This window comes from Vulpes vulpes, chromosome 12, assembly GCF_048418805.1.
Source record: "Vulpes vulpes isolate BD-2025 chromosome 12, VulVul3, whole genome shotgun sequence".
Taxonomy (NCBI): domain Eukaryota; kingdom Metazoa; phylum Chordata; class Mammalia; order Carnivora; family Canidae; genus Vulpes; species Vulpes vulpes.
The window spans coordinates 83,118,560-83,262,738 of NC_132791.1; the positions used below are offsets into that span (position 1 = coordinate 83,118,560).

Genomic DNA, 144,179 nt, shown 5'->3' on the forward strand with positions numbered 1-144,179 from the left:
TTTTGATTTCCTGAGCCACCTTCTAACCATGGTGTGCAAAGTCTTCCCAGTCCTGACACATCAGTTAACACCTCCCCACACAGCATATCTCAGGTCTTCATTCCCTATGCCATGATTTCTAGTAACATGTCTTATTGAAATTGTATGTTGTAGGGGCACCTGGGTAATTTGGTCAGCTGAGTGTCAGACTCTTGATTTAAACTCATGTCATGGGGCAGCCCGGGTGGCTCAGCGGTTTAGCGCTGCCTTCAACCCAGGACCTGATCTTGGAGACCGGGCATCGAGTCCCATGTCAGGCTCCCTGCATAGAGCCTGCTTCTCCCTCTGCCTATGTCTCTGTCTCTCTCTCTTTCTCTCTCTCTGTCTCTCATAAAAAGATAAAAATCTTAAAAAAAATAAAAAAAAAATAAACGCATGTTGCAATCTTGAGGTCCTGAGATTGAGCCCCTGATAGGCTCTATACTGGGTGTGGAGACACCTTAAGATTCTCTCTCCCTCTCCCTCTGCTCCTACCCCCCCACCCCCCGCCGGCTGCCCCTACTTTCATGCACAGGCTCTCCCTCAAGAAAACCCCCCAAAAAACAAAAAAGGAATTGTGCATTGTAAGTACTGAAGCTGTCATCATTCTGTTGCCAGTTTTACTTACATTAGGAGGACATTGAAATACCTTTGTCAGGAGGACAAAGAGGGGTTGTTGTCTTTTTTTCTTTTGTTTCTTTTGTTTATTCCATGAGAAAAAAATTTAAATAGATATATAAAATATAAAAATATAAAATTTATATTTTATAAATATTATAAATTTACAAGTAAATGTATATATAAATAAAATACATAAATATGTAAAATATATAAAATATATATATTCTGTAAAAGGAATTGTAAGAACTAGGAAGTCAAGTGGGAGATGCTGCCCAAATGGACTTCGAATCAACCCTTGAGTTTGTGTCAAATGCTTCTGTACTATCTGAGTGGGAATAAAATGAAGTTAATAGAGTGCCTATAACATGCCTTATAAGATAAGTTTTTGAAAAGGAGAAACTTTGAAAGTATCTCCTTAAGCTCCCCATCTCCCTAGTTTCAATTCAGAACACAAAGTGCTCTGCAGAAAAGGCTACCTCGCTGACCATGATGCAGAAATCCTATGAAATCCAGGGCCTCCAGGCCTTCTAAGATGCAAGTCTCAGTTCCTTGAGAGTTTGGCTGATACCCTCCACTGGGGTTACCATGTTCACTCCTGAGCCATAACAATACTGAGCTTCTCCATGGCTTTGTGGAAACAGAAAAGTTACTTCCTTGAATTGATTTTTTCCTTCCAGTCCTCCAGCTCAATAATTGCCTGAACCACATAAACTGGTACTTCATTACCCCAGAGCACAATCCCAATATTCGTACAAAATGAGGCCTGATTTATTATTTATGCAATCCTATCTTTTCACCTACATCAGAATTTCTGACATTTCATTTGTCTTTCCATTCACATCAAAAGTTGTTATATTTTCTTCCCCCCCCCCCAACCCGGAATCTTGAGTTTGTGATCATGAGAGGTTGTGGATGGGGGGAAACACTTCAAAAGCAGGTTGATGAAGTGATTGTATCTGTAAAGAACCAGCATAATGTTCCATGTCGCATGGTTACCCAATGTTAATGTGTACTGATGAGCACCAAGGTGATAGAGGTCTTTTTTTAAAATGAGATAGGAGACTCAATAGAGCATTTTAATGCAGCCTCATCTCACTCATCCTCAATTATTAGGGCTACATTCACTACTGTTTTTTAAAATGTGCATGCAAATGGCATCATTAGTCTATAATTAATGCTGCTTGTCCCTGGGAGCTCTGCAGTGGCCTCTGGGTGATGTGAAGGACACTGTCTGTGCCGGCTGCCCTGTGTTCTCACTACTGTTATTTACTATGTACGGTGAGTGTGGGCATTACACGGGCTTCTGTTCCATGTCATGCTTCAGTGCTCTCTTCCGGTGAGCAGGCAATAAAGTCAAATTTAAAGGAATCCTGGTCTTCCAAAGAGGTCAAAATAAGAGCTCAGAGAGCATTTTACACTTTTCCTGTGCATACCAGATGCCTTGCTAAGTGCCTTCCCATATAGAATTGAATCAGGGCTCTTGTCCATTTGGGGGGGAAAGCGTCCATCCACAAACAAAGGCTCACACTTGTTAGCATATGATTTTGCATATGATTTGCATGTTAATGGTCTAATGTCAAAACACTCAGTTATCTACCTGTCCCTGTTCCTTCCCCTCTATTGTCAAGATGGGCTGATGAGTCTTATTAAAATTAACTCTTAGGTTTCTCCAGCCTCAACTGCAGCAAAATGAAAAGCCACTATGATGACAGAAGAGGTTGTAGATTGTTCTGATTCTACCAGAAGCTCTGTCATGTTGGTGGGAACAAGCTTAAGTGAAGAAGTCAGTTGCATGGATGAAATTCTCTGCTTGCAAGATGGGAGATTGATGGTTATTCATCTTGGTCTCCAAGCCCAGAAAGCTTTTTCCTTCTCATAGCCCTGAAGCTCCAAACAACAGCTATTTGAATGCTCTGTCACTTATCTCCACCAAATGGACTTATTTTAAACCAACAAACAAACAAATAAGTCTGTGATCATATATAAGAGGAGCTCATATTTCGATACAACTATTTCAGATGCTTAGGAATAAAAAGAAACAAAATGAAGCACATATCAAGTAGAAAATTTTAATGAAGAGCATATTTGTCCAAGGATGGCATTCTAGACATCATTTTGATGGGTAGAATGAAGGTTTGTTAACAAAAGGTATTTTCCTCAAATTAGTAGCAGAGAGAGACACTGCATCTGGAAATACTTGCTAATAAGGATGAGATTTCGGAGTCCAATTAACTCAAAAGTGTAGTTCTCTGGTCTAGTTAGATCTGGTACATACAACCACACACACACACACACACACACACACACACACTCCTTTCTGATAATTTAAAGAATTATTTAGGGAAAATTGCAACATTTGTATGCTATTGCTAAGATATTTAAGTTTATTGTTAAGTCTAAGCACACTGTAAGAAACACAAAGAGATATAATGGAATCCCTGCCTTCAATTCAACTATGATCTAGCCGGGAAGATAAGTCAAATTCATATGAAAATATAGCTAAAATTTTACAGACCACAAATGCATAAGAATCCAAGGAAGGAAGTAATGGTGATAGGGAAGTTCTTCATGAGTCTCAGGAGACAGCAAAGACAATTATATTATCATTCATTTGTCCATTTATTCAGCTAATATTTATTAAGGGCCTAGGTATTAGGCACTATGCCTGGTGCTACATATAAACCAATGAGCAGGGCGCAGTTCCTGTTTCCTGATTCAATAATAAGTAATACATCCTTTAATTTGTGTAGTATGGAAGAGTTTATGGAATGCTTCTGGTATTTGATATTTACCTGCATAATCAACACAACCTTAAGATGATGATATTTGTTACCCCTACTTTAATGAATAATATTTTCAGAGAGGGAAATGAATGTTTAATGCCCCACAGAAATATGGTGGCTGAGGCAGGCTTAAACTCTCCTCTTCTGATTTCAGATCTTTTACCACCTCAAACTACATCAGAGTATTCTACTGGGTTTAACTGGAGTGATGGTTTCATGTATAGGAAAAGTAGGAAAGATATCTCTCTAGATAGAGAATTTGCTAAGACTGAGACTTCACAAACTCTTCACAAGTAGGCTAAGAAATTTGACAATGGGAACCAGTAAATTTTGAATGAAGGAATCTTAGTAAAGGGAGTAATACCTTCATAAAAATGAATCCTATGATCCTACACAGACCTAGGGCGAGATGGAGAAATTGTTGGCAACAGATTAGCCACTATCCCACCACCAAGTAACAACCCAGTTTACTCCAAAATAGATTGAGCGAGCTCACTTTCAGGGCTAGAGGCTGCCAGAGAATGGGGAAAGGGGCAAATATGAGAATGTTTACTGAAAAATAATTGGCATATTGATGACTGCTTTGATATGAAATTAGAGAAAAGGGTAAGAATAAAGTCAGTGTCCATCATATACAGATATAAATTCAAAATGAATTAAAGACCTAAATATGAGACCTGAAAACATAAAAATCCTAGAAGAGAGCATGGGCAGTAACTATTTTGACATCAGCCATAGCAACTTCTTTCTGGATATGTCTCCTGAGAAACAAAAACAAAAATAAATTATGGGGACACTTTAAAATAAAAAGCTTCTGCAGAGCCAAGGAAACAATCAACAAAACTAAAAGGGAAGCCATGGAATGAAAGAAGATATTTGCAAATGATATATCTGATAAACGGTTAGTATCCAAAATATGTAAAGAACTTATTAAGCTCCCACACCAAAAACAAATAAACCATTTTTTTAAAATTGGGCAGAAGACATGAATAGACATTTCTGCAATGAAGACATACAGATGGTCAAAAGACACATGAAAAGATATTCAACATCACTCATTGTCAGGAAAATGCAAATCAAAACTACAATGATCTATCACCCCATATCTGTCAGAATGACTAAAATTAGCAACACAAGAAACAACAACAAGTATTGGCAAGGATGTGTAGAAAAAGGATTTCTGCTGCACTTATACACTGTTGGTGGGAATGCAAACTGGTTGAGCCAATGTGGAAAACAGTATGGAAGTTCCTCAAAAGGTGAAAAATAGAACTACCTTATGATCCAGTTACACTACTGGATATGTACTCGACTACAAAAACACTAATTCAAAGGGCTACATGCGCCACTATGTTTATGGAAGCATTATTTACGATAGCCAAGACATGGAAGCAGCCCAAGTGTGCATCAACCAAGTGATGAATGGATAAAGCAGAGTGGTATATATATAATGGAATATTATTCAGCCATAAAAAGACTGAAATCTCACCATTTTCAACAACGTGGATGGAGCTGGAGTATTATGGTAAGTGAAATAAGTCAGAGAAAGACAAATACCATATGATTTCACTCATGTGTAATTTAAGAAACAAAACAAGCAAAGGGGAAAAAAGAGAGGGAGACAAATCAAGAAACAGACTCTTAACTATAGAGAGCAAATTGGTGATTACCAGAGAGGATATGGGTTGGGGGATGGTTTGAACAGGTGTTGGGGATTAAGGAGTGCTCTTATCCTGATGAGCCCTGGGTGCTGTGTGGAAGGGTTGAGTCGCTATATTGTTCACCTGAAACTAATATTACACTATATGTTAACTAACTGGAGTTAAAATAAAAACTTAAAAAAGTCAGTGTCTAAATTTTGAATTTGATAAGTTGATAATCATAGTTGTCCTACTATTAAAAAAAAAAGAAAAAGTAGGAGCAATTGGTAGGAATCTTATCTCAAGGGACATGATATGTTTCATTTTAGAGTGTGGAGCAGGAAATGATATTATAATACTCAATGAATAACTCACAGTTGTCAGCTGATGTTGAAGCCTGGGGTTGGATTTGAGCAACTTTTTCAAAGAAAGCATCATTTCCACAGTGGAAACCTTGCTGCTAGGTGAGATCTATAGGAAATGTGGACAGTGAAATGAGCAGAGGGCTAACGATTGAATGAACGTTGTCCAACCACCTGGCTTCTTGATGAAAAATTTTCCTTTTTTTGATTGATCCTCAATCTTTTAGAAATGCCAATTTAGCTGTTGCTACACCTCTGTATACTTCAAGTAGTTAATGAATATAGTCCTGGACAGAGGGATCACCATAAGCAATATAATTTCTCCTGAAAAAAAAAATTTCTCCTGGTTCATCCTGGGCTTACCTCTGGGCCAAAAGCAGTAAATGCTGATTTAAGGACCTGGAGGTAAAATCAGGATGTGCCCTGATAATATTAAAAAGTGTGAGCGTGGTATAGTAAGAATTAACATTTGATTTTGGACCTCAGTTCCTGTCACAGATCTCCTAAGATGTTTGAAATCCCCCGAGTAGTAACAATTATTTTTGTGTATGTGCTAATGAGATGCCTCCTGGCTGGGACCCCTAGATAGCTTCTGAAGGAAGACTGATTCCCAGAAAGACCAAGCTGTGACTAGAAGTTTGGAAACTTTAGCACCTCCCCCCCCCCCCACATCTCTGGGGAGAAGAGGGGGCTGGAGATTGAATTCAATCACCAATGACCAATGATTTAATTAATTGTGCTACATAATGAAACTTCCATAAAAACTCATGAACATGGAGTTTGGAAGCTCAGTTGGTAAACACATCGATCAAACAGCTGGGCAGATGGGGCATTTGGAGAGGGCTCAAAAGTGTTATGCCCTCCTCCACCCTCATACTTGTGAGGGGTATCTCTTCCTTTTGGCTGTTCCAGGGTTGAATCCTTTATAGTACAATATGCAGAGAATTCACATAGAATGGTGATTAGAATATTACCCCCAAATCGCTGAAAATAGATTCTGGTAAAATGTGTGGTGGCGGAAGTACATTCTGAGGTTAAGGAACAAAACTATAGTTTGAGGATATGGAGGCCAGGGAGACCAATCACTTGTCTGAAAGCATTGGCAGAAAAGAAAGGAGCTATGTGGCTAAAGAGTGTGTGGACACCCTTGATTCACCCGACTGTTACTGGGGCATCCTCTGTAGGGAGCCTGTAACCCTGCCTCAAGGATGTGGTTGTGAGCAATATTCTAAGTTTGATTGCTATGAAAGATTTGATCCAGCATGGGAAACAAATATCAATGAAGAATTGTAATAGTATGGAGGAGACTGGGAAGGTGTGCCAAGATTTTTTTAAAATGAGAAAAAGAAAGAAAAAGAAAAAAAATATTTTTAAGCCTGTGAAATGGTAGACCTCAATTCCAATCCGCAGGATTTGTGTATGTGTGGGAAGGGCATAGGGACTGTCCAAATAAACCTGTTCATTTTTACATGAAAGCTGAGGTGGCTCTTCGAGATCTCAGACTAGTTACCAGCAGGGCAGGGACAGAGCCTTGGGGCCTCAGTCCCCGACTTACTTCCTTCTCCTTCTCCGCACTGCCCTCCTGATTTTGTACACGGCCACCACGCTGCAGGCTTATATTCTCACAAACTTGCCATCCCTCTGCTTTCTGCCGTGGTGTTTCCTACGCTTGTTGGACTCCTCTTACGTCTCTGTGTTGCATGCTATCCTTCCCTTGAGATTTGTTACAAATGTCATTCCCCCCATGAAGACTTCCTTGAAGACCCTCCTATAGTTTTCGCTCCTGCTGAGCTAGTAGAGTTTACTGACTCATCCTTGTATTGTCCTTACATACGGGCTGTTCTGAATGTCTGGCCAGATCAAGAGTGCTGAAGAAGGAATATGCCTTATACGTTTACTCTATCCATATGCTCTATTGCATCTTTCCATCTGATCTTTGATGTTTTTGGTCTAACTGGACCAAAGATTTTAGCACCAGTGAGCTGGAGTGGCCTTTTTCCGCCTTTGTACTCATATTCCTGAATCACCATCCTCATAGATCTGTGTTACAGAAAGTATAATATATGTGGGTAATCGTAACAGGAAGTGAAGAGTAAATATCAATAGTTTGAACTGAAGACTAAAGTTAATTTAAAACCTAATTATCAGAGACTTCCTCAAGACAGAGTGTGTGACTTAAGTTAATAAACTTCTCATAACAGGAATTCCTGAAATGGAAAGTCTTTTTCTCACACAGAACATACTTTATTGACTCTTCTGTGGGCTGAATTTATAGTTAGGACTAAAAAATTCAGTAGACTTAATTCACAGGAGTGTCTCAACACTGGAAACAACCTTTCATCAAGGAGGAAGAATGCTACTAATCCAATGCGGTTTTAGGAGCACCAGGAAGGCCCTCTCCCCACCCATTCCCTCCAGCCCCAAAATACCAGTTCTCACTTGACTATTAATAATACAAATAGTATTGGCTTAGGTGGTTGTACGTAACTCTTGGTTTCAGCTCAGGTCATTATCAGCATCGTGAGATCAAGCACCATGTCTGCTTGAGATTCTTTCCTTCTGCCCTTCCCCTGGGCATGTTCTCTCTCTCTCTCTCTCTCTCTCTCTCTCACACACACACATAAATAAATAAACCTTAAGAAGATAATAATAATACAAATAGCATTAAGCAGTTGTAATAGTCTCACAAAGGCCTAAAACTTTACACAGAAAATCATAGAGAAAACTTGCATTAAATACGCTTCCTAGAAGGAATGCATTGACTTAAGTTAAAGCTATTTTAAAATAGAGGGTAGGAGAGAACAAAAAGGAGCTCTGTAACTTTGAAAGCTGGTGGGGGAGGAAGAAACATGATCTAAAGAAGATGGGATGGGCAAGGCTGCTGAAAGCTCCAGAGACAACTCAACACACTTGACAGGGTTTCCCTGCTTAGTGAGGCACACCGAGGTTGAGATAAGGATTCCTGGTCTCCAACTCTCAGTTCCAAATTTCTTACAAAAAGTAAATAAATGTAATTCACAGAAACTGACTCTTTGTAGAACCTGGCCCAATTATTTTGCAACCACTTATTTCTAGGCTCAGAAAGTTTTCCCCAATACAAGTTGGTATCTTGAGACTGTAATCTGATTTTCAACCATGAGAGTGAAAACATATTTTCCTATTCTTAATTTCTAGATTGCTTGGCTAAGTCACTTAAAAGTGATGCACTGGGTAAACTCTTAAAAAGATAAGTAACAAAGACTCCTTTTTTAAATTTCCAGTCTCAATAAAGCATTTAAAATCCCAATTTAAATCCAAAGATAATGTAGATACTCAGGGATTCCCAAGGTAAAAAAGATGTCCCGTTCTCACATGTTACTCCATGGTAAGCAGCCTCATCACAATACTCGCTGATGTGAGCACTGACTTTGGAGCTCAGCCACCTCTGGATAGGAGGAAGCAGTGCAAAGCTCAGATATAGGAGGGCCACGTGGAAAGACACACAGAACCACGCCACAGCTCTTAGGAGTTTGGGCGATCTCTGTTTACAAATTTTGTGACATAAAAACAATTTTGGCCAATATTGACTATCTTTTCTTAAACAGCTGTGAAGCTACGATCCCTCTGGGAGTAGGCTACAACATCTCTCTGACTTGACAAGCTCAAGCAATTTTCCAGGAAGATCCCTCATATTAATGCTTTCATAACAATTACATTTTTAAAAAGATATAAAGTCGAAAAATCTTAAAGACAAGCTTCGGTTCTTTCAAAAAAAAATGTTCAAATTTCTCTTTCTTTTATATCCTTTCCTTCCAGCAAGTATCCTTAGTCATATTTTGAATTGCTGTTGAATAGATTTTTTTTCCCAAAAAATTAGAACATTGTAATTTCTTTCTCTGACTGGGCTTTACACATTTCGTCTGTACCCTGACAAAGAGCAGAATCTTGGGGTTTCCTCCCCTCCTCTGCCTTCTGGGAGACACATTTGTGGGTGCTCCATCCTTTAAACCTGCGTACCAACTGAGCCTTCCACTGAAGGAGTTATCCGCCTCCAACTCCACATTCTTCCTCAGTGGTTGACTATGACGGGGAAAATAGGCGTACAAAGCATTTTGCATTCTCTGGATGTACCACACAGTAATTCTGCTGTCTGAAAACTCTGTAATGTCAATAATTGATGCACTTGAGAAGTGGTAATTAAATTAGTTAATTATGCTGGTAAAATTACATGCAATTATGTGACTGCAGGGTATGTTTAGTAAATTAGGCTTTCCCATACTCACTACATATTGTGGTGCCAATTTTGTTCCTTGATGATTAGGTAGCTTTTGATACTTCTTAATTGATTTAATACCTGGATCTTCATTAGACCTTGATTGCTATGCTATGTATGTCTGACATTTTTTCTCTCTGATATTTTACTGAGATCGTACATCAGGGGAAAATATACGTACATGCTTGGGAATGATACATGTATCTATGTGAATATCTTCACATGTTTCTCATTTAAAATGTTTGGATGTTGAAATATCACCTCCCCCATGGCCCTCCCACTGTCTGAGAAAGGGCTAATCCTAAAAGTTGACTCAAATAAAATCCAGGAGCTTAACTCTTCTTGGACACTCTAAAAAAAAAAAAAAAGCAAAAATGATATTTAATTATTTTGCTTCTGAGATAACAATATAACTAGTACTAGGCAGTAATAGAAAGAAGCAGAACAGCAGAATTTTTAGGAAGGTTAATCATTTTATGTCTCAACACATAAAATTTAAAGAAGATCCTTTATCTATGAGGAGTTAATTGAAAGGTTATACATAATAGAAATTACAAAGAAGCCCAGAGAAGCCCATTATAGGCTTCTCACGTGCATTAGTATATCCTCATAGAGCAATGAGAGTGAAGTCAGTACTAAGGGTGGAGCTCATGGATGGAGCTTCTTGGTTCAAGATTTTAAATGACCAAGAACCAGAAGGAAGCCTGGCAATTGCTAGGTTGATTCCCCATATGTAATAGGTGAAGAAATGAAGATCCCATTGAATGCTTTGTGGGTGTTCTCACAGCGAAGCAGTGACTAGGGTTGGGTCCAGAATTCAGGTCTTCTGCCCCTCTGGCCAGTTGTAATATACCACATACTATCACTGTATTTTTCGATTTTGCAAATTCCCTGCCACCCTACACCTTTGTATTGTCTTTACTCAGAGACTAGACACATTTTCAGAAGAGCTCCTTCTTTAACTATAACCTGAGTGTCAGGAGGCAATTTTAGTTAGAAGAAAACATACCGATTGTAATTATCTATTTATATTGGGGAATCAGAAATTTAGTCTTTTCTGTTTGCTTGTTTCTTAAGAAGTCAGCTCAGCTGTCAGCATCTGCAACTTCTATATTTTGTATCCCACCCATAATGTAAACAATAAGGCACCCCTAATGGGGAGGAAGTTTCTGGAGAAGAAAATAGTCTTACCAGTGCTGGAAGGAATGGGCAGGTTTGCCCACTACTGGGGGCTTCTATCATCCCTCTGAGGACAGGGAGGTGGACAGATGGCCACAAAGCTTCTACTGGTCCCAAGTTAGAGTCCATGACTATCTGGACAACTTCATTTCTGAAGTAGATAAGCAAAGACTACTTTGCATATCTATATTATATATATATTTGTGGGTTTTTTTCTTTTTCTTTTCCTTCTTGATCCTTCAGTAGATGAAAAGGCATATTAAAAATAAATGATAATAATTTTAATTTATACAATGCTGTACCCTTCCTTTATGCATATGGATTTTTACATACATCTTGTGGTGACAGAGGACAAGAATTAATCCCATTCCATAGATTCTTGTTAATCTAACCCAGAAATTTAGCCATATTTGAATAGTGAATAGATACATAGAATCAACCAACCTTTTTTTTTTTATTTCAACCAACCTTTTTAAGTAAGGACAAGTGATATCTATTTCTTTTTGTGTTTTATGAATTCAGGTTCTTAAGGAAACCTGCCTCTGATGTCTTCCAGGACGTTTTCCTTAATTCCCTCCAGGCTGGAGGAAGCAGTCTCATAATACTTATTGTGTCTCCATCACTGCATTTCTGCTTTATTTTATGTTTGTCTGGTCACACACACACACACACACAATACTAGATGGTGAAATTCTTATTAAAAAAAAATTATTTTTTAAATTTCAGATAGAGAGCAGGTGTGTGCATGTGTGTGAGCGAGGGTGGGGCAGAGAGAGTGGGGGACAAGCAGATTCCCAGCTGAGTGTGGAGCCCAATGTGTAGCTCCATCCCAGGACCCTGAGAGCATGACCTGAGCCAAAACCAAAAGTTAGATGCTTAGTGGACTGAGCCACCCAGGCACTCCTGCATGGTGAAATTCTTGACTGGGGGTGTTCTGGTTGATTTGCTTTCTTATCATTAACCTTAAGCCCAATGCGTTGTCCTATGCTCAATGCCTAGTCCATAGTTGTTAAATGATGAATAAGTGAATATTGGCCTTTATAAAATCAACATTCTTATCATCATCAGGTGACATTTAAACTCTTGCTTCTGGGATCCCTGGGTGGCGCAGCAGTTTGGCGCTTGCCTTTGGCCCAGGGCGCGATCCTGGAGACCCGGGATCGAATCCCATGTCGGGCTCCTGGTGCATGGAGCCTGCTTCTTCCTCTGCCTGTGTCTCTGCCTCTCTCTCTCTCTGTGTGTGACTATCATAAAAAAAAAAATTAAACTCTTGCGTCTGCCCTTTCTCCTTAACAGGCACAAATATCTATGAGGATGAGCTACGGTGTTTTTGTTGTACTTATTACCACATATTCTAGATATTTGAGTACATTTCTCTATTTTTTTTCTAAAAGCTAGTATCTACTAGAATATAAACTGAAAATGCTCTTAGTCATTAGGTTGAAAATTTTTCTTTCATTAACTTCAAATTGACATTTATTCTTCTGCTTCTATCAGCTCCAAACGATATATGATCTTTAATGTAATTATAAAATATGTTCTAGTCACACAGAGGCATTGGTTTAAAACTCCAAATGTATTTACATATCTTTCTCTGTGTCTTATAAGAATAACTTCTATATATGTTTTTTTCATGTTTTACATTTAAATGAATGTGCACACATGTGGAAGACAAGTAAAACAAAGAAATCTTTGCTAATTCTTACAGAGAATGTAAGGATCGGGGAAACAGGGACTTATCATGGAGGAGAAAGGGGAGCGCTGGGGAATTAGAGGAGGCAGTAGCAGAGTATTGATGGAAATCCTGCTGCTTCCCATTAGCCCTGCCAAGAAGCAGGCAATAACACCACCTGTCTGTTTGGCAGCCACAGGTACCTACACATGGTTCGTGTTTTTTTCCTCTCCAGATTTCAAGATTTAGATTGGAGACCCAACTAGTTAAATCAACAGGTAAAACAAAATGTCATGGAGAAAAAAATCACCCTCAGCATTGCTGTGTGGGGAGAAGGAGAGGCAACCAGGAGTTCTCTCCAGGCGCACTTGTGAGTTTCATAAGGGCTTCTTGTTGAAAACCTTTTCTTGGCCCTTGGGCTTCTGCAAAGCCAGCAAGCTATCCTGTAAGCTGGCATCCTGCCATTATAACAGATGGCTGGCAGCGTAGGCAGCAAAGAGACCATGTAGGAGCATCACAAGTGAGTACTGAGGGCGAGCTCTCTAGGCATGAGTCTGCAGTCTGTCTGTCCATTAGTTAGCCCTGAGCTCCTGAACGAAGTGGGGATGGGGAATATTTTCATCTAGATCTTCGGCCATGACTAACTTCAGGCAGAAATGCTGGCATTTCTTATTTGTGTTTTAGTATTGAGTTTTCTACTCCAGCTCTGGTGTGAGTGCATGGGATATTGCAAGCAGGTGATGGAAAAGATGGAGATGTTCTAAATGAAATCTTAGCATTTCTAGTTTGCTTGCCCTCTCCAGTTCATTCTGAGCACTCCTGTCAAATTCATCTCCTAAAGTGCAGCTTGGATCCTATCTCATCTTCCCCAAAACTTTGTATGATAACAGTGATGATGATGATGAGGAGGAGGATTTTGACGATGATGATGGTATTGATAATGACAGTGGTAATGGCTACTATTTGTTAAACATTTACTATGTGCATGATTTTCTTACTTCATAGGCAGCCAGGGCTCAGAACTTAACTTCCCAGGAAAGATCACATAGCTATAAAATGTCAGAGCTGAGATCTGTACCTATATTTTTCTAACTCCAGGCGAAGCACCATAACTGCTGTACCCAGTATTTGCAAATATAAACAAACTTATCCAAATAGTCTCTGAAAATTTCTTGATTGTCACCACCTTACTATTTAAGAAGATAAAAACTCTTAATTTAACTCAAAGTTGAGTTTAAAAGATTTTCTTTTATTTTTGATATATGTCTCTATTTTTTAACTTATGAGAACACTTGCTCTGAGAAACTGTGTTTAAGATAATGAGAACCGATTAAACCATAGACTTAGGAAAGTACTAGAATAACTCTCTGTAACATGGTACAGTAGGTCGGCATAAAGGAAACGTTTGCTATCTATTTCAAGAAACTACCAGAGAATCTGTTTTAAATCAGGTGGAATTTCTGTTTTCTGTTAGCTTATCTGTAATTTTATGTTTGGGATCAAATAAGAAAGAAGAAACAGAGATCAATTGGTTTGTTTCTTCTAGAGGGTAATTGAGGTTCCGGCACGTGTCTTTCTCATTCCCAAACCCCTTTTTTAAAACATGTGTTAATGATACTAACTTCCTTATTTTTGACCTGAATCTCTTTTTAGTAGCTTATTTCCAGGAAAGAAAGGAAATTTCTTCATATACTTGAACATAATTACTCTCTATCAGCTAGTGCTGCATGACAAATAACCATAGAAATCTAAGTGACTTACAAAGTAAGCATTCTTTCTTCCAGAGCAGAGGGTAGGCAAGAGGTATGACCATGGCCACTGTAAGCAAATATAGCCTCCTATTATCTCTTTTCCTCCAGCTGGAGTCGGTGGTTAGTTTGGGCAAGTACTTCTTCTTCTTCTTCTTCTTTTTTTTTTTTTTTTATTAGTTCTTTTAACAATGGCAGAAGTGCAAAAAGACAGCCCAATCGCTCAAACCTTGTTAAAAAAACTTTGGTTCTATCACTTCCATTAGCATTCCATTGGTAAAGGCAAGTCCCACAATCAAACCCAAAGTGAGTAAGTATCTTCGCTTCTTTCTTTGGGTGGGGGGAAGGACATGTAGTTCACATGGTTCGGAGTCAAGAGTGAAGAATTGCTACCATCTGTCCAATTTCTGTTCATTCCTTATTGCATGCCCTTGTGCTACTCTTGCTCTATCCAGCTGTGTGCTGAAGCAGTTATACTCTTCTATCATACCTTTCACTACTAGTTCCGCAAAATTGCAAGACTCAGCTTTTGCATCTGCTCAAAGTCCATTATTAATATTTTTCGAATGGCATTTTCCTCTTTCAGGGCCATGTGATAAAATCCTTTTCCAGGAAGTACTTGTCACCATGGAGATTGCACTCTTCTCTTCTGCTCTAGCTCTCTGGAATCTAAGTGCACTTTGTGTTCTACTCTGCCATGTATAAAACATGCTCTTGTGGTGTGAAGAACAACTTGATTGAAATTGATCTGCAAATGGCTCCTCCTCTGGGCAGAAACATGAACAACCTCAGACTTCTGTGAACTACATTGCCATCTTCTCTGGCTGCATCACCTTGAGGTTTTGCTTTGTAATCAACTTCTTAAGCACTTTTTGTGCTCTCATTTTTCTTTATTAAGAATCCAGTGAGGTGTGGGTGGGGAGAAGGGCAGGGCCTATGAACTTGTATGTATGAACCTACATGTATGTACTATTAAGCAGAATGTATTTCTTTTACAATTAAACAGAATACCTTTTTCTATAATGGCAGTACTGTTATACACTTCCTATGCCCTTCAATATATATGAAATACTAGTTTGTGCTTTTGTTACCTTTTAAAGTGAATACACACACACACATACACACACAGTTATGACCACTGCTTATGTTTCAGCAAATGCATGTTTAAAATTCCAGATCTGAGGACCTGTGAGAAAAGTTATAATTTAAGATCTCTGTGCACATCTTATTTTCATGTTAACCAGGCAGAATGGGCTGATTCAGATGTTTGGGAGCATGAGAGCACTTAATCTGTTACCACTGCTTTGCATCATATCATGTTCTAGACTTCTTAGGAGCAATCTTTATTTATTTTTGGAGCTCACAGATTGCATTTCAACGAGTCAGGAATATTTTCCAGCTTATTTTAGTGAACTTACGCATATTTTGCCCAAATGGAAAAAAAAAAAAAAACACTATTCTCCAAAGAGTTGCTATTAGTGCTATTCTAGTGCTAGCCTGTCATTCTGTTTGATCACCCCAGGGAAAAAAGAAATTCACCTGCTTGTCTGGTTTTGTACACGCATGTGAGCGAAGGGGTGGACATGCCAAAAGAGCACATTTCTATTGGTTAGATAAATCCAGGAGAAGTTATCACTAAAACCTGATGTTTTAATTGTGCTCCTCAAACCCAAATACTTTGTGTTGTTAGATAATCTTTCTTCCCTGAGCCCCTTAGTAGGCCCCTAAGCATTACTTCACCTTTAAGAGCTACTTAGGGCAATAAATATGCATATTTGACTCAAAGCTGGCAGTCCCAGTGATGGTGGGGTTAGTTGCCTGGTTATTTGTGGTTATTTTTGCAATGCTTGCAGATTCCAAGATTGATGGTTTGTTTCATCAGAAGCATGCAGCATGCCTTTTTAGTAACTCACTGAACACAGGTGTTTCCTGATTATCTACTTGATTAACATAGTGACCAAAATTAAAGCAGAATAAATAAACCTTGCTATATCTACTTTCTCTTTCCATACCTATTTGCACTGTTTAAAGTAGAGGAAAATTGTAGCGCCCCCCCCCCCCTCCAATCTCATTTTCATTTAGTAGAACCTAAAATCATTGCAGACTCTTCCCAGGACCAAGTATTATTCCTGGTGCAGTCTGTTTGTTGAAAGAATAAGTATATGACTGAACAGTCTGTTGAATGAATAAATGAGTATATGACTGAACATATACATGCTTGTATGAATACATTTCATGTCAATGGTCGCCACAAATACCACGATCATGGATAAACCACCCCCCTTTTACTCTTACTCTTATTGTAAATCCCCTTTGCCATTATGATTCTCAAGGATTCAGAGACTATTGGAAGCATCATGCATCAGGAAGGAATAGAGATAAGGAAACTTAAAAGGACCAAATCTTTCAGCCCATTAATCAAACCCATAATTCCCACTAAAGCAGGTAAAACAATGAATCGTGCTAAGAAAAAAAAATTACTCTATATTATGAGCATATTTAAAAGCTAAAATCAGAGACTGTTGTCCCAGGGCACAGGGGAGACATTTCTAAAAGGCAGGGAAATTTGAAGACCCTCATTAAGAAGATGTCGCCTGCAAGCTCAGATAAAACAGGAAAGAAAAATGTATCTGAAGTTCTAACGAAATGTAGCTCATATTCTTCCTCCCACTCTGTTTCTCTGAATGATTCTCTAAGTTACAATATGAGCAAAATGGAGCTTGAAATAGACAAAATGGGACTAGAGCTTTTTTTTTTTCATGTAATATCTTAATGGAATTGCTACTCCCTGCCTTCTGTGCAAAGATTATTTGGTTTTTCCATATACTTAGGAAGGAAAAATTTAAGTTTCCAGTTAATGTACTTATTTTCAGTAAGTACCACCACTATGTTTCTAGATACCTCATAATTAGGGTATTTAGGGGATATATTTATTTGGTTGTGCCTTATCCAGTTAGATTAGGTACCATTAGTATTTGCATGGTTTAATGGAAATGATAGCTAAAATGTGAATGAGTGCCTCCTTTGTGGGTTAAACTAAGCCTAGAAGCCAACAGCTAAAGCAGTTAAATGTGTGCCAGTTCTCATAAAAAGAGCAGCCACAGGCGATGAAGGCTGCGCTGAATGCACAGGATCAGAAAAAAAGCCTCCATGAGTCTCCTTCCCTGCAATCTGTATGTCTGCCTAACCCTTTACTAACACACCACCCTTCACCCCATTAACAGATGCAGGCACCCACGCACATCCTATAGCCAAAATCAGAGAAGATTTTTGCTTTTTCTCTCCTTTCCTCTCTAGCAAAAATATGAGCTCCCCCCCCCCTTTTAACTACAGTTTTGAAGAATTATGCACCACTATTTGGAATTCTCTAAATCACCATATTTCAGATTTCAGAGAAGAGCAATGCTTAGAATGATTTGCACTTTAAGCATGAAGGGTGACAGCCAAATGGCTCACGTACCCAGTTAACCACGTTAACTTCCAGTTTTTAAGGCTCCTAAAACCATAACTCATTAAAAACCAAAACCCAACCCAAACCCAACCAAAAAGACAAACAAAAAATGCTATTTTTTTTTTCATTGAGTTGATGGATGCAAAACCATCTTGAGTTACGTGGATTTAGCCATTCTCCTAAAGGGATTGTGAAAGGAGCCAGAAGCTCTTTGTGTTTTACTTAGATCCTGCGCCTTGTTCAGCTTTGTCTCTGATAATGCAAGGTGACCTCCAAGCAACATATAGTTGCTCATTTTTGTATTGATTCACTGAAAAGTTGCCAGGTCCTGTGTTGGCTTACAAAGACTACAGAATGAATTAGGGTAAGATACAGTTTTTCTCTTCAAGGAGTTCATGATACAAGCAGATAAAAGTATAAAAAGATGGATATATATAATATGTTATATATTTATTATAATATGTATAATATATAATACATTATCATATCATATATAATAATATAGTGACAAATGAATTGTGGAAAGACAGAAGTGGAAACAGATCATTTAACCTTAGTTGCTGGGAAGACTTTTTAGAGGAGGTAGTAGTTGAGTCCTAGGGACAGTTACCTACCCACTGGAAAGACATATTGTGTGCATAGCAAGAAGTTCGTTAGAATGAAGTACCCATAAGGTAGAGGGGATTTGAGATTTGCAGCATTTCATAAGGTAGCCAGGACCTTACATGGCTACTTGAACTTATTAAAAAGAAAAAAATGAAAAACCACATTTCAGGTGTTCAGTAGCCATGTATGCTTAGTGGCTACTGTGTTAGACAGTGTGGCTATTGAACATGACAGCAGAAGTTTCCATTGGATGGTGCTGTTGTGGGTGTTAGGCAAGAAGTCGGGGTGGAGTAAAAGATAGGATTTAGTGAACGCAAAGCTGGAGGTGAAGCTCTATGAGTGGATAGCTTTATCTAGAGAGTAAAAAGTGAGCAAAGTCCTGTGGTGTACACCACCATTCAAGAAGTGGATGGCGGGAGAGATGGTACAAGCAAATGTCCTTGGAATGGTCAGAAGAAGAATGGAAACTGGAAATCCTAGAGCACCAGGGTAACTCAGTGGTTGAGCATCTGCCTTGGGCAAAGGGCCTGATTCCGGGGTCCTGGGATAGAGTCCCACACTGGGCTCCCTGCAGGGGGCCTGCTTCTCCCTCTGCCTGTCTCTGCCTCTCTCTGTGTGTGTCTCTCATGAATATGTAAATAAAATCTTTTAAAATAATCTTTAGATACCGGAAATCCTAAAAGTTCAGCAAGGAGAGTGTTTAGAGAAGTCCATAGCTGCTGAGGATGCCTGATACTATAGAAAATCTCATGAAAATTGGCAATTGATTGTGAGATCTGCAAAATGGGAGGCCATCCATCCATGCTGTTAGTGACAATTGGTTAAGAGGAGTCGCGTGTGTGTTTATATTGGAGTAAATGTGGGTAGAGGTAGACTGAGGAGTGTAGTGGACTGAATGGTGTCTCCACAGATATGTCCACATGGCAGCCCTCAGAGGTTCAAAGAGGCAAAACCCCCAATTCTCTCCTAGAGCCTCCAGAAGGACTGTTGCCCTGTTGACACCTTGATTTCTGACTTCTCTCATCCAGCACTGTGGGAGAATCAGCTTCTGGTGTTTTAGCCCCCCAGTGTGTGTGGATTTGTTACAACTGCCACAGGAAGCCAAAACAAGGGCATTCATGAGCAAACGGGAAGTAAAAGAATGGAGATAGAACGTTTTGACGAATGGTTAGACACACAAACATTCTCAAGGGACAGACAGGTAAAGTCAGTGGTGAAAAATGAAAATGGAAGAAGTGCTAAAAACCTGATGAATTTGAGCTTATACGTCCAGCCACCAAATGGACACATGGGCTGTCCCTGTGTGTCCCTCCTGCTTCCCACACTGCCCGGCCCCACTGGCCATATTACTACAATCTTTCTTCCTTCTCATTCTTTCTTACATATATCAGACTTTATGTTTTAGCCGTTTCAGCTAACTTCTCATGTCATGTTGAAATCCCTCTCATTCTTTTGACCTGGGAGCATATGTTTCTTGTTAGTCCTGAAACCCACTCAAATTCTTCTATTTCTCAGCTCTGGGGAGAAATTCTGGTGGCTCTGATGATTTCCCACCGTAGGTTCAATTTGTCTGAGCAACACTTACGTTCTTGCTGCAGGTCAGATACATTTTTTATGTCTTCTAACCTTCCCCCCAGTAGCTGTCCCCAGATGTTACTTTTGAGAACATAAGACACCTCTTTCCTTTTTCATTCATGAGAATGTTGGGATCATCCAACAAGCAAGTTATCAGCTCTTGCATGTCACAGTCTCTGCCTTTACTGCCTTTACTATCCTGTTTGACTTTTACCTTTGAGCAAAAGTATGATCTTTCTCCATTTGGAAGGCTAATCTTTCCACTTTGCCAAGGGGCTTGGCTTTTTCCCTTTTTCTGAATATACGCGTTCTTTCCCCACTCTCCATGTTTTCCTGAGATTCTGGCCATTCCCCATTTACTGTCAGTCTTTTCCTTGGCCAATCTCAGCCGGTGACCTGTGGTAACTGATCCTGATTCTTAGCCTCCTTCCTGAGCACTGTCTGCTGATCACCTCCACCTGCATAATTTACACACGTTCATCGAGCTTAAGACTACGCTTGCCATCTTTCTCTCCAAACCCACTTCTTCCCAGGAACCCACCCTCCCCCACTTTTTTTGTTAATACAGGAGAAATCCTCCCTCTTTGTGTAGATTTGAAACCCTGGAATCCGCTTCAAACCTGCCCTTTCCCTGATTCACTGCCATCTTTGTAGAATCATTATAGGTCATAGCTTCCCACACTGTAATTGTTTATAGGACATTTTTAGTTTCTGAGATAGGCTCTGGAATAGAGGGAAGAACACTGGATCTGGAAAGGAAGACTAGAACTTGAACTTGAACCAGGCTTTACCTCTGTGAGGTAAAGTGCCTCTGGGACCTCTGGCAAATCACTGACCTACTTTTCACCTCAGGGTCCCTGTCTTTAAAAAGATGATAACAATATCTTTCTCAAAAGATTGTTATAGAGATTGCAGAGATTAATATGCATGAAAGTTCTATACAAATTCTGAAGTGACATACTGTGATTTAATCTTCGAGGTGACCAGCTGTTCTCGCTCTCCGAGAGAGGAAGCTTGAACAAAAGTAGAATCAGTAGATCAGTTTAGAACCTCTCTTTTGCAATAAGTAAACTATTCTCAATGGATCAACCTCTGTACTTCTATGAACTATCAGTTTTAATCCATATGACATTGCAATTCTTAACAGGCTTCTAAAGGCAATTACTGAAAGTGCATATGGTCCAAACTAATAGTGGTTATTCCCACTTTACCTCCCTTTCATGGCTCCAGGAGAATCCAGACATTGGAAGGGCATATGGCACCCTTGACTTTGCATTTGTGAATCTTTTGCTAATGATATTGGGGTGGAGGCAAAGGTTATGCCAACCTCTGTCTCTGTGTCTTCATTACCAGTATTTCTGCCCATCAGGTGCCCTAGCTTCCTCTGTGTCCTATCGTGAATGTGAGGGCGGGAGCACCTGACCTACACACTTTAGTTACTTGGTCTCATCAAAGTACAAAACATATAAGGTGAAACTACCTTTATTATTGTCCTTATTAGGTTTGTTATCAATTCCATGACCTACAGTGTTTGGTTGACTCAGAAGTCTTTGACTTGATGAATCAAAATGATATTTTATATAAATTGTTAAGTTACCCCTTTGCTGTTTCTTGGTCCTAAGTGCTTAAGAACTGTTGTGGTTTTCTTTTAGCTGACAACAGGTAATCCATCTTTTAAAAAGTCACTATTATGTAGTAGCTTCATGAGTATCAACAAAATAAAATCAGATAACATATCCCTTAACTAAAATATTTTTGCTATGAAGGTTGGCCTGATAGAATCACCCTGGAGTAGAGCTATCTACCTCACAAAATGCCACTTTGCTTACACAACGTCAACATTTGTGTGCAAAATATAAAACCATAAAAAAGAATCCCCTTTTCATATTGTGTATTGATATATATATGTATATGAGTACACTCAAAGAACCGATTTTTTTTTTCAGTATGGAAAGCTTTTTATTTAATAAGATAGTGCAAGTAACCTTCACTGTACGATGTTAAGGCACATAACCACTTCAGATTCTGCATCTTCCTGATTCCATACTCAATTAGGTGCCAAACACAAACTCTAATTCTTATGCTCTTATGCAGTGTTTAATTGTACAGATTCCATAAAAAATCACTTAATATAAAGAAAACAAATACTCTCTTTTATTGCCACTCTAAATACTTTTGCCAGCAAATGCTTTTGGGGGTGCTTTTTATTTATGGATTTTTCACAATGCCGGAGAGCTTTTGTCTTTTTTAGTGCTTTATATTTATAGTTGTGGGATGATCATTTTCTGGTTGGTTTCACATTGAGCTCTTTTAGAACTAGTTGGAGTAGTAATAGTTTCACACAGTTTATACTTTCTCCCCCTGAGTCCTATGTTAAATCTTTTTCACTCTCTCAGTGACACTGCAATATATTATGCTATACATTCTTAGGCTATTAACTTTGGGCATTGCTAATGATTTCTTTTTTATATATATACAGCACATAAAACATGTAAATGTTTCTTATTAAAACAAGAAAACTCAAAACACTATCAACCCTATCAGAAAAAAAAGAAAAAGGAAAGAAAGGGAGAAAGAAAGAAAGAAAGAAAGAAAGAAAGAAAGAAAGAAAGAAGAAAAAAGAGAGAGAGCTGGAGATTTTTTTAAAGTTATATTGTGAGAGAAACAGGTTTGTAAAATCTCAGTGTTGGAAAACAAAGTAAATTATAAAAGACCCCTAAAGGGAGAGATTTCGTTTTCTTAAAAAACAGCTTGTTTGGCATGCCATTCCTGTACTTAATTTTTTTTTAAGTAACACATTTGAAAAATCAATAATAGCAACATAACAGGTTTTTGGGTTTTGTTTTTGTTTTTGTTTTGTTATGTTTTTGCCTAGAAGAAAATGTCTGAGTCTTTGTGAGAAGGCAGGAAGAAGAAAAGGAAGGAATTTCAAAGTCACCTTGACCCCCACATCATCAGCCCTCAGTACCTGTAAAGGAGCCCTGGAGGGTAGAGAGCTCACTGTAAATTCTAGCAGCTCAAAGCCTATGAGGATTTAACTGGTGGGTGTACGTATTAAGTAGCTGGGAAACAAGTAGCCTTAGGTGCAAAGCTTAACACCAAAAGATTTAAGGGAACAGGATGATTCAGAAAGAGCCCTCACCCCTACCCCACCCAAAAGCAAGAAATGGAATTGATGAGAGCAACAGCAACCAATATTTGCACCTTCACAAGAGAGATTGCCTACTCCTAAAAAAAAAGTCTGTGGAAGCCACTGGACTCCTCACTTACTTTACACTTTGGCTTTCTTGATGATACAACAGGATGGTTCAGAAAACACCTTTCACAGAGGTTTAAACACCCCAATTGGCCATCCTCAGGCCAAACAGTGAATGGCTGAAGAATGGAATAAGGGTGGATGGGATGGAGAACAAAGAGGAGTAGGAGAAGATGGGGGCCCCAGGTGAGGAGAAGGAGGGGGGAGAGATAGGAAAAGAAATAACTGGCTGGGCTGCAGGGTGGGACTGTACAGCGCAGGGGATGGTGGTGTAGGTAATGGAATCAGGGAATAGAAAACTAGATGAGCAGGGGAGGTCAGATTTCATTAAAGCCTGATCCAAAAAAAAAAAAAAGCCTGATCCATGCCTAAACAGCAAAGCTCGTAGTATGGTGCATAGAAAAGTGAGAACAGATTCTTTTTTTTCCTTGATGCACTAAGAGGGATTGAAGAAACGTTTACAAAATGTTTACTGAGGTTGCCCCAGCAGCATGCAGACATCCACATCTGGCTGGGTTCTTCCCTGCCCTTGGGGCAATGGAAGGAAGAAGCACTGGAAGCAGCCTCAATCTCTGTGCTTACAGATGTTCCTCTGCTTCCAGAAAACGGAGACCATCGGATAGGCCAGTCCCAGAGCCACTACCTGGACTCTCTCCCAGAATTTTGACACCATGAGCCCCTTCTGGTGGAAAGAGGCTAGAGAGAAACGGATAAAAGCAAAAAAAAAAAAAAAAAAAAACAACAACAACAACAACAACAAAAACACAGAAACAAAAAACATACCAAAAGAAGAAAGAAGAAAGCAAAAACAACTCCCCCATCATTGTTATATAACTTTTAGTTCTTTTTATTTTATTTTTTTATGATTTTTATTTATTCATCAATGAGAGACAGAGAAGCAGAGACACAGGCAGAGGGAGAAACAGGCTCCATCCCAGGACTTGGGAATCACACCTGGCTGGAGCCAATGGTGGATGCTCAGCCACTGAACCCCCCAGGTGCCCCTGGTTCTCTTTTTATTTTTTAAAAGATTTTATTTATTTATTCATGATAGACATAGAGAGAGGCAGAGACCCAGGCAGAGGGAGATGCAGGCGCCGTGCCGGGAGCCCGACACGGGATTCGATCCTGGGTCTCCAGGATCGCGCCCTGGGCCAAAGGCAGGCGCCAAACCGCTGAGCCACCCCGGGATCCCTGGTTCTCTTTTTAAATAAATTTCTGATAACTCTTCAGAGTTCTTTACTTTCTCTCCCAAGTAAAGGATCTGCCTTACGGGTACAGATGTATTTCCCAAAATAAGACCGGACACTTGCCGAAAAGCCACGTGTTGGAGGCTAAGGCCCTGGTGTCTTACACCTTGGCCTTCCCGGGCGGCGGCGAGCTCATCAGTGGATCCGCGGTCTCCTGGAAACCGAGAAGGACAACAGTCAGCTCTGCTCTCTTCCCCGGGCCGGGCGGGAGTGAGCCTACTGCGGGAGCCCGCAGGCCGGAGCACACAGGTGAGCAGCGCCGGGCCCACCGAGCGCGCAGGTGCGCGGGTGCCAGGTGGCGCGGGGCCCGGGCTCTGGGAGGCGGCGGCGCGGGGCCGGACGGGGCCGGGCGGGGCGGGGCGGGGCGGGGCGGGGGGCTCCCGGGGCCGCGGGCCGCGCCACCGCCTGTCACCTCGGCGAAGGTGGGAGCAGGCCGGCTCCGGCCCTCGGTGGCTGCGCCCCCTCCCCGCCTGGGCTCCCATCGTGCAGAACGGAGGAAGCCAAAACCGTGCCCTGCAGTATGTACAGCACGTTTTTCTTCTTCCATGTATAATATGTAAAAACCCAACTCCCGCCCCTTATAAAGTTAGCTTAAAAAAATTTCCGCTCCGTCTTGGGCAAGGGGATGGAGCACATTTTCACATAGGCGAAGGGCAAAGGGATCTTTGGAAAAGAGCCAGCGACTGGTTGCAAACACAGTGAATCTAGCCCCACAACCTATGTGTTGTGGGAAAACCAGCATTCCTTTCAATTTCTCTAGGGATTCTTGAGGATTTACAGTTAAATCCTCTAGGATTTACCTTCTAGGACCCCTACTTTCTCCTTGCACAGATTTAATTGGATCATGAGTTACAAAGTCCCTTGTATGCGGTCTGCATATAGAATCGACCATTTCCCAAACCATTTGTCTAGCAAATTCGTAAATCTGAACTGCCTTGTTCCCTAATAATGCCAGATGTGAAAGGACCTGCTTGGTCCTAAGCTAATGTTGGTTTGTCTTTTAGTGGGTAACAGTGGGTCAATTTGAGCGCTCTGAGGGATCTGTGTTTCATTCCACTTGAGCAAGAGAGCTTTTGGTGAATGGGCACGTGTGACATGACCATGCACACAGAATTTGTTGGTGGTCCTTGCCTGCAATCCATTTGCAAAGACAGGTCCAATGGGTGAGAGCCAGTGTCTTTCCAAGTCTGCGTCGGTGAGCTAGTTAGGTTCAGAGAAGGGTGAAAATTGGGAATCAGCCGGCTTTTCCTAGTGCATGGCCTGTCTTGACAGCTGTCTTTACCAAGCAGTCTTACTTTTTCACCTTGGGATATCCATCTGTTCCTGAATCTGTTTAGGGTGAAGAAAAGATGAGTTATCTAATAAGGCTCCAGGAAAGCTTAGAACTAGAGGCTGAAGCAGAGGCAGCCAAGCTGCTTTGTCACCACCTGGAATCAGGCAGGCAAACGGGGAGATCACGCAGGCCAACCTTCCTAGCCCAGGGGCTATCGTTCCATTTTATATGTTTGAGTCATTGTGAAGAGAGAAAGATTTATAGGCATTCTTTCAACACTTACTCAACAAATATTTACTGAACACCTACCCTATTCTGAGCTCTGCAGTGTATTCAGAAACCGGGGCTGGAATCAAGTCATTCTTTCTTAGCATTCTCAAACACTACTCTTTTTGACTGCTGTGGATCACATCCTCAGGATCAACCCATATATTGATTGAATGCTTACATGTGTAAAGGATATTACAGGGTTGATATTGTCAATATATATATATATATATATATATATATATTAAAAAGCCAAAAGTAGACAAACTATTACATACACAGAGCCGAAGACTGGGGAAAAGATGATATGAGGCCCTTATAAGAAGCCAATCCAACCTATTGCTCTGAATTCTGATATCATAGGGTCTTCTCATCCAATGTGTATTTGAAAAGATGTCTTTTAAAGAAAACCTCAAGCATTTGCATCATGGTGTTAATAGTTCAGTAAATGTCATTTGTCCTATTTGATCATAATCAACTTCAGGATCTGATATGAGTAGAGAGGCCTACCTAGTTCATTAAGGAGATGCCATATTTGGCAGGTGAAAATGTGGTCTCTGGTGATAGTCATCACTCATGAAGTTATATCTGAAATGTGTGAACAAGAAAAATACAACCTTTTTTTAGAGCGTTTGGCACCCATCCAGAGGCTCATACAATGCCAAAGATGAAGAGTTTTCTTTCTCCATGTGTCACCTCTCTTCAGGAGTGCCCCTTATCCCACTGAAGTGAGGAGACACGGCTTCAAGTGCATCTCACAGAGCTTGGTAGACTCTCAGAAAGAATTTTGCTGTGCTGATTCTAGGACAGAGTTACTCAACTTTTCAATGTTCAAAACTCCTGCACTGCTTTTTCGTTCTATCTTCCAGAGAAGCCAAACCAGGCAAATAGATGTTGACCACCTGTAGATCTCTGTTATAAAGGCAGTAGGTATATTGAATATGCTTTATGAAACTGCTTATTACCCCTTATGCCAACCTTTTGGAAATTCTAGCAGTTTTCTTAACTTGGGGACTCATAATCCCATTTGCTTTGCATAGTCCCAGTTTACTCTTGCCTTAGTGTAAATATTACTGTTTTTTTTTTTCTCTCTCTCTCTCATACATGTCCTAGTTTGAAGGATAAAGTATATGGTGACATTATTCTTAACCTGGATCCTAATTCCTCCCCCCCCTCCATTTGAGAATAACTCTCCCAGGATAGTTCCAACTTTGTCTCTGTATAGCTATATGAATTTGGATAAGTCATCTAATTTTCCTATGGTTTTGTATGATCCTTAAAATAATAGGATTTTGTGGACAAATATCATCTACTTCCTCTGTAGTTCCAATGCTCACATTGAGTGTGAATCGTGTCAATCACATTACTTTGGTTACCTTTGGAGAAGCCCATTTTTTCTCTCTGGATGAGGTGGGATAACTGGATGTTGGAGGATCTTTCATAATCCATAACTCAATGGTGGAGGATCCTTCATGCCATTGTAGGAAGTTTGGGTTTCCTTCTAGAGAAAGGAAAGTAACAAGGTTTGCCAAAAGGTGGAGGATATGACCAAATATTTGCTTCAGAAATGTGTATTATAATAGTCCAGGGAGAAGAAATGGGAACTCCAGCAAGTGCTTTGAAGAGTTATATCTTGGTATCTGGGAAGTCATGAAATTAACATCTTCCTGAGCTCTAGTAGCATAGAAGAACTTCTATCCTGAGTGAATCTCAAGCAAGTTTCTCTCTCCTCTACTCAAATGTCTCAAATCTGTGCCATTGGTGTAATATATCCTTGGTTCTCATCTTTCAATATGGTTTTGTATGTGCTATTAAAAAAATACCACCGCATCCTAGGACAGGATGTCTTTCAGTGATGAATCAAGTGATTCCCATGTGTGTTAGTTTATAAATTGTTAACTGCTTTGGGATTCATAGGGATGAAAGATGCTTTATTTATTGTCCTTTGAGATGAAAGATGCATAATTTATAACACTAGGATTACTATTTTATTTACTCTTGTGACACTGCAATCGCATTCTTTTCTAGTGATGGAATTGCAGAAGAATCTTGTTTAATTTGTGGGCAAGTGGCTTATTAAAAGCTTCGGTGTTGGAGGGTCTGGCTACACAAAAGTGGGTGTTGTATGAAGGAAGCAGTATGATCCTTTTGTTGTTACACAAAGGCTTTATTATCCTGCTCACAAGCGTTAGTAAGATATTAAACATATGTGCATGATGTAAAGATGTTGGCTCGGATGTGTGTTCATGCAAGCTTATGATGACATAATTAGGTACGTTCTGTAAAAGTATCTTAAAATACTACAGCTGTAGACTTTACAGGGTCTTCTCTTCCAGTGGGCCTAGGACTTTGTATAGCATTATTGTACATTTCCAGGTAATCACATGTTTCTAGTATCCAAAAATATCAATAAATGTATGTTTAGGAAAATGTCAGCTTCCTGGTAGATAGATCCTTTAGAATTTCCTTGGCTGAAAATCTTCACTTTGCAGCCTTGTAGGGAAGGTTAGTTTTGTTTGTTTGCTTGCTTGCTTTTAAATAAAAAGGTGTGGCTCACTCCTTGGCAGTCAGATTTGGGATGATTTCTCTAATTTAAAAAAAAATATTTGTCTTATGTAATATAGGCATCAGATGAATTGCAGAGAGCCATGAATTTGTGTGTAGATTGGGATGATGCAGGAATATTGAAGCTATTTACCTGGTTATTCCAACAAGCCATCCTTCTTTTTGAATGACTGATGTCATGTATGTGACTTAAGGATCACAGTAATGGTGGAACTTTTGAAAATAAGAGAGCAGAGGCAGGGTAGATATCAGCTTCTTCTTTTTCCAGCTTTTCATTTTTATCATAGGAAAAGCACTTGCCCTTTGACTATTGGCCAAATAGCAATAGTAAGAAAGAAAAGAGATCTATAAGATGGATGATCCCAGAGGCCATAGGGTAGCATTGCACAGAGAAGCTGCCATGAACTTTAGAGAATAAGGAAATAGATGAACCCAAGCCAGAATTTTCCTTCTTAAAATGTTCTTACCAATTTGGTTGCATGATTCCATTTTATTAGATTATGTATTTGTTTTCTTACTGTAGTCAGCTTGACAGGTCTAAGAATGTTCTTTTGGAAATGCAGAAGGTATTTCTAGAAACTGTAATTCCCCTGGACTCCATCTCCTTCCACAGTCAAATAGAAAGAAGCAAAGAAAAGAAACTAAGACATAACTAATAACTCTCTTGGTGTCTGTGGAAAACCCTGGCATAAGATAAAGAGGACTAGAATTGTGTCTTCTTCAGGGACAGAAATGGACTTCAGCTAAAGCAAAGGATTAGAATGAGGTATAAAAAAGTCCTTTCCACCTGAGTCAGTCTACAATGGGTGCTGGGTTTTGTACAACATGTTTCTCTGGGTGCCTGTTTCTCCTGTTGTCAACATTATTAAAGTTATAGTTGTTTTAGCAAAGGGAAGATATCCACCTATCTAGAATAGTTTAAAGAATATGTGATTTGGGGCATTCAAACATGCTGCTTTGCAGACCAATGATGACTTCTGATTCACGCTCAGGGTCAAGCCCGAGCCCCATATTTCCCATGATGCCTTGGGGCTTGCTCAGGTGGATCCCAAAGTAGCAGCCCATATGGGAAGAGCTATCACTCTGAGTATAAGGGGGCATGGGACGTAGATATGCCGAGCTTCCTGGTGGTTGGCCCAGAGCTATTGGACACTGCAGTCAAGGATTCTGTACCCCAAGAATGCCCCTCCCCTCACTGTCCCACCTCCTGCCTGCCCTTGACTACCTGGAGGACTTGTCCCTGGGACTTTGAGTCTGATGAGGGAAGTGGCAGGGCTTTGCTGGAGACAGGGAGCCCCTTCCTTCCTGAGGACTTCTGATCCTCTCCATGCAGCATCCCAAAACATTCTGACATAAAGCCATGAATGTGGAGCTTTCAGCCCTGTGCCACCAACCTGTAAACACCCTAGGCTGGTACAAGGACAAGAACCCCCATTCCTCAGCAGCAGCAGAAGGACATTTTCTGTTCTACAAACTCAGACCATTTTCAGAGAAACAAGATTAAACTAAAGAATTTTGTAGGTTTCTTCCTACTACGGACAGCTGAACCTAAAAAACAAACAAGCCACCATCTACCTTTGCAAAACTTGAAATCGTATTTATTAAATCAAAAAGAATTTTCTTATTTCTTCCTTCTTCAAACCGTGTATGTCATGATCAATTTTTTCACGTTTTTTTTTCCTTGAGGTTTTAAAAACATTTACCTAGTGATGTGTGCTTAACTTTGTTTCTTTCCCTTTCTGTTATTCTTATTTTTGCATTAAATCAACCTCTGGAGGATAAAGTGAAAGTGTTTGCTTGTTGCTTTGAGAACTTACTCTTGTTCAGAATGGTTCCAAGTCACTGCAGGGTTAATAGAGCTGCTTTAAATATAGCCATAGATTATTAAGGCTGTGACAAATACATTTGTGTTTTATCATTTGTGATAAATGTTTCATTTCATTGAAATAAATTCTAATTCTGGAAAATAAATGCTCACCCAAGAGAGGCACATGGCATCTTTCTGAACCTCACAAAAAGGAAAAAAACCATTTTGTTCCATTAAGAGAGAAAATCTGCTCCCCAAAGGTCTACTGGTCATCTCAGGAATACAGATCTATGTTCTTTTTCTTTTCTTTTTAAAAATGTCTGCAGGGTATCGGCAGTGCATACCACTAGCCCACAACTCTGCTTATCTGAGGCATGTGACTTTCAGATGATAGAATCCTAGGACACTAGAACTTTATCTCTATTTTATAGATATCACTATTTTATAAATAGGAAATACAAGGCTCAGAGAAATTAGTTAACATGTCCAGGGTCATATAGCTATTTAATTGAAGAAATAAGACTTGAAAATTGTTTCTCTTCTCCTTCATTACCATGTTTTATTCATGTACATTTGCTTTGTTTCTAAAGCATGTTCTCTATATACCATGTGTTCTAGAGCCTAGAAAAAAATATTGTTTCCATTAGGCAGAAGCAAAGCAGACACACTGTGTGGTCCAGGTCAAAAGATACTCAGTAGCAGAACCTATAATATATATATATATATATATATATATATATATATATATATATATACACACAGTGAGGAAAGCAGTGTATAAATCACTATAGATACATCTGGGTTGCAAGTATGGATTTTTAGGACCATCACATAGATTGAGACAATCACTAATTGTTGTATTCTCTCCAACATTGTGCCTTTAGCCTTGAGCCATATTGTAAAATGAGCTCTGCAAAACTTACATCAAATTGTAAAGGAGATGGACATGCATTTTTCCACTTGTGTATAGAAGACCCCCCAAGTACCTGATTGTAACCTACAGAAGCAAAGATAATGTACTCCCCTAGCTTTGCTGAGCTGCCTGCCTGCTTATTGCTATGATTTTGCAGTATTTACTTGGCAGCTCTAATAAAATGAGAGAGAAGCACACATGAGATCTGGTCATTTGGAAGAGTTGCTCTCCTATGTCCAGACAGCCATGATATACACTCAGCACAGACGGAGGAAAAGATGACATGGGCAAAGGGATCGCCTGTAATGTTCAGACCCAAGAACTTACAAATTGCTTTTGGTGTTTCATTCAAACATAAAGCTATTCCCCAGGGCGTCTGCTGTTGTCTGGCTTTGCATCTGAGATACCTCCCTTAGGATGACCTCTGATTCCAAGGCAGAGCCTGCAGTGTTCTGTGACCATTGCAGAAACTGATGGTATGTTCAGCCTCCTTGGCAGACTGAAAAGCCTAAAGAATGGCCTCACACAGCACAGTCCTCAAGTTCTTTCCCAAACTTCTAAAGGTCTTGATTACTCGTGTGGTCTCTACTTTCAGTTGAGGAGTGTGTATTGATGACATACGACCCAAATTGGAATTGGGACAGACCCTAGATTTTTTAAATTAGTGATTCATCAATAATATGTGTTGTCTACAGCAGATCAGGAATTTCACCTAGCTTGCTTTCTTGTTGTTTAATTAAACAAAAAACTCTCTACAACTCTGTGGTAGAGATTAATGTCCCATTTAAGTGGAGGCTCAGAAAGCAGGTGCAGTCACATTCCCACAGATGAGATATAAGATCACCATTCGTCCCGGTTACCGTGGATAATTACTGATAGAGCTTCACTTGACTGTCAATACCTGGTGTAGTCCATACATCATATGATCACCCTAGTTAATTCTCACCAGGATTGATCTGATGCAAAATTGTGAAGTGGGGAGAGTCCCTCTTTGGGTCTTTCTTACATCATTGATCAGACCTCCTCCATTCCTCCCTCCTGGCAGCATAATTTCCCAGACTCACCTCTGTGTGATCCTAACTCATTCTGTCACAGCTGGTTAGTAACTGGTTACTGTTAAATGTCCCATCTGCATCTTTCATCCACAAACCAGCCAAGAGCTCCCCACTGTTCCGCTCTACAAACTTCAGTCCAGCCACCACCTCCACATTCATAGACCAATGTGAAAGCTTCTGGTTGTGAAGCAGTTACCAGGACTATCCCTTGTCATTGTGTTCTTGTATCATTTCTTCCCTGTGCTTCCACAGAACTCTGTATATGGCTTTGCCTCTCTGAGTTATAACATTGCAAGGTGATTCCTGGCTAATCTATCTTTCCTACAATATTATGAAATTGTAAAGAGCCAAGGTAGTATGATATTGATGCATTCCCAGTACTTAGCAGAGTGTCTGAAATAAAATAAAATGTAATAAAATAGAAAATTAAGTTAAAATAAAAATAAAATAAAAGAGAAAGCTTGACAAATAAGTAGAAGAATCTGTTTTTCGGCTGCTTTCCTTTGTTCTCCCAATTCTGTTTTTGTTTTGTTTGTTTGCTTAACACAAACGAGTTTATTGTCTCAAAGTTCTAGGGCCTAGAAGTGTGGAATCTAGGTGTTAGCAGCTTCAAATTTTCTCTGAAACCTGTATAGGAAAATCCTTCTGTGCCTTTTCCTAGCCTGTAGAGATGGCAGGCAAGCACATGGCCTTCTCCAGGGTGCACGCGTACATGCTGTGATGTGTACATGCTGTGTGTAACTTTCTGAGTGCTGACTCTTTTCCAAGACTTTTGGTTATCAACTTTGTTTCTGCCCCTCAATTTCCAAGGGTTCCCTGATTCCCCACTATTTACTGAGTCTTCTCTTTCACTACATTTCCTGGTATTTATATTGTTATGAAGTTTGTCTTTCTTCCTTGCTGTGAGTCTACTTTGTGGGCCTGACTTTGCAGCAGGTCCAACTGCTTGACTACCCAGACTTGAGTGGAGACAGGCACAGCTTGCCTGTGTGGCCTCTTCTCAAGAATGAACGAGATAAAATATGTAGAAGGACTTTGCAAATCAACACCAAGCTGCTTTGCGCTAGTTGAAAGAAGGTTCTTAAACACAGAAAATCCCCCTCAAACCATAATAACAAGACTGTCTTAAAGCCAAGAATGAACACATTAAGATTTGGCATATCACCTTGCAAAGATAGCCAACTCTGGACTAGATCATCTTTGGAACCGGTGAGAACTGCTGTTTTATAGTTTGCTAAATTTAGATCTGTGAGACATATCGAGCTAAAGGTTGAATGTTCTCTAAACTTAGAATCATTTCTGTAAATTATTTTTAAATTAGCTTCTTAGAATTCTAAGCAATTCTGGATGTTTCAGCCTAACAATATGTTTGTTACATCAGTGCAGAAATCACAAACAATGTGCTTACAAACATTAGTGTTAGTCTGCAACAGCCTTTAGAAACAGGAAAAAAAAATATGACTTAAAGAATTAAGCCAGACACAGCAGTGCCTATCTCGAGTAAAGTCTTGGTATTAAAATTTCATATGCACAGGCAGAGATTTCTGCTCAGTGGAATTTGGAACTATTTTACAAATTTTATTTCTTTTGTACTCGAATTATTCCAACCAATTTCTGTTTTGTAAAACTTAGAGCTTACAGCGTTGATACTTTCTGTAAAAGAAGAATGCTATTTTTAAGAATGTAACTCTTTTCTACTTTGTGGGAAGGTTTCAGAGATGGTAGTCAAGGGAACTGCTTATAGAAAATATTAAATGAATAAGAGAGTCTGACACTCCCAAGTATAATTATGGATATTATTAAAATGCTGTATTAATACTAATTTTATGAATTTATAAATAGTAAGTTGTAAAATAAATAACTCCCAGAGATGAAAAGCACAGTATTGGGAATAGTCAATAATATAATAATTTTGTAAGGTGACAGATGGCAACTAAGTTTAACACAGTGAGCATTTTATAATCTATAGAATTGTTGAATCATTACATTAGACATCTGAAACCAGTATATGTTAACTATATTTAAGCTAAAAATCTTTATCTTTTAAAAAAAAGAGATTTATTTATTTATTTATTTATTTATTTATGAGAGACACACACAGTGACATAGACAGAGAGGTGAGACATAGGCAGAGGGAGAAGCAGACTCCATGCAGGGAGCCCAACGTGGGACTCGATCCCGGGACCCCAGGATCACGCCCTGAGCCAAAGGCAGATGCTTAACCACTGAGCCACCCAGGTGTTCCAAACTAAACACCTTTAAAAAGAGTTTGAATTTTTTTTCTAACTGATATGTTTTAAAGTACTCGTGAACATTGGTCTTCAGTTGAAAATGCACTCGAAATGCACACTAAGCTAAAGTTGTTTAAAAGGTTTTGAAATTTGTGGGCCAGTGAGGGTTGTGTTGTAAATACCTCTCATAGTGCAGATGTGACTTACACCTTTTGCATTGCTGCACTATTCATAAACTATAATCCTTTCTCGTGATAACAGTGTGTTGCTTCAAGCTTACTAAATAATAGTTGAAAACCTTTGAAGAGCTCATGAAATGTTTAGAATGTGCTCCACTAAAGATCTGTACACTTTTGGAAGCCCTGTGCTCTGTTCAGAATGGTCAAGGGGAGTGAGAGGATCACTGTGCTGACTGTGTCACATGCAAGTATAAGGATACTTCAAATATTTATTTTAACTCCAAGCTTCAGCTAGTTCCCGTGCTATTCAGATTCTTGCAGCACTAAACCAGTTAAGCATGATTGATGGACTATACACATTTAAGGAGGCTATAACCAGCAGAGGTAATGCCACAGTCCTGAGCTGGGAAGCTTTTTCTAGAAAGGATTCGATAGTTAATTTTTTTTTATTTTATTTTTTTTATTTTTATTTTTTTTAAAAGAAAGGGAAGAAATTCTGAGCTGAACCTTGAAATATGATTTTTCTAGGCAAGTGAGTGAAGGTGAGGCGTGTAATGGGTTTGTTTGTTTTTTTAATTTTTTTATTCATTTATGATAGTCACAGATTGAGAGAGAGAGAGAGAGAGAAAGAGAGAGAGAGGCAGAGGGAGAAGCAGGCTCCCTGCACCGGGAGCTCGATCCCGGGTCTCCAGGATCGCACCCTGGGCCAAAGGCAGGCACCAAACCGCTGGGCCACCCAGGGATCCCCTTTTTTTTTATTTTAAAGGCCATATGATCTCCTTTGCAACCACTCGATTCCGCTGTCATGGCGTGAAGTCAGCCATACACAGTGTGTAAATGAATTAGCTTCTCTGTGTTCCAATTACACTTTAAAAAAAGAGACAACAGGGCAGATTTGGGCTGTGGGTTGTGATTTGCTCACACCTGTTCTAAGCAGTAGCTTTGTCACTGCTTATAATTTTTTAACCTCTTTTCCTCCACAGAGAGGCTTCAGACCAACATAGAAGACTAGAGAGATGTTAATAATCATCGAAACTAAAGATGAGGCCTCCGACTTATTGCTGTAGCTGAAAGAGCTGCTTTGGGAGAGAGTAAGTGATTGCCTTTCTAATCCTATAGGCCTTATTCAGAACAAATCAATAGCTGAGGTGAGAAATTAAACTGAGACAAGGTGCCCCTCTCCTTGGATGAGTCTCAGAGCCTCTACTCTGCAGTATTACTGAGGAGTTGGCTCTACATGGATAGATTGTCTATGAACCAGAGATGTGAGCCAAAATCCAGGGAAAATGGGGACAGTTTCTAGGATTGAGGCATCACAGTGCTGAGTGGCTGATGACTCACACTCTTGGTCTCACCTTCCCCTCCTATGGCTTAAATGTAACCCCTTTCCTGCTTCTTTTCACATCCAGATAAAGAACAAAAGGGGTGGGGAGGGGTGGCTAAAACAAATAATAGAAGATATCCTTGGAAGAATAAAGGGTGGAGTGGCAGAAATGGTACACACACCAAAAGAAAAGATTAGGAAATAGACAGTTTGAGACAAATCTGGCTCTAAGCAGAGATTCTGCATAAGTGGAATTATTTTGGGCACTACCACTTTTGCCTCCTTTTGCTCTACCCCACGACTTTCAGCACCCAGGACATTAGTGCCAATTAATGGACCCCAATATCTTCTCCCGCCTTGGGCAGGGCTTGTACCTCCAGGCTTCTCTTCTCTTTCCCCTCTTTCCTCTCTTAGAAATTTTCAGATAACCTCAGATAGCTTCTAAAAGGAAAGGCAGTCATTTTTATACTAACATGGAATAATTAATCTGCAACTGATGGGATTCAGGAAGCGTAGCAAGACCATTTTAAGCAGGGTTGAGTTCCATGAAATCCCTTCAGTGACACCAAGGAAAACATGAGTGCTTGCTTTGGGGTCAGTTCAAGCAGTTGTTTCCAATTTTGGCTACAGAACCCCCCCCCCCCACACACACACACAAATTGTGAAACTCTTATAGCCCAAGAGTCATCTGCTTCTTTAGATTCCAAAGATCATCTTTCCTTGTAATATCCAAATATGGTGACTTGAGACTCCACCTCATCTCAGGATGAAAATATCCTTGATGTTCCTACAGACTTGAGGGGGATAGAAATCTTGATCGGCCCACTTAGCCATTTCCTTCTTAAACATCACTTGCCATACCTGGAGATTCCTTTCCTCTTGCTGGCCCAGTCTCCCCCATGGTGAACACCACCCTGATTTCTTCATTCCCTTATGAATAACTGGCAGTAATGGTCTTGTGTAAGGGCAGACTTTTTCCAAGGTTGGCAGTAATGGTGGGCTATTATAGGACAATACCATGTGGACATTATTTTAAATTTAAGTTTAGAGATTACAGTCTCAATAATCATTTATTCTTTTTTTTTTTTTTAAAGATTTATTTATTTGAGAGAGAGAGAGAAAGGAAGAGAGTGTGTGTGCATGAGCAGGGGGAAGGGCAGAGGGAGCAGGAGAGAGAATCTCAAGCAGACTGTGTGTTGAGTGGGAAGCCTGATACAGGGCTTAATCTTATGCTCTGAGATTATGACCTGAGCTGAAATCCAAAAGTTCAATGTTAACTGACTGAGCCACCCAGGTGCCCCTCGGTAGTCATTTCTGATAATAGGAGGTGAGCTTCCTCTTTTCTCAGGACCCCTACCTTGGCACTACATCTCTTCTTTCCTTCCTTCCTGGCTCATTCTCCCATGCCTGATTATTTCTGTTATTCCATGCCTCTTTATCTTCTCTTTCTACAGTATTTTTTCCATCTTTGGTACAGAGAAATTTCATTCTTTGTTTTTCAAACCCTCTTTTAAAGGCAGAAATGGGCTTTTTGTTCTCACAGATACACAAAAAGATTATCGAAGTAATTCTTTAAATATAGAGCTTTCTCTCAAATGTGAATTATGCCATCATCCTAGAATTAAAAAAAAAAGATGCAATCAGTTCTTGTATAATGATAATAGCAATTTTAATTATTGACTCTCCAATAATCTAATCACAAATGCAATCATCTTTTTATTAGTTCTACTTTTTGAAATCTTCAGGATCCCGAAATCTTAAACAGTGCAACTGTTTTTCACTCACTTCTACAAGTTCTTACATATTTTGGTTTCCATGGCATTGCACTTGCTTGGCTTTTTAAAACTCATTGAGCATTTTCTCTTCTATTTCATTTCTTAGCTTTTTATTTCCTAGTAGGTTAAAAGGATTGTAGGTTAAAATATAAGCTCCAGGGGACACTTGGAAGGCTCAGTTGCTTAAGCCCCTGTCTCTTGATTTTGGCTCAGGTCATGATCTCAGGGTCGTAAAATCAAGCCCCATGGGAGGCTCCATGCTCAGTGCAGTCCACTTGGGATTCTCTCTCTCCCTCTCCTTCTGGTCTTCCCACTGCTCCGTTGTGCTCCAGGGCTCTCTCTCTCTCTCTCTCTCTCCCTGAATAAATAAAATCTTAAAAAAATACAGGCTGCAGGGGATCCCTGGGTGGCTTAGCAGTTCGGTGCCTGCCTTAGGCCCAGGGTGTGATCCTGGAGTCCTGGTATCGAGTCCCGCTTCAGGCTCCCTGCATGGAGCCGCTTCTCCCTCTGCCTGGGTCTCTGCCATTCTCTCTCTCTCTCTCTCTCTCTCTCTCTCTGTCTATCATGAATAAGTTAAAAAAAATGCAGGCTGCAGTCTGAGAGTGTCAGATCAGTTCATGGAAGTCAGAGAGGGTCCTGATAGGTAAAATTATCAAACCCATTCTTTCATCTCTGACCACTCCCACATTAATTAATATGTACGACTAAGTGTATATCTGGCTATTTGTTTTATTTAACAAATGATAGGCTCTATTAATGCCTTTCATGCTTTACATCCTCTTCTTGTCTATTTGCCAGTGGTTATAAAGCATTTAGTCATTCAGGCTGGTAATACTGCATTATCATTGAAACATCTGTGCCCCTGTCCCTGAGATTCAGATGACAACGAGGGTCCTTGTCACATTTTATTCTCACTGTCCTCATTTCTGTCTCTTCCTTTCTATTTTCATTGCCAGCACCATGTTCCAGCCCTGCATTATCTTCATCTTCCCCAGTTACCCATGGAAATACCAAAGTCTTCTATTTTCCCAGTAGTGAGCAAATAGAGCAAATCCTTGAAACTCAGTGAACATAGTGTTGTTTTACTACAGAATTTTCCGTATCACACAATCATTCTGTCACTTTTGATACAATTGAATCCGATAAGTGTTTTTCATGGGATAAAGCAAAATTTATCCGAATTCCTCTCCCAATGGATTGGCCAGTCGAGAGTTGTGTCCTGGCTGGACTTCAGAAAGCTCGGTCTAGTGTGGAAGTGGACAGGGAGGACTCTGAGTTGCCAGATATTGGAATGTACTGAAAATAAAACAGGAATCTGGATGAACGCAAGCTATGGAACTTGCCTTGTGTGGGAGAGGGCTCCAGCAGCAGGATGTGGTGGCAGATGGCCCTCTGCTCAAAGTCATACACATGTGCATGATGTTCTCTGGTGGCAAGGAACAGAAGTATAAATCAATTTAAAGAAAATGAGGATGATTATAGGAACACATATGGCCAGAAACTGAAGTCAGAAACCCAACACGTATATGGCAGATTTAGGATCTCACTAACTTAATGTCATTTTACTACATTAATTCTATTAATAATTAATAAACACTGCCATTCACTGTTTTAGTCAATGAAGATGCAACAATAAATAAGACAGTCAAAGACTCTTCCTCTCTCATGGAACTATATTCTGGTGGGAGGAAGTAGATAACGAAACAGAAAATAACCTAATAACAGAGGAGGGGGTACAAGGAAGGAATGAAACACCAGCCAGTAGGGTAGAGAATGATTAGAAGAATCTTACTGTAGATTGGATGCTAAGGGGACAAGTACTCTTTAAGCGGAGTTCTGAGTAACGAGAAGAAGGAGCCAGCACGCATGGGAGTTAATCCTAGATAAAAGGAATAGGAAGCACAGCAGCCTGAGACATGAACAAAACCATCAGCAAAAGCAAAATACAAAATATAGTATGATTGGAGTGTAGGGAGTAACTGTGAGAATAGACAGAGATGAGATGTAAGAGAGAGGCAAATGGCAGAGGATTGGAGCCTTTTGGCAGGAGAACCATGTGTGAGTTTAGTTTAAATGGAAAACCATTGATAAGTTGTAAGGGGAGGACTGACACTCTGATTTTTTCACCTCCTTTCATGGCCCATAGCATTACTCTGGTAACAGTTCTGCTCATCACTGCTCATCTTCTCTATTTCCCTTCTCTTTATGAATGGCTGTATTTTTCACACAAAGTTCCAGAAGAAACCAAGTAATTGACTACAATTATATAATTGTAATATTTTATATATTATATTCTTAATACGGTATATATTTTACATACACAAGATAATTATATTATATAAAATTATTTACTTTCTGATCTACAGAACATATTTTCCTTGAAAACAGGGATGATGGTTTATGTTAAATCAGACCAAGTTTTCTTGGCCCTAGAAGCATGTCTGGCAACTGGGCTAAAAGAGATTAGCTCATGGTTTGTAGTCCTTGATGGAAGTGTCTTTGTGCATCTTTTTGGCAGCTCTGCAGATAATCTGCCCATATACATCTGGTGTAATGCTGTGAAATGGTGTGCTCATAGCATCTAAAACACCTGTTCCTTGTTACTTTCCTTGCTGAGAAATAAGCAGTTTACATTTTATCTTACCCACATACTTTTAATGTGTCTTAGAGATCCTGGATCAATCTACTCAGTCATAGGTTAATCTAACACCCATGGAATAAAAAGATGTCCCTAAAATACCAAGCAAGACATTGGAAAAGCCCAGAATAGAATCTGTGTATTCCATTTTCTATTTCAATAATTTTTATAATTGTGTCTGGGGTTGGAAAGTGAGTGGGAAAAATAAAATAATGCAACATGTCGGAAAACTAAACTGTAGGAATTGACTTTGGTTGGGGAAAGGCAGTGGTGAGGATAATTAAGGGGAAGTAGCATACTGAGAAAAAGAGACAATGGGATGCAAAATGATTATAAGAAGAAGGAAGTGTCCAATGTAGAAAAGTAGACATTATGACCCATACACCATTTTGAAGTCAGTATAATCCCTCTAAAACTTAAGAGATTTTTTTATATGACCATATTTTAACTAGCTTGATTTCTTTGAAGGTCTTTCTCATGAAAGTGAGAAGTAATCAAGGATTTTATTGACTATGGTTCTCATCTGATTTAAGTGGCATGGCTTAACTCATCCATAATTGCCTGATGGTTTCCCAAAGGTGGTGGATGCAGAGTAGAGCAGGCTTATTGACCAAACGAGCTTTAAGCCTTGAGTCAGCAACTGTCTAGGTCCTGTTGGATGATCAAACTCAGCAGAGCCTTGAGGATTCTCTTTTCTTCTTCTCTACTATGCTTTAAGCATTTCTTCCTATAGGGCTTTGCTTTGAGGACTAAATAAGCAGAATCCTTTGAGTGTTTACACTCTATAAAAAATATTATGTGTTTTATAGATATGATATGCTCTAGGCAGGAATTGGCAAGCTTCTTCTATAAAGAGTAATATATGTAAATATACTATTTACCATAGCATCAAAAAGAATAAATACTTAGGAACAAACTTAGTCAGAGGCAAAATACTTGTATACTGAAAACTCTAAAATGTTCCTGGAGGAAGTTAAAGAAGATGGAAATAAATGGAAAGACATCCTATGTTCAAGATTGGAAGACTTAATATTGTTAAAATGTCCATATTACTAAAAGTGACCTACAGAGTCAGTGCAATCCCTATCAAAATCCAGATGGCATTTTTTTTTTTCAGAAACAGAACAAAAATCCTAAGATTTATATCGAATCTCAAAGGACATGAATAGCTAAACCAATCTTGAAAAGGAGAACAGAATTAAAGGCCTAATACTTCCTGATTTCATTACAAAACTATAGTATGAAAATAGGTAGAACTGATATATGGACAGACATAAACTAATGGAACAATACAAATCCCAGAAATAAGTCCTTACATGTATAGTCAAATGATCTTCAACAGAGTGCCAAGGCCACTCAGCAGGGAAAGCACAGTCTTCAACAAATGGTGCTGGAAAAACTGTATTTCTACATGCAAAAGATGGAATTAGATCTTACCTTCTACTATATACAAAAATAATTAAAAACAGATATAAAGACCTAAAATATAAAACTCAAAGAAGAAAATATAGGAGAAAATCTTTATGATATTGCCTTTGGCAATAATTTCTTGGCTATGATACCAAAAGCACAGGTGAAAAGCAAAATAGTCAAATGGGTCTACATCAATCTTAAAAACATACCAAAGGAAGCAATCAACAGAGTGAAAAGGCAACCTACAGAATGAGAGAAATATTTGCAAATCATATATCTAATAAGGGGTTAAAATCTAGAATGTATAAAAAAAACTGCAATTCAACAACAACAGCAATATAATGGGCAAACTTGAATTGACATTTCTCCAAAGAGAAATGTCAGGCGGGGGGACAGGACGGACCCCACAGAGCTGCCTAGGTCTGTGGAGCAGGAGGGGAGTAGCAGGATTAACGGGACGGACCTTTCATTTGTCAGGCCTCTGGACTGTGAGTTAATAATGCAGTCAGGCCTCCCCGCTGGTGATCACTCCTCCAGGCGCCTCCCTGCACACCTGCTGCTGAGATTTTAAAGGGAACTGTCCTCACTCGTGGTGGTGTCCACAGGATGTGCTCTTGGCCTCGGTTGATGTGTGGAGAGGGCTGCTGCTGGCGGGGCGGGGGGGCAGGGGTCCGTCCAAACCCAGAGAGAGGGCAGCACAGAGATGCTCCTTCCTAGATGGCCACCCCGGGACCCACATTCACTCCACTTAGAGCACACTGGCGTATTTATAACAGGCTTCTCGTTGGTGCTTCTCACCTGTGTGCTGTTTCCCAAACACCACCTTTTGGCCCCAAGTTCTCTGTAAATGAAATAAAATGTAATTTACTATTTGAAAAAAAAAATGCAAATCTCTAATAAGTTTGTGAAAAGATGCTAACATCACTAATCATCAGAACTGCAATAAGATATCACATCAGACCCATTAGGATGGCCATGATAGAAAACCGGAACAAAACAAAAAGACAAAAAACAAAAAAAAACACACACACACAAAAAAATGAAAATAACCGGTGCTGGTGAGGATGAGGATAAGTGGAACCCTTGTGCACTTGGTGAGGTTATAAAATGGTATAACCATTATGGACAACAATATAGACAACAATTTAAGTTTCTCAAAAACTTAAAAATTGAACTATGATATGATCCAGCCGTTCTATTTCTGCATATATAGCTACAGGAATTGAAAGAGTCTGAAAGAGATATTGATACACTCACATTCACTGGAGGATTATTCACAGTAGCCAAAGGGAAATGCAGCCCAAATGTCCATGGCTGTGTGGATTAAAAAAATATATGATATGTACATACAATGGCATATCATTCAGCCTTAAAAAGGAAATTTTGTCACATGCTAGAACATGGATTAATCTTAAGATCATTATGTTAAGTGAAATAAGCCAGTCACAAAGAGACAAATACTATATTACTCTACTCATATGAAATATCTAAGTTAGTTGAATTCATAGCAGTAGAAAGTAGAATGATTATTACCAAGACTAGGGAACACAAAATGGGGAGTTGGTGTTCAACAGATATAGAGTTTTGGTTTTTCTTTTTTTTTTTTTCTTGAGAGAGAAAGAGAGCTTGCATATGAGTCGGGGGAGGGGTAGAGGGGCAGAGAATCTCAGGCAGACTCCCCACTAAGCATGGAGCCTGACAGGGGCTCGATCTTATGACCCTGAGATCATAACCTGAGTCCAAACCAAGAGTTGGTCATTCAGCTGACTGAACCACCCAGGCACCCATAGAGTTTTGGTTTTTTAAGATAAAAAAATTCTAGAGACCTGTTGCATAGCCATGTAAATATATTTATCACTACTAAACCACCACTTAAAAATTTAAGAAGATAAATTTTGTGTGCCTTCTAAAAAATGTCTCCGTTTTACCTCTTTCTTGTAGTATATTTGATTTTATTTTTCAAGTAGGCTCCACACCAAATCTGGGGCTCAAACTCTGGTCCTTGCAGAGAAGCAAACATTTCTAAAGGAGAAGGGAAAAATGAAAGAAGAGTGCTTTCTGTGTTTCCCAGGGACCTTGGAGCAAGGCATTGTCTTGTAAAATCTCTTAAGTTGTGTTAGGGTTAAAAATGGGGCATTCGACTAAATATTCTGTATTCGGGAAGGAATTTTTTTTTAAGATTTTATTTATTTATTCATGAGAGACACACAGAGAGAGAGAGAGAGAGAGAGAGAGAGAGTCAGAGACACAGGCAGAGGGAGAAGCAGGCTTTACGCAGGGAGCCCGACGTGGGACTCGATCCCAGGATTCCAGGATCATGCCCTGGGCCAAAGGCAGGCGCCAAACCATTGAGCCACCCAGGGATCCCCTGTATTCGGGAAGGAATATTCTGGGGAGAAAGTACTTTGGGCCTGGGAGTTGGAGGAGGTAATGACTTGCTATTGAGAATGAAGTAAATAGAGAGAAAATGATTAAATGTGGCTTCTGTTTGCTAAGTCCCTGTAGTGTAAAGGGACGACGTGACTTTTCAACGTTGAAACAAATCATAATTTTAAAAAATATATGCAATTGGATTTTTCTTGGGTAGAGGTTGGTGATAGAGTCCTACGTACTCTAACAGAACTTCCTTTCAATTTTTCCTAATGAAAGTGGCTATTTTAACAAAGGTTGGGTTCCATAAGAAATATGTTGATAATTTTGGGGGGGGGGCAATATAGTTCAATCCCTTGTACGTTTTATTTGCCTAAATTGGATTGTAAAATCTTTGGCATGGAAACCAGATCTCTTATTTGCTCAGGAACAAAACTGTACAGATATAGTGCCCTATACATCATAGTTACCACAAACATAGCATTGGATGGACATAGTCATCCGAGGGAGGAGTTGAAAGTAATAGGATAAATAATATTTAAAAGAGACCTATAAAAGAAGATGTCAGTTTTAAAATGGAATCAAACTGGACTATCAGAGATGCTGCATCCCATTCCCATGGGACATCAAATAGTATGAAAGTGGTTCATTTCTTGTTTCCACCTTTTCTGCAATTACTTTTGATTGCCTTGGAGACATGTTACTATATATATATATAGTAACTATACATATATATGTGTATATATATTGAATATTATGTGTCGTATATTGAATAGTACTTACTGCCCAGTGGCAAAAATATTCCTATTAATTTGTAACTTCTAACTGTGGATTTTTCTCAGATGTCAGGTCAAATTTCTCTGGAAATTTATGGGAGAAAAAGTTGTTACCTTGGTCGTTTAAAAACCCATATTTCTCTCATTTTCCCTAAATACAGCACTTGACACATCCTGGTCCACAGAGAGGGCTCCGTGATCCATCAGATTTCTCCATTACATAGAAAGGACCCCTTTAGGATAAAAAAAGGCACAGGCTTCACCCCATCAAAGTTTTGTGATTATGGGAAGCTCAGTGTTTGCACATATTAAAATGATCAGTATTTTCATAAATGAATACATGCAAATTGCACTGCCATAAATATTATTTTAAGGCTCTTATATACCACCACAAATATTCCTTGAGAGTAAATTCCTGGAGATGGAATTTTTTTGATAACATCTTTTTATGCATATTGCCGACTTCCTCAGAATGGTTGTACCAATAGATTCTCAACATTATTGTAGGGATGTGGTTGCTTCCCAGAAAATATTCCCTCTACTTCTAGCATAACAATTAATCCAGACTAGTTAGTTTTGAAACAATGGTACAGTTCTCTGGTGAAGCCACACATTCGGTACTTTGATGCCTGTTAAGTAGGCACACTGAAGCTCCCATGGCAGAAGCAGGGGACAATTTATGAAATGGTGCCCCAGTGGTCCTCAAAATCTGCTTAAACAGATTGGTCCACTGAATTAGAAAGGTGATTTATTAAATGTACCTTCTTATGAAGAAGGTATCTTGGAGAGGTAGAGAGCATAGCTTTAGCAAAAACAGTGCAATGAACACTGTGGTCTTCAAAGATACCATGGAACTTACTTCATGACTAATTTAGACACCCAGTCAATAACTTTTTTGTGCATTGCATTGGCAGGAACTATGCTAGGAGTTTAGAGTATAGGCAAGAGTAAAACATTCACTTTGACTTAAGAGCTCGCAGCCCCATGGGGTATGACATGTGAAGAGTGGTAGCTGGTGACACTTGGGGACCTGGCCTCAGAATCCTCACCCCATGTGTTAGGCTCTTGCCTGCACATACGACCTGGTGGAAATGTGCTCTGTGCTCTTGTGAGCACAGAAAAAAAAGGGAAACATCAGGTGCCTTATATACTGTTTACCTCTTCTCCATGGCCAGCTATTAGAAAGACTGATGGTAGTCATTTAGCATTCTTTTCCATTAAAAACTGGTACATATGGACACCTATGTCAATTAAGTCTCAAATGTCAAATATTTCTGCAGATCTATGAAAAAACAGCACCAAATAGCAGAATGACTGTGATCACAAAATCCCTAATAAGAGCAAAGAATGAGGAGAATTTTGTCTTTAGCCAAAAGACCAATTTGCCTCTTGCTACTCACATCTTCTCTTTGAAAATCAGCACCATATTTTTTAGGGGCTTTAATCCATGATTACTGATTTTGGATTGTCAATAAAAGCTAGATTTAAAGCAAAAGGAATAATTTCCCCGATCCCATAGTGATTTAGAATACACGGGCTTGAACAGAACATTTTCAGGTAGCTGCGGGTCTTTCAAGGGTTTCTTTTCCTTAGCATCTTTGCCCTGAACACATCTTGTCGGAATGGCATGCTAATTAGAATGTTTACAACATGGTGCTAAAGTGATAAAACAGAACTCAAAATTACAGTTATGCCTCGATAACATCTGTGTTAAAATATGTACGCATGTGAGAAAACCTGGAAGGGAATAACCCTAAGGTAAAATTACTTATTATGTAGAGGCAGGAAATTGACGTGATTTATTTTTCACCTTTAAAACTTTTTTAATATTGCCATCCAGACTGCCTCTATCATTTTGAAAGTTTCATGATAATAACATCAACAGTAAACACCTTATCTGAGAGAGGATCAAAGTTATCACCAAGCCCTGCCAAGGTTGTGCCCTGATTTTGAAATTCCTCTGGTCAGTGAAATCATAAACAAAACTATGAGCAGCTGGCATGGGGTGGCCGGCTTTTACATTTGCAAGAAAGGAAATGTATCCACTGTGCACAGTCATAATCTTTTTCAAAAAGAAAGACCATTTCAACACCAGAAAACTATACTTAATGAAGCGCAGAGGCTTCACTGGAGTGTGAGTGCTGAGCACAAATAATCACCGAGTGCCTGAGGGGACTGTCTTTTGGTGCTGTGGTGGCTAAACCCCAACACTCCATCTAAACTCTTGGGGCCAGTAGGGTTTTACCAATGCCTCCTGTAAACAACGCTGTCAGTTGCATGTGACTGGGTGATGGGCACTTGAGGGGGGCAGTTGGCAGGATGAGCACTGGGTGTTATGCTATATGTTGGCAAATTGAACTCCAATAAAAAATAATTAAAAAAAGAAACACTCCTTTCATCTCCTTTTTCTTTCCTACTAGTGTTCTTTTTCATTTTAACAATTAACAATCCATCCTGTTTCCAGTTGTAGGATGGAATCCAAATTTAGTAGAAGTCAGTTATGTTATGGTATTCCCCAGAGCTGTTCATATATACATGTACGCATACACACACCACCGACAGACATGTGGCCTAACATGACTGAATGGGAAGATTCATAGATTTTATATGTAGGGTGATCAGCGACTATATGTCTCGGTCTGTCTGACAGTCTTTGTTTATGCTCATTTTCTTGGTGTGGCTCTTCATAGTTCCTCCTTCATTGTTAAAAGCCTGGTGGTTTAGGAAACAAATCATATGTTCATCCTTACAGTGAACCATACTTGGGGAGATATTTTCTTTTTTTTTTCTCTCCCACTAAATATAAACAAAAATTATGTAGTCTGGCTTACAGTTAGTTATCTTGAAATCTGAGGGACACCTGTTTTAGATGATTCTGACCCTGAGATCTGAGAAGTCAAGGGAAGAATGCTAAAGAACTCAATATTTGATGACACCGTTGAGTTGCTGATTTTTATAAAGCCTGGATCCTACCCGCCCCCCCGCCCCCGGACTTGTATGAATCAACAAACAGTATTCATGTGTATGACAGCTTAGCCTGTTACTCTTTTACTTGAGACCAGATGACCCTAGTGATATATATCCCCATGAAGAAGTTCTAACCTCTTTCTATAACAAATCTCCATGTGATTCATATAAATCTCCATGTGATACATGCATGTCAGATAAGATACGTTTCCTTTCCTTTTTTTTTTTAAAGGTTTTATTTATTTATTCCGAGACAGAGAGAGAGAGAGAGAGAGAGAGAGAGAGAGAGGCAAAGACACAGGCAGAGGGAGAAGCAGGCTCCATGCAAGGAGCCCCATGTGGGACTCAATCCTGGGACTCCAGGATCACACCCTGGGCTGAAGGCAGGCGCTAAACCGCTGAGCCACCCAGGGAAGGATACATTTTCTTTTGGAATATTCATGCCCTTGTAAGAACTTAGCTAGTTCTATAGAAAGCACTGTATTTTCCCAAAAGAAACAACAATTTCCTATCATTAAAGACAAATGGAAAACTCCTAAAGCAATACTTCTCAAACTTCACTGTGCATAAGAATATGAAAATCTTGTTAAAACGCAGATTCTGATCAGTAGGTCTGGGTGGGGTCTGAGAGTTTGCATTTTTAAAGAGCTCCCAGATAAAGTTAATGCTGCCTGCACCACTGACCACACTCAGTCTAACAAGGTCCTAGAGGACTTGCAGTTTTAAAATATTAATATCATTTAATAATCTCTGTGGATTTTAGCCTCCTAAATTAAGAATTATTTGGCCTCCTGGTTTCCTTTCAATTCACAAAATCTGTTTAGCTATGTTTCTAGTAGATAATTTCCCAAGGCTATCCAAAATAGACAGATGTTTGATGGCAGGCCTGGAAGATACGTGGGAGATATTATTAGTTGGAATAAATATTCCTGTTTGTTTAGGATATAAAAGAATATTGACTTTTTTTTTCCTGAAAAAAAGAATTTGAAAGACTCTCATTCTGACTTTTTACTTGTTGGACAATAGAGTGTAGTATAAACTAGTGGGCTGATCCCTCTCCTCAGACCGGATTCTGGATGACAATGAGACCCTGTCACATCATTTCACCGTGCTGAGGGTCTTTTTCTTATCTTTAACCATGTTTAAGTCAAATCATTTCCAAATTGCATTTCAGAACTAAAGCTCTGCAAACACAATAAACAACTTTCTGTCGGTGGTTTCTAAACCATTTGAGACCATGACCGTTGTGGCAAGACCAGCTCTTTAACCATGGAATGGTCCCTTCAGTCCTCTGGCTTCAATGTCTGCAGCCCAAACCAGTGTGGATGCACCTAATTCCCAGTGATTGGCTTGTGAAGCTGGGAGGTTTCTTGTGTCAGCAAGACCAGTGATCCCCAAATTCCAGTATGCATCAGATGCACCCTGAGGCTTGTTAAAACAGGATTTCCTGGGTCCCGCCCTCAGGGTGTCTGATTCATTAAGTCTGGGGTGGGGCCTGAGAATTTGCATTTTAAGTCCTCAAGGTAATCCTGATGCTCCTGGTCCGTGGACCACTGAGCAAAGCTGTAAACCGCAATGGAAAACCTCAAGTTCCTCCTCTCTTCACAACTCCTCTATAAATGCTCAGGGTTCCATAGGTGGGGGCCTGTGTGTGTCCTGGAAGCCCCCACACTGTCTCTCTTGGGGGCTGCATCATGGGTCAATTGTGTATACCCATGCCTCTTGTTCAGTGGATTTTCAAGTAACTTTTAAGGACACAACTTTTTTTTTTTTTTTTTTAAGATTTTATTTATTTATTCATGAGAGAGAGAGAGAGAGAGAGAGATTGAGACAGGCAGAGGGAGAAGCAGGCTCCATGCAGGGAGTCCAATGTGGGAGTTGATCCTGGAACTTCAGGATCACACCCTGGGCTGAAGGCAGGCGCTAAACCACTGAGCCACCCAGGGATTCCCAAGGACACAACTTTTAAAAACAGAAAAAAGTATCACAATGAACATGCAAATTACTTTCAATTTTCCCACAAGGGGTAAGAAAATATTACATGTTGATGTATTTTCTCTCGGTTTTTCTTTTCTTTTTGGAATTATGCTATTTATATCATCTGGACCCCTGGTTAGTTTTCTTTCCTCTTCACACTACAACACGATTGCATTCTAATTTATTTGAAATCATGATATTAAATGGTTTCATAATACTTTGACGTAATTATTGGTATGGTTTAACTATGTGTCTATCCTATTATGGAAGATCCGTTTCAGATTTTTCATGATTTTAAATGCCCAAATGGCATATAGCTTTACCCATAACTGTGATGACTCTCTTAAGATGTCACTTAGGATGAAAGTGAAGTTACTGGCCCAAATTTGAGTGTTTTTAAAGTTGGTAACTCCTGCTGAATATTTTCCACGCGGGCACCACCAAAATATTCTTCCCTGCGTAATACAGGAGAAATCTTTCATTTCTCACTCCCAGTGAGTTTTCTCTTAAAAATCTTTGCCAGTTTTAATAGTGAAATTTTGCTTGTCTTTATTGCTTTAAATTTATATATCCTTGGTTTTCCTAAAATGTAAACCTTTTTGTTTGTTTCTTGGGCATTTCTATTTTTATTACTTTGATTGTCAGTTTCTATATATCTGTTTTTTAAAAAAGATTTCATTTATCTTTTCAGGCTGTATATGCCTTCTGAGGAAAAAATAGAATTAACATTAAACAAAAAGAGAAAAAACACTCCTAATCCAACAATACAAAATTAACCACTCTTAACATGCTGCCAGACATTTTTCTTTGCATATGTGTATACATTTGTCTGCATTCATTCATATATTTTGCTTACAAACATAAGCAATATTTTTAGGAGTTGTTTGCCAAAGTGACGTTACACTTTACATATAGTTTATATTCTATCTAAATGTTAAAAACATATTATAAACATATTTTATTTTTTTTAACCATTTATTTATCTCAGAGAGAGAGAGAGAGCATGAGTAGGAGGGGAGGGAAGGAGGGGTGGAGGGTGAGAGAGAAGCAGTCTCCCCAGTGCAGGGAGCCAACAGGGTCATAAGACAGCGTGAGACAGGGTCATGAGACATGAGACAGGGTCCCAGGACCCTGAGATCATGACCTGAGCCAAAGGCAGATGCTTAACCTACTGAGCCACCCAGGTGCCCCAAACATTTTAATTTTTAAAAAATATAACTAAAATATCATTTCAATGTACTGAATATAATTTAATGTTTTATATACATACTATGCCAAACCCATTCTCTATTTAAATCATCATTTATAATGAGAACATGTTAATTATGATTAGGAAAAAGTTCTAGAAATAGAATTTCTGCCCATATACACATATATTTATTTTTCTCTTGATTATAAGTAGGATTTTCTAAAATTTAATGTTACAGAAAAGATATGCTACTCTATATTACTAATATTAAGTTCTTAAAAACAGATTATAGTTAGCATACTGCTGCGTGATTTACTTTTTATCTTTCCACTTATCATATATTGGACAACTTTCCCATTGATGTACTCATTATATCTTCATTTAATAGTGGCTGCCTGCAATTCCATCTTATGGATGAACTAAAGTTTAATTTAACACTTCCTCTACTGAGAGTTGTTGAAACTGTTATCACATCTAGTCCCTTATGTATCTATGCACATTTATGAATATTTCTTTTTTTTTAAGATTTTATTTATTTATTCATGAGAGACACACAGAGAGAGGTAGAGACACCAGTGGAGGGAGAAGCAGGCTCCCTGCAGGAAGCCGGATGTGGGACTCAATCCCAGGACCCTGGGATCATGACCTGAGCCAAAGGCAGATGCTCAACCACTGAGCCACCCAGGCGTCCCTGTGAGTATTTCTTTTAGAGAAACAGATAGAAGAGGGGGAATGATCAGTCATAAACATTTTAAATAGTAAATGCATATTTCCAAACTGTCCTTCAGAAAGTTTTACAAGTTATGTTCATGTTAATAGTGTATTAGAATGCCCGTTTTCATATGATGTATGGACACTTAAAAGCTCTGACTCTATGTTGCTCAATGATTTGTTTTTGTTTTTGTTTCTTTAAGATTTTATTTATTTATTCATGAGAAACACAGAGAGAGAGAGAGAGAGAGAGAGAGAGAGAGGCAGAGACGCAGGCAGAGGGAGAAGCAGGCTCCATGCAGGAAGCCTGATGTGGGACTCGATCCCGGGTTTCCAGGATCAGGCCCTGGGCCAAAAACAACGCTAAACTGCTGAGCTGCCTGGGCTGCCCTTGCTCAACAATTTGAATCAAACTTAGGAAATTTGAATCAGCCTAGGTTCCCTTTACCAATACAACAATGAAGAAAAGAAAATAACAGAAGGAAGCCGAAAAGAACATTAAAAGATGAGAAAAGGAAAACTTTGCCATTTTTTTCTTTCATAATTATAAACTTAATGTTTCTGCAATTTTGATTAGTAGTAAAAATGATTATGTTTCATTTTACATGTAATTCCTACACAGAAAAATACTATGGAAATGATATTGCATATTTTATTTCTGAGTGACTGATCCATTAACAGTTACCCTTTGCCCGTCTTCCTCCTGAAGTGCTGATGTCATTCTTACAGATATAAAGGAGCTCTTTGAAGCTTAAAGTCTTTAAATCACTAGTATTGCAGCCTGTGATAGACTCCTAACAAGTAAAAAAATATATTTTTATTACACATATATTAGAGTAGATATTTATTAATAAATTATTTCTAAAAAAGCTGATTGAGACACACTTTGAAGTGAGCCCATTGGTCCATCTTTCGTGTCAGCAATGCGTTCCCAGTAAATAGGAGCCACAGAGGTGTTCTGAAGCTTCAGAGAAAGAGAGTAGCAAGATACAGAATGCAGTGATCAAAAAGCGTGGGGCAAACTCTTTTAAAAACAGAACACATTGAGATGATTCAGTGCAAGGTAGGGTGTAAGAATAGGTTATATTAGTTGCTTCCTCTTGCTGATCCATTCTTTTAGCTAATCATATCTTGACTGCCCAGCATGTAACAAGAGCCATGCTAGTCACTCATACACCATGAAAGTGTAAAGATATTAGATGACTTGCCCCAGAGTGGCATGGATCTTAACAGTGTAATGACATCTAATTAATGAAATGCTGTTTAGGGTTCAGATCAGCTGTGATAAGGCCTGGCTAACAGAAAGGATTACTCCGTTTGATGCTAACTGGTCCTGTTGTTTTATTCTTTCTTTCTTTCTTTCTTTCTTTCTTTCTTTCTTTCTTTCTTTCTTTCTTCTTTCTTTCTTTCTTTCTTTCTTTCTTTCTTTCTTTCTTTTTCTTTCTTTCTTCTTTCTTTCTTTCTTTCTTTCTTTTCTTTCTTTCTTTCTTTCTCTTTCTTTCTTTTTTTTCTTTCTTCCTTTCTTCTTTCTTTCTTTCTTTCTTTCTTTCTTTCTTTCTTTCTTTCTTTCTTTCTTTTTTAAAAAAATAGTTTTTATTTATTCATGAGAGACATACAGAGAGAGGCAGAGACATAGGCAGAGGGAGAAGCAGGCTCCCCAAGGGGAGCCCAATGTGGGACTCAATCCCAGGACCCTGGGATCATGACCTGAGCCGAAGGCAGATGTGCAACAAGTGAGCCACCCAGGCGTCTCCCTCCATATTTCAAAGAACAGAAAAATGCATTATGTATTCATGGCCTTCAGAGTTCTTAAAGACCATAGTAGTGTCATATAATTAAATGTAAGTACTGTTTAAAGGAAGACTAAAATAACACATCAGGCTAGTGGTCACAATTGGCTTTGGCCTTCCAAGTTTTGGGGATAGTGTGTGATCCCTGTTGTATGAGATAAATTCACGTTGCAAACATTAACTTCAGATGGAAGTTGTCACATGTGCTCCTTTGTTCCTGTTGCATTAGCATTTATGAAGAATTGGATCACATGTTCGTTTGGAAAACAAAACAAGACAAACCCCAGTAAATTTGTTAAATAAAATTAAGTCACCTGAATTATGAACACTCTAATATTTTCCCTTTGATGTTTACGTGTTTGAGGCCTGAAGTATAGTATTTATTTGCAATGGTTCTTTATTTTGAAAAATATATCTATTGTTTGCCATCCTTTGAAATTTCAAAAGGCCAATCACAAATTATAATTTATCAGATGAAATAACATGGGGATATTTGACAAAAATCAGTGGATTTGATGACCTTTGATGAAGCCTGCAACTATGAGATAATATAGAAAAAATATCTCTGGGAAAAAAACCCAGTGGACGAGTTCAAAAAATAGCGCTCAACATTCAAGCAAATACATTTTATTTTTTAAATGGATGTCAATGCTTTAGAGAAGTCTTGTTTGCAAAAGCAGATTCTTTTTAAGGTGAAATGATAAATTAAAGACTTCAGAAATTCATCATCACACATTTTCTCTGGAACCAACAAACAGAAATAGTCTATTTTCTTTCATTAAAATTGATTTGATTTTAATTTTGACAGTCACTGGAAGTTAATCTATCATCTTTACTTTTGACTGGGAAGCAAGAAAATGGGTTCTGTGAATAGGATTTTTCTATGATTTGGGTGGTTGTCATTACTAGAAGGATTTTTGCAAATAATAGATGCTGAACTTGGCTTGACTCCTCATTTCCAGCCCTCTTTGCTTCTTTTGTATCGAATTGCTAATAACTAGCTTCATCTTTTGTCACCAAAACAGAATGGCTTTTTTGTTTGCCCACAGAACTGTATTGCTCAGTGTTGGGCAATGAGTTATCACAAGATGATAATCCACTTCTCTGGAAACAGGTCTGTGAATCCACAAGCACTTCCACAAATAACAGACTGCAAGCTTTTGAGCAGACACTTTTATACCCTTTTGAAAGCTGTTTATTAAATCTAGGGAGAAACTGGCTGACTGGGAGAAAGCTACACCAAAATAGGCCTAGTTCCCTGATGGCAGAAACGTTTTCTCCTGCCTCGGAGAGAATAGTCCATGAGAAACCTGATAACTCGTATGCATTTTAGACAGCCTGTCCATACACGTATGGTTCCTTCCCGAGCCTTCTCTCATATTAAGGAAAGGATTTACAGAGCAACAGTGTAGGATCTTAAAAACAGAACTGATTAACGACAGATACTTTGTGTTCTCATTTGATGTCCCCACAAGGAAGTCATTTACCAAAAAATGCTGGATAATCATTTTTTATGTTTCCTTTGTCACTTGGGATGTCTATGCATGTACTTACTTGGATCTGTCGGGGGAGCAGAACCACTGTGAATTATGGGATAAGGGATTCATTACAGGAATTAGGGCTTCCACAGCGTGGTGTGGTGGGAGCTGGGCTGGTGCTAGGGATCAGGGTGGTGGGGGGTAGTCGGAGGTTCAGTAAGTCAGAAGCCAAGCACAGGGGATGGTGAAGGGGAAGATCTTGGAGGCTTTGGGGAGTTGGGCCTCTATGTAGAGGCTGCCTCTGTGGATTCACTGCCACCAATTTGGTCAACAGTAGGGTCAGTTTGTAAAGAGTTGCTAGAAGCAGCGTGGAGGAGAGTGAGGATAACCTGGTACCTGCTGGCATCTCTGCGTCTTCTGTCCTCCCTTCTAATCATGACAACCTTCATTCAGAGAGTAGTGATGCTGCTTCACTTGTGCTTCCAGATCACATGGGCGTTCCTCCCTGGGCTTTAACTCAGAACCACACAGGAAGGGCATTCTAGGAAATGAAGTTCCAGCTTATCCAAGGTGACTTATCGTAAACTCATGAGTATTTAACAGAGAGAACAGAGAAATTCTATAGGAAAGTTATCTCTCTACCCTGTATTATTATCTGTATACCAAAAAAGAATGTCTTGCAAAGATTTATTTTAGAAAGAAATATGGTTAAGGTTGTATAATATTTTTAATAGCTTTTAAAGAATACATTGCCTGAAATCTTTTAGCTTTCAACCTTGTATATCGTGCTTCCTCATTGATGGATGGCGCTCAAAATATCAAAAACTATAGTGAAATAAATACTTCCAGGTCAAATTTTCATGTGGGTGATTCTGAGTAGACTGTATTACATGCTCCAAGACATCTCTTCTTCTAGGGGCCTCCTACATAAAGAAACATGATTTCTCAAGGTTGGACATGTCTCTTTCATATACTACAATTTTACAGAATCACCAGTTTTTAAAAAGATGAGGAAAGAAGATATTTTTTCTAAGTTCTAATTAATCAAGCAAAAAAGGAGACACACTGGTTGAATGTATTTTCCATCAATTTTAAACTAGAAAATAAATATGTTTTCAATGTAAATATGCAACAAATAAAAATTTCCCATATTATGCCAGGTCAGTTTTTGCTGACTTGTGAGAAATATTGAGCACTATTTGTGAGTACCATCTACTGAATTTATTCAGTATATATTCCCATTGGAGGAGAGTGGTGGTTCTAGGTACAGTATGGTGATTGACAAATACAATTTTTCTGGCTCAGCCATTCTGAGAGCATTTTGCACCCCAGAGACAAAATTACTGTGTAACTAAGCTTTCTGTAATGCTTTGTGGCTAAAGCAGCATTTTCTAGGCCCCCTACTAATTATAATAGAAGAAATACACCTTATTTTACAAAAGCAAAGAGACGGCTCTCTCTCGTTCAGCTCCCTAATGCTAAGTTGCGGTGATGTCTGACTCATCACGACCTTGGAGCTTTTGGAGTGAGGTTCATCAGCTACAGTGGTGATAACCGTCTAGCTTCTTCTCACCTACCCAAACATGCTGATGGCACTTCAGACAGTGAGGGAAGCATCCTGGTGCAGCCCAGCCTTCTTGGGAGACTCCTGTAGCCCAAGGCAGCAGAGCCCTGACTTGGCCCACCAGAGCTAGGCACAGACTGATGCATGACTCACAGACCCCTAGGAGATCCCTAGAAACACATTAGGAAATATCTATAAAGAGGATACCATTAAATATCACCTTCCTTAAGGAAAGGAAAGCTCAGAGGCACTGAGATCTGCGGATAAATTTAGTCATGGGTTGGTGATGTTTTAGATCTTTCGTTCCATTTCTAGTCTTCTGCATCTTGTTTCAGGAGCCATGAGTATGTATCCCCCTCAGCACATGCTGTTCCTATCCTGTGCTGCCAGGGTAGAGCAGAGCTGTCTTCTACCTGTGCTTACAAGAGTGTGAAAGCACAGATAGATTGCCACGGTGGGCAGACTCACTTGTGTGAAGGTATCTTGGGTCAAATTCAAAAGCACTCTCCTTTTAGGTTGTGCATACATGAGTTGTTCCTAATGTGATGCAAGTTGCCCACCCAAACAGAAGCTGAGCAACTCTTTGTCTTCCTTCTTGATGTTGGCAGGTTACTTCTGGGTCATCTCAGATGCAGTGATTAGTCACAAAGTCATGGTCATCACTACTCCCAGGAGGCTTTGGGGGGGCTTTGTGTAAGTAAGAATCTTGACTGCCCACACTGATATTTAAGAATCCCCCTGGATTTCATCTCACCCTCTCCCAAAGTTAGAAATGACATATCTAAACATCCCTAAAGTCTCATTTTCTCCATGAAATCTTTCACCATGAATAATTCTCAATTCCAGTGACTCTAATCACTTAATGAACCCTCTTATCTTTTTTTGCTGTTTCACCTTCTGAATTCCTTATGGGGCGAGCCAACATAAAGTGCTCCTTGATGGGATGTTTGAATGGAAACAGATGCAGACTCAGGTTTGCACGCCAACACAGGAAAGTAGCATCCACACTTGTTACGATCCAATTAGAAAATTTCAGTTAATTAATTTTGGCCTAAATAACTCCAACAATGTGGAAAATTCATTATGCAGTTTATCAGAAGAGATACATATGCTACTCCTTAGGAATATTCCTAAAAAAAAAAAAGGAACATTCCTTAAAATTTTCATTTTTCTCTGAAGTATTAAATCTCAGAGTAACCTTTCCTATCTTTACACTAGAATGCAAATAGAAGAACACTATGGCAGATTAGAGCTAAAGTACTTATCCAGAACAGACGTTTTTGAATCTTTATAAGATTGTGTGTAATTCCCAGTGGAATTAATTTTTTTCATGGTTTTGTACGAAATTAGATGAAAGCATGGTTTGAAAGTGAAGGTGATCCCTAGATCTGAAAAGCCGTGCTTAGATTTATGGCATTGGGATAGTTCTTATAAAATTTGTTTTAAATGATATGCTATTTTAATGTTATTGTAGGTGATTTAATGTTATTGTAAAGGATTTAAGAGTAGGAATTCTTGTTGGGTTGTTAGATATTCCCAAATATCAGGACTCTTGGGTGGCTCAGTGGTTGAGTGTCTGCCTTCGACTCAGGGCAGGATCCCAGGGTTCTGGGATGGATTCCCACTCTGGGCCCCCCATAGGGAGCCTGCTTCTCTCTCTGCCTATGTCTCTGCCACTCTCTCTGTGTCTCTCATGAGTAAATACATGAAATATTTTTTTAAAAAAGATATTTCCAAATATCTGTACTGAGTGGTTGGATTTTTGTATAATAGGTCTGTATAAAGCAGGGAACTCTCTCTCTTTCTCTCTCTCTCTCTCTCTCTAACACACACACCCACACACAAACACACACATACACATTGCCTCAGTGTGCACATACTCACTCTGCACTTGGCCCAAACCATACAAGCAAGAGAAGCTGAAATGACACGTTCCTGAGGAGAATTATAAGTTTATAATCATTGTGGATGTGGTTTCCATGGATTTTTTTGTATTTTCTACCTTGATGAGGGAAGAAGGGAGGATGTTAGACAAATTTGAGAAAATTCAATACAGCTTTTATAAAATTACAATCCATGAAAAAGAAAACAAGGAGTCAGTATGTTTACTATGAAGACAGTGATCACAGGTAAATCCCCATGGGGACGATGGAAACCAACCTGACACCTGGTTGGGGGGTGGGGGGAAAGGCAGCACAGAGCAGATGCTTGATAAGAAAGAAAGAGAAGTCTGGAGTAAGAAGGCATCAAAGGATAATGTAAATATATTGATTCTTTGCGGGAGAGACTCACACCCTATCAATTACAAATAAGCATGCTAAAGAAAAAGGATCAAGGATGGTGGTCTATACCTGTTATTCCCCAGATAACCTGCTTGCGAGACAGAGGCTCTCCAAATATCAAATGACTTCATTTCCATAAAAGTTATTACACTTTATTTTTAAATACTTATATCATATGATAAGGCTCAATTTTTTCCATGAAGAAATAAATGTCTTCAAAAGTGTTCTGATGTGATTTCTAAAGTCTGTGTTGGGTTTCTCATTTCAGTTAAAAATGGGGGATTTCTGGAAAGTAAAAAAAAAAAAATGCTAGTGATAATATAGCACATATTCACACATTCTAATTACCAAATTATTCCCTTCGTTGCCACTGAATAGACTGGAACTTATTTTTCCCATTGATATTGGTTTCAAATAGAAAACTTCAGGCAGTATTGCTCAACATGGGCTAATGGGCTTTTAAAACACATAATTCATGAGTACCCGGGAAGTGAACTTTGACCTCTGTGAGGAGGGATTTGCAGATGGCAATATTGTGATCGAAGATATTTCATGTGCTTGTGTTGTTTAAATATAATGATTATACAGGGCAAGGGTGGTCTATAGCAATGCAATAGTCTCAGTGGCAATTCATGTTCCTTAGCATATGCTATACTCTCTTCCCGTCCCTACCCTCTCCCCTGATAATCATGTGCCTGGGCAAGACACACCACAGTCCCTCCTGGGGCTGGACCTTGATGAGTAGTGACAGAGGGCCGAGGGGAGGCTGGGATTTAGGACCGGACAAGTGTGAGGTCAGGAGAAACGGCGGGTAAAGGACAAAGCTGATAAGCAGCCGTGACAACAGGTGACAGTGATGAGCACTCAGCTGTGCCTGTATGGGGAACAGAAGGCATCTGGCACTATTCTTTGAACGACCTCTCTGCTTTAATCTCCCTAATGGAATTTCCACATGCCTATGTGCAGCTTTCTCCCTAAATTCATGCTGTTGGAATAGCCTTGTTTGGATTTCCTTCTCCTCCCATTTTCCTACTGCCAGATGATGATTTTCATTACCTGCCCCTAACTCACCTCTGAGATCCTGGATTGACCCCAAGGATCCCATTCCCCACCCAAGAACCTCTCATCCTATACTCAAAGCATCCCTCTTGTGCACATTTGTCTCATTTTCCTGTGCCAGGCTGGCTGAGAAGTCTGCACTTACAAAAATATTATGATAAGGCTAAGAGGTGAATCAGCTCTCAAGAAGACAATTAGATGAGTATCAAGGAGACAGAAAGGGCCAAGTCAAGGCAATTAGACAGAGAACACCCCGCACAAGTCAGGAGTTAGGCAATCTACACATTCTGAGGTTAGGAACATGATAGGAGAATATAAGCATTCTTCAGCAAACATTTATTAAACATTTACAGTGTTCCAGGCAACTTGATTATCAAGTCTGATCAGTTAATGATTGTTTATATGCTTTTTGCAAGGGCAGGAATTAATTCAGGGCATTAACAATCCAAAGCCCAACTATGCAGACAGGTAGTATAAGCATGCCTGCATGAAGAAGAAATGCTAATTAGATTAAGGGAATAGTCTAGAAGTAGCCTTAGGACTGCAATTCCTCACTTCTGACCTACAAAGCAAGGCTGGCTACATTGAGCACAGTATGGATGGACTCAGGGATCTGTACCTTTAAAAGGTACATTCCAAGTGGTTCTGATGTGCAGCCAAATTTTGAATTACTGATTTAGCAAACCATATTGATTCATACAACAGACATTTGTTAAGTATTTGCTACAACTTTACATGCAAGGATGAATTAGAAAAGAATCCTGTTCCCAATGTACTTTATAGTCTAATAATACACAAACGTCTTTAAAGTAGGCTGAAATTTAAATGGCGTAAAATAGATATAGATATAATTGAGAAAAAGAAGAATTTACTGATGAAGTTTCTGGGAAAGCATTAGATGGTAGAAAGAGCATTTGAGCTGGAGTTTGAAAAATGATTCACATTGAAGTTATTTTAATACAAGGACAATCCATGTGTACTTTAAAAAAAAAGATTGTATTTATTTATTTATTGATGAGGGACACACAGAGAGAGGCAGAGACAAAGGCAGGGGGAGAAGCAGAAAACCTGATGCGAGACTCGATCCCAGGACTCCAGTATCACGACCTAAGCTAAAGGCAGATGCTCAACCACTGAGCCACACAGGCATCCCCCAAGCATACTTTTTTGAAAAAGATTTTTTATTATTTGGCAGGGAGAGAGAGCACAAGTTGGGGGAGTAACAAGCAGAGGAAGAGGGAGAAACAGGCTCCCTGATGAGCAGGGAGCCCAATGTGGGGCTCGATCCCATGCTCTGGGATCATGACCTAAGCTGAAGGCAGATGATTAACCAACTGAGCCACCCAGGTGCCCTAACGTGTACTTTTGCAAGTTTATATAATACATACATTCACACACAGAATAGCTCCCTGATCCACAGATAACCCACATGTATACATAGGTGTGTATTTCCAGACTCTCCCTTAATATAAATACGAGTATAGATACAAACATAGGTATAATTTAAAAGATACATACATAATTGGATATGTTTCATTTTACGAAAACAGAACCAACTTGTATCAGATGGTTTATGACTTAATTTTTTTTCAGCAAGCATACATGGATTTCATTCATGATCTGTGGCATCGTTTTTTTTTTTGTTGCCTGAATACTATCTTGTAGATAGATGTATGATGATTTATTCAACTAATCCTATAATGTTGGTAATTTGGGGTTGTTGTCTTTTTCTTTTCTGTCATGTTTTATGCTGAAACAAAATCCTTAAAATGAATTCATTTCCTTGATGATAAATGTCTAGAAGTGGAATTTTTAAGTCAATGCATGTGCATATTTTTAACAGATCTGTAGAAGGCTGAGCTATATCCCAGGGGTGGAATAATGTAAACAGTAGCCAAGGCATAGGAAAGTCTGGGCCACTAGGGATAGAGTATAATGGGTATGATGTTTTGTCTGAAGGACCTAGGGTAAAAGGGGATGTCCTGGTCCATTCCAGCTGCTATAACAAGAATACCAAAAGCTGAGTGGCTGACAAACAGCAGACTTTTATTTGTCACCGTTCTGGAGGCTGGGAGGTCCAGGATCAATGCGCCCACAGCAGATTAAGTAGCTGGTGAAAGGCCCCTCCTGGGTTCCTAGCTGGCAGCTCCCAGTGTCCTCACCTAGTGGAAGGGACAAGAGAGCTTTCTGGGGTCTCTTTCATAGGGCACTAATCCTGTTCATGAGGGCTCTACCCTCATGACCTGATCACCTCCCAAAGGCCCCATCTCCAAATATCATGTCATTGAAGGTTCAAATTTCAACACACACATTATGAGGTGGGGGGTTGGGAGGAGAAACATTTAGTCCGAAGTTTATTTACTCCCCTGAGTAACAAAAGATAAAGAAGTAAGGCTGAAAAGTTGGGCTAGGACCAGAATTTGCAGTCTTCAATGGTTGATCAAAGAATGTAGGCATATCAGCATTCGGTGTTCAGTGGCTTTTAATCTGAGATGATGGATAGTCTCTGCACATTCCCTTCCTTCAGAATGGCTAAGGACTTGGGATAATTCCAGAGTTTTTGACACTATTGCTTCAATGCTTTATATTGTGGAAAAGTCTCGTAAATGCTTTAGGTAAACAAGACTATCGAGCTTTCATAAACTATCAATGCTTGACTAAATGGCCTCAAATAGTGGCTGCTCTCAACATGACAGTGAGGTACTCATGTCCAGGAAGTCAGCAGAAAGTGGCTGTCATTCCACTAGTCCTTCTACTTCCAGCTCAACCTCCATGGCGGGCTGACAGTGACTTACTTCAATGGAAAAAGGAACTCCCCATCATGTTCTTCTTTTCTCATGTGCCCTGAAAGAGCCTTCCAAAAATGGCAGCACCAGAAAGCTTCTTAAACTATAACAGGAAGGAAAAGGAAGATCCATGGGGATGGTTAGAGTGGCCGTTTTCATCTGGGAAGAAGTTTCATTATCCTTCTTGTAATGTCCTCTCACACTGGGAAGTCATTATTATTCTGGCATTCCTCCTGACGTTTTTATGACTTTGTTTTAATACATGGTTCATTATTTGTTTTGGAACAGCCCTCAAAACAATGCCCCCAAATGCCACTTTAGTGTCACCAATGAGATGCTTCCTCACTCATGCCCTCAATCCTTACTTCCCTACTTTGATCTTGGATGAGGGTAGAAAACTCTGTGAGAGCCCTTGAGGACCATGACGTTGACATGCCTCTTCTTTGGACGGTTAGGCAAATTATCTCTGCATAGAGATTTGTATTGTGCCCACCCCCCACCCCCACTCTCCATAGGGGAAAAATAGGATGTTTCCCCCTCAACTTAAAAAAAAAAAAAAAAAGACTGTTAAATTCAATTAAGTAATAACTACCAGAGGCAGAAGCAGGCCACTAAAAGGCATTTCTTTCTCTCTGAGTGCTTTTCCTTTCCAGCAGCAGAAGGGCTTCTGTGCAGCTAAGAGTCACATGTTTGATTGACTCGCTCCCAAGCTGATGTTCACACTGCTGTATTCATCTTGCTCCGATGACTGTGACATGCCACCCGGACGCGGCGAGGCTGACAGGGGATGTGAGGGAGACCAGATAGATGACAACGTCTCCGTTCTTCAGAGCCAATGCAGGATGATCTGTCACCTGATGATAGGCCACAGCCTGTCATTTATTTACTTACAGCTTTAATGTGGGTAAAATGAGCAGGAGAGGGGGGAAATGTGACAAGAGGGAAAGAGAAAGTGAGTGGTTACAGGCAAGAAAAATCTGACAGACCCTTTTCGGCATCAAAATATCAACAAGAGCTATTTCATACCTCTCAATGGGCATGCCAACCCAGGAGCCAATTATGAGCAGCATTCTGGGCAAGAAATCAGGTTTGCAAAGCAGGAGTGGGGTTAGCCATTTAGTCCGCGGGAGTGGGGTGGGCAAACCACACGGCCTCTTGATTATATTAAGTGCTTTGAATTTCTCGCACATTTAATTTCTGCAATATTCAGTGATCGTTTTAGCAAGCATGTTTTCTTCTTAGTTTTTTTTCATCCGTTCACATTTTACAGGATAACTTTTATGTGCTCTGGAAATCACTATCCAAGTGTCCTTTTGGCTTTTTTAAAGGCTGCTGGAAATCTGGTCTTGAAGACAAAACTTTTGAAAGCCATTGACCTGGATGTTTTCTGAGATGTCATCCCAGTTACAGGAAAGAAATGCCTGAAAGTAGGGTGGAAAACAAAAATAGATATTTGAACTATTAAGTCTGTTCTGCAGGAATTCTGCAGAAGCCTACCAAAATGGTGACTATTCATATTTTAAGAAAATATGGTGAACCAAGACATTTGTCTTCTCTGGTATCTAAATGAATAAAATATTCCTGAGTGAAACATTTAATGAACGAAGAATTTAGTGAACAGAACATGCATAAATGTTTACATTTTTTACAAATGTGTAAATATTGTATACAAGGACAGATCTGAGCCATGGTAACAGTTTCTGAAAGGCATCTAGAGTTTGGACATTCTTTTCTTATTTTGCAGCACCAGGGCTTATTTTGTCACATGGCACTTGGCAGGAAGGCCCCAGGAATTTCCCACACACGGATAACCTTGAGCTGAGGGTGTGAAGTGTACAAGGAGAATGTGACTAGAAGTCCACCTTCACATGCCCCAAGACCACAAAGCATTCACAGACCATTGCTAACAATGGACTTGATGAAGCCCAGGTGTGGGGTCCAGCATTGTGTCCATAAAATCCACCCTGCAAAAATAGCAAGGACCTGACATATTTCCTAGGGAACATCGCCTCTGGAAAATCATAACTGTAACCCGGAGGAGTCAGAGCCCAACAACCCAAGACTGAGTGTTCTGGCTCTTTGCATGTTTTTCCAAATGCCTCTCTCGACGTGTCTAGGTTTGCTGTGCATTCTCTGTAGATTAAAGAAATTATCCTCCTTTTAGGTTCTCAAGATTTGTAGCATCAAGGCAACCACTCAGCAGGCAGCCCGAGATAGAAAAAGTTTACACCTTCGCCCAGTGAAGGCAAAAATCTCTAAGGAAGCTAGGCAAATAAATGTGACTTTCCAGAGTGTGGAATATTGCATTTTTTATAGCATGTGTCTGATTTGGGAGAGGGAATAGTTTCTGTGGATGCTGAGAAGTTTGTTGGAGAAGATTAGACACCATTCACTCTGTGGATCCATTAGCACATCTTCCCTAAATGTCTCCTCTACTCTTAGACATTCGTGCGCTTTGCCATTTCAGGCTCTAAGCTGTGATCAGAAAAGAGAAGGTTTTGCCACGGTTCCATGTGGGGGCCCCTTACTGAATTTAGCAATCTGAGGTGCACTGGATCTGTCACTTCTCCTAGATCTGTTGCCCAAGGAAGGGAGATACTACCGTGGACCCCGATGATCCAAGGGTCCTCTGAAACACATGACTCTCACCGCACTTTCTGTGCTGTTTCTGGAGCTGGTGGTGTGCTCAATTCCTGGCATGTATAATTTGGCCTATTCTGGCAAGTTAGCCAAGTAGTGAAGTAGAGTCAGTTGAACTCAGAGCTGTTTGATATTTTCAACGCACCTTTGGAGGTTTCATTTTGTATTGGCCAAGATGCCTCATTTTTTTCTCCTGAAGAATTTCAGGAGGGAAGAGAATTTTGTCCCCTTTCCTGTATTTGGCAGCATGTCTCTAATGCTTAAAACGGCCAAATTACCTGTCCTTGTTTTCTTGCCTTGGCAGCAGAATGTGATGAATCCTATAACCTCGCTCAGGACTTAGCTGGATACTGTTTGCGTTGGATTTATGTGGACACAGGTGGTGCCCTAAGGGCCCAGGCCTTTATGGGGAACACCTGTGTCCATTTCTTTTGCCTGCATTATTGCTGGGTATGACATTTGTGAGGTGGGGCCTTAAGTTGTATTTGCAAGATCAGCGAGGTGAAGAGTGTTAAACATTATGATTTTATTACAGCTAAGCTTTATTGTTCTTCTCAAGAGCCCCTCATGGTTCTGTAGCCTTTTTGTGTCTCTAGATGTTAGATATTGCTAATAATGGTGACATGGGAGGAATTGGAACCAGAGGGAAGAAGAGCAGAAGATGTCTGGAGCTGACCCCTACCTAAAAAATCTCCATGCCAACACTCCTATATACTAGTAAATGCTTTCTAATTTACGAAATATTTCAGTCCCTAGATTACACACTACAGGGTAACCTATAAGCATTTTAATAAGATAAGAGTTATGTGAAAAATTTGTTTTTTGTTTGTTCTTCCCTCGAATACTCAGGACCTCCCTGTGCTATGTGGAGCCCTCTGTAAATTCCTTGAACCATCGCCCTGATCTCAATCCCTTTAATATGTAAATGGATTGTTTTTCGGTTTTTGTTTTAATTTATATCCTCTTTCCTTTTATAAACTGAAACCGTGCTTTCCCATTTCCTGTCTTTCACATTCTTTTTGCAGCAAAGGTGAAAAGTGAAAGTAATTTCCATCCATTGAGACCTCTTCCCCTGAGACCATAAGCTATATCCAAATGTTCAATGTATAATTTTTATCAGTAACATTTTTATTCTTTTCCCAGCTAGGTTGCTGGTTTCTTTTTTTTTTTTTTTTTTAAGATTTTATTTATTTATTCATGAGAGACACAGGAAGGGAGAGAGAGAGAGAGAGAGAGAGAGAGGCAGAGACACAGGCAGAGGGAGAAGCAGGCTCCATGCAGGGAGCCCGATGTGGGACTCAATCCCGGGTCTCCAGGATTATGCCCTGGGCTGAAGGCGGCGCTAAACAGCTGAGCCACCCGGGCTGCCCAGGTTGCTGGTTTCTTCCAGCATCAGTTTATTTTCATGAAAAGCTCTGAACACAAAATTATATCGTGTAATAATAGATGAGAGGCTAGACCAAGTCATATATTTGTAAGTGAATATTGTTTCCCTATAAAACCTGTGAGCAGGGATAATATTTAAGATATTTATTCTATCTAACAGCCAAGCACTGATTAGTGAGTGCAGGTTGACTATAAACAACTGGCACAGCCTGACCAATGCCATCCCCCAAAGTTCCCCCATACATCTCAAGGTGGGAATGCAGGAAAGGTGGTCTCCTTGGTGACATAGGAGGCAGGAAGGCACATTGCTCTCCATATTAGTTTCCTAGAGCTGCTATAACAAATAACCACAAACGAGGTGGTTTAAAACAAAAGACATTTATTCTCTTGCCGTTATGGAGGTTAGAAGTCCAAAATCAAGGAGTCATCGGGGCCATGCTCCCTCTGAAGCCTCTAGGGCAGGATCCTTGTGTCTTCCAGGTTCTGGTGGTTCCTGGCATCCCAGGCTTGTGCCATATCACTCCTGTCTCCGTCTCTACCCTCACATGATCCTCTCTCCTGTGTGTCCCTGTGTCTTCTCTTCTCCTTCAAAAGACACCAGTCATTGGTTCTGTGAACACCCACAATGATGATTTCATCTCAAGATCTATACTCTGCAAAGATCCTATTTCCAAATAAGGAAATATTCTGAGATCCTGAGTGGACATAATTCAACCCACTACACTCTCACTCACTTTCACTGCTTCTTGGATGATATAAATGGCAGAGAATTCTCAGATGGCAGGTAAATCTTTTCAGTGATTTTCTCCCTGAGCAGCATGGTGGGAGATGTGTTCATTTTTTAGTTTTGTATCGATTCATCTATCAACTTAGTGGTTTCTCCATTTAATAAAGGTGAATGCAGAGTTTTGAAACACTTTCCACAGTGCTTAGAATTTAAAATGGTAATTCTCTGATAAATGCTCAGAATTATTTTCCTATTTATCTTTCTCACTGGATCCTCTCAGCAGCCGAGTCAAGGAGGTGGAGTGGATCTGAGTCCTGGCTTCATCAAGCAGGATGCCGAGGTCCAGAAGGGCTGATTTTTGCCAATTTTCCCTCCATTAGCAACTGACAGAACAGTGCTGGGGGTTCTCTGTCTAGATTATATTTTTTCCCATTCCTTCAAGAAACAGCCTGATTTTCACAATTTTTTCTTGTCACAGTCCTCAAGGAAGCCCCTTCCTTCATTTCCATATACAGATTTTCATTTGATTTAGAGATTTAAAGATGTAGTGATAGCTTAGCCATTATGGCTTTGCAGACAGCCTGAACTGTGTTGCGTCCAGGTTTTGCCAGCTTTGTAACACTGGGTGTGTTATGTAACCTTTCTGAGCCTCAGTTCTCTCATCTAAATGGAGGGAATAATAATGATCTTGTGGGGAGATAATGAGGAAAATTATTTTAATACATTTAAAGCATCTAGCAAAGTGCCTCGAAAATAGAGGTATATTTTCTTATAGCCCAGAAGAAAGAGCAGATAGTATGAGGAATCCAGGTGTGTGTTGGGTCTGCAGAACCAGCTGCATGATCTTGGGCAAATATCAGACATTAGTTCTCATTTTCACCATGTATGAAATGATGGGAGTCTCCACATACATTCAGTTCCATGACTGATGACAGAAGACTGGGAGAAAACTGCAAACTGAAGAGTCTCCAGTTCTGAGGGCAATTCACACTTCATGTGAAACTTCAAGTTCCATTTATGAAACTTCTAAATACAGCATGAGGAGCAGAGAATTGCTATAAGAGGCCTAGAGAATTGTTGGTGTTGCTTCCATGTGTTGGATAAAGAAGTGACAAATGAAGCATGTCTTGTACAATTGACCCTTGACCAAGTTGAGGGTTAGAGGCACTGACCTCCCCGGCCCCTGGACAGTCAAGGATCCACTTACAATTTTTGACTCTTCAAAAACTTAACTACAAATAGCCTACTGTTGACGAGAAGCCTTACCAAGAACATAAACAGTCAATGAACACATATTTTTTATGTCATATGTATTACATACTGTGTTCTTATGGTAAAGCCAGCTAGAAATAAGGAAATGTTATTCAGAAATTCATAAGGAGGAAAAATACACTTACAGTGCTGAGCTGTAAAAAACCCCACATATAAGTGGACCTGCACAGTTCAAACCTGTGTCATTCAATGGCCAGCTGTCTATGTAAGGTTGAACAGGGACCATCCTTTTTTAAAAAAATTACCATAGGGGCATCTGCGTGGCTCAGTGGTTGAGCGTCTACCTTTGGCTCAGGGCGTGATCCCAGGGTCCTGGGATCGAGTCCCACATCGGGCTCCCTGCAGGGAGTCTGCTTCTCTCTCTGCCTATGTCTCTGCCTCTCTCTCTCTCTCACGAATAAATAAATAAATAAAATCGTTTAAAAAAGATTTACTTTTATTTTCCATTCTTGCAAAAGATAATTGAGCAAGACTGCCATTCCTTGGAGCAGTTTGAAGGCAACATGGGAATTTAAAATGTCAGTGTTTCCAAAGGAATTGAGAGGCATAGGATGATGTGAGGGTCCAAACAAATAAAAATAGCTGTTTAGGATTCCATCTACTAAAAATGTGTGTCTTGCTTTAAAGTATTTTTTTTTTCCACAGCAGTTCCACACAGGCAGAGAAGAGTTTGAAACTTCTTAACGACCAGTTTCCATGACCTCAAAGCCAAAATTTTCTGGTTGCCTCCTACCCGCATGTTGCTCCTTGGATAAGCATCCCAAGGAAGCAAAGGAACCAAGAGCAGATAGAGACATCAGGCCATTCTTGTTCAGATGAATGCATTACATTCTTTTGTCCAGAAATGTAGACATTTGTGAGAAAAAAATCTACTGGGGGATAGCCCTGTCCACCACTGCGATCCTTCATGTAGTTGGCAGATGACGATCTTCTAGGCCTTTTGCAAAAACAGAACAAAACAAAACAAAACAACCTGAACACTTAAAGTATTATTTACACGGGGTCGTTCTAAGTCCTGGTACCACCGGGATCTTTTTGTGTTCTATTCTGTGTCTCTTAAGGGTTTGGGGCCAGTTTCTAGACTTCTTTCTTGTTGGGACACACTTTGTCTTATGTTTGGCATTTTTTTTCTTTTAAAAATTCAAACCAGAGCGATGTGGACCCTTTCCTGGAATTTGTTCTATCAAAAATCAGAGCATGGTATAGCATCTTTTGTTAGGAAAGCACTCTTGCTTCTTGCTTAACCCAGAATAGACAGGAAGCAATGCACGAGCATGCTTTAGTAGCTTGCTTTAGTGTCAGCATTCTTGCTATCTTGATGATTCCGTTCGGTTGCCAGCACCTGCTGGTGACGTTCTGTGTGACAGCTCCAGGCTCCTGGGAGAACAAGGAATAGATGCAGTCTCCACCTTCAACCAGGTTACCATCTATGGACAGGGTCATATAGACAAAGTATCTACTGAGAGGCAAGAAGCTTCTGTTCCAACTCAGAGTTTTATCCCAGATTGATGAAAGACAAGGCCATAAAACTCCATCCTCTTTGTTTCCTTTGTTCACAAAATAAGTCAATGTGATTAGGCCAGGAAATGACTTCTGCTCAATTATCCTATATTGGTTGAGTGATAAAGTCTAATGTTGGTGTCCTCGCAGCCCAGTTTGATTTTTCTGGGGTGGTGATATTCGGTGTCCCTTAGGGGAACTAGAAAGGAGAAAGGCAGGCAGGAATGAAGGCAAAGAACGAGAATTAAAATCTGAGCACCATACTCAACTTTTCTGTATTTTTCTAGTCCAGGGAGTAGAAAGAATGAACCAAGTCAGCACGAACTCCCAGTTTCTCAAAGCAGGCTCTTTGAATGCTCTGCCTTTGAAAGTTCAATCAAGAAAATCTCTTCTCTGCCTTCCCATCTTCACTGTGATTAGATTCAGTAACTGCGGTGGGTGAAATGTTGCTCTCCAGGCTTCGATCTAGAAACAGATGCCCTTTTGCAAGCTCCTCCACCGTGAATTTACATGTTCACAAAGTGGAAACGGTGTCTTAAAGGCAGGGATCCTCTTTGATACTTGCTCACTGTCGGGCAGTGAGTAAAGAAGCGTCCATACAAGGATGGCATCTCAGTGGCGGCATTCCCACAAGACATACTGTGACTTCACAGTGGTTCACAGGGTGTTTCAAAAGCCTTGGCTTACTTTGAGGCTGTTATTAACTTCAGAAGTTAAATGTATTGCTTTATCATAATCTTTTGAAACAGTAATCATTTATGTTCCTTTTATAAGTATGTAATCTTGTGAATCTGGTATCATTTTTAATTTTTTCCTCAGTCTGTACCATTTCCACAAAAGAGACTGGAAAGAAATTAAAATTAAAAAAAAAATCTAAAAATTCCCCATACTGCCTATGTGTAGATCAAAGGTAACCATAACTATTACGAAGAGTGTACTTTTTGAATTTGTAGCATTTTTGCTTCTGAAGTCATTAAAGCTTGAAATTGCACCCAGACTTCTGGGAGAGCCTGTGACAGGTGGTGGATCATTTTGGAACTCAGAGTGTCACTAATTTTTAAAATATTGGAATCAAAATTTATTTATTTTTATGATTTTATTTATTTATTCATGAGAGGCACAGAGAGAGGCCGAGATACAGGCAGAGGGAGAAGTAGGCTTCCTGTAGGGATCCCAACATGAGACTCAATCCCACAATCCTGGGATCATGTCCTGAGTCGAAGGCAGATGTTCAACCACTGAGCCACCCAGGTGCCCTAGAATCAAAATTAAAAAAAAAAAAAAAAAAGAATAGAAAACATGCAATTTCAATACAATGACTACAACTTTTGAGTTCAAAACTGAATAAAATTGGCATCAGAAGACTTCTATGGCTGCTCGAAAATCAGTTGACTTGCTCACACAGATTCTGTAATTATGAAGTACAACCAGCAATATGTTTTGAAATTCAGAGCGAGGCCATAGACCTCTATCAGGTCTGGAGGTTAGTTGGAGCTCCTCTTAGAGAGGAGGGGTGGTGAGGGATGTAGGGGTGTGGGGGGGATCAGAGTGCTCCATCACTTTGTGAAGCACCCCTAAGGAGCCACACCCCGGAGTTCTCTTGATGTAGCTTCTACTCAGAATACAACGTAGACTTAGTCACTGCTAAGTTTTCATTGTAGGCATAATGGATATAAAATATGAGACGATACAAGCAAGTCTTCCATTTCCTTCTAGAAATGAAGGAGTTACATTCTCCCATCCTGTCTGACATTTGGTTTACAGAGGGCAGTGAACTGCTCAGGAGGGAGGCATCTGGCTAAGAGCGGCACTGTGTGTCTATAGAATAGACTAAAGTGTGTTCCTAATCTATTTGCTTTGAGAACAAACATTTTCCCTGAAGTTAAGTCTGTGTAGCTACAGGTGCAGTGTGGGCATGGGAAGTGGGGCACCATGCCCGGCCATGTCCATCAGAAACCCTGCCCTTTAAGGAAGCCTGGCCTTTCTGTTGACAAAACATGAGAGACACCTGACTCTGGCCAGTCACTCTTTAGCCCGTCCTTGTGTCCTCCCTTCGCCCTACGTGGGAATTATTATTACTCATTCCCTCCTGTGCTCCTCACCCCCTTTGTGGTAATTCGCAGACTCACTGCATACCCAGACTCGCTGCCTTGCCCAGTTCTGAACTTTGGTTCAGTTGGGTGCTGGGTGCATCTTTGCCAACACAACCCCGATTGAGCTGGTACAAAAAAATGCAAATGATTTTGTAATGTGCAATGCCCTTGGTTCTTTGGTACATTTTAGTTAAGGTTGTGCACTATAAACGAGCTGGTTGTCAGAGTTTACTGGCCTTGACACAACTGATGGAAACAGATCCAAACGTTGGGACACCACTTACAGAACTAATTATGCTGCCCTTTGAGCTGTACTTTACCTTTCATGGTTTACAGTGAAACAGTAGTCCCTTTTAATGATCAAGGGATAGAGGGCTTCATATGACTTGTTGTAAAAGCAATTATTTGAGGTGACAGCAACTCTGATTTCAGCTTCATCTAAGGGTGTCCTTTCTTTCTTTTTCTTTTTTTAAAGATTGTGTTTATTTATTCATGACAGACACAGCATGAGAGGCAGAGACATAGGCAGAGGGAGAAGCAGGTTCCCTCTGGGGAGCCTGATGTGGGACTGGATCCCAGGAACCTGGGATCATGCCCTTGGCCGAAGACAGATAGATGCTCAACCACTGGGCCACCCAGATATCCCTAAGGGTGTTCTTTCTAAAAATTCAAATTATCCAATGTTGGAATGGAGCTTTCTGGTAGGTAGTAAGCACCCCATCCCTGGAAGTGTTCAAGCACAGACTACATGGCCACGTGTCACAAACTCTCTAGAGGCTCTTCCCAATCTCAAGGTCTCTGTACCAAGTCTCAGACTAACAAGATTGCAGTGATTCTGATTACGGAGGCTCACCATTCACTTCCAGCTTTAATTCGTTTGGTCAACTCTCTCTCTTTCCATGATTTACTTGGGCATTTGCCAAGCAACAGCACTTTTGATGTGGTTCTGCCCTTTTTATTTTATGGCGACAGTGACTCAGAAATAGGCGACGGCCAGAAGTAGGGAAAGCAGGGAGGTACTGAGTCTCAGTCCTCAGCCACGCAGCACAGCTTTGGTGCAGCGGGCGGTTTGACATGAGCGAGGTCCCTCAATCCAAAACCTTAGGCTGCTTATCTGACAGTTTTAAAGCATAACCAGTACCTACCTCCCCGGGCTGCTGAAAAGGTGAAGAAAACAGCTATGGAGGATTTAGTGCAAGGCACTTCTAGTGAAAACAATTATGAAAATTCAGTATTTGTTGGCCGTGGTGGTTTTGATTACTCACCTGGGTTGTCTGTTTTCAATTAGTCAGCAGATCTGTCACTCGTCTGCCACAGATGGATGATGGATTTGATTTTGAGACTTTTGCTAATTATTAGCATTAAAAAAAAGATGAGTAAGTATAATCATCATTGCGATTTCCATCCTTTTACCTAGAGTACCTTCATTTCTGTAATTCTCTTAATGAAGTTATTTTTAAGAATGGCTTTATTTATTTATTTTAAGATTTTATGTATTTATTCATGAGAGACAAAGAGAGAGAAGCAGAGACACAGGCAGAGGGAGAAGCAGGCTCCCCAAGGGGAGCCCAATGCGGGACTCGATCCCAGGACCCCGGGATCATGACCTGAGCCAAAGGCAGACATCCCATGTCTTTAAATAAAGTTTGAATTTGCCACTTTTTAAGAGGATAGCCAGTTTAAAGGTCTTTAAACAGCTCCTAATTTCAGTGTGCCTCCCCTAAATTCCAATTTTAAAAGCCTGTGTTCCCTACAGTCTCCCATTCTTACCATTGTCATTGGGAAGCTTGTTCTATTTATCTGTCCAAGAATGTTTGGACTTAAACATTTTTCAGATTTTTGTTTTGTTTACAGAGCGCTGATTCACACAAAAGTGGTAGCTGCCGTCTAACATATGAATTATGCTTGCGCGTGCGGCTCTCCTTTCCCATTGAGACAGAAACGATCCCAGGGAGCGAAGAGCAAAGATAAGCTGAGAATAGAGTTGCGATCTTAGTTTGTGCAGGTGCTGTTTTGTTAACGTCCTGGTGCACGGGCATTGTATTTTTTGCACACACAGTAATAGTCAATTTTTTTTTTAAGAACATGCATTGCAGTGTTCAGCTCATTACAAGTCATGACAAAGCCCTATTGGAACCAAAGGGAGGACTTATGCTCTTTATATACTAAGAAGCTGTTCCCATTGTAACTCAAAGAATTTTAGTTCAGGAAATATCAACTGGCAATTTGCTTTGTGGGTTGTTTACAGACCAGCCACTTTTGCCTTACATTTCTTATGTGCAGTACTGAGACAGTCTCACCCTTTGAGATTAGTCTCCTCAAATGTGTTTTAAAGATAAAAATCACACTAGGCCCCAACTGGATCTTTATGTCACGAAACTGCCCCTTATTCCTCTCTCCCTCTCTTCCTCCAATTCAGAGCTAAAACAAACCACTTCATAAGAACCTCATAAATTTTTCCCTCTGTGCACTTCAGTTAAAAGACCCTCCTGTGCTGTGCATTCCGCTCTGTGGGGACCCTGTGTCACAATCCGCTTGTTGGGAGATTAAAGTGGAACATTCGCAGCTCACAGCCTGATGTGTCCCTGTAATGCATCTAGCGGGCCTTCTGAGTGCACTCACTTTCAAAAGGCTAAGGGGAAAGGGACATTTTATCACAATACATAATACATTCAAATTTCGATACAGTTTGTAGAATCAAAAGTAATTATACCTTCCACAGATAAATGGCTTGGGAGCTTTCTCTGAGGCCACCGCCACATTAGAAACTGTTAAGCTCTCTTTTTTGGCATGGAGTAATTCAGTCTCTTCTTCCAATCAGAAAATCTCTAACTTGATTTGTCAATAGTGAATATGATTTCTTGATCTTTTAAAACATTACAGTTGACAAAACATGAGAGACACCTGACTCTGGGAAAAGAACAAGGGGTAGTGGTAGGGGAGGTGGGCGGGGGGTTGGGGTGACTGGGTGATGGGCATTGAGGGGGGCACTTGGCAGATGAGCACTGGGTGTTATGCTATATGGTGGCAAATTGAACTCCAATAAAAAGAAATTTAAAAACAAAACAAAACAAACATTACAGTATATGCAGTTCTTTTCTGGGCTCCTCTGTCTTCTCCCCTATTTTGGAGCTCAGTCTTGTCCTCAGCTAAGCTGCTTTGTACCTGTTCACTTTGAGCGACAGCTTAGTTTTCTCTCATTATCATTCTTCAATAACAATTCACATCCTTTACCAAGTAATCTTTGCCAAGAATCCACAAAACGGTGGAGTAGGTATCAAGGGCAGGAGAAACTTTAAGAAATCACCTGCATTTAGTGGTGGCCCCTACTTTTTATAGAATAGGAATCTGAAATTCATCCAAGAGCACACATTTGCAATGTGCTATATTTTATCTAGTCTCTGACACCAAAGATTTATAAAATATACCATTGCTTCATGGAACCATAAGACCGAAAAAGAAACATTGCTGATTTAAATTATGAATTCACTTTGCCAGTGAAACACATCCGGATCTCAGAGAGATTGCAAGTGTCAGACTACTGCATGAACACAAACATATCTCTCATTTGCGGAATGTATAATTTGTACTCTTGTTTTTCATAAATAGAACAAATATTGTGGGGAATAGGCACATGTCTCCTCCTAAAGAGAAATCAAGATAGCTGTTGAGGTTGGGGAGAGGGCAGCCCCCAGAAGAGGAAAGGGAAGATGGGAGTACCAAGATTTAAAACATTCTTTGGCTAGAGGCTGTCCTAAAATTAGAAACTGAGGGGGGCACTTGACAGGATGAGCACTGGGTGATATGCTATATGTTGGCAAATTGAACTCCAATAAAAAAAATAATTAAAAAAAAAAGAAACCTATTACTTATGCCCCTGCGAGGCACAAGTTTCCAATATCCTTATCTGATTACAGATATTTCTTTCTCTGCAGCTTGTGGTTCTTTTTTTCTTATTTTTTTCTTTCTTCCTCTCCTCCTCCTTCTACTTCTTCTATTTTGCAAGGCACTACCTAAATGATAGCCATTGTGCGAAGCTCCTAAGCCTTTAAGACAGCCACACGGGTGGCTGCTCCTGTGTTCCCCACTGCTGATAGCTATGCCCTTAACCACCTGGGAGAGGAGTGCGTCTGGGAGCTGTCTTTTCTGCCCCCTCAGGGCTTGACTTGATTGTCTCTAGCAAACCAGAGCCACCTCTGGGGCTCTGGAGAGTGATGCTAGCTTCTTCTCAGGGAATAGCTGGATCCTTGGCCTAAGAACGACAGATACTTATTAGAAATAAACAGGATGAGCACCTCAAAACTAATGATATGGCTGCTTTAGAAAAAAGTTATTTATTTATTTGACAGAAGGAGAGAAAGCATAAGCAGGGGGAGCAGGCAGGCAGAGGGAGACCTCAGAGCGTCTCCGCTGAGCAGAGAGCCTGATGCGAGGCTCAATCCCAGAGCCCTGAGATCATGACAGGAGCCAAAGGCAGATGCTTAACCAACTGAGCCACCCAGGTGCCCCTGGCTTTTGTTTTGAAGTATGTACCCAATGGCAAAGTCTGAGTGTAAAATAAAAACAATGTGATCATTTGCACTTGATACTTCCTCCCTAGACCATGTGTTGTCTGTAGGTACAGCCTTTGAGGAGATCTGGTATTTGTCTTTCAGGTGCTATTTGATTACTAACTTGCTTTAAAATTTTTCTTTCCTTATATAGATGATGACTTTTGCCGGAGATGAAATGTAACGTTCCAGTCTCCAATGAAAAGGAAAGATGTGGTATGTGTGTCAACACAAGTCTCAGAAATCTCCAGCATTTAGTTAACGTCTTGCTTTTGTTACTCAATATTTTTCATTCTATTCAAAATACCACAAAATTAAGATAATAGATTCACGAAACTGATTCAGAGATATTAATTACTTCTTAGCTTGTTTCCAGACTTATTACAATTCATTACTTTCTCCTGATGTGGTTAATGTTGTCATACTTTGGAGCTGGTATGCTGTGCCATTATCAATTTTTATAAAGCTCCACTTACACGATTATATCACTTTGATTTTTAAAATGTCTTCATTTATTTCCTGGAAGTTATTGAGCTGACATAAAAAAAAAAAGCCATTCTCTAATGGGAGTGAATTTTCATAAGCTATTTCCATCAAATCTCATCCTCAGATGCCGCATTTGGCCCCGTGTCAGGCATTCGATTTCTTTGTTGGCGTTGTTTTTCTTATATGAGTGTTTGCAGGTAATCCTCGTGCCAGTTAACGGTCTAATAAATTATATTGAGTGCATTACAGATTGTAATATATTATACGTATTGATTGTTTTCATAAATGTTTTCCAACCAAAATCTGAGACAATAGAAGCAAGTGTTTTAAAGCAAAGTCTATAGATCACAAAGCAAAAAAAAAAAAAAAAAAAAAGAACTGGGCGGTTTTCCTATTACACTGTGAGGCAATCGCTGCATAATCTCTACCAAAAGATCCCCTTGGGCAATGGAATTTAATCTCTTTGGAGGGACATCCACAGGATTGTCAGCTCCCTCCTTGCTCTGAGCTGCGTTGGTTGGCCAGTTTGCTGGCTGCTTGTCTGTTGACTCTCAGGTCCGTTCCCAGGCATCTGTGTTCTTTTACAAGCAGGGTGGAAGTCTGCAAACTTTATTTAACAGACTCCCTTACCACGCGGCGTCCTTCTGTTCTTCTAGCAGGAGGCCTTAGCAGGAGATTGGAAGGTGGGAATAAGAGAGAGGACATTTTCTCTCCTTTTTTTGCTTCAGGCGGCTCTCCTGGTGGCAGCAGCCAAAGAATGAGCTTAATCCCCTGGTCTTGGAGAGAAGTGGCAGTGGCAGTGGCTTCTCCAGCAGCGGGAGATTATCCAGCAGGTGCCACAGCAGTGACCATGGGTCTTGGATAGTACTTTTTCTTTTCCTCCTGCCAGTGGAGTGGAAATGCTGTCTTGTATATTCAAACCCTCCTGCCTTACTCCTTTAACCTCTCCAATATTTAGTGACCAATTTCCTGTCCTGTTAGCTCCATTTGAAATTCTTAAAGTTGTTTCTGTTTTCCTGACTGAGCCCTGACCAGTGAATTTTGTGAAACCATGCAGAATCTGAGAATACAGATGGGAAATACCCAAATGGGGACTCACGGGACTTTGATCGTGCATACAGGTCTCAGTGAGCAAATATTATTAAACTTCCATTGGCAACATGTCGTACTAAGTTCTAACAAGGAACAGAGAGTATAAGAGTATAAAGATTGTATATTCAGGCTACAGAGGCTGCTAATTTATGATGCAAGAATTTTGTTCAGACTCTAGTCATTTATCTTTATTCTGTTCATATAAACAGATGGTAAAAATAAACAGCTGACATGTCTCATCTCTTCCCTATTAGCCTGGCACTCCGGTTACGGTCCCTCCCCATTTCCCACCATCTTATTCCATCAAATACATTAAAACTCATGAAAAGCAGGACTCTGATGACACGAAGCCCCTTCCTACTTCCCTCATTGTACTGTAGCTGCAGATTCTGGAAAGCTATCTTTTCTGGTCATCTCTGTTCTATTAGAAGAATCCCAAATAGATAAGGCATCCATCACTCCAATCTGTTATGGAAATTTTTGTAACATCTCTATTTCAAGTATGACTTTTTATTGCAACTCCTCCCTTGGGTTGAAGGTGGTGGTTATATGAGTCACAGGCACACAGTGTACTCAAAACACTCTCTCCCTAGACTGGCTCTTTGCTTAAATGTCTTAGTGTGTTCTCCCTCAAGATGCCTTCTTACCAAAGAGCCTTATTAGATCTTACCTTGTCCCTCCCAAATCCCCACCAAACCAAATGTGTCGGCATCCTGTAGTGAGTTCAACCTAGGCCCAAGCTGGACCCTTAGCTACATAAAATATTCTCCATTCATCAAAGAGTTCAAGTTTCCATGGCATTGTCTGTGCCTATGTTGGGCACCATTGTTTGCGATTTGGATCAATTGATTTCTCTGTGCCTGCATTTCCTTACCATGTTTTTTTTTTAAGATTTTATTTATTGATTCATCACATACACACACACACACACACACACACACACACACACAGGCAGAGACACAGGCAGAGGGAGAAGTAGGCTCCATGCCGGGAGCCTGATGTGGGACTCGATTCCAGGACCCTGGGATCAAGACCTGAGCTAAAGGCAGATGCTTAACCACTGAGCCACCCAGGCATCCCTCCTTACCATGTTTAAAAGAACAAAGACAAGAACGAGTAGAAATATCCCTGGAATGGTGCCAGTCCACTCCTATTAGCGTTTGATTTCAAAATACTTTCTGTAAATACTTGCTACATAAATGCTTTAATTAATGATAATAAAATTCCTTTCACGGTTTTGCTTCAATAACATGGAGTCTCAATGCCCCGTGGTCCCATTTCCTCATCTGTTTCTTCGAAGTCACCTAATATCATAGTGGCATGGGATTCAAGCCCCTTTAGTGTTAATTTAAGGAAACAATTATTTTGACTAACCTTGCAAGCTTCTAGCTCTTTTAATTTGCAAACCAAGGTTAGAGAGATTCTTACTAAAAGTCACGTCAAGTAATGTTTAAAAGTAAAACACCCTCAGCTTTTTTTAAGATTATATAGTACTAAGTAAAGTTTAACTAGGAAAGATTAATATTAAGTAATGAACGTGTACTGTCCATGTACTCTCTCCTGTGCTGATTATTCAGGAATCATTCTTTGCTGTTAACTAAAGTGTGCCTGTGTGTTTGTGTGTGTTGTGGGTTAAAGTCCCATTTTTTATGTCATTCACTCATGTGTGCCAGTGGGGACTTTTGAGGGATCACAATGCAGGGATCAGAGAAAGTGGAAAAGAAGCTCATTTTTTTCAACCATTTTATTGTTGCTTTTGTGCCTGCAAATGCAGCCTGTATAGTAGCACAGGGCTTGAGGGTGAGGCTCACTGCAATACCTTTCTCTTCTATTTTAAGTCCGTCTCAGGGTTAATCATTTCCTCCTAGGAGGTGATGCTATAATAAAGATAATTAAATTGAAATTTAATATAGTGGGGCTTGCACTATAGCTTTATATCAGTTGAGGGTTCTGAGAGAAACCGGCACTGTGAGGGTGGAGTGTATGCTATGTAATTAACAATTATGTTTGTCAGGTTTATGAAACAGAAAATTAATAACACGGAGACTGTGAAACAGTGAACAAAGCTGAAATTCTGCATTAAGGTGACTGGGCTGTCATTTACCCTTGTAGCAATGGGTGTCTTTCTCTTTTGGTGATAGAACATTGGATCGTGTTAATTTACTCATATGTAATTCCTCTCACTCTTAGCCTTGGTTTTTGTTTTTGTTTTTGTTTTCCTCCAAAGAGCAGTGATTCTCAATCTTGGCTGTGCATCACTTGAGGGAGTTTTTAAAAAATCCTCATACCCAGGCTCACCCCAGACCAATCAAAGCAAAACCTCTGGGGGTTAGCCCCAGGCACCGGTATTTTGAAAAATTCTCCAGGGGATCCAAAGTGTTTGGATCACATTCATCAGTGTTTAGTGTGTCCTGTTTCTCTAGAGGAAGGTTTTAGGTTAAAAGAAAAAAGGGAAGAAAAGAATAGGAATAAATTATTGCATATAATTAAGTGTTCAAGGACTGTATTCACCTTGACAAAAAGTGGCAGAGGCATTATTAAGACCGAATGACCCTTGCTAATGTTTAGATACCTGTGCTTCCTGGGAGAGAAGCTCTGAGAGATCTCAATCCCTCCCTACCCTTCACTCCCTGGCCCCCCAGAAGCCATGAGTGTTGGGGTTTTTTGTTTGTTTGTTTGTTTTTAAGATTTTATTTATTTATTTATTGGTAAGAGACACACAGAGAGGCAGAGACAAAGGCAGAGGGAGAAGTAGGCTCCCTGCAGGGACTCGATCCCAGGACCCTGGGATCACAAGCTGAGCCAAAGGCAGATGTTCAACCACTGAGGCATCCAGGTACCCAGGCATGAATGTTTTAAGGTTTCTGAGTGAGGCCACAGAATCTCCCAAATTATTGTGGACAGATGCTGGCTCCTCCCTTGCTTCTCAGGTCTCGGGTAAGCTCTCTGGCAGAATGAGGGGAAACATGGCCAGAGTGATAATCCCTTAACTGCGAAACAAACATGGATGCTTGGCAAATCCACATTTTAACCATGCCTTAGGGCGGAGAGGCAGCACATGGGGATCTCCTTGGAAAGTGAGTGCTTCTAACATCAAATTAGGCAATTCTTTTTTTTTTTTTTAAGATTTTATTTTTTTTATTCATGAGAGACACAGAAAGGCAGAGACATAGGAAGAGGGAGAAGCAATCTCCATGCAAGGAGCCTGATGTGGGACTTGATCCCAGGACCCTGGGATCATGACCTGAGCCAAAGGCAGATGTTCAACCACTGAGCCACCAACGCATCCCCAAATTAGGCAATTCTTGCCCTGAGGTGTAGGGTGAAAGGCTGATTTACACACACACACACACATACACACACACATATGTAACACACAAGTACAAAATAATCCTAGATAAATAGTTTTTCTTCATTGTTCTCTTTAAGAGGTTGTCCTCTAGAGAAGATTAGGAGTGAGTTTATTATTTATTTATGTGCCTAATTTTTCTGTGGTAAAAGATGTATTTTGAAGCTACTCTGCATGCTCTTATTGAGAATGTCTAAATTTGACAACAGTAAACTGTCTAAATATTCTTGCAAAGACTAATTACTAATTGAATTTTGCCTCTTTTCTAGGACTGGAGCATACCCTGTACTTAAGAAGAAGTGGGGAGGGGGAGATTGTTGTGTGGGAGTCAGCCTGCATCATGGGATTTATATGCTGAAAACTTTCTTCCTTTTTTCCTGTTTCAATCTTGACACAAACCACTGGAGTTAAAGACGAACTAGATAAACTTTGTTTTGCTCCAGCATAATCATACTTGAAGAAAACAATGTATTTCCTTCTCACCATAGCCAGCATGATTATAAATGCTTCTTTTTATAGGCGGCCATATATAACATAACCGCAGAACTTTGATAACAATTATACTCACTCAGATCAGTTTTTCCGACTGTGTATTTTTCTACAGAGATTATTGAGATTTTTCTGCTGTTAATTCAAAGGAATGAGAAAAAGTAATTATGCATGTGACTGAGAACAAAAGACTTAAGCCTATTAAAATATTAAAGCCTTGAAATTGAAATTGGGTTAATCATATTTATCAATCCAACTCATTTTTAATTTGCTTTCTCTTTTATTAAATACTACTGCTTATGTTACTTATGGATGTATCTAAGTAACCAAATAACTAGAGGGTAGCCTTATAGTTTGGGCTCTTTCAGCTCATTTTGGTCCCTGTGATGACCACTCAGACATGACAAGTAGCTCTCTAAAGATTTCAGCTTTGTCAGGCTGGATTAGATGTCCCCAAATTGTCCTGGTCTCATAGATCTTACCTAAAATCTCATACTGTCAAACTGGTCCTAACTTTTCTACCAGCAGAGTATTTTAGGGCCCCTGAGTGGTTCTAGTCAGTTATGTATCTGACTTCAGCTCAGGTCATGATCTCAGGGTCCTGGATTCGAGCCCTGTGTTGGGCTCCTTGTTCAGCAGAGAGTCTGCTTCTCCCTCTCCCTCTGTCCCTCCCCCTGCTCGTGCTCTCTCTCTCTCTCTTAAAATAAATAAATAAAATATTTTTTAAAAAGACCTTTTTAAGCTTCTGAAGAATGGAGACTGTTTTTAACAAGTAGTTTACATATATTAATGATTATTTAAAAAACACTAAAAAACAAATTCCTGCAATTGGAATTATAAATGATCTCATCTTTACCTGATGCAAAACATACACTTTTTAAATGTTTAATTCTAAATATAATACATTGACTAAGGCCAAAGTGAAGCTTCTATGAACAGTCTCTGAGTAAAGTGACATTTAGACAGATGTAATTCATAGACAGTTATTGACTTACGATGCTTCAACTTAATGATTTTTTGACTTTTTGTGATATAAAAATTATATGTTCAGTAGGAACTGTACTTTGAATTTTGAATGTTGATCTTTTCTGGGGCTAGAGATGTACAGTATGATCCTCTCCCCTGATGCAGGGCAGTGCAGCCACAGCCCCCAGTCAGCCAGGAGATCAGGAGGTTCAACAATGGACATACTTACAGCCGTTCTGTACCCAGCCCACCATTCTGTTTTTTACTTTCAGCACAAGAGTCCATAAATTGCATAAAATATTTGACACTTTATTATCACTTAGGCTTTGTGTTAGATGATTTTGCCCAATTATAAGCTAATGTGAGTATTCTGAGAATGTTAAGGTGAACCAGGCTAAGCTATGATGTTTGGTAGCTTAGGTTGATAAGTGCATCAATTTATGTATTTTCAACTTACAATGGGTTGTCAGGATGTAACCCCATCATAAGTCAAGGGAGATCTGCATTTAAGAGATATTTTTTATTTCTTCATAATATAATGATAAGCTTACAGTTTCTATAATGTTAGTAAATCAGAACAAAAATCCCTTTATATACAAGAAAGGCATTTTCCAATCATTAGCCATGTGTAAAAATGAACAAACAAGCCTAATCTGGGGCTTTAGCTTGTGTATGTGATGTTGATCAAGCTGTTTTTTTGTTTCCACAATTGCCCCATGGTCAGGATAAGCAAGTGAAAAAACCCAGGAATAAACAACCATACCTTCCTTGGTTGAGAGTATGGTCAACATAAATAATTTGCAATGTAATTGCTGGTAAGGAGTTGGCTCCCTCCTGCATGGAAAGGACTCTTAGTTCCAGGGCTGCCCAGAAAGCCTTTGCTTTATCATTAATGTTGATTGCTTGGTTGGTAGCACATCTTTTTTATAGAGACTTTCAGTTAACTTGCAGACCCTCAGAATCTCATTATACCTGAGGATAGAAAGGGGTATTCCAGACTGGTGATTGGTTCTTTTGCTTGGGAGGTTGGGAGAGGGACCTAAGTGTAGCCTTGGCCAGGGCTGGGTAAGCATATGCCACTTGTTTCCTTGGGCCTTCTGGTAGGCTGTTTAAAGGCCACTCAAAGAGCCCACAGTAAAAGAAGACCATGAGCAACATGGTACCCTTGCCAACTAAGATAGCTGAGCATAACCAAGAAGATGTTTAAGCTCCCAGACATATGCATCTCTACCAGCCACATAGTCCGTGGTTGCTCATTACTGACTAGGGGACCATGGTCTTCTAGAGTTAATGTATCAAGTGTACAAAATATATGGCATTCATTCCAAAATGTGTCCTGTTGGTGGGAAATGCGGAATCGGCTGAAAGGGGAGGAGCTACTGGTTGGTGCATACCTAAAGAGGCCCTGAATTCTTGTTAAAAATGTATAATTGTATACTCATGTCCATTTGCTGAATATACCTTTTGTTGACATATAAGCTACCATAGAGTGACTACCTTAACAGATGTGGCATGGTTTGCAAATTAGTGCTTCATTTTTACTAAAATAATTGATACAGAAAAAGTTCACTTGGATTTGAAATCCAAAGACATTATCTCAAGAAATTTCAATATAATTGATAATTTAAGAAAAACAGGTCCTTCAAAAAGATCCATAGGATGTGAGGGTGATCTGGCTGTGACATCTGTCACCCTGTTGATTGCCAGGGTTGATTTGGCTGATCTGGCTGGCTAGACAGGTGTCCCTTCCTCTCTCATTGCTCTGTGTGCATCCTTCCTGAGGCTGCATACTTGGTCCAAGTGGAGGACCTTCCTAGACAGAAAGGGATCATTCTTGGGTCGAGGGTATAAAAGTAGGTGTGCTCCTCTGCTAGAATCTCCAAGCAAGCTCTCAAGGTCCATTTATAGAAGAACGTAGGGTAGTCAAGCTTCCAAGACTCCAGACACATCCAAATGAGGCACTGCATGTGGCAGTCTGCCCTTCTTTAAAAATTAAAAACAAAAAAAAGGATCCTTAGAGCCTTTTAAAAAGTCAACTGCTATAACTGAAAGGTTTTAAAGATGTTTTAGGGGTGCCTGGGTGGCACAGTTGGTTAAAGCGTCAGACTCTTGGTTTTGACTCATGTCTTGATATCGGGGTCATGATCTCAGGTTATGATCTCAGGGTTGTGATCTCAAGTAGTGAAATCCACAGAGTCAGGATCCGTGCTTAGCAGGGAGTCTGCTTAAGACTTTCCTTCTCCCTCTGTCCCTTCCTCTGAACTCAGTCCCTCTCCCTCTAAAAATAAATAAATAAAATCTTTTAAATAAATACATTATGTACTCATTTAGATGTATTTAATAGATCACAAATACCAAGAATTTGAAGGAACCATCATTGCAAAGCATTGGCTAGGAAGTAGGCATAGCCCTTTCAAGAATACAACCTGGTAAGAAAAGAGACATATTTGCAGAAGCAAACTCAAATTTCTCTTTAAATATTTTGACATAATTGTATTGGAAGTTTGACTTAAAAAGGATATCTTTCCTAATACTTTCCATTTTATTTCTCTTACCACAATTTTACAATATAAGTAAAATAAAAGAATATTGGTAACCAATCCCCAAATAGATATTCTCAAACTCTTTCTGGTTTACCATGGCGAATTTAAATAATATTATCATTTTTTTGTGTGCTTCATGAAAAAAAAAAAAAGATTGGGAAGACTTATTTATCAAGCTTCAAATACATAATTTATATGTTTAAGGGATGTATTGAGATTCTATCATCTATCTATCTATCTATCTATCTATCATCTATCATCTATCATCTATCATCTATCATCATCTATTTAGATTACAAGAGTAAAATCATCTCTTCTCTGCAGATCATGTGTTTCTTTTTCCTTTCCTCCCTTATCCACTCACCTAGTGCATTAATATGCATTTCCCCCTTCAAAGGGTAGTGCAGAATGGAATATTCATTATGAGACAAGATATATTAATGCCATTCTGATGAAAGAATGTCCCACAGACCGCCATGTGTACATATACAAACCCCAGGGCTGAGAATGTTCTTCAACTATGGATTGTAGGCAAGTATAAAACTACTAGGAATGTAAAGACAAGCCCAGCATTTCATGTTTTTAGGTTAATTCCATGATGTCATAAAACCAGCCAAAACATAAGGAAAATGAGGATGATAAAAGCTGATTGACCTCCTGTATCTAAAATCCGAAAAATGAAAAGTATCCCCCCACATATATGTGGCTAGTCCCTCATCCCGTTTTTTCCATGTCCTCACTAATTTACCTGCACAAGTACAATTTTTCTGAGATCATCTATCAGTTGGGCAATCAGCACCTATTATGTTAGATCTGAGAGACCCAAATACCTGCTAGTTCTTGTGGCACAGGTACGGTTTGAGCGTTGTAATGCCTTGCAAACCTTTTTATTATTTTGGACTCTCCACGTCACTGCCTTCTTTCACCATAGAAGATGAAATGACAAGGTTTTGAAAGTGCATTTTCTTATTTTCTATAATATGTATTTTTAAATCACACTGATGGTTTTACTCCACAGCACACGAGCAATTGCTCAACTTTTTATGAATATCTCTATCCCAACAAAATCACTCAGGGAAGAGATGTTTAAGGAGACAGATTTCAGCTTCATGCTTCAGAGGGGTGGTTGTAAATCATGGCATGGGAGGAGGAAAACAAATATAAAAATGATGAAATGTACCTGGATAGGAGTGTGTTTTGAATCACTATTTTTATAGGCAGGTGCAATTCTCAAAACTTTTTCTCGGTGGGGCCATACTATGTGAAGTTCACCTGCCAGCCTTTCTGTAGAATCAACGGCTACTCTCTGTTCTGTTCATGACCATGCCTACTTCACTTTGTGGGAAGCAGAATTCCAAGTCTGGACTGTTTCAGGGGACACCTAACCTTTCCAAGATGGGGCTTCTCCCAATCTTTCTGCCTTGTGAAAGATTTGCTTGTAAATAGATGTCAGCCTTGAAGCAATGGGACTGCTTCCTGAATTGCTTAGAGCTAGCTACAATTTACCAGCCTCTGAAGTGGCATTAAAGCAATGTTCATTTTTTAATGAGTATTAAATTTACTTTTAGCCAAACCCTCTAGCTGACAATGAAGTGTTCGTTGGGCTTGCTATTGGCTCTCTCTTTGCTAATTGCTCTGCTGCCTGTGATTACTCTCTCTCTCTCTTTGGATGCTAAAGCTTAATGTTTGAGTCTTATACTTAATTTCAAGTAGGAACAGCAGTAAAACTCTCCAGATTTCAAGTCTCTGAGTAGGGTCCCTCCTCAATTATGAAACAAAGCCACATAGCGAGGGTGGAAAAAACATGAGTTGTCAGAGAAGATCTAGATTTGAGTCCTGACCCTACCGCTCTATCGGGGATTGGTTAACTATCACCTGTGCACCAAATCCAGCTCACCACCCCATTGAGCCTGAACTTCAAACTAAGAATGGGTTTTGCATTTTTTTAATGGCTGGGGGAAAATAAAAAGAACAGTATTTCAAGGCAAAAATTATATGAAATTCAAATTTCAGTGTCCGTAAATAAAATTTCCTGGAATATAGCCATATTCATTCATTTATGCATGGTCTATGGCTGCTTTCCTGCAACAGCAGCAGACTTGAATTGTTGCAACAGCAACCATATGGCCCACAAAGCCTAAAATATTCACTATCTGGCCCTTTGCAGAAGCACTTTGCTGATCCCTGATTCACACAGTTGATTGATCACGGGCTGGTTAATCTACTCTCAGGGCCTCAGTGGCTTCATCTGTAGACAGGGATCAATAACCATGGCGACATCACAGAGCGATGGTGAAGAACAAATGAGGTCATTATCTCTCAGCATCTAGAAATCTCATTGTTTCCAAAAAAATCAAAACAGAATTACTGGTTGTTAGCCGTTGCAAAAGTAAAAACAGAATTATTGATTATTGGTTGTTTCATTCTGATCATTGGACTTATCCTTCTACCAGTTTGACTCAATTTATTTTTAAATAGATGATGTATGGTCTATGTAATACATTTATTCAGATTAGACATGATTTAGAACTAGGCAATTTAAAGGAGTCTAAACACATTCTTATTGAATGCCTGTAATGAACCTGGTGCTCATCCTTGAAGATGGATTATATAGAAACGAAGCTGCTTCATTCTCGCAAAATACCTTTTGGAAGAAGTTCTCAAAAGCATATCTATGTGTATAATTTTTGCCACTCGATCCTATTTATGATGTGTCTATAGGTTCCCTTTCATTGTGCCTAGATCACCAAAAGAAGACAGCGTAAACCCACATCCGTCAAACATCTTTGGGCTCTGGGCTACAGTTACATAAAAAATAAGGGGAACAATAAAAGTATTTATTCTACTTGTCTGACATACATTAGGTTTACCCCTAGGACAAACTTAAATAAGTTAGAAGGTTGCTTACATTTTCCACCTCAAATTCTACCTCCCAAACAGGTTTTTGAATGAAAATCCATCACGGATTTCTCATCTGATAGGAAGAAGGCATTTGCCATGTTACTAATGAAGGAAAAAAATAGAGGAAATCCATTTGGTTCTTTCCTGATTCTTGTCCAAAAGCAATTGCCTCCCGCTGCGGACTGCTCTCACTGTTCAAACAGTGCTGGTTTAGGCCAGGCCTTCAGTCTATTTTGATCTAGGAGAGCTAACTTCTTTGATGTGTATCAGTGGCTTCTAAAATGCTCTGCCAGGTTTAATCAAAGGTACATAACTTCAACAAAAATAAATGGCAAGAAATGATCACAGAGTCGCGTGCAGGGTTTGTAAGCAGCCTCTGGACTTTGCTGGGCCGGGCCCCCTCCTCAGAGGACAAATGTGGAAGCGTAGAGAGTCTTTCTCAGATGAAATAATTGCAGAGAAACACAACAAAGGGAGGCAGGCCAATATTCTCAGGCCTTCTGATTTCACCGTGCAGCTGATATTCCTCTCGCCTAGTGGCTGGGGCCCACCGAGGCTCTGCAGGGTGCCCCCAGTGAGTGTGTGACCCAGGCATGGAGTCCAAGCCCAAGCCAGGGTCTCCAGAGCCTGGGCCGGGAGGTGGGGAAAGTACTAGATATGAACATTAGTGTTGACATGAGGGACCTTCCCCCGCTGGGGCCACGTGGGTGGTCACTTGCTGGCCTCTTAACCCACGCATCCAAATATGAGGATGGCATTGTGCATCCAGATGCTCCATAACACAAATAAACAGCGAAAACATCCTTTCAGCTTGGCACTGATCCTATCACTACAGTAAAAGTGTTTTCCAAGCATTTTAAACCTCTTGCCTCAAAAATGGTTTCAGATGTGCATATATATGCACGTATATCACTGTCAATTCACATAAAGCACACAATCTAAAGTTATTATTTTTTAAGATTTTATTTATTTATTCATGAGAGATACAGAGAGAGAGAGAGAGAGGCAGAGACAGAGGCAGAAGGAGAAGCAGGCTCTGTGAAGGGAGCCTGATGTGGGACTCGATCCCAGGTCCCCAGGATCACACCCTGGGCTGAAGGCGGCGCTAAACCGCTGAACCACCGAGGGATCCCCAATCTAATGTTATTATTATTACAAGATATTTTAGACTTTAACTCCTTGTAAGGATGATGTCTGATGCTTTCTTTCTGATCCTCAGTGTGTATTATTTGAGGCACCTGCCAGAGGTCTCTACACCATATTTGGAAACCACTATGTCATCTAGATAGCTTCGAGTGACTTTCTGAAAAGTCCATCAAATTATTAAAAATCCAAAACTACAGAATGTTTCTTTCTTTTAGGCTAGCCTTGTGATTGGATAAAATCCTACCTGACCACTATCCCTGGTCTTCTGTTGTTAATCACTCCTATGCATTTCTCTTTTTCCTCTTTTCCCAAAAGAAACTGCCCCTCAACCCACCTGTCATTTCATCCTATTACATGTCCTTAAATACTGAAAATATTCTGACAATTATCAGAGCTTTATCTCCTATTGGACCACTCCCCTCAACTGTAGATTCACACATCAGTTTTAACTTAGCATGGCTAAAACTGAATTAGATGCCCCCACCACACATTCCTGTTGTGCCCTGAGTCCTTATCATCTCAGAAAATGCAAAAACATTCTACTAGATGCTGAGACCAAAGGTGGATTCACCTTTAACTTTCCACTTTTTCTCACTCCCTCCATTAGTACATCCTGTTGTCTGGACTTTCCAAAGGCAGGCATATACTTTGTATCACCTTTACCACTAATTTACCACCTTTACCACTAATTCTCTAGTCCAGCCCACCATCATCTCTTACACAGACGATCACAACAGACTCCTTCAAGTCCTCTGTATGTGGAGATTCCAGAATGGACTGTTCATTATTTTTTTATTATTAATTATTTTTAGAATGAAGAAAGAGAATGTACGTGGGAGTTGTGGGCAGAGAGAGAGAAAGGGTCTTAAGCAGGCTCCACCCCCAGGGCAGAGCCCAACATGAGGCTCCTGAGATCATGACCTGAGCCAAAATCAAGAGTCAGGCACTTAACTAACTGAGCCACCCAGTTGCCCCCAGAATGCACTGTTTAAAACATAAGCCAGGTCAGGGCAATTCTTTGCTCAACATTCTCCAGTGGCTTCCCATCTCATTTAGAGAAAAAGAAAGAGGATCTTACTGCCCTTGCCCTTTATAAAGATTTCAACTTATACACTCTCAGTTCTTTATGCTCTGTCCTCTTGCTAGTCCTAGAATTCACTGGCTAACCTTTTACCTCAGGACCTTTGCACTTGCTCTTCTGCCAAATAGTCATCTTCCTATTCCCCTATTTTCTCCTTTTTTTCTGTCTTTTACAAATGTTCTCATCTCAGTGAATTCTCTTCTGACCAGCCTATTTTAAATTGCAAGCCATCCTACTTACCCTGTGTCTTCTTTTCCTCACACCATCAGACAAATGGCACACTTAATTAATTTATTTTCTGTTCAACTTGCCTAGAATGTAAAGCTCTGTGAGGACAAGGATTTTCGTTTCATCCATTGCTGTATTTGTAGTACAAAGAACAGAGCCTGGAACATAACAGCTTCCCTGAAAATGTATCTGAATGGATGGCTGGATGTATGTGGACTATGGGTGAAAGTGATCTACACCAGATGTGGTTAACTCCATTGTCATAGAATTAATGGCAACTTTTAAATTTTCCTTATAGAAACTCCCGTAGTTTTTAAACAAAATAATGAACATATTTATCATCAGAAAAAAATTTAAAAGTCTTATTAAATATATTTTAATGTTTAAACAAAAAGGGTATGAAAGAAACAAAAGGAAGAAAACAAAATCGCGTGCGCATACAGATGACTATATCATAAATATGCACAAATATATGCACATAAAGAAAACAAAGCAGGCCACGCTATTTACAATGTCTTCACGTGCCAAAACTATGAATCATATTTTTTCTTATTCTCCTTTATTTCTTTTCATTAATGAGCATGCATTCTTTTACAGCAAAACAAATCAGCCTTTAAAATAGAGATTAGGGTATTATGCTGAGTGAAATAAGTCAATCGGAGAAGGACAAACAGTGTATGTTCTCATTCATTTGGGGAATATAAATAATAGTGAAAGGGAATATAAAGGAAGGGAAAAGAAATGTTGGGAAATATCAGGAAGGGAGACAGAACATAAAGACTCCTAACTCAGGGAATCGAACTAGGGGTGGTGGAAGGGGAGGAGGGCGGTGTTGGAGGGGAATGGGTGACGGGCACTGAGGTGGACACTTGACGGGATGAGCACTGGGTGTTTTTCTGTATGTTGGTAAATTGAACACCAATAAAAATTAATTTAAAAAAATAAAATAAAAAATAAAATAGAGATTAGGGGATCCCTGGGTGGCTCAGCGGTTTAGCGCCGCCTTCAGCCCAGGGCGTGATCCTGGACACCTGGGATCAGGTCCCACGTCGGGCTCCCTGCATGGAGCCTGCTTCTCCCTCTGCCTGTGTCTCTGCCTCTCTCTCTCATTCTCTCTCTGTGTCTCTCATGAATAAATAAATAAAATCTTTAAAAAAATAAAAGAGGTTAAATGAATTGTCATACACACACATATAAATGGAAGAATAAGTCAATATATAATCTTAGCTCTCAGTTACTCATGAGCAGTCCTAATTAAGTTGCTAACGATTTTGTTATTTACATTTTTAAAATTTTTATTAACTCCTTTATCTTTCTGTCTTTCTATTCAGAGATAAAATTTGACTAAGAGAAGTAAAATACATCTTTTTGCCTCAAGTTTATTTCTTACTTTTGTTGAGAACGTTTCACAAATGTGTATTCCGGATAGTTAAATTAAAATCTTCAGTAGAATGTAGTAGGATCACTTTATGTTCTCAATTCTTGAGTTCTTTCTTTTATATATATAAATATTTATTTATTTATTCAGGAGAGAAAGAGAAAGAGAGAGAGGCAGAGGGAGAAGCAGGCTCCATGCAGGGAGCCCAACGTGGGACTCGATTCCAGGTCTTCAGGATCAGACCCTGGGCTGAAGGCAGGTGCTAAACCACTGAGCCACTGGGGCTGCCCCTCAACTCTTGAGTTCTTTAAGGAGTAACAGTGATCCGATGATCCCATCGTTAAAAACTATTTTGATTAATTCTATATTTTCAAAATATTCTAGAACATTTTAATAAAATACACTTAAATAATAGTCCTTTAAAAGATTGTTCTGCTGCCATCAGGAAGGATATTTGCTAAAATGAAGGGCTCTTCTTTCACCCTTGGCATTGATAGCGATTAATCAGTACAACAATGATCAAAACCTTTTCTGGTTGGCCTCTTGCTGGGCTTTTTTTGCATTTGTTGCTGGCTATTGCCTTTTGGAACATAAGCTTGTATGTTTATTTTGCAGGACTCATTTTACTGTTACAAAGGAGGATGATTTATGTTTCCTTCCCTATGTGAAATCAAGCAAACAACATCCCTCTCAGACCTGGGGGAAATGGCTTTCCTCCTCTCCCTCCTTTCTAGGCATGGGATTGATTCATCTTCCAATCCCAAACCCAAGGACGTCCAAGGGGATACTCACAATGGACTTTGCTCTGAGTTAGTCCAGATCACCGCTCATGGATGAGAAACAGTAATGTCTGGGGAGTGTATTTACCCAGCATTTACCCTCCCTGACATCATGGTGGCCCCTTTGTGAGAGGAGGGAAGCCACACTTCTGCATCCTCAGGCTGTCTGTGGTCATCTGTAAGGTCCTCAACTTCTGTTGCTTCTGTTAACTACACCAAAGTCTATTATTAGATACCTTGTAATATGAAATCATTTGTACAATATCTTCAATGGTCATATACTTTGTACACTTTATAGTATATATACTTTATAGTATTCACATTTCCTTAAACGATAGGGAGGAGCTAAGAAATATGCTTTTAGTAGTAGATATTCATCTCTTTCTTAAGAAAACACATACAATTTAAATACAACTCAATAGTAAGTAGTTTTTACTCTTATTGAAGCAAACCTAACAGAAACTTAATGACTGCTGTGGATTTCTTGTGTGCTACCCAGGAAAAAGGAGAGTTCTCTCAACAAAGTCCATCTTTGTAATATCCACATCAGCACTATATAGTTCATAGAAACCCCCATTACCTTTCTGCCTCTAATATAATGTTTGGGTTTGGTTTCTTTTTTAAGATGGAAGAGGTAAATGTGAATTACATTCAGGGCAGGAGCAAGGAGGGGGTATGGGTTATAAGAAATTGTCTTCTCCCAGCTTATTATTTTAAAAAATGTCTCAAATGGTTTATTTTTATTTTTGTTTATATATATATATATATATATATATATATATATATATATATAATGTTCTAAAATGTGACCTATGCATGGCAGTACATTTTAAAAAATGTCTCAAATGGTTTATTTTTATTTTTGTTTATATATATATATATATATATATATATATATATATATATATATATATAATGTTCTAAAATGTGACCTATGCATGGCAGTACACCTATGCATGGCATGGCAGTTGGTCACAGTGTATAAAAAGTTGGCTATAATAAGAGAAGAATAAAAAAAGCCTGGACTACAGCTCTTCCTACTATACCCTTCAGAAGAGAAAAGACAAACTGCTCGCATGGTGGCACCCAGCCAATCTCTAACTAGAATCAATTGCTTTGCCAACAAGGAACACAAAAGATGTTCATTGTTTGCAAACCGAATTTCCTGCAAAGGCACCTTTTCTCCAGGCTAGCAAAACGGAGAACAAGACAATTCCTTCTGCTGCATCTTGCTCTTTCTCTTCTCCCTGTGATGGGAAACCCTTCTGAAGAAGGCAAATCTAAATCTAATCCCACAGGATAAGGAGACTTTTCACTTCACAGCGTGATCTCTTCATTACAGCTGTGTGACCGCAGCAGGCAACTGTTCTGGAAGACAGTGGCCAATATTATAATGATCTACATAAAACAATTCACTGGGTAGCCTTTGTTCTTGAAGATTTTTTTTTTTAATTTGTATACAGTCTTTCCTCTCACCATGATGTGGCCCAGTTGGGAGAAGGGGTAGCTCCAAGAGCCAGTTCTGGGAGGGGATATGGGGGGAAAGGGAGAAAGAGGTTCATCCCTCCTGCATGCCAGGTCTCAGGATCCCAAACCACCTGCCTTCTGGTTTTGCAGTGCTGCTCTGACCACATGGCAAGTCAGCATTTGTGCCTCACCCCAGGGAAGCTCTCAAACATTTCCAGCATTGTTTCTATGGTGTAGATATATTGTGTGCCACAATGCCTCCCCACACTTCTAGGACACAACGAGGGTATCATTTGGAGGTGGGCGACCTATATTTAAAGGACCCCCATACAAGACCTAGACACGTGGTATGGAAATTGCAAAGACGTATGTAAGTCATTGGAGAAATAATGTCAAAAGCCCAAAGAGGCATTTGAAACCAATGATCATTTCATTATTTGTGACTAAGATTGAGATGTGTTGAGTGGGTCATATCTCTCCCCTTACAGGGTTTTTGTTCAGATCTCAGGAGTTTCAGACACTGCCATAGTCACTGTGTACATTTGAAATTATATTTCCTATTATTTTCTGTATATTTTGATATGAGCCATAATTACTATCTGTAGAAACCCTGAGTGGATTTATAAATTTCTGGAAGGAATTCTGAAGCCATAAAGCTCTTTTGTATGGAAGAAGGGGAGATTGTAAGAGAGCACATACTGATTACATTGGCAAATAAAGGGACATTCATGTTATGCTAAAATTAAATCTATATAAAAAAAAAACCTATATAATACAGGACATTGTTCACTAGAGTGCATTTTTGGAAAGGCACTGTAATTTGGCATTTGAGAAATTACTAATCTCAATCCAGAGTATAACTAGTCTGGGAGTTTAAATAATATGCTTTTCAAACCATATACAATAATGTTTAAAGTAAAATTTGCAAGCACTTTTAAGATCCTCTTTATATTCCATTTACAAGCATTTAGTATTAAATGCATTTAATTAAATTGGAGTTCTTTGAGGTTGCAAGATGTCAACAGATTGTCACCAAATTTCTGCCAATGAATATAATAACAAAATATGTTTAGGTGCTATTTTTGTTTCTCTCTCTGTTGGCTAGTGGACCAACCTTATTGTGCATTTTTTCTGCGTCACCGTCCCATAAGCAACTCAAACTCAATGTCACTGGAACACAGCAGCCCCTCACAATCTTAATGCCTATTGTGCATGCAGGTGACCAACACCTACTTCTATCTGCTCAATCCCAACACCAGGAAGTGGCTCTTCATATTGTTGCTTAATCTCACGTCCGATCATGTTTGTCTCCTCCTCCTAATTCTCTCACACTGTCTTCATCATTTTTATCTGTTTCACTCTGCGAGTTTATCTGCTCTTTCTCCTGAACCTTAAGCCTCTTCACCTGTAAAAAGCGCAGCTGCTGGAGTGACTTTTCTCAAGGAATCTCATCACTCCACTCCCTGCTTAAAATTCTTCATCACTGAGTCCCCTTTACCTTTGGACTAAAATCCAAATTACTTAACATGATGTGTAAAACTCTTCAACAACTCTGCCCCCCAGTTTCAGCACTCAGAATCTATAGGTGTGCTGTCTGGTAGGAGAGCCACTAGCCATAGGTAGATACTCAAAAATATTTTTTAATGAGTTAAAATGGAATAAAATTTAAAATTCCATTTCTCAGTCATACTTGCCAAATTTCAAAGGATTAAGGTGTGGCTGGTGGCCCTGCATTGGTGAGAGGGGAACAGGCACCTTTGGATCTATGCTGAGAGTCCCATTCAGCAGCACTAGTTGGAGGTCACATAGCCAGCATGTAGGCCCTCTGCCTTGAAGTTCTCCAACCACGTCCACTCCCCTCTCTTCCATATTGTTACCCAGCCTCTCGTCTCCGACCAGCGTCCTAGTTATCTTTGTCTTGTCACATCCTACTCACCTTCTCCTAATCCCCATCCAAACCCGGGGCAGGTGCTCTTCCTGTGGATTTTGTAGCCTGCTAAATGGACCTTTTTTGCAGAACACTCCCTGTATGTGTTTTCTTGCCTGTCTTCCCACCAGTGTGAACTCTCTGCTATCAATATCAGTCTTTTTACATCTAGTACTCTTTCTGACTCATAGCAGGCAATTGAAACTATATCTAAGGATAAATAAAATATTAAATATCAACTTAAATTGTTTCCTTTGGGGTCAGGTCTGATGCTCATATTAAACATTCAATGTTTATAGTGAGGGCAGTGGAACTATAAGTTACAACCTTCTCTCTCAATTTCTTTGTGCTTCACTGATCGATTGACCCTGAAGTACTTATTTATCTTAATCCGTAACTTAAAACTCAATACAAAATTAAAATATTAAATTATTGAGAAGTAAATGACATAAAGTTCCAAGTTGTAGTAACACATGCTTAACGTTTTGAAAGATCTCTTGGTGTTGGATGAATCAGGTATAAAATGTGCAATAGTTATTTCGATGGTACTAATTATGTAAATTTTGACATGCTGTGTTGTAGATGTCCTCTACTTAAAATAGAAGAACTTATTTTAAAAAAAGATTTATTTATTTGAGGGGCACTTGGGTGGCTCAGTACCAGACACCTGAGTGTCTACCTTTGGCTCCTATGGTCCTGGGATCAAGTCCCACATCAGGCTTCCCGCAGAGAGCCTGCTTCTCCCTCTACCTATATGTCTCTGCCTCTCTTTGTGCGTCTCTCATGAATAAATAAATAAAATCTTTTTAAAAAATGCTTATTTATTTGAGAGAGAGAGAATGCACACATGCAAGCAAGAGAAGGGGCAGAGGTAAACGTAGAGAATCCTCAAGCAGACTCCCCATTGGGCATGGAGCCTAAGGTGGGGCTTGGGCTTGTCTCATGACCCTGACATCATGACCTGAGATGAAATCAAGAGTCAGATGCTTAACCAACTGAGCCATCCAGGTGCCCCAAATAGGAAAACGTTTAATTAGTGACATTTTCTCATTCTGAACAGTTGAGTTACTTATATTTCTAAACCAGTATGTAGACCACTGAATCACTCTAATTTGTTTAATAGGTGGATGGTGTGAGTAGACAAAAATGAAAACCAATTTGCTTTCTTTTTCTACCTTCAGCATATTTTTAAGTTTATGATTCACAATTAGTGACAACATGAAGCATTGCTTTAGTGGTTAAATTTTTATCTTTTAACTTACTGAAAGAACTACCTTGTGAGTCATCTCAAATGTCACTCGAGAAATTTGCTGCTTTGAGTGTTCACTTATTCATGACAGTTTTATGTTGTATTCAGAGTTTCAGAGTTAAATAAAAAGGCAGGCTGATCCTGCCTGTGTCTACTTTACTCTCATTTTTTCATGTCTTCTCCACATAGTTGTCTTTCCCTGCAACAAGCCCACACTAACATAACTGGAGAATAAAACAGTCAAGACTTGTAATTTCATAATCTGTGTATTGAAGTGACTGGTGATATATGTGTGATTGTGGAGATCACAGAGCAGCAAGGGGGTATAGATGTACATTGGAAAAATTGGGGTTAAAGAACTCAGCTTCACATTGAAGAACTTTATCTGGAATAACACCATACAGCAAATCAGGTGAGCTTATTGGAGCTTATTTTTCTGATTAGTAAGAGCTAGCCCAATATCAAGACAGTCACAGGCCATCCCTATTCCTACCTAAAAGATATCTGATCTTTTTCTGAATGGTACTGTCTACAGAAAATTTAATATTCACATATATAGTGTTATGCTGTATATTCTCATCTACATATACAAGATTTATAAATGACCCCACTAATTCTGCATGACAACTTGTAAAGAGATAGATTTCCAATTCTTGTTTTCTTTTTAATGCTGAGAAGGCACAAAAACAAAAAGCCTGCAAGTGCCTCAGGATCACTGTATCATGGAGTATTGGCTAAATTATACCGGTGTAACAAACAAGCTCTGAGATCTTGGTGACATAACCAATGCTTTTCTTTCTCATGCTGTATCCCAATGTAGTTGTGTGTGTGGAGAGAGGTGGAATGAGGTTCTTCTACTCTTGGAAACTTAAGGACACAGCTAATGCAGCCTCTACCATATTGAAAGAGTACAGATGAAGAATTCACACCCCTTCTTCTGTGCTTTGACCTAAAAGTGACCCATGCCAATTCTACTCACAACCCAACATCCAGAGCCAGTCTCATTCCCTGCTGTATCCAAAGAGGACTGAGACATGAAGGGTAGCAAATGATATACAGCTGATGAGCACTATAATTCTGTCATAATCAACTAGAGAAAAAGTCAAACCCAAGATTCTTCAATTCTCACTTGTGTCAATTAAAATAACTTGGAAATAAATATTAACTGAGACGACTCTATTTTTATATTAAATGAAAGGTGAATTAACCTTTAGTCAGGCCAGTTTCCATCCTTTTAAATACTAGCTTACTCTTACTACCTTTGATTCTATATATCAGATCAGATGATGGGGCAATTTGAGTGAAAAGTATTATTCTTCTCTCTATAAAAATATTCAACTACTGGAGGCCATAGTTCAACCAAGGGTCACAATGGAAAATGGTATCAAAACATGAATTATCTCTTTTTCCATAGATCAGTTACACAAAGTAAAATTGGAGCTAGCCGTGTTATAGGGCAGTCATCTCCAAAATGGGTACATATATATTTATTTAATAAATGGATTGATATACCAATTTATCCACTAGATCTGTACATCAATGTCTCTCATCATATATGGCTCGAGAGGAAATCCTAGAAAAAGAGTGGGACCTCCATATCATGGAGAGGTTAAGGATGGTGATATTGTTTATTTATTGCATCCTTTATGTCTTCTAAATGAAAACAGGTTCAAGTTTATATGGATTTGAACAAATTTGTTTTTCCCTAGGCTTTCTGCTTTTATGTTTACATTACCCATCTTTTCTTGAAGTTGTCCACCTTTTTCATCAGAGCTTTTAACACATGCTATTTTTAAATTCTTTGACAATTCCAAACACTATGTCATAACTGAGTCTGATTCTGATTATTTTGCCTCTTGAAATCTGTGTTGTATTTTTTTTTATTTTCTCATTGTCTTTTAGTGTGCCTTGGATCTTTTTTGTTTTGTTTTGTTTTGTTTTAAATCAGACATTGAGTAGAAGGAACTGAAGTAATTAGTGTGAAGATTTATGGTAATGGCTACAGTTGTGCTGTTGAATATTTGTTGTAGATGTAGGCAGTAACAACCTTAAATTTCTATAGTGTCTATTTTTGAACCCCCTTGGGCTTCCCTAAGACTGCCCCCCTCATATAGAGTCTATGCTTCGCTGCTCTTTCAGCTGTGATCAACTGTGGCTATATTTGAGTCCTGTGGGTATAGGGGTAAGGTGAGAAAGTGGAAGTTTTCTATCATCTTATGATAAAACCTTAGCCATGCAGTGGTCCCGAGTTCCTGGGCTTTGACCTTCACAAATATTTTTTAGTCTTTGTTCCCCTCTTACATGATTTAGGAAGGCTAAAGGAGGATAAACTGGAGAAATGTCCTTCCCCCAGATGGGATAAGGCCCTACGAAAGTTTTATTCCCCCTTGGAGAGTAGGTCTTTGTTACAGAGAACACACTGAGTGTATTTCATGAAAGGCTCTTTCTTGGTTCTCCATCTTGAGCAGTTGGAGCTCTCATGTGTAAAATTAAGGAGTCCCCCAAGAATTCAGCTGCTAGAAGTTTCTCACCCTCCAGGCAGTCCACATTTAGCCCCCCACTTAAGTATTTCTACTGGTGGCTCCAGTGACCTCTGCTCCAGACAAGGATCTCAGCTATGAGACTTCAGTCACAGTTTGCCTCATGACATCAGTTCTCTCATAGATACAAAAAAGGTCATTGATTTTTAGTTCGTTCAATTTTATCTTGTTGAACAGATGACAGTGATGACTTCTAAGTGACATGCCAGAGATGAAACTGGAAGTCCAAGCCCATTTGCTAAAAACACGAAATAGCAGTATCTTAATATCTTCTGCTTAGTTTGAAAGAATAATTAGCTCAAATCAGACAAGAGGAAAATTTTGAACAGAATTTTAATAGAAAACTTTGCATAATTGGTAGTTGGACTTGAAAATGATTTCCACAGTTTAGTCAGTATGATCAACAACATACTTCTATTTTATTTACATATTAATGATGAGTGACTTTCCATTTTAATCTTAATCTGGCTATAACATCAAGTACCCAAATAAATTAGCCAAAAAACAGAAATTCAAATTGCTAAATTATGAGAAACCAGAATTTTGAAAACTAATAAACCATATGGAGCTATATTTTTCTCACTCAAAATGTCATTAATACTATTTTTTGTGTTAGCACAAACTTTTATTTCATTGATAAAAATATATAACTTAAACAATTCTTGGTTATTTTATCTTCTTCTCATCCTTAAAATTCCCATTTTGAGAGTAGGTTTTCTAACATAGTCAACTTATTAACAGAGTGTCATGTAGGTACAATTTATAAATAAACATGTACACATGAAAATGAATATTTAGATTTTTACTAACGGTGTACAAGATTACAAGTGTTTGCTAATTGCCTCTTTGAGTAACCTTGGCCAAGTTATGTAACTTCACTGAGTGTTAGTTTCTGATGTGCAAAATGGTAACAATGATTTCTGCTTCTATGGTTGTTGCTACCATCAGATAAGAGAATGTATATGAAAAGGACTTTCTAAACTGTCAAGTGCTGAGCAAATGTAGCTATCTATGCTTCACTGTTTCTGGGTTTCCATTCTGTGATTCCATATTACTGTAAAGTGAAATAATGTTTTTTTTAAATTCAGATAAATAACAAACTGGGAGTCAATTTATAAACTATAATAAATGTATCTATAAAGTATTGCTATGGACCTATTTTGAGTATATGAAAAAATATGCTTTCCAATCAGGAGCATAGCAGTGCCACACAGTATCTGACTCCTGTGTTGCTTTTAGTGTGAAAAAGACTAAAAGCAGAGGTTCAGGAAGGCATAAGACAGCCAACTTAGACCTCTGAAAGGTTGGTCAGAGCCAAGGAAACAGGACTGTTAACTCATTGGTTCTTGGATAACAACTTTCTCTCCTTTCCCAGATATCACCAGGGACCTTAAAAAGTCCATGAGGCTTATAGCACATTTTGATGCAGAAGAAAGAACCATAGATCAAAAGCCTAGAAGACTTACGTTCTATTTCTACTTCTGCATCAAACCGGTGGCTACCTTGGGAAACCCACTCAACTTTCCTAAATTTGAATTTCCTTCTCTACAAAATGAGTCTCTTATAACCCACATCTAGATATTCTCTTAACCCATAAAGGGTACACTTGGGCAAAAGGGAAGTCTCCTGACATGGGCTCATAGTTTGGATTCTTCATGGACCTCAACTGAAAATGTACGCACTTGGTACAATATTTCTATGGATAACAATATTTGTGTGTGACTAGAGCTTGTTCTGTAAAAGCCAAAAATCTCTTGCCTCCATAGATAGCTTAATGTAATACTTCGGAGTGACATGGAGTCAGAGGACTCCCTAGTCCTGTTCTTGGACTGGTTCATTGAGATCAAAAGTGTTAGGGGTCATGCAGAGCTCATAATGCAGTAAAATCATACTTTTAGTGGACAGAGACAAGATGGTTGATTTGGAAGGGAATTAATTAGCTTTAATAACATTTTTATTAGTTACGTACCATACAGACATCAATAAAATCAATGTGATCTTCTAACCAAATGGCTAGTTAATGAAGATATGTCCAAGAAAGCACATCAAACTTTTAAGAAAGACTAAGAAAAGAATGCATTTGGGGCATACAGGCAAGACAGCGATGTTCGAAACAAAAATGATGAACTATGGGAAGGAAGAGAAATGCAGGCTGAGTTGTGAAAATTTCACTCATCTGTTCCTCACGCAAATTTTCATATCTCTCTGGAGATGAAATTTATTTCAGGACTGTAACTACCAAATATAAAATAAAAAATGAACTCTCAGAAAACGACTCAAGGCTTCATAATTTTAAAAAGAAATCATATGATCCAGCATATCACTAATTAAGATGGATGCCGTTTTCAAAAGCAAAATCTGTTATTTTTTTTCCAGAGGTTCAGGCAAAAGAAAGACAAGGAGAGAATGGGAGAAGCTGAGTGGGAAATTCTCTGAGGAGACCATAAAGTGTCTCTTGAGTATACATCATCCAGCCCAGCCGGGCAAGCCCTTTTCTTAGTATCACAATAGCACCACCTTGGGAAGTCAAGACATCTCTAGATATATTATTATTTTCCTAACAATCTCCTCAGGGCCTCCTGTTCGGGAGGATGACAACAATCAGATATGCACTGAGGGAAGTTGATTTTCACATGACCAGAACAATTGTGTGCTGAAGTTGTTATTTGTCAACTGATTCCAAGCATTCTTACCCACAAATTCATGTTTAGAAATACATCAACAGCGGTGCCTACTATATATGGAAGAAAAGAAAAACAACAAATATTAAGAAACCGAAGTGTGCCAGGCATTATGTTACGCAGTTTTGATGTAATGAAGTATTATTTATTCATAATGCTTTGTTTGATGTCATCCCCATGTTCCAGAATACTAAGCTAAAGCTTAAGACATTTAAGGTAGTAGTTTGTCAAGTCCCCAACTGGTATGCGGTTGAGGCCAGCTTTGAATCCAGGCTCATCTCTGCAGAGACTATTCAAAGGCCCTCGTAAGTCCCGATACTCTTACTTTTGGGGGCCCCAGCCCACATTTTTCAAATATGTTAAAATAAACAGCCCACTTCAAACATTATTTACATATTGCCAGATCTACTGAGTTGCATTTGGAAAATTATAACAACTTTGTTGCTTTACAACAAATGGCTATAATTTTTGACTAGACTATTTTCTTTTTTTGCTTTTGTCTTTTTCAGGGTGCAAACATTTTTGTAAACTCTTGAAAAGTTCATAATTCTCCTGTTGCAGGTGTGGTACCCACCAGACACAGCAGCCTGAGAATGCATCTGAAGATACTACTCCTTCCACTTGGGCCGTCTGGATAGGCCTTCACAGCTTACCTAGAACTTTATCTTCAGGGGCGTATTTGCATCATCACTGAGGTGCTCGGGTTGAAGGAGCCCTGTGGTATTTCCTCTGACAGCAAGGAATGTAGTGCAAGAATGTGATTCCCTCTGCTCCCATAACACCAGGTGCGTGTTGCAACCATAAGCTAAAGACCAACAACGAATATCTGTTACGTAGGCAAGCAGGTATTTGAGGTCACTGGCCAATTTTTAAGGAATTCTTGCAATCTAGAATTTACTATTTTTGGTTCACGCATAGTAATATGCATTTCTTTTTTATTCATTCATTCATTCATTCATTCATTTAATATGTTTTTTTTATTGGAGTTCGATTTGCCAACATATAGTGTAACATCCAGTGCTTGTAATAAGCATTTCAAGAAAAATGTATTGAAGGACCACAAAGAAGGATGGATGCATATGATCAAGTGACTGTGACCTGGTCTCCTCGTAAGTGGCAGCCCTCACTACAGCCTGCTTCTGGCACCAGCCCAGTCATTTCCAAACTAGATCACAGCCATAAATAAGAGTCCACTTTGCTGAATGCTGGTAGAGAGTCTTTAGAATAGTCTTCTTGCTATTCATCTGGCTGCCAAAACACATAAGTCACATACACTTAAACAATTTCCCCTCCATTCTTGAATGCATGTCTCTTTTGGGGTTTGAGAGCTTAACAGCTTCATATTAGCAGGTCATGATCTATTTGGGGCAAGCTGGGTGGCTCACCGGTTTAGCACCGCCTACAGCCCAGGGCATGATCCTGAGACCTGGGATCGAGTCCCACATCAGGCTCCCTGCATGGAATCTGCTTCTCCCTCCGCCTGTGTCTCTGCCTCTGTGTGTGTGTGTGTGTGTGTGTGTCTCTCATGAATAAGTAAATAAAATATTTTTAAAATATTATCTATTTGGGTATTTTTGTACTATAGGTTTTTTTCTCTGATTTTTTTATCCTAATAAGTCACAGAATCCTTTCCATTCACCATTCTGGTGATTTCTATCCTTTACCTTCACATTCCTCTTACTTCGGCTTGCGAACAATACAATACTGTGTGTACATCTTTGGAGAGTTATGTCAGCGAGTGAAAGGAAAAAAATTAGTCACTTAATTTATGGAAATAAGAATAAGTGGAATAGATTTCAGAAAATAATAAATGACTGATCCAGCATCTTTCTCAAGTAGTCTCCTTACATTATCAGAGTAGCACGGTGGAGTTTTTTTGTTTGTTTTTTTGTTTGATGGCTAGGAATCTTAAAATATTGTATTGAAACATTAGCAATCATCCATTTCTACTAATTTAAAAGACATTACTTAAAACATTTTCCTCTTCCTTCGAAATAGATGGATAGTAAAAGTCAACCCGGGCCAGCCTTGTATAGAAACTCAAATTGGTTTGTGCATTCATTTTTAAAGTATTAGGTCCTATACATGAAGCTATTGTTTCTTTTAAAATAAATGATAAACATTAACTAATAAGCCCTCACAGAACCTACACATCTAAAATGAATGAAACTTGCTTTTACACAGTGGTTTGTTTAGCTGAATGTGAGGCACTTCTTTTTTTTGTCTTCATTTTCAAGGCTTGAGGGGCACCATGGAATTCTTTCTTAGGATGGTAGAGAGAAGAGATTTTCTTGCAATTTGTAGAATTCACTGCAGAAGTTCTACTCCAACCACTAGTCCCAGCATCAATGTGGAGGACCTGGGAAATAAACCACATTTGTTGAACTGAAACTGTATGACTAGGCTTTGGACTGGTTAGAGTCAGGTGAACTTTTCCTCTCTGTGGGAAGCCACAGAGAAGAATAGCCTGCTGTCTTTGAGGAGGTGAATCCAGCTCATGGTGCCTTAGGTAAGGAGAAAGAAAAGAAGGTGTGGGAAAGGTCTGAGTACTGGTCCTTTTCCTTGGAAACAAGGGGAAAATACCTATCATGACCACAGCTGCTTTCTAAAAAGGAAAAGAGCCATATGAAGGTCCTTTAGTTCTGCAGATGTCCTAGTAGGTCTTAGGGCTAGATTTGAGGGTAGAGGTTAGAGAAGTCTTCATTGCTAATATGATAGAGAAGAATTTGGAAGTTTGAGGAAGATGAGAGAAAGTAGATGAATGAGTGTGGAAGAGATGTGAAGAGAGAAAAGCAAGGCAGGAGATAGTATGAGTATGAGCCTGATGTGGTGTGAGGTTGGGGTATTACAAGTGTGAAGTGATCAAGGGACAGAGACTACAATGACTTTTTAGAGCTGGTGCCTAATATTCCATTTGAAATTGTTTAGGTTGTGATACAAGCAAGCCCCACTTTCCAGCTCTGGAAACCTTCAGTTAACTCTCCAAATACACATGACTGTGAGGCATTTTAATGCTTCATTTCACGTTTGTGAAATTGAGGAGAGTCTGGGAATATATAACGCAGAGGGGAATTGATTTTTGGGAGTGTGTAAAAAAATTCTTCACATGGGATAGTTCAATGGAATTAGAAACTAAGAACCAGAGGCAAACTCCACTATTAAGAATTAGTACAAATCTTGGAAAGAAGTTTCAACTTCCACCAGATTTAGAATAGGAATTCAAACAATCTTTTGAAAATCTTAGCAGGTACAGAGATACCAGATAAGCACCTAGACTAGATATTTGCACTAAATCAGTGCTTTCCTTGTTATCCATGTAATACATTTTGTAAGCTCTTGGAGTAAAATAGCAAAATTGTACATTTCTGTACACTTAAAAAAAACTGTGGTGAACTCTCTCACACCATACACAAAAATAAACTCAAAATGCTTTAAAGACCTAAATGTGAGACCTAAAACCATAACAAGCTTAGAATAGAGTACAGGCAGTAATTTCCCTGACATCAGCCCTAGCAACACTCTTCTAGTATGTCTCTTGAGGCAGGGGAAATAAAAGCAAAAATAAACTATTAGGACCATATCAAAATAAAAGCTTTTGCACAGTAAAAGAAACAATCAACAAGACAAAAAGTTTATGGAATGGGACAAGATATTTGCAAATGACACATTCAATAAGGAGCTAATATCCAAAATTTATAAAGAACTTATGCAACTTAACACCAAAACAAGAATAACAACAATAAAACAATATGATTTTAAAAATGAGCAGAGGACCTGAAAAGACATTTCTCCAAAGAAGACTTACAGATGACCAACAGACACATGAAAACATGTCCAACATCACTAATGACCAGGGAAATGCAGATTAACCATGATGAAATATCATCTTATACCTGTGAGAATGGCTAAAATAAAAAAAGATAAGAAACAATAAGTGTTGGTGAGGGTGTGGGGAAAAAAGAGCCCTTGTGCACTGTTGGTGGGAATGCAAATTGGTGCCGCCATTGTGGAAAACAGTATAGAGGTTCCTCAAAAAATTAAAAAGAGAAATACCACATGATCAAATAATTCCACTACTGGATATTCACCCAAAGAAATCCAAAAAGATAAATGCACCTCCATACTCATTATGCCATTATTTATAATTGCCAAGATATGGACATGGCCCAAGAGTCCATTGAATGGATAAAGAAGATGTGAGATACACACACACACACACACACACACACACACATACACACACAGAGACTGGAATATTGCACAGGCATAAAAAGATTCAATCTTGTAACAACATAAATGGACGTAGAGGGTATTATACTATGTAAGTCACATAAAGACAAATATCATTTTATTTCACTCATATGTGGAATCTGAAGAACAAATGAAAAACAAACAAAAAGTAGAATCTGACCTATAAATACAGAGAACAAGCTGGTAGTCGCCAGAGAGATGGGGATGGAGGGCTGGAAAATGGGTGAAGGAAGGTAGGAGAAGCAGGCTTCCAGTTATGAAATGAGTAAATCACAGGAATAAAAGAGTATAGGGAATATAGTCAACGATATTGTAATAGGGAAGCACGAGGACACTTGTGGTGAGCACAGCATAATGTACAGAGATGTTGAATCACTATGCTGTACGCCTGAAACTAATGTAACATTGTGTGTCAAGTATACTCACGTAAAGTTAAAAAAATAAAAAATAAAATACACGCAGAAAATGCACTCAGCTAAGCTGATGGGTCCTATTTAGAAGTGACAATTGAGTAATAGAAAATAAAGACTAGAAGAATGATTGAAACATTACTGAGAAAGAAAGAAGAACTGCAGAGAGGGGCTTTTAATTTATAGTCTAGGACAGACTTTAGGGAGCCATGTAACAGCTTTAATATGTAGATAAATTTTATGCATTTGTGAATGGATAACATATGACATTTTAACTAATGTAGTCTCTTCCTGGAAGTTCTGCCCTATTCATTTGTTCAAGCTGCAAAAACGGAAAATAGATTTTGGTCTCTGCCTCCAGTTCCTGGCACAGAACTCCTAAAACCTTTATAATTTCCTGGACAATAGGGGTGCATATTGTTCTAATGAGGTAACTCTGGGTAGGCTCCTAGGTAGCTAATGGATGGGGGGCTAGTCCCTGGGAAGACACAACCATGATCAGAAGCTTAGAGCTTTTAGTCCCCTCCTCCTTCCCACCATTCTCTTAGGAAGGGAGAGGGACTGGAAATGGAATTAATGATCAAACATGCCTATCTGATGAAGCATCCATAAAAATCCCAATAGCATGGGACTCAGAGAGCTTCCAGGTAGGTGAATGCATCCATGTATCTGGGAGGGTGATGCATTTCAACTCCATGGGGACAGAAGCTCCTGTGTTCATGACCTTTCCAGACTTGTCCTATGTGTCTCTTCATTTGGTTGTTCATCTGTATCTCTTATTAAATCCTTTAATAAGCTGGTAAATGTTAAAAAAAACTGTGGTAAAGAATGCATAACACAGAATTTACTATCTTAACCATTCTTAACTGTGCAGCTTAGTAGCATTAGGGCATTTACATTGTGATACAATTATCACCACCACCCATCTCCAGAACTTTTTCCATATTCCCAACTGAAATTCTGTACAACCCCAAACAATAACTCCACATTCTGCCTTCTGTAGCCCTTGGGAACCAAAGAAGGAAGGAGCCAAAATACCAGTTTATTTTCTGCGGCTATAAATTCAACTATTCTAGGTACCTGATATTAAGTAGAATCATATACAACATTTGTTTTTCTGTAATTGGTTTATTTCACTTGTCATAATGTCCTCAATTTCATCCATGTTGTAGTATGTGACAAAATGTTCTTTCTTTTTAAGGCTGAGAATATTTCATTGTATGTATATACCACATCTTCTTTATCCATTTATCTCTTGATGGACACTTGGGTTGCTTCTACCTTTTAGTAGTTGCAGTAATACTGCTATGAACATGAGTGTACAAACACCTCTTTGAGATCCTTCTTTCAATTATTTTGGGTATATACCTAGGAGTAGAATTGCTTGATTTACGGTAAGTCAGTTGTTAATTTTTTGAGCAATCACTATACTGTTTTCCATAGCAGTGGCACTATTTTATGTTCCTACTAATAGTAATAGGTGTTTCAGTTTCTCCTCATTCTTGTCAATACTTGTTATTGTGTGCATTTGTTTTTGTTTATTTGTTTGTTTGCTTTCCACCATCTTAATGGTGGTGAGATGGTTTCTCATTGTGGTTTTGATTTTCATTTCCCTAATGATTAGTGATGTTGAGCTTCTTTTTGTGTGCTTATTGGCCATTTGGAGAAGTGTCTGATCATGTCCTTTGCATATTTTAAAATCAAGGTGTTTGGCTTTTTGTTGTAGAGTTGCAGTTCTTTATAGACCCTATATATTAATCCTTTATCAGATATATCATTTGCAAAGATTTCATTTCTGTGGGTTACCTTTTCATTCTGCTGATTTTGCCTTTGCTGAACATAAGGTTTTTTTTTGTTTTGTTTTGTTTTGTTTTTGTCCAGTTGCTTATTTTTTCTTTTTTTTTGCCTGTGGTGTCATAATCATGAAATCATTGCCAAATTAAATGTCATGAATATTTTTTTCCTTCAGCTCTTACATGTAGATCTTTATTGATTTTGAGTTAATTTTTGTCTATAGTGTAAGGTAAAATTACAATTCCATTCTTTTGTGTACATGTTATTTTTTAAACCTGCTTTTCTTCACTTAAAATATAAAAATCTTTCTACCTATTCAAAATTCTTCTCTCAATGTCATGTTTTATACTTATGCCTTGGGCCATTCCTGCTTGTATTTTACTTTTCATAATTTAAAATGTCATAACTTTTAAAATCTACCTTCAGAAATCTACCTTAAGCAAGTAAATTGGGTTGTAGTCACCAAGTGAGCCATATTCTCTCCATGAAATCTGTTTTGAAGAATTTCAGGATAGTTCTGTGGGAAGATAAACCAGTTCCCTTTGAATAAAATACAATTTTAAAACACTTCCTAGTATATTTGTAAAAATGTGGTATTTTTAAGTGATTTCCCACTGTTGATTGCCTACTCATCCTTTATTCTCTCCCCATATATCCTTTTCTAAGAACCACAGTTTTGTACATGTGTCTTCATGTCCCTCACCTATCTCTTGCACCTCATAAGCATCTCCTCCTATCTTAGCTTCCTGAAGAGATCCTTTTAGGAATCCAGGTATCAATCAATCATAGCATCATTTGCTGATCATTGATACTGGTCCAGAAATATGTATAAGGCCTGGAGTTAAATATTTCAATTTTTTCTTTGGATATAAATAAAAGAAGCCAGGATTTCCTTACAACAATGAGTAGTAGAACAAACCCATGGGTTAAGCCAAATCTGTGAACAACGGAAAAGAGTCTTGGAAGAACATGTGTTGCTAATGACATCATGGGGTTTTTGTAGCAGTCTACCTTCAAGTTGGCTATTCCTCTGAAAGTCACGTGACAAGAAATTATCTGACTTTTCAAGTAAGTTTGGTTGCCTCAAAGCAGCTCAAAGCATCCCATTTGACATGCAAGTATATTTTACTTGATTTTCATAATATAGCTCTGTGAGGCAGGTAGGATAGGTACAATCATTGTCATTTAAAAATGAGGATTCAAACTCAGAAATGTGGAGCTGATTTACTGAGATTACTAATTGGGATAAATTTTAGAAACTGCTCTGGAACCCAGCTAAGTGTTCTGTTAATCTGTATATTATTTCCTTTTGCCTTGTGGCCACTAGGAAAAGACATTTATAGTTATTCCAGCCTGGCTAAAAGATGCAACTGTACATTCTTGCCAAACAAAAGAGCAAAATCCACATCCACTTTGATATCCTATTTGTTCATTTATATAGTATTCTATCAAAGTGCCTCAAATTTATGGATTTCCACTTCAGTTTTTCTTTTGGATTCCAAAGAGAATTGGTTTTCATGTATTTCAAGGGAGTATTTTTATATATCTGATAGGCCTATTGACATGCTGCAAAAATTGAGTAATACAGAGACTTTATCTGAAGGAAAGTAAAACTTTGGTCATCTTGCATGCAGATAAGCTTTGGACAATGCCTTGACTACCATAGGCTGCTTATCCTTGTGTCATTTGCATATTGAAATAGGTCTCATTTTTTCTGGACACCTTAACAAAAACGCTCATAAATTACTCAAAGTCAATTTCACTTTTTAAATTACATTATTGAATCTAACCTGGAAGACAGAAGGAAAGTAATATAGATAGGCATAGAGTTGTTAGTAGCACTAGCTCAGAGCCTGAAGCCACAGAAATAAAAGTGGATTTATAAATGTCTCCTCAAGGATCAGAATGAGATTTTTCTTTCAGCTCTAATAAAGTCTTTCTGGAGTCCTTAATTCTGAGAAAATTGTTTCTGTTCGTTATTTGAATCATCTTCCCAAGGTCAGTCATAGGTCACCTGTTGCTCACAAAGAAGGAAATGTATTAACATGGAACAGCCAAGGTGATTCATCTGGGCATGTACTAAATACAAATTAATAGAGGAACCAGCCCAACTCCCATTAGAACAGGGTTTTTATTTCCTCCTTAGTATATGAACTTAAGTAGCTATTGCATTCTGTTCCAGATGTTATCTTCTTGCTTTTTCAGAGTTCTTCAGAATTTTAATATAGAAGAAAGAAAACTAGAAGTAAATATTTTAATAAACAACCTTACCTAAAGCTGCTTTTTGTGATAGCACGTTGTGGCAAATTATAGATAGGCACAAGTTCTTAGACTTACTTCTCATTAAGAGGTAGAGTTCATAATTCCTCCTTTGCATTTGGGTGGGCTTTGTGACTGCCTGGTGAGTAGAATATAATGGAAGAGCAATGATGCTCTGCCAGTATCTAAGTCCAGGCCTTAAGACATTGAGACCTATCTGTGTCCTACGATGTCCTTCAAAATTTGTACCCCCTAGATCATATGCCCTCTACTATACCCTCCTCTTGATTTGAGGTGGCACCTGTGCCTGTGATGGATGTCACTCTGGTGAATGTGCTATCTTATGTGGCAAGGGTGAATGGATTTGTAGATGTAATTAAGGTCCTTAATACGTTGACTTTGAGTTAATCAAAAGTTTATTATCCTGATTAGGTCAGTTTTACTCAGGTGAGCTTAGTTTTTCTAACAAATGGTGCTGGGATAGTTATAAAAAAGAATGAAGTTGAACCTCTCTTCATACAATACACAAAAATTAACTCAGAGTGGATAGTAGGCCTAAATGTATACATTAAAAGTATAATATTCTTTGAAAACATAAGGGTAAATCTTTATGAATTTGAGTTAGGCAAAATTTCTTGGATAAAACTTTAAAAGTGTAAGTAGCAAAATAGACAAACTATACATCATTAAAATTAAACTTGTGATTCAAAGGACATAAGAAAGTGAAAAGTCAACCCATCCCTCCCTTCCCTCCTCCCAATATACACTTAACCTGTGCTCTCAGGTTTTTATGATATGGCTTAGGGTTTTTTTCCTTTATTAATCTACCACTAATTTCTGGGTTTCAGTCGAGAAACTTGCCTTTATAATTAATAAAATAGAAAAGCAAAAACCAGAATAAAAAGGGTGAAAATATTTGCAAGTCATATATCTGGTAAGAGACTTGTATCTATTAGATGTAAAGAGCTCTTACAACACAATAATGAAAATATACATAACTCAATTAAAAATATGGGCAAAGACTCTGAGTAGACAGATTCCCAATGAAGATATACAAATGGCACCTGAAAAGATGCTCAACATCACTAGTCATTAGGAAAATAAAATTAAAAAGTACAATGATATACAAAACTACAATGAGATAATAAACACCCACTAAGATAATTATAATAAAAAAGAAACTAATAAATATTGATGAGGATAAGGAGAAGTAGGAACTCATATATTGCTGATGGCTATAGAAAATGATACAGAGACTTTGAAAAATGTTTGGCTATTTCTGACCTATGAATTCCACCTCCTGTATAAAACCAAGAGGAACAAAATACATAGCCACAGAAAAACTTCTACATGAGCATTCATAGCAGTATTATTCACAATACTCCAAGGTAGAAGCAACCTAAATGTCCATCAGTTGATAAACAGATGAATGGAATGTGATGTATCTATAAAAAGGAGTAGTATTCAGCAATAAAAAGGAATGAACCACTAATACAAGGGACAATGTGGCTGAACCTTGAAAACATTATGCTAAGTTCAAGAAGCCAGGCATAAAAACCTTCATATTGGATGATTTCATGAATATGGCTAGAACAGTAAAATCCATACACAAGAATAGATTAACAGTCACCAGAGCTGGGGGATAGGGGGCGAGGTGTAGAATGTAGAGTAACTGCTCATGTTTCTTTCGGCATAATGAAAACGCTCTAAAATCAGATTGTGCTGGTAGTTGAATAAGTGAATATACCAAAAACTGTTGAATCACACATCTTTAATGAGTGAACTGCATGAGATGTGAATTTTATATCCATAAAGCTATTCCTTTTTTTTAAGGTCAGACCCTCCCTGTCGACCTTGAAGAAGCAAGCTGCCATTAGTTCTGCGGCTGCAAGGAAATGGATTTTTATTGACAACCATCGAACTTGGAAAATGACCTTACATTTCAGATGAGACTGTAATCCTGGCTGATACGTTGTGTGCAGTCTTGTGAGATCCTGAGTGGAGGACCCAACTAAGTAACTTGTGCCCAGACTTCTGACCTACAGAAACGATGAGACGATAAATAGATGTTGTTTTATACCACCAAATTTGTGGTCCTTTGTTACACAGCAGTAGACAACTAATCTACTTTTTTTCTCTTGTACAACTTGCTTTTTTTTTTTTTAAGATTTTATTAATATTTTCTATTTTTTATTTTTAGATTTTATTTTTATTTATTCATTAGAGACACACAGAGAGAGGCAGAGACATAGGCAGAGGGAGAAGCAGGTTCCCTGTGGGAAGCCTGATCCAGGACTTTATCCCAGGACCCCAAGATCACAACCTGAGTCAAAGGCAGACACTCAACCACTGAACCACCCAGGCACCCCAGACTACTTGCTTTTGGAACCCAGCTGCCATGATGTGAGAAGTCCCAAGTCACATGGAGAAGCCTACCTGTGCTCCCAGCATCAATTGCCAGTCATGGGTGTGTGACATGTTGGCCATCCAGCCCAACTGGATTTGACCACAACTGCCTGGGAAATCACACACAAGAACCATCTGGTTGTGCTCAGCCAGCTCACAGAAATGTGAGAGATAATAATAAATCTAAATTTTAGGATTGTTTATTATATAACTATAGATTACAGGAATTTTTTAAATGCCTATTTTATTTATTCAAACAGGTCTTTTATCTTTTTTTAATCTTAGGAGAGAAATTCTACTTTCAGTTTTCTCCATTTTGCTCCTGGCCTTCTGACAGTATGGAAGGTCAACAGATGACTTCTCTCAAGAATGGAAAGATATAGTTAAATATCTTTTCAATTCAAAATGAAACATTGATTTTAGGGAGTGGAGATGGGATTCCTGCTATATTTAAAAGGGAACTATAATGAGGACTACACTGCGGGGGGGTGCTATAATTAATTGAAGAATGCATTCTCATTCTAGATATAGGTAGGTATAGATAAAATCAAGTATGAATACAGATATAGATATATAGATATATAGGTATAAAAAGATATTTATATTAAGAAAGAAAAAATGCAGACACATTGAATCTAAATTAAAAATGTATAATAAATACCATAAGAACATTCATTACCATGGCATTATTAGTATGGAGAAATGGCAGTAGCAAATGAATTCCTTATGTTTTTATAGTTCTGGCTGCTTAGTATTTCTATCCTAAATAAAAAGTACTGTGTAGTAACATTTTAGTCTCTTGTGCCCATATGTATTATTCATTGTAGCTAAAGCCAATTTGTTCACAAGTATGATAATTATCTAATTCTGCTTGGGAAAAGCTTTTCTCATTACTGGAATAAAGTTTCTAATTCCAGTAAAAAGAATTTTCAAATCTTCTTGGGGAAAAGTCAATACATCAGCTTCAAATCTGCTTTGTTTTGTTAAAATCAGAATCAACAGTTTGAGAGCTACAGCTTCATAAGGAAGTAATCGTGTTAGTCACCCTCTTGGCACTACATGGGTATTAATCTTTTCTTTTCATCAGGCTCTCTGACTCTTTCACAATTTTATAAGGTCCCCCACAAAGCCAAATTAATAATGTCTCTTTCATCAAAACTCATGACTATGCAATTAATAATCAATGATCTTGGTAGAATAAAAGAAACAACTTTACAATTTCTAGATCATTTTGATGGGCAATTATGTTACATGTGATATTTGAAAGAGTAGCCTCTTACTTGTTATACCTTTATTACAGATTGGACTGAATGTTTATTTAACATCCGGATTTAGTCATTACCTTATTAAGTTTTGTGAACATACTTGGGATTTTGTGATTTTTTTAAAAACCTATTCACTAGAGACAGAGAGAGAGAAAGAGAGAGGAAGAGAGAGAGAGAGGCAGAGACACAGGCAGAGGGAGAAGCAGGCTCCCTTCAGGGAGCCCAACGTGGGACTCTATCCCCCGCCACGTCCCCCAACCCCATCTCCAGGATCAGGCCCTGGGCCTAAGGTGGCACTAAACCGCTGAGCCACTCAGGCTGACCTGGGATTTTGTGATTTAAAAAAAAAAATTATTTAGAATGTTTAATGATCTGTCCATTTGACTTATGCCTTTGCATAAGTTGATGGCAAGTCAAGGTACATGTCATTTGCAAAAAACGCAAAGGGATTTTTCAGCCTTTTATAGGTGATGTTCTCAAACTTTAAAGTGTATGTAAATAACCTGAGAGGCTTGTTTTCTTTGGAAGTAGTTCTGGCTAGAGATAATGAGGTAGCAGGAAACTGCTTCCCGGAATAATCAACTAAATGCATCAGAATCACCCAAAAAAGATAATAGCACAGGTTATAAAGCCCTTTCCCCCGACCCTGTCATGGCTGACTTTTTCTCTCATAGAGAGCTCTGCTAAAAAAGAATCTTACCAGACAGGTTGTCCATGACCACACAACTGAAATTATCCACCTGCTCACGCCCCTTCCTACCAACCCATTTTAGCTCTTGGATATTTTCCCTGTTAGTTGCTTATTTTATAATGAGTCACTCTTTTCTCTTCAACCACAATTTCTTCCAAAGCTCTATCTCCTGTGTCATAATTGCTGCTGAATCCCACAACGGTAGAGCTCAGTAATTGTGCCTTGAGTGAATAAATGTCTAGCTTGCTCTTTATTAACAATAATGTATGATGATGATGGTAATATCCAGTTGGTCTTCATTAGTGGCAATCTAATGTGATTGATAATATTAAATACAAAATCGAATCGAACAATTTCTCCAGCTGAAGGAATGTGCCTTGTCTGCTTCTCTAAGCCATATTTGATTTGTAGTTAGGATCGCTGATTTCCTCTGCTGGGGTCAACCTTGCAGCAGATCGCAAACCAAATTTCCAATTTATCCTATCCACTGAATTCAAATAAAGTGCCCCATTATGACCAGGAGCTGGTAGGAGGATATTCTTGGGTATCAAAATCCAGGTATGCAACCTATTACTTTCTTAACTTCAAGATCAAACTCAATTCATCTTGAGCTTAATCTTGCCCCAATTATCATTAAGTTTTATTATGACTTAAGGTGAGAATTGGGCTAGGAGAGGCCACATGTAAGAAGTTTTTATGTGGAAAGCACTGCATAAACATGACATGGTATTTGTTAAGTGTATGGGATTTGGAAGCAGACAGACCTGAGCTTCAATCCCAGTTGTACCACTTAAACTCTATGACCTTGGGCAAGTTAATTAACATCTATAACCTTTGTTTGTGAAATGAGTTTAATAGTAACTGCCTCCCAGGATCCTTTTAGAGATTAAATCAGATAACCCTATGAAAAATGGTTATCATAGCATATGACATATAATAGCACTCAATTATTATTGTCATCACTATTATTTTTTTAAAGATTTTATTTATTTATTTATTTATTTATTTATTTATTTATTTATTTATTTATTTTTGAGAGAGAGAACATGAGCTGGAGGAAGGGCAGAGAGAGAGTGTGAGAAGCAGACTCCCCGCTGAGCAAGGAGTCTGATATGGAGCTTGATCCCAGGACACTGAGATCATGACTTGAGTCAAAAGCAAACACTTAACAGACTGAGCCACCCAGGTTCCCCTGTCATCACTATTTTCAATCAGTCATGAGAAAATGGCTAAAATAGCTGAAAGTTTATTTCCATTCTTTAAGCTTTCTTCATTACCCTTCAAGTTCTCCTTTCCCCATCCTTTTTAGGGTTTATTCCTTCACACTGTCACTTTCTCTGATGATGTTACTCATCCAAAGGGGGAGGGGATCTTTTTTGAAAGATCTGATCATGGTTAGAAGTTCCTACTTATTATAATGTTAAATCAATATACTATTATCCACTCCATTCTCAGTTGGGTTTTATATCTTTCTCCAATTGTGAGAGAACTTGTGCCCTAAACTGAAGGACTTAATATCACCAAGCCAACAGTGGAAAGATGTTGTCTTTGCCAGAGAGCACTATCTATGAACACCGAGAGGGTTGGCTCTAATGGGATCTGAGAGACTCCTTCCCCCTTCCAATCCCAATATTGCCAGTGAGCTAGTGCTTAGCAGTGGGCCCTATATCCTCAATGAAAGATACTAGCCCTCTTCATATTGCTCATTCATTGAAATACAAAAAAAAAAAAAAAAGACTATGTAACTACTGAGTGCAATGCTCCTTTTCAGACCAATTTCAGATCACATAGTAGAAGATTCTCACTAGGTACTCCTGAGGAAAGCATACAAATGTCTGATATTGAGATAAATGCTAGGCACTGGCTATGTTAGATATAGGATACCACAGGGCGCTAAGTAGAAGGGATAATGTAAGTGAATTAAAATTGCAAAAGTGAAGCTACGAACCTTTGTTTTCTTTCTATATAGGCTGAATTCAAAGATCCTCATTTCAGGCAAATGCACTCCTTCCAGTTTTTGAAAACCATTTAGTTTTAATTCTCTTAGACCTGGAACCAGTTTAATTTTACTGATGAGATAGATGAAATGCATCTATAATACATAGATACAATATAGCTACGTGTGTATCATGACATATTCTGTATGTATACCTACCTGTTGTCACCTATGTAGAGGATTGTGGCACACTATACATAGAAGATAGATAATTTTCAGAAAAAAAAAGTAGAATGAAGGTTGCCTGTACCCCTCCTTCAGTGCTCAATTATGTTGACATAGCTTGAAGTCTGTGCCAAATCATTTTTTCACTTAACAGTGGGGTTAGAATTGTACCAGTTATTACTTGCTACCACTTAGATAAACAACTGTAGCTAGCACTCAAGTGTGTCTCATGCTGATCTCATCAGGGAACCTGTGTAGGTGGACTTCTTGGAAGCTTATGGTTCAAGGTCAGAAAGGTAAAATTTGTCCAAGTAACTCTTCCAGACATAAAAACAAGCTTTTAGCTGCTCTCTACTTGTCCCTTCTCTCAGCCTTTTGTCCTGTTCCATCGCAGACCTGGGTTTTTATAGTTGCAATGGTTTGATTGCTAGCTTTTTTGTTTGTTTGTTTTGTTTTTTATGGTTTCTTAAGTCTTCCAGAATTTTGGTGAATACATACTTCCACTTCCTATTTCATTCAGACATAGAATTTCTAGTCTTAATATTCCAGAAAAGGAGTTGCTTTGAAACCTATACTGAATGGCCACTCCTGTACTATGTGCTGGACAGCAGAGACAGAAAAAAAAATTAGTATGATTCCTTCTTTGAGCAACTCACAACGCAGCCAGCAAAACGACATGATAACTCTTTGAGACGGTGCTGAGCAAATTTCAGTGGACATGCAAGATGGGAAGAATTTATAGAACCTTCATAAAAGAGGTGACACTGAGTTTCCTGCCCTGAGACAAGGGCAGTGGAAGGGCATTCTGGGCAAAGAGAAGGGCATGAACAAATCAATGGGGAATGGGAGAATGAGAATCATGTTTAAGAATGGAAGCAAGTCAGGGATGCCTGGGTGACTCAGTGGTTGAGCGGCTTGCCTTCGGCTCAGGACATGATCCCAGTCCTGGGATCGAGTCCCATGTTGGGTTCCCTGCAAGAAGCCTGCTTCTCCCTCTATGTCTCTGCCTCTTTTCTGTGTGTCTCTTGTGAATAAATGAATAAAATCTTAAAAAGAAGAATGGAGGTAAGTCCAGTTGGGTAGAATTTAAGGTTTTTAATAAGAAAATGGCAGAAGGTGAGAAGCTAGACCCTCATGCTGAATACCATGTTAAAGGCCAACCAGAGTTTGCCCATGGTTCAATGGTATGATCAGACTTTTGTTTGGGGAAGATAACCCTTGTGGCACTGAGAAGGAAGAAGTCATAAGAGGCAGAGACACTACAAATGGAGAAAAGAGGATGAGTTCCAACATTGGTTCTGGAATAGAGCTATGGCATCCAAAACAAAGTCTTTGCTGTCATGCAGCTCAGAGTCTAGGGGAGGAGACAGAAGGATCTCAAGTTTCTAGCTCAATATACGGATGAGATATAGATACTGTTATGTGCTTGGAAATATAGGAAGAGATAAAAGCTCAAGGTCAATGGGATTTTGAATTTGATTTGAGAGTGGTAAGAGGTAAGAATAAACTATCTGGAGACCATAAGACTACAGATGAGTGGGAGGTCTGGCCTAGAAAGGAGAATGGAATTGATCCTATGTATGTGAGAATCATGAGATTCAATATTAGTCATGGAAGTAAATCAAATTATCCAAGGGGAACAAATAGAAGAGAATCAATGACAGAATGCTGGGGAATGATAGCATATCTGAATAAGGAAAAAGAATCTAACATATGAGACTTAAAAACATGGCAGGATAAGTAAGAGGAGAACTCTGGAGAAAAAAAGGAAGAAAAAGTTGAAAAAAAAAGGTCAGGTGTGTCAGGTATACTGAAAGCTTCTCTTATCCTTGCTTCTGGGTAAGAATGATCTCATTGGCTATAAATCACACCAAGACTCAGAGATATTTCTTCTGCCCTGGATTCCATTTGGCGCATCTTTGTTTTTTGTTATAAATAATCCTCTACTAGATGGGGATCCCTGGTTGGCTCAGTGGTTTAGCGCCTGCCTTTCGGCCCAGGGCGTGGTCCTGGAGTCCCGGGATCCAGTCCCACATCAGGCTCCCTGCATGAAGCCTGCTTCTCTCTCTGCCTGTTTCTCTGCCTGTTATTCTCTCTCTCTGTCTGTCATGAATGAAAAAATAAAATCTTAAAAAAAAATAATCCTCTACCAGAAGAAAAGTACACATAATTTAAAGATAAGATAAAACAAAACATAAACCTCTCCACTAATTTTCCCCATTTTTTCTATGAATTTACCCTAAATGAGTGGGTAGTTCTTGCTTTGTAGGCAATGGTAAAGCTCAGTGACACACATTCAGACATGACGCACTACTGGGATTGGCTAAAGATTTTGCTCTGACAAGATAGAAACGAACGGCTTTGGAAATCTAAATGCTATTTCCTTGTTCCAGAATTATCAGTTATTTCCTATCCAGGGTTCATTCGGACAAATATACTATATATTGGATGTAAAAAGTTCAAGAATGAGTATGTTTCCTCTTGCCAGTATTTATCAGCTATTATCTTTTGGAAAGATCATGAGTATCCCTAAGTGTCATTATTTGGCTGTCGCGTGGAACACCATTACTACTTTCCTGAATGCAAAATAAGAACATGATTTAAAGAGGACATGGGATCATTTCTTATTGCGAAGGGAACACTAGAAAATGGACTTTAGATACTTAAGGCATTTTCACTGTTTCTGGAGAGAGGGATGTGGTATTGTAATGGTGAAGAGCATAGACTGAGATAATAGGATGCAATATTTAAAACTAAGTTTGTCTTAGGAGATTTTGGCATTGGTCGAGATCTAGTAAATCTTGCTGTAATAATCACTTCCAAGTGAGACAGGGGAGCCTGATGCTGGGAATTGTACCTATTGCTTTGGCAAAGTGAGAATTATTCCAGTTTGCAAAGCCATCTTTGTGCCAGCCAGCCAAAACAAATTGGTATACTTATAGTGTTAAAGTGAGCCACTGAAGCCTTTTCTGCACTACTGGATTCGGATTCTTAGATGGTGATAACACCAAACAGGGACTCGGTTATCTTTAAAGCCCAAGATCATCTGAATGGTTTGAATGCAGTGCTTTAGCACTGGACCAAGCAGGGTTACTTTCTAGATGTACATGAAGCCATGGATGATACTGTCTTGCAACCTGGTTCATTTCATCACCCTTGGGAACCAGACAGAAGGCTGGGGTTGTTCTACACAGTCATCCTCGTGTTTCTGTCTATGTGACAGTGACCAAATAGGAATATGAAGAAGAAAACATGGAATTATGTAAATGACTCGATTTGAATGTCAAGAGGAAGTCAATAAACGAAAGCAAATTTCTATCCTTTTTAAATAGAGGAAGGTGTTTCTAGGAGGAAAGTGGGACCAATTTATTTTAATTAAAAATAGAAAGTGCATCTTTGAAATAACCAGCCATGATCTGGGGATGCGGGGTGAAAAATGCAAAGGAATTTGGTGTGAGATTGTACAGTCAGAATTCTTCCTCAACAGTGCTTTTAAACAAGGTAGAGGTGTGATAGGGTCTTTGTATCTTAAATACGGAAGACTATTCTCAATGTTCTTCAAAATAGAATTGGGATGCTCACAAACTTAATGACTTTCCCCCTATTACCAGAGATTTATAGAATCGTGATCTTTCCAGGGTCATCCATCTCTTTTGATTATTGCCGCAGGGACCTACTGAAAGGTTGTCTTGAGACAGCCAAAAAGGATCTGGCCCTAAACTTTTTTTCTCCACCCGCCCCCCCAAAAGTCTCCACTGTTCTCATCCTCCGCAAGTACTTGGAAACAACACATAAAAGTCAGGTTAGAACTTTTCTGTTTAATCAAGAATTAATCAAATGTCAGAGACTCAATGTTCTAGATCAACAATTTCCGGGATTGATACATCTTAATCAAGTAATTAGGTGACTTTTTCGGTGGTGTTTTCCACACCGGAGAGAGGAACAGATTTGCCGCTTTGCTCCGATGGCTGCTAGCAGCAGTGTTGGTTGTTAACAGAGACATTTACACCGAACCACCAGTTGGCAGGGGCTAACACTTTGTTACTTGCTATTCCCACATGCTGAGGATTGTGGGAAGGCTGCCAAGCTTTCTGTTTCATGTAGCTCTTCGGTGCAATAGCAACAAAAAGCCTTGGGAAAAAAAGAAGAAGAAGAAGAAGAGAAAGGAATAAAGGAAACAATAAAACTAAGTCCCCAGCCTCTCCTATTAAACAGGATAGAATGGGAGATTCTTAGGGACACTTTTGTTTTCTTCTTTTCCCCTTTCTTTCATTCTCTCTCTCTTCATTTAAAAAGCATTTTAAATTGAGGTTGGTACCTCTCAAACTTTAAAGCACGTTTAAACTGCCTTGGGGTCCCGTCGAAATGCAGATTCTGACCTGAGGATTTTCACTTCCAACTGTCTCCCCTCCTGGTGATGCTGGTGCTGCCCTTCCTGGACTATTATCTAGATGATGCCAAAGGCCGAAGAGACAGCAGGAGGACTAACACGTGACCACAACTGGTAGAGATGGTTGTGAGTGTCCACACACAAGGCCTCTCAAGTGACTGTGATGCCTTTCTGTTCCACCTCTTGTAGATACCTGGGATTGAGCCTTTTAAAAATATATATATATTATGATCCCAAACAGTAACCTCACTTATATTGGATAAAACAGTATGAGTTAGAAAATCTTGATCCTAATTCCAATTCTGTTACCAACAAGTTGTGTGACGATAAGCTGGTCCTGAATCCTCTCGGTGTCAGTTTGTTCATCTCTGTACTGAAGGGGATTGCTAGTTAATGTGTTTGATGGTTGTCTCAGTAACTAATTTGATGGGATGCCATGACCTACATATCGAAAAGGTAAAATCTGGGGTTGTTTCTGAAACCAGCAGCATCTGAATTGGTTTTGGGTTACTTTAAAATAACCAAAAATAAAATATAAAATAGTAAGATCAGCTCCAAACAATGAATAAGGCTTTTCTACTGTGTGTCTCTGACCACATGAATATTTGAGCCCCCCCCCCCCCAAAAAAAAAAGAATATTTGAGCCCAAGTAATTGAGGGCTGACCATGACACAGATCATGAGCTGGTGACTAAGCACACTCTAATGTGTGGAGGGAAATGATACCTAGCTGAAATAGGATGACGGGGAAGGTGGGGAACATGTTGGAATGATGCAAGAGAGTCAGAGAACCAGGTATTCGAGGACATCAGCCAAAGGGTAACAGGACTTGACAATAAGGACTGGCACTTCTGGTTCCTTTGGAGATTAGTAAGATCAAAACATGGCTCCTTCTAGATCAGTGAGACTAAAAGGCAAGAAATACCATGGAGAGATGGGAAGTACAGACTTCATAATCTGTAAACCCAGTGAAAAATGAAAATGCAGAGCCCCTTCATCAGTAAAGTAGGAAATAAGTGCCATTAATATACTATAGAATAAAGCTTCTTCCTTTCTTCTATGATCTTTCTCAACTTATTATAGTGTTTACTTAATACCAATCTAAGTGAAGAAAAAGAAAAATTTTAAATTATTACCATGAATTTTGCCATCTAAAAATTGCACAAGGCCTGTTTAAGATGCAAATATGAGAGCACTTATTTCTATGCAGAATTGCCAAAATGACATATTTCATAGCTCATACATTCATATATATTTTGTTCTCACCACAGTGGAAACATTGCACAAAAATAATGCAACTATTTTTGACTTCTTGGTATGCACATATTCTATCAAAACTTTCTGCCTTTCATTTACTGGTGAGTAAGAAATGACTGAGAAAAAAGAAAGAAAGAAAGAAAGAAAGAAGAAAGAAAGAAAGAAAGAAAGAAAGAAAGAAAGAAAGAAAGAAAAGAAAGAAAGAAAGAAAAGAAAAGAAAAAAGAAAGAAAGAAAGAAAGAAAGAAAAGAAAAAAAGAAAGAAGAAAGGAAGACTGAATTATGGGTTGCCCTGATTTTCTCTTTTCTTCTGTCATTATTTTTTATCATAAGTGAGTAACTAATGCAAGAAAGTAACACAAGTAGGAAAGGACACAATAGAGTTCCTATGGATCCACTAGAATTCTGAGCCTGGGGGCATCAATGCTATATGTGAACAGAGAGGCACGGTAGGCATACATATATCCTACATTCATATACAAGTTCTACTGTCCCAAAAGACTTCACGTACAAAATACAAGTTCAAGACTAAACTGTTAAGAATCTCAAGACTCTCACAGCAGAGCATTAAACCAAAGTGTGGGACACTGCAAAACTGCACTAGTTGAATGTCCATAAAGCTGAGTCTAGATACAGAAACAGGAAAAAATGAATTAGGCAATGATTCGTCCAGTCAAGAAAAGAATCTGGTAGCCAGAATTGCATTATAGGGACATAAGGAAAAGAGAGATAGGTTAATTCAATGTTGAACCTCTGAACTCAGGGAAATGCTACCAGATTAAGAAAAGCATTTATTTCAGAGTTAGGGATTATATAAATGATGACATTTGAAAATATGTGACATAACTGTATAACCTGATATATCTTCTCAACGACTTTCACTCCCACTAAAGTGTGTGATATTTTTCTTTCATTATAGAATGAGAGAATTGAAAGGGATATTGATTTTACAGATGGAGAAACAGATCTGGTGGAGTAAAGAGACTTGATCTAGGCAACAAAACTCATTAGAAACAGAATCGGGATTAGAACCTAAACTTTGAAATTCCTAATTCAATATCCCTTTGAGTTCCCCATGCTAGTTCCTTTTATAACTCATCAAAATGACAAGTGGTCTCTACTGGTAATGTTGAAATATTTTTCATGTCTGTAAAAACAATGAGAAGGAAATTGAGAAAATATACTGTTTTACCTTACTCCAATGTTGAAAAGTGAGTCTTCTCTCTTTCTCTGACTTTCATGAGATGGTTTTAAAGGAAGGATTTCTTTAAAAGACTTTGTTTTTTTTTAAAGAGAGAGACTATTGGGGTGGGGGGCAAAGGGAGAGAGAGACTCTCGAGCAGACCCTGAACTGAGCATGGAACCTGATGTGGGACTCAATCCCATGACCCCAAGATCTTGATGTGAACTGATATCAAGAGTGGGACCCTTAACCAGCTGAGGCAGCCAGATGCCCCTAAAGAAAGTATTTTCTCTATAATTTCTGCAGTGCTGAGTTGGATTGTAAAGGGTCAGAGGCTGGCTCATTTAGAAAGAGTGATTAATCATACTTACCACTGAAGAGATGAGTAAGGCAGGGTCACAAAGTCAAATGTTATGTAGGTGGTTGCTGACAGATTCATTTGCAATGAATGAATGGGGGTTTTAAATGGCAAAGAGAGGGATTCCAATGGCTTTTCAGTTTAAAGTGTTGCCTGACAAGCTGTCCATAATATAATATCTCTGATTTTCCCCTAAAATACCAATAAAGATATCAGGAAAAAATGAAAACAAACAAATACCAAAACTTGTTGGTCCACTTTTACCAAATCCAAGAGCAAATCCAACTACTAATAACTATGGAGCTTAACAGAGAATGTAATGAACTCATCTTTTCTCCAGAAATCATGAAAAACTCCCAGTCTAAAAGGGGAGGCTACTGATTCAGAGCCTTTCATTGTATGCTAACTGAAATCAAGTTGCTTGCTTTGTGGGCACTGCACTTGAGACAATCAGAGTCCTCATACTTGTTCCCTCACCCCATTGGCACCTCCTCTTCTATATCTACCTTGAAATGAAACTCTCAGAGAACAAATCAAAAAGAATAGCAACTGGGGTGAATGAGAAATAAGATTAGTTGTGGCATATCATGTCCTGAGAAGTATAATTCCAAGAAGTAGACCATGGTTGGTTAGCATATAGACAAAATATGCACCAAGCACTGAACGTTTGGCACATTTGGTTTTGTTGGTTAGTTAGTTGGTTGTTTTTTTGCTGTGTATTTAGTAGGTTAAGAGTGATAAAGAAATAGTAGAGATAGATTTAACTCCAAACAATTTAGTAGAATAACTTGAGTTCAATACTTACTAGGTTCTGGAACTCCTGCGAGGAAAAGTGACCAAGAATATGTTTTCCAGGTTCAAAATAAGAAAAAAGATTCTACCAATACTCAGGCAACACTGAATGAGGTCAATAGAAAGTTGTGAACCATTTCTATTGAAAATAGTATTTCTGGTTAGAAGTATCTTCATTACAGAATGAAGATTACAGAAATTCATTACAGAAATACAGTATATTTTTAAAGGCAAATAAAGAGAAAGGAAATATCACTAACAGATTTAAAGTAATGGCATATATTTCATGTAGTGTCCTACAGAAACAGAGTAGTTTCAGATAACCGCTGGATGAGCTCAACAGAACACACAATGGCACATGAGAGAGATGTGAGGAATGCCAAAGAACTGAATAGAAGGCACTGTGGTCAAAAAGAATCCCAGTAAGATGGAAATGCATAGCAAGCACACAATGCATAGAATGGCAGAAATGAAATCTTTGTCAAAGAGAGCAAGGGACCAAAAGAATACATGGGAAAATTGGATTTTCTGATCTAGAAGATGAACCAGAGAAGCCATCTAAGAATGTAGATAATAAGACAGGTAGTTAGAAAGATGATGTTAGACATTGAGGAATAAGACTTTGTATCATATTTATAGAATATTGATGTTCCTGAAAAGGGAAGAATAAAGGAAAAAATACACTAATCAATGATTTAACCAAAGAAAACACTTTGGGAAACAATGGCCCATGTTTTCAAAACAAAATGACTTCTTATATTTCAAGCAAAGTTAATTAAAAAGGAACTAAATTAGGGGCACCTGCAAGGCTCAGTCGGTTAAGTGTCCAACTCTTGATTTCAGCTCGGATCATGATTTCAGGGTGGCTCCCCTGGGTGTGGAGCCCACTTAAGATTCTCTCTCTCTCTCTCTCTCTGCCTCTGCCTCTCCCTCCCCCACTCACACAAACTCTCTCTCAAAAAAAGAAGGACCCAAAATAAAACTTATCTCAGCAAATTTTGAAATAAAAAAAAAAAGCAAGAGAACAAATGTTGCATATATTCTGATAGAAATTTATAGATCTAACTAACTGTCAAAAAGTAATTATTGAAAGCATATGTATTCATAGTGTACGTAAAAATAACATTTAAAACCTTAGCTAATACATCCAAATACTGTAAAATAGAAGCATAGGAACTAAAAGTATGTTAAATTTTATGAAGTAGCGTGTTAAATTATAGATTCTATTTTTGCTGTTAACATTTAGACATACAATAATTTCAAAATAATTTTTTAAAAAACTAGTAAAAACTATGAAAGTAATACCAACAGATATCTATAAAAGAATAAAAGCAGTCAATATAATCCATAGAAAAGTATTCAAAACTACCAAAAAGCACAACCCCCCCCGAAATCACTAAATCAAGACTGCATAAGACTGAGGAAATATTGCTTATTAAAAGTAATTTGAAGAATCTAATTAGAATCTATGAGATATGACTAATGCAGCATGTAAAGGAAAATTTACATTAAATATCTATTACTAAAAAGAAGAAAATGTACAAAGTCATTAGGACTTCAGCCTTCATTTTACAAAACTAAGAAAAGAACAACAAATTAAACCCAAAGAAAAAAGAAAAGAAGTGATAACGATTCTATGCAAACTCTTCCAGACAATGAAAAGGAAAGAGTATTTTGCAATCACTCTGTGAGTCCAGTAGTACTCTACTACCAAAGCCAGGTGAACCACTACAAGAAAAAAAAACTACAGACTATTATTTCTCATAAACTTAGGTGTGGAATTTCTAAACAAAATGTTACCAAATCAAATTCAATAACATATAAAAAGGATATCAGTACATCATGAACAAGTGAAGTTTTTCCAGGAATGCAAGGTTGCTGTAACATTTTAAAATCAATTACTAAAAAAAATAAAAAATAAAATAAAATAAAATAAAATAAAATAAAATAAAATCAATTACTTAATGTACTTGATCATCACAGCAAACTATAAAAGAAAACCATATGATTATTTCATTATATATGGGAAAAACATTGGATAAAATACAACATTCATTTCTCATATAAACCTTCAGTAAACCAAGAATAGAAGAGAACCCCCTCAACCCATGAAGAGCATCTAAGAAAAACAGACAACTAACATGATACCGAATGGTGAAAGACTGAATGAGTTTCTCCTAAGATCAGAAACAGACAAGAATGCTTACTATTCATTTCTACTCAACATTGTACTAGAGGGTCTAGCCAGTCAATTAGGAAAGAAAAATAAATACAAAGGAAAAGGTGAAGTAAAAGTCTCTTTAGTCATAGATGACATGATTGTAGAAAACCCAATTGAATCTATATGAAGCCACTAGAATAATAAGCGAATTTAGCAAGCTTGCATGATGTAAGATCAATGTATAAAAATCAATCATATTTTTATACTATCAAGGAACCATTGGAAATTGAAATGACAAAAACAGTGCCATTTACAATAACATCAAAAACATGAAGGGGTAGATTTGACATAAGATTTGTGTGGTAAAAACAACAAAAGAAAAATTTAAAAGGACCTAAATAAATATGTGGAAAGATACATCTTGTACCTGGATGGATCAGAAGTCTCAGTATTTTATAAGCTGTCGATTTTCCTTAAATTGGCCATAGTATAAGTGCAAAACTAATAAAATCCCGGGACTTATTATTTTTTCCGTAGAAGTTCCATTGACAAATTGATTCTATAATTTATATGGAACCCCAAGTATCTAGAATATTCAAAATACTTGGGAAAAGAATAAATTTGAAGAATTAACATTACACAACTTCAAAACTTATATTAAGCCAAAGTAATCAAGACAGTGTGGTGTTGGTATTGAGAGAGAAAAACGGAGAAATGTAACAAAATAGAGAGTTCAGGAATAGATTCACCCACATATAGACAACTACATTTTGATCATCTAGTCTTTCAGAAGAAAACAGAATATTTTTGTGACTTTGAGATGGGCAAAGATTTCTTAAATAAAATACCAAAAAAATCGGTAAGTTGGAATTCATCTAAAGTAAACCATTTTTCTTATCACATTAAATAAGAAAATGCAAGCCTCCACGCATAAGAAGTATGGAGAAATGGCATACTCTTAATGTGTATATATCATAAGGAGTTTTATCTAAAATACATAAAGAACTCCTACAAAACAGCAATGGAAGGCAAAGAACCCAATATAAAATGATTAAAAGGCTTGCACATACACTTCTCCAAAAAGACCAATGAACACATTAATAAATATCTAACATCGATTAGTCACAAGGGAAAAGCAAATGAGATCTATAATGGAGTACTATTTTACACCCATTGCATTGGCAAGAAAAGAATAAAAAGACTAGTGATATGATACCAAATATTTGCAAAGATGTCCAATACGTTTCTGGTAGGAGTGGTCCAATCATATTGGGAAACAGTTTGACAGTTTCTTTTGAAGCTAGACACATACTTATCATTAACTCAATAACTACGCCCCTGGATCTTTATCCAAGAAAACTAAAAACATGTGTCCACATAACATTTTTTTGTAAAATATTGGTAATAGTTTTATTCTTAATAGCTAGAAAAGAAAAACAAACCAAATATTCATCAGCAGGAGCACAGATAAACAATTTGCAGATTATCCATATACAAATAAAAAGGAACAATTTGTGATAAACTCACCAACATGAAATGATCTAAAATATATTCTATTGAGTGAAAGCAGCCAGATGCAAAAGAAAACACATTATTCCATTTGTTTGAATTCCAAGGACAGGGAAAACTCATCCTTAATGATAGAACTTAGATAGTCATTGTCTCTGGAGAATGGGAATTTGTAAAGCGAGTCCAGAGTGCTTTGTCCAGTGATGGAGATGTTCTATTATCTTGTTTGGATGGTATTTGCATGCTTGGCTACGATTGTCAAAAACATCAACTGTGAGAGATCAGTGATAGGTATTGAATTTTTTTAAAAAGTACTAAACTGCACTTTTGATATAAATTTCTCCTGCCATGTCTCCTGTGAATATATGTATATATCTATTTAAATGTGAGTGCATAAGTGTGCACATGTATGTATGCATGGGTGCATGCATACGCACACACATATCTAAACCTATAATATAATATAGTATAGTATAGTATAGTAATATAATCTCCTATAATATTAAAATGGTTCTTCTTGCCAGATCAATTTTGTTAGTAAAGACAGGTGGAAGGGGTGCCTGGGTAGTGCAGTTGGTTAAACCTCTTATGCTTGGTTTCGGCTCAGGTTGTGATGTCAGGGTTGAGAGATCCAACCCCCCCATTAGGCTCCATGCTCAGAGTGGAGTCTGCTTAAGGCTCTCTCTCCCTTTCCGCTGGTCCCTCCTCCTTTTAAGTAAGCAAATAAATATATAAATATAAATATGAATATAAATATAAATATATATATATAAATATATTTTTAAAAATATATAAATAAAAATAAAAAAATATATTTTTTAAGGAAAGGTGGGTATAGCAGAAAGATCCCAGATACTTTGCTTTTGTCATTAATACCCAGGCACCCCTGATTAGAAGGTGATGCTATCTAATATGCATATATGTTGCCCCCAGTAATATTAAGCACAGTGTTATTGCCGGAAGCAAATTGAAGAGACAGACAGTGGAGATTACAGCTTCTGAACCTAAGTTCATTTTACCTTAGGGGCTCAGTTGTTGATTTTAAGCCATGGGTTTGCCCACGCAAATGGCTTGGGAGTTCATTTTCTACTTTTGTTCTCCCCAACCCTTCTTTTTTCTTTCTTTCCTTTTTGCCAACCAATTTAAAACCAAGTAAATCAAACAAACAAAAAGTAGGTGTATTTTTCTCAGAAAAGAATCTCAGTAAATTGTTCTCTAAGTAGTAAATTTTTTTTTTCATTTTACTCTTTGCATTTTGTATAGAGGAAGCTACAGGGAAAGAGACAGAGACAGAGAGAGACAGAGAGAGAGATTGAGATTAAAAGGGACTAGTCACTTGTACATCCCAACCTCACTGAAGGAAGGATGAAGGGGAAGGAACATTTCACATAGCAAGAAACACCAGGCTTTGGAAGTACTTTATCCTTTATGGCTAATGTTTATAAAGCATTTAATATATGCCTATCATAGTTCTTATTTTATTTATTTATATTTCTTTTTTTTTAAGAGTTTTATCTATCTATTCATGAGAGACACACAGAGAGAGGCAGAGACATAGAGGGAGAAGCAGGTTCCCTGTGGGGACCTTGATGCTGGACTCAATCCCAGGACCTCAAGATCACTACCTGAACTGAAGGCAGATGCTCAACACTGAGCCACCCAGGTGCCCCTATTTATTTATATTTCTATTCTAATTTTTTTATGTTGAGTATTTCAATGAATCTTAATTAGAGTCCCATGGGGTTCTTTGACTTTTTCAAATACCATAATGAATGTGGACCATACAAAGAAAGCAGTGTGTAAAATTCAGCTTTTGCTTTTATGAGAGAGGGATTAACTCCTGGAAGAACAATCACCATTACTTGTCATTCAGATAAGTTTCTTGGCAAAGCCCAATAATAATTACCCTAAAATACTATGGAAAACCAAAACAAACAAACATGTCACCACCATGATATCAACAGCAAAATATTTATTTCTAAACACTGCATATCCAGGGCAAAGTTCTAGAATACATTGTTGCAGTCAAGGGCTCAAATGTATTCCGTTCCATATTCGTAGACTGTTAGGTTGTCTTCTTCAGGCGTGTAATGCATTTCTCACTCTGGTGTGATTTTTACTCTCCTTTAGTACACAACGCAATCACTCTGCAGACCCTCAAAAATAGCTGTTTCTTGCTCTGCTTGCAATAGAAAATGATGTGTTTGTACTTTCGGCAGTGCTGATATTGTGTGAGTAATGTCTGTATTTGATCATCTGGGTGCTTATTAGTGCAGGCAAAACATTCAAATTTGCTTTTAAAAATTTTCATGGAGTGGCTGTCCCTTCATTAGAGGTGGGTGGGGAGAATGGGGAACATAGAAGACCCTGGTTTATCTCCTTACACAGTGACCTTTCTTGGAGTCTACCCAGAATTAAATTAGATGTTGCAGCTCAAAGAGTCAGTTCTTATATCTTTGCTAGACATATAGGACATATATCTAGCTCTCAGTTATGAACATGCAAAAGCCACCGATAATCTCAAACTCATTTCAGACACTCCTGATGAAATTGATTTCAAATACAGTTGATCCTTCTACCAAAACACTGAATAGCTTTTATTGTTCCTTTTTTTCATTTGTGGTCAGAGTGCAGGGCTAAGGAGGAGTAAATGGGAAGAAAGAATTAGGAGCAAAGGGAATGGAGAGGGTAGACAAATCTTGCACAGTACTCGCCATTATCCAGTGGATAATTGGTCCCTTCACATTTTAAATGAGGATGGACTGAGGGCAGAACTTCACAAAAACTTGGTGTTTACCTTCAGTAGGGAGGGCATGTCAGAAGGGACAGGGCTAAGTGACAACTCCATCTTAATGTGTATGCTAGACTCCAGGATTTTGGTGTTTCACCCTTTTGAGGAAAGAGGAAGGAAGGAAGTGGAAATCCCAGTCAAAAGAACAAAAATAAATCTGGAAACCGAATTTTCACTTTAAAGAAGAAAAGGTCTTAGTTTTTTTAAGTCATGTATTTTTTTCTTTTATCAAAATCTAATGAAGAAATATGTATACAAAATGCATCATTTCCTACTCACCAAATCCTTAGGATGCTCCCTGAAAATGTACTTTGTTCCAGATCTCAGGAAATGATCAATGAATTTCTTTTATCTTTCATTTCCACCCTGCCTCTCTCATTTCTATATTTCTAAGTCTGCATCTACACTAAGTCAACAGATAAGAAATGAAAAAAGTCACACTCGTGATGGTTTTCTTCTCATGCAGTTTGTGAAGCAACTTTTCTGATAGACGTCTTCACGGACCAGAATAGTTGTTTCCAAGGAATGATGTATTAGTCACGGGTTTTATGCCTTATAGACACCATCTTGTGTCATCTCGTGCCATCAATCTTCTCTCCCGACATGTGATGGCTCAGCAGAAATTCCAAAGTGAGAGGGAATTGGTGGAAACCTTGAACTTTCAGAAAAGTCCTATCATTTGTGAATAGAGCCATCAGGTCATTCTTGAATCAAAACCTTCGGTGAGGGAGACAGGCCTAAAGTATTTTGCAAAAAGCAGAGAAGTGCTGCGTGGGCACAAAATGGACTCAAAAGAAATGAAGCAAACCCAAAAGAATGAATGAAAGAGATTCATTCAGTAGGAAAAATTAATGAGAGAAGCCACCCAGGTTTACATTCTACTCATACTTACCCTGAAACAAAGAGACAAAAGGTGTACCATTGATTTTTTTTTTTCTTATTGGATCACCTTAAACCATTTTAATGTTCCTATTTCTCTTGATGGAACCAACCTCATTTCTAGGTATAGTGCCAAAGTGCCTGGGAGAAAGGCATTGTGGACAAAAGTTCTCCTAGCACTCGGGAGCTCACCTAGGAGCCCTGTTACAGTGGCACAGCCAGATGCCAGATCATGCCTGTCACCCCCCCCCCTTTTTTTATACTGAGATGTTTTTAGACATGATTTCCATATTTCAGTAGGATAACTGGGGTGGTAGTGTTTTTTATTTGTCTGCTTGTGGGAGAAAGAGAAAGAACATCAGAGCAACAGGTGGAGAGTAAGGGTATTGGTTTGTCTCTACAGAACATACGGTGAAAGAAAGCAGGGTCCTTGCCCATGTGGTCATGTGTCCAGCCTCTCCAGGCTTCAATTCCAGGCTCGGCCCAGCCTGTTCCAGCTCACGTAGGTGACCAAAACCTCACTCTTCCCTCTGGTACTCCTCCAAATGCTCTTTATTCCTCTGTCCCAATGACCAAGTTGCCACCCCCCAAAATCGCAAACATTCCCTGAGGCAAGATAAAAACAACCCCAATGCCTCGACACCTTTCTGATATTGTTTGGGACTGGCACCTCTTTATTTTTTAATCAATCATTTGTCACAGCCAGTGTCTAATGCTTTCTCCGCTCACAAAAGTGAAGCTGGCAGCTGGGGCAAGCGATGCTGAACACCGCTGTAGGGAAGCTGGCACAATCTGAAGTAAAAGTCCCCTGGCAGAAAAAAAAAAAGAGAAATACTTGTAGGCAAAATGAGACTTTGAGTCTGACCTCTGAGGCTCCTTCTCTCGCCTTTTGAATTCTGACTGATGATAGATTTGAGAGTTTGGTCTTCCTACAGGACTCCTGTCACCTCCTGATGTGTAGTACATAGAGGAGAGTCTACTGTCCATGCCCGGAATGGGAATTAATAGTTCTGTGTGCGTGTGCGTGTGTGTGTGCGTGTGTGTGTTTTCCCTAACAGCCACATGTTTGTGCAGATTCTTGGCATTTCTTTCTTTGTAGAAGCAAAAAAAGATGCTGCAATGGAATGACAAAATAAGAAGAGCAGGAGGGGTTTGCTGGGCTCAGAAGTTTCGAGGAGAGAAAATAATGCAACTGTCTTTGTAAATGCTTGTTAACACTAATCATTTAGAGCACAGTTTCACAAAGATTAGTTGGGATTTGTTGTAAGCCTATCTCGGTGGTAGAGTCATTTGTGCTTCTTGCCTATGGGAACAGCTGCTATTTAGTTACTTGATTGAAGAGAATCACGCCCTCCTTGCCCTTCCCCCATGGGCTCTGAAACTACCTCACTGCGGTACTAGAATCAGAGCCAGGTTCTTCATATTTTATTTAAGCCAATTTACTGCCCAGACAAGGTCTTTGAAACATGGCACGGCTGCAGTGGCGCCATTCATCTTTTGCCTAGAAATGTGACTTGGCAGGTTGGAGGGGCCCCCACCAGTCTTGAAATAGAGGTTCCTGTCACTGCCAATGAGGAGAGGTCATCATACCTCTGGAGCGCACCCTGACCCACTCAGCGAAACTCTCCAGATGTTCATGGCTCCCTGGCACATCTGTCTTGTCTCCACCGTGCTTTCCAGGAGGCCCACACAGAAATCTGAAGGAGCCAGAAGCTCGGTGTTTGCAGAAGGTCTCCTGTGACTTCGCCCTCATTGAAATGCCAGTACAGTGCAGGTGGAGAGGCATAGGTGACCAGGAGCTGCGACGCCCCTCCACACAAAAGAGGCCCCATTGCAAATGTAGTGGGGCCTTTGGTGGGAATGTTAATGCTCCAGACTCTGGGATGACTCAATTATCTAGATTTTCAAGTGGAAGATTCCCAGGTGTCAAAGGGTAAATATTCCCAAAATAACTAAGAATGAACATGAACTTCACTTCATCTCTCCTCCCCAAAACTTAAAAATTCCAAACTTGTTACATTAGGATAAATCATGCAGAAACACTCCAGCTGTTCATTACTTTGTGAAAGCCGAATTCAGCATCCCCCCCTTTTTTTACTTTGTTTTTCAGAGAGTAGTTCTGAAAGGATGTGTCTGGTATCTGGTATTATCTATCTATAATTCCCTCTACATTCTTTCCTTTTCTTCTGCCACTCCTCATTTAAAAAAAAAAATTCCAACAGTAATATTTGCTTTAATCAAACTTCCCAAACCTTTAGTAATCCCAGAGAAAATTGCATTTTCAAAAAAGCACCCGACATCATTTGTTCCTCTGAGCAACGTGTTGGTTTAAGGAGACACAGCAGTACAGTGAGAGGTGCTTTATAATCAGACCCCGATCGCAACCAGCTTAGTTCTGATCTGTGATCTTGAGCAAGTTACTTACTTTTCTAAGCCTTATTTTATCCAACTTTAAAGAGAGGGGGGAAAGACCTAATAATCAACGAAGAGGGTTATAAAAGCAAAATAAACTAATATGTCTAACATGTAATGCATAAAATATATAATGTGTTTGGCCCATAGTGGGAGGTCAACACATTTCAGTATCCCTTCTGGGAGATCACTGGCTCCAAATCTTGAGCATATGCCCAGACAAGTCATGGAGCTATTTTTTATTTCTGGTAGCTGTATTGTTCTTCAATGCATATCTCGCTTAACAATGTGGGATATGCCAGAGAAGGAAGTGGAGCTGCCCTGCATTTGGTGGCTCCCTGCTCTGATGCGTCAGCCCCTTTGAGACCATCCTCAAGCCACTCCACCCCTGAGGAAGCTCCAGGAAACTCAGAATATCGGACATCACCAATTCAGACAAACGCAGAATCGTGAGGTTTTAGAGCTGGAAGGTAGCACAGGTGTCATCTATCTAGACCAGTGACTTTCAAATTCAATCGTGACCCACCCTAAGAACTAGTGTGACCCAGTGCTCAGGAACTTCGGTGCACACATTATATACGTACATAACTGAAGTGAAACTTGACCACAACAATACTTAGTTCCTTTAACTATGGACAATATTCTCCACTATTTTCCATCCTATGTCACTTGAAGGTAATGTTTATCAGTGCCACCACATTGACTGTGTGATGGCCGTTTGACAAGCAGTGATCTACACAGACAGACCCAGATTGGAGACAAAGAAATTGAAATCTGGGGCACCTGGGTGGCTCAGTGGTTGAGCATCTGCCTTTGGCTCAGGTTGTGACCCTGGAGTCCTGGGATCGAGTCCCACTGCTTCTCCCTCTGCCTATGTCTATGCCTCTCTCATGAATAAATACATAAAATTAAAAAAAAAAAAAGAAATTGAAATCTGGAACTTTTCTTTTTCTACCTCATAAGGGGTCATCTTTCTAAGTGGTCATCTTACATGACATTGCTGCGACTTGCTTTTACCGTGTACTGGTAAACCTTGTCCCCAAAGGGGTTCAGAGTTTAAATCCATATGCTCTTTATCACGGGCTGATCCATAGCAAAATTCTCAGTGCCCCACAGCACATGCTGCAAGGTGCTTTCGTGAGGGATACCGAGGCATTTGGTCCAGGCCCTCCACCTTAGTCCTTGGTCTCTGACATGTGTCACCGAGGTGACCACTGAATAATGCAATGAAATAACAGGTCTGAATTATGTCTTCTTGATAGAACATTTGGAAAATCATGAAAATGACTTCAAACCTTCATCGTTCCTATAACCCCTGAAATAAAATGGATTGAGTAAAGTAAATGCTGCTGTAGCCTGTTGCCAACATCACACCAGCTTCCAATGTTCCTAAGCTTCTGCCTCCACTCGGCGACTTCTCTGTTTCTGCCGCAGCTTGGTGGTGGTCTCCCCTTTCCTTTGAAAGTTGCTTCTTGGTAATAATAAAATTTTTAGCCCCAGTGAATTGGGAAACACAACGTCAGAAGCAAGAAATATCATGGAAACATCAGTTTTAAAAATCCGTGTGACTGCTGGATTCTGATCCGCATAGGGCTTGAAATTAATTATTAGTTGAATGGCTTACTTTTCCTTTTGCCTCATTTTCTTTTTTTTCTTTTTTTTTTTCTTTTTTTTTTCTTTTATATATTGGATTATGCTGTGAGTGTCCTTGTCCCTGGCACTGGGATGAGTTCTCCTAGTAAAACAGATAACCCACGTTGAGAAGTGAGGGATGAGCTTGGGTTGTTGACTCACACGGATCTGGGTTCAAGTCCCACTTCTCTCACCAATCAGCTCTGTGAACTGGGCAACAGACTTTATTTCTCAAATCTTCAGTTTCCTTATAACCGAGGCTAACAATAAAGCAGATGTGAGAATTGAGGGGGACAATGCTTGCGAAGTGTTCATCATTTTAAATGTAGCCAGCATATGAATGTTGATCTTTTCCCCTCTTCCTTTCTCATAGTGAAGTGAGAAATGTGAAATATGATCTAGTCAGGCTGTATTTATTTTCAAATGAATCAAGTTGTTCGATGTTCTATTCATAAAGTGGTAAATTATTTTGAGAGTTTATAATCCATGGACTGTGTAAGGGTATGTAAGGAAACACTGACTAATGGGATAGAATTGACAGGCTTATCATTGGTGATAAAATGTGGATTTCAAACACACGTTTAATTTTTCTGGGTAATAATTATTGGGTCAAATAATCCCTAAGAATAGATATGTTTAATTATTCAGATTTAATAATTATTGCCCATCAAAATTCCAACTGTGTTTCTGGCACCTGCATCTCTATGAAGTGAGAGCGTGTCAACTCCATCTTGATTAGTGAGTCAAGTCACCACCTTGTATCTTATCACAATGGAGTCTCACTTGCAGAGTCGTTCAGCTGCTGGCCTAGTCAAAAGTTCATAGAGAAGAAAAATTGTACAGCTGGATTAGCTCATCCGTTCACTGCAACTTTTTTGAAAAGTTCCCATGAAAGCAAAAATCTTTGGTTCTTGTAATGTCAATCACATTGGTCTGTATTGTTCTTCTGAGAATAATAAATAATTTAGGGTCAAAGAGGATTGAAAGGAAGAAGGTTTCTTTTGACCCCAATTACACACATTTTCTCTCACCACTTATGATGTTATGGAGACCAGAGAACATCACCACACCCTGTACTCCTGTATCACTGTAGATACTGCTCTGAAATTTTTCCTCTCATTCTTTCCATCATGTCTGCCCATCAACCAGAACAAGAAATAATATTTGAAAGAAGAAGCTTATCTTTTTTAATTTTTTTTTCCTTTAGGCTTCTCTATGTTTAGGCTTCTCTTATGTTCTTTGCAATTGATCGTGTACTCATTTAATTTGTTGGATGAGATCCATAATGTTGGTGTGATGACCATTAATTAGTCAATATTGAAAATTCCTGTTAGAGAAGACAAATAATGCAGAAAGTCCCATGTCTTTGGCACTCACATAGGGAAATGACTTTTGTGGCTATAAAGGGGATCCCAGACTATAGATACTGTAAATCCAAACACCTCGGAAAGTCCAGAGGCAGGTTGAGACTACAGAGCCCCAAGGAAGACAATGATCCGAGAAGCTTTCCCAAGAACATAGTCAATGTGGAGCAAGTAAAATGAAGACACCTTTTAAGTTCATAGGACTTATGTACAGTGTTCAGATTGTCCTCAAACTCTGCTCTTTCCCCTTCAAATTTGACACAGAGCTTTAGATAGAGAGGTCTCAGGAAAATCAAAAGAAACGTAGATAAATTTTTAAAAAACATTTTTTATTTATTCACGAGAGACACGCAGAGAGAGAAGCAGAGACATAGGCAGAGGGAGGGCAGGCTCCCTGTGGGGACCTCAATGTGGGACTCGATCCCAGGACCCCGGGATCCTGACCTGAGCTGGAGGCAGATATTCAATCATTAAGCAACCTAGGAGATCCAATATAGAGAAAATTTAAGAAACAAAGAACTCCACAAATCTCTACCAAGATACTGGGAACTCAAGAAGCCTTTGAGAAGTGGAGAGGGCATTTCTCCTCTGCAGAGAGAGGTCTGGGGAAGCATGACAGAGAAACTGGAATGTGTGCATAGCACATGAGGGTGACAACAGCCAGATGGGCGCCCAGCAAGTGAGGCTGTGATGGACTGTGGATGTGGCCAGAGAACCCTGCCTTAATGTCAGGAGCAAGATAGAAGAGTCGGGGAAGTATTTTGTACCAGGGGCTTTGTATTCAAGATCACTTGGCACAGAGAAAATCAAAGACTGGTCTGAAAAGGTAAATGTTTGCACTCTGACTCAGTGCGCAGGTGTGCAGCCTGGCCCCAGCTGCTTCTTCATGAGTATTTCATTCCTCCCTCTCCCCGCTTCCCTGTGGCTGAGCATCACTTTCTCTGCCACAAACAGCTTTTCCTTGCTGGATTCTTCTCTGCCCCGGCTACCGAAAAAACGAACACGGCTTCTAACTTGCCCTCTCTCTTTGAAATTGGGACTGCCACTGCTTTTAATTCTTAAGAACTTTTACTGTCAGTGAATACAACAACACCAAGCAGCAGTAAGCAAGAAGTAGCAAGCACCAAGCCGGTTGCAAGGGCCTCAGAAAGCTCAACACGGAGACTGCGAATGAATGAGTCCCGGGGTGTTAGTGCAACAACACCTGTGGCTGCAAGCTCCCCTTTCTCACACCATAGACTCTCACTCCCTTTCCGCAAGGTTTTTATGTTACTTTGGGGCCTCTGGGAAAAAGACACTAAGACAGCATTAGAAATGTAAGAGATGCCTGGAGAGAAGTGACTGGGGAAACGTAAAGGGCAGAGGGAACAGGTATCCGACTATGATGCAGGTGCAGCGTCTGCGAGAGAGGAGGGGGCAGGAGGATTGCACAGAAAGAGCCTCCCACTTGGGTCAACTCCAAAAACCGGCTCAGCCAGGCCACTGCGGCCCCTGCAGTAAAGTGTGCATGCTGGAGGAGCCCTGCCCCAGATGAAAATGCCCCTCCCCGTATTCCTCACTGCCCCCCCCCCCCACAGCCTGCCCCACCGTAGTCGTGGCTAGCAGCCACCTGGTAGGAGCTGATCCTGGAGGTACAGCAACTGAACTGTGACCTGGTGGCCCTGGGCACATGGGGTCTCCGCAGAGGGAGGAGGGAGCGGCTCAGCTCCTGGACTGGGTGTGGGCACCCCGGACCGTGGTCTTAGGGGCCTCTGCTCTCCCACTGCTATTAAGAGGCCGACTTCTGTGGTCACTTCTGCCCTCAAGCTTGGCCCGCAGGAAACAGTTCCCATGCAACTCCTTAGTGACACCGGTGTCCCTCGCCAGCACGCTTCTGATGGTCTTGGTGGCAGGTGTGTCCTCGGGGCCCTCCTGGGGAATGGTCAGCTATTGGGTCATGATAAGGCCACTCCAGATGCCCACATACTCAGACTTCTTATCCCTCCCCGTGCTGTCTGCTGTGGCAACTCAGACTTTTCATCTATGCACAACATGGACAACTGTGCTGTCCCCAGGCTTCTAAGGGCCATACATCCCTGAGATCCTTGCCAGAGGACTGTATCCCATGTCCCAAGAAAGTGCTTCCAAATCAATAAATTCTTGCCTCTCCGTTTTTATAGCCTGGTTCCTTTGACCAAGTACCTGTAAAATGCAACCATGGCTCCTACTAATTCTTTTAGCTTCTTTGAGAAGCCATCTCTTTGTTCTCTTACCAATGGAAGCCATCCTCCAGCAGGATATGCTGGGTTTTATCTGTAGTGATCAGTCTGGCAGCCAGGAGTGGAGGTGACAGGTACTGAGTGGACACCTGTTGCTTTACAGGAGAGAGACCTCTGCAGTGTCTTCCCCCACAGGGAAAGTGCTAACTCTTCAAGGGGGTGGTACCTTGTAGACTCTGAGCATCCAGGTAGGTCCACAGAGCCACAGTCATCAAGGCATCCACTCAATCCTATTCCATGTTTCAGGGGCCCTGGTTTCCCAGCCAGGACTCTGACCTTAGCGTACCACCCTTGCTCAAGTCTCTAAGTATTAAAGACTGCAATTCAGCTGTGTCTGCTTTCCTACTGCACAAGATAAGGACTTCTTTGCAAGCTAATTACGAAGTCCTCTAGCTCTCATACTTCATCTCTAACTGTTTGTTAATGGACCTCATAATCTCATTATCTCTTTATTGCTATTCAGTGCAACTTAGTAATGGCCAGCCAACTCCACTGTCTTTACATGAACTATTTCTTCCACACTTTACAAGTACCTGAATCTTCCCTCTGGCAATGGCATGCCCTTCCACTGAGTCATCTTCCCAGGTTACCCTGGGTGTAAGCCTTTACCAGTTCGGATACCATCTTGGGCTCCTGAGACTATCGGTGCTCCACCTAACACATGAAATGAGGTCCTCTTATCAGCTAGATTCAGAGAGTGACCATATCCTGATCCCATTTTATCACTGGCTCTCTGGAACCACCCCCAGGATTGATTGAGTCTTTAGGGCCCTCTGGGAAGCTGTTGCCAAGACTGAATTAGAAGTACAAAGGATTTTTAGAGAGAACCACCTGTGAAGTGTAATGGTAGGGTAAAGAGAGGTGGGCAAGAAGAGCTTCAGACCAGGATACAGAGTGCTGACACCTCTTGAGAGAGAAAGAGAATGAGGAAGAGCCACACACTATAAAGCAGCTCTGAGAAAGTCTCCGCCGAGCTGCTGAGGAGCCCACAAGCAACGACTGCCTGTTAGAGCAGTTCTACATTTGTAGAAATGGTTTGACTCTAATATTCTTGACCTGCTCAGACATGGGCTCAAATGCTTCTGGAAGAACATGACAGAGTCATTTAGGGCCTGCCCCATCTAATCTTCCCTTGATAAAGTCCAGGCTCCTCAGAATATCTGCCTTCCATTTAGATTGACCCTACTGTAGGGTCTGGAAGATCCCCAGTACTTTCAAGAATCTGCTTTCTAATCTCTTTTACTGATGAGGACACTAGATTTTCCATTGGTAAAAGGTAGACTATTGCTCCTACCTCAGAGAACTGTTAATGTAGGTTAAATAATGAAATATTTGGAAGGTGCCACCCCAGGGCCTAGCACCATGGCAACTGTTTAAATATTGGTTTCCAGTACCCTCCTTACTTAGGCTGCCTAAAAAATGTCCCCTGATCCACTGTTAATTCTGCCTTTTTGTGCAGAAGCTTCCTCATCCACCTTCCAAAGATAATTCCTAGAACTATTGGTTTTACATTATTAGCTCCCTTCAAGATTCCTAACTAAAGTCCATCTTTTCCTATTTAAAATTTGCTTGTGGGGCACCTGGGTGGCTTCAGTCAGTTAAGCAGCTGCCTCTAGCTCAGGTCATGATCTCAGAGTCCTGGGATGGAGCCCTGCCTCGGGGGTGGAGGGGGGTGGGTCCCTGCTAAACTGAGAGTCTGCTTCTCCCTCTCCCTCTGCCCCCACTCCCCATTCATGAGCTCTCTCTCTCCTCTCTCTCTGTCTCTCTCTCTCTCAAATAAATGAATAATCTTTTTAGAAATTTAAAAAAAAATAAAGTTGCCTCCTGTATTTAACCTGCTTCCACACTTCTATCCATGAGGGATATTCCTTGAGCTCTTCTCATTATTATATTAGAGGCACTTGATATTACATCCCAGTGGAAGAGTGAAGCAATGTGACTTAGGTCACCAACTCCGCCATACGCAATAGGACCCATGTCAGCCTGCCCATCTTCCACCCTCCTGAATAGAGGGTGGAATATGATCATGTTCAAATACTCTAAACTTAACTGAGATTACAACAGACTTTTTATTTATTATTTTTTAAGGAAAGAGTGCTGTTCCTTTACCCATTACTCCTCACACTTAGCACTCAAAATACACATGTTCTGGGCATATGCTGCCACAAATACACAGACAGGCCGACTTTAAAAGAGGCATATTTTTGCACTTCTTGACATCTGCTTATGTTGGTTATAAACACACAACTCTTCTGTTTGTGTTTCAACATGGTCAGAAAACACACTTGAATGTGTCAAAGCCTGTCTGTGTACTCCTTAATAATTGATGGAAATTGTTGCAGGCACAGAACAGCCTCAGTCATGTCATTTAGGGACTCTGGCTGGAGCCAATTGGGAAGGGTAGGGAGGAGGAGGCGGTGACTTGGTGGGCTGTGGGTAGCAGGTAGACAGGGTGATCCTTTCTCATCCCCCACCCCTGGTCCCCCCCCCACTTCTCTCCCTCTTCCTTTTTGTTCCTTGAGAAAAATGAGATTGGTTTCCCATTCAAGACTCAAGTAAATTAAGAAAAATCATGACAGATTTCTCATTGTGGATAAAGGGAGACATGAAAGTAGAGAGACCCTTTTGCCCTCTGCTCTGCTGTTTGGCCAGCAATCCAGAGGCTACCACAGCCCCCACGGTTGCA

At 39.2% G+C, this 144,179-nt stretch overlaps 1 long non-coding RNA gene across 2 annotated transcripts; it reads left to right on the forward strand.

Annotated features, from left to right (window-relative positions):
* Nucleotides 1-24,305: 24,305 nt before the first annotated feature.
* On the forward strand, nt 24,306-115,179 carry LOC112920511 (uncharacterized). 2 transcript variants are annotated; one of them, XR_011995675.1, is made up of 5 exons: nt 24,306-24,662; nt 35,687-35,794; nt 77,125-77,186; nt 103,834-104,057; nt 113,820-115,179. It is a non-coding gene; the product is annotated as an uncharacterized lncRNA (long non-coding RNA). The 2 variants fall into 2 exon arrangements; XR_003235083.2 differs by lacking the exons at nt 103,834-104,057; nt 113,820-115,179 and adding an exon at nt 82,167-85,306.
* Nucleotides 115,180-144,179: the final 29,000 nt, after the last annotated feature.